This window comes from Oncorhynchus mykiss, chromosome 15 (assembly GCF_057628025.1).
Source record: "Oncorhynchus mykiss isolate SJ-2025 chromosome 15, ASM5762802v1, whole genome shotgun sequence".
Classification (NCBI taxonomy): Eukaryota; Metazoa; Chordata; class Actinopteri; order Salmoniformes; family Salmonidae; genus Oncorhynchus; species Oncorhynchus mykiss.
Window position 1 is genome coordinate 62,165,688 of NC_143036.1, and position 110,076 is coordinate 62,275,763.

Below are 110,076 nucleotides of genomic sequence, written 5' to 3' on the forward strand. Positions count from 1 at the left end.
GATGGCTTCCATGCAGGCTGGTCACAGTTCCAAGGACATTTCCTTGAACGATTTCCAAATGTGGAGTTGATTGGAGGACAATGTGATGTGTGGATTGGAACCCTTTTCAGAGCTGAGAACCTGAAAATGGTTCCTTTTGCTGTATCTTTTCCCATGACAATGTTGAAGTCCATCTCCAGGATCGCGTAGATCTCCATTGGAGTCAGCTGATATTCAGTTCCCTGGAGGAGATGCATAAAATTCATATGTAAAACTGTAACCAGAAAATAAGCATTAATGGGCTGGATGATTTCCATGTCATATGAATTGGATGATAATTACTTCCCTGCTTTAGTTTAGTTGTCACTTTCTCTATCGGTAGATATATCAAATTATTGTACCCCTATTTTGAATAGACAACAAGACCATTATGTAATGATCACATCCTGAAAACAGCATGCCATGAGAGATGTATATGATCTCCTGTGAGTGAGTGTGAGATTACATGCACACATTAACACGTGGGAGACCTGTATGTGTGTGTGTGTGTGTGCGTGGGTGCGTGGGTTTGTGCGTGTGTGTGTGTGTGTGTGTGTAGAGAGAGGGGCATCAAACCATGCAGGGTGAGTTGATCTGGGGTGACAGGTAAATGTGTTTGACTAAGTCTGATTTAGGGAAGCTTTGACATGAGGATCCCCCAGAGGTGTCTGGGAGGTACACAGTGACTGGCTCCACAAGCTGCATGTCATCCCTCCCTCTCCCTCTCCGACACATACACAAAAACACACCTTATGTCCTCCATCCTCCATCCTCCACCACACCCCTAGTACAGGCAGAGGAAGAGAAGAAGCGAGAGATTTTACTCTGCCCAAAATCTGTCCATGAAAATAATCCCACAACGTGAGGAATTTTATCATGGAGGTCAATGAGAGAGTGTGGAATAGCTTATTTTCTATGTGAGGTTTATTTGATTGAATAGAAGTTTGGTTAGGTTGTTACGAATGCACTGATATAAGTGAACGGACATGGCATTTCGCAACTTTATATCAAAGCATTGCCTGTTGTCATAGAGATAGATAAAGGACACATCATGGATATAACCTGTTTTAGCATGGACATTGCCCTTGAGAGCTTCCACCATTTTAAAGTAGTCAACTGGGTGGGGATTCCTATGAGTTGGGAGATATCAGCCAATGAAGAAAAAGAAAATGGACTATGATAAAATGGAGATAGCCTCAAAGGCACTGCCTATGCTGTCACAGATGCTATAATGGCACAGATACAAAGATGAGTCATCTTTCTATCTCTATCGCCTGTCTTCCATGTAAGTATCTGCCCTCTTATGGGCTAGAATGGTCCAACCTGATCTCGCCACCTCCCGCCTGCCATCCATCTTTGAGGACATGTAATTACCATTGTTAGAGTGGTCACTTGACTATCTTGTCAATATAATAGACAGTCTTTGGTACATGTAATGCGTGAGCACTGATCAGGGCCTGTCACGGGGCTGATGACAATTTCCACATGATGAACAGCGTCAGTCGTCGGCTTGTCTTCTCTGACACGGGACACCTCGCCATCCGGCCTAATAGCTCAGAGACAACACTGACATTACCTCATTATCATGTAGCAGGAGAGAATACCCATTCAGACTGGCTTGTTGTATTCTACACTATAAAACTCAACACTTTGTAATGTATACCTGCAAAATACGTTATACATTTTCCATTGAACCTCAATATATATATATTTTTTACATTTTATTTCACCTTTATTTAACCAGGCAGGCAAGTTGAGAGCAAGTTCTCATTTACAACTGCGAACTGGCCAAGATAAAGCAAAGCAGTGCAACACAAACAACAACACAGAGTTACACATGGAATAAACAGCCAATAACACAATAGAAAAAATCTAAATACAGTGAGTGCAAATGAAGTAAGATTAGGAAGGTAAGGCAATAAATAGATTGTAGTGACAAAGTAATTGCAATTGAGCAATTAAACACTGGAGTGATAGATGTGCAGAAGATGTGCGAGTAGAGGTACTGGGGTGCAAAGGAGCAACAAAAAAAAACAATATGGTGATGAGGTAGTTGGATGGGCTATTTACAGATGGGCTATGTACAAATGCAATGATCTGTGAGCTGCTCTGACAGCTGATGGTTGAAGTTAGTGAGGGAGATATGAGTCTCCAGCTTCAGTGATTTTTACAATTCGTTCCAGTTATTGGCAGCAGAGAACTGGAAGGAAAGGCGGCCAAAGTAGGAATTGGCTTTGGGGGTGATCAGTGAAATATACCTGCTGGAGCGCTTGCTATGGGTGGGTGCTGCTATGGTGACCAGTGAGCTGAGATAAGGCGGGGCTTTAGCTAGCAAAGACTTATAGATGACCTGGAGCCAGTGGGTTTGGCGACGAATATGAAGCTAGGGCCAGCCAACGAGAGCATACAGGTCGCAGTGGTGGGTAGTATATGAGGCTTTGGTGACAAAACCGATGCCACTGTGATAGACTGCATCCAATTTGCTGAGTAGAGTGTAGGAGGCTATTTTGTAAATGACATCGCTAAAGTCAAGGATCGATAGGATAGTCAGTTTTATGAGAGTATGTTTGGCAGGATAAGTGAAATAGGAAGCCGATTCCAGATTTAATTTTGGATTGGAGATGCTTAATTTGAGTCAGGAAGGAGAGTTTGCAGTCTAACCAGACACCTAGGTATTTGCAGATGTCCACATACAGTGCCTTGCGAAAGTATTCGGCACCCTTGAACTTTGCGACCTTTTGCCACATTTCAGGCTTCAAACATAAAGATATAAAACTGTATTTTTTTGTGAAGAATCAACAACAAGTGGGACACAATCATGAAGTGGAACGACATTTATTGGATATTTCAAACTTTTTTTAACAAATCAAAAACTGAAAAATTGGGCGTGCAAAATTATTCAGCCCCCTTAAGTTAATACTTTGTAGCGCCACCTTTTGCTGCAATTACAGCTGTAAGTCGCTTGGGGTATGTCTCTATCAGTTTTGCACATCGAGAGACTGACATTTTTTCCCATTCCTCCTTGCAAAACAGCTCGAGCTCAGTGAGGTTGGATGGAGAGCATTTGTGAACAGCAGTTTTCAGTTCTTTCCACAGATTCTCGATTGGATTCAGGTCTGGACTTTGACTTGGCCATTCTAACACCTGGATATGTTTATTTTTGAACCATTCCATTGTAGATTTTGCTTTATGTTTTGGATCATTGTCTTGTTGGAAGACAAATCTCCGTCCCAGTCTCAGGTCTTTTGCAGACTCCATCAGGTTTTCTTCCAGAATGGTCCTGTATTTGGCTCCATCCATCTTCCCATCAATTTTAACCATCTTCCCTGTCCCTGCTGAACAAAAGCAGGCCCAAACCATGATGCTGCCACCACCATGTTTGACAGTGGGGATGGTGTGTTCAGCTGTGTTGCTTTTACGCCAAACATTTTGCAACGTTTTGCATTGTTGCCAAAAAGTTCCATTTTGGTTTCATCTGACCAGAGCACCTTCTTCCACAAGTTTGGTGTGTCTCCCAGGTGGCTTGTGGCAAACTTTAAACGACACTTTTTATGGATATCTTTAAGAAATGGCTTTCTTCTTGCCACTCTTCCATAAAGGCCAGATTTGTGCAATATACGACTGATTGTTGTCCTATGGACAGAGTCTCCCACCTCAGCTGTAGATCTCTGCAGTTCATCCAAAGTGATCATGGGCCTCTTGGCTGCATCTCTGATCAGTCTTCTCCTTGTATGAGCTGAAAGTTTAGAGGGACGGCCAGGTCTTGGTAGATTTGCAGTGGTCTGATACTCCTTCCATTTCAATATTATCGCTTGCACAGTGCTCCTTGGGATGTTTAAAGCTTGGGAAATCTTTTTGTATCCAAATCCGGCTTTAAACTTCTTCACAACATTATCTCGGACCTGCCTGGTGTGTTCCTTGTTCTTCATGATGCTCTCTGCGCTTTTAACGGACCTCTGAGACTATCACAGTGCAGGTGCATTTATACGGAGACTTGATTACACACAGGTGGATTGTATTTATCATCATTAGTCATTTAGGTCAACATTGGATCATTCAGAGATCCTCACTGAACTTCTGGAGAGAGTTTGCTGCACTGAAAGTAAAGGGGCTGAATAATTTTGCACGCCCAATTTTTCAGTTTTTGATTTGTTAAAAAAGTTTGAAATATCCAATAAATGTCGTTCCACTTCATGATTGTGTCCCACTTGTTGTTGATTCTTCACAAAAAAATACAGTTTTATATCTTTATGTTTGAAGCCTGAAATGTGGCAAAAGGTCGCAAAGTTCAAGGGGGCCGAATACTTTCGCAAAGCACTGTATTCTAAGTCAGAACTGCCCAGAGTAGTGACGCTGGACAGGTGGGTAGGTGTGAGCAGCGATCGGTTGAAGAGCATGCATGTAGTTTTGCTTGTGTTCAAGAGCAGTTGGAGGCCACGGAAGGAGAGTTGCATGGCATTGAAGCTCTTCTGGAGGTTAGTTAACACAGTATCCAAAGAAGGGCCAGAGGTATACAGAATGGTGTCGTCTGTGTAGAGGTGGATCAGAGAATCACCAGCAGCAAGAGCGACATCATTGATATATGAAAAAAAAAAAGAGTTGGCCCGAGAATTGAACCCTGTGGCACCCCCATAGAGACTGCCAGAGGTCCGGACAACAGACCCTCCGATTTGACACACTGAACTCTGTCTAAGAAGTATTTGGTGAACCAGGTGAGGCAGTCATTTGAGAAACCAAGGCTGCTGAGTCTGCCGATAAGAATGTGGTGATTGAGAGAGTCGAAAGCCTTGGCCAGGTCGATGAATACGGCTGCACAGTATTGTATTTTATCGATGGCGGACTCAATGATATCGTTTAGGACCATGAGAGTGGCTGAGGTGCACCCATAACCAGCTCGGAAAACAGATTGCATAGCGTAGAAGGTACGGTAGGATACGAAATGGTCAGTGATCTGTTTGTTAACTTCGCTTTTGAAGACCTTAGAAAGGCTAGTAATAGGGGTTGCAACAATTGCGGTGGATAATTTTAGAAAGAGAGGGTCCAGATTGTCTAGCCCAGCTGATTTGTAGCTCTTTCAGAACATCAGATATCTGGATTTGGGTGAAGGAGAAATCGGGAGGCTTGGGCAAGTTTCTGTGGGGGGGTGCAGGGCTGTTGACCGGGTAGGGGTAGCCAGGTGGAAAGCATGGCCAGCCATTGAAAAATGCTTATTGAAATTCTCAATTATAGTGGATTTATCAGTGGTGACGGTGTTTAATAGCCTCAGTGCAGTGGGCAGCTGGGAGGAGGTGCTCTTATTCTCCATGGACTTTACAGTGTCCCAGAACCTTTTGGAGTTTGTGCTACAGGATGCAAATTTCAGTTTGAAAAAGCTAGCCTTTGCTTTCCTAACTGCCTGTGTATATTGGTTCCTAACTTCCCTGAAAAGTTGCATGTCGCAGGGGCTATTCGATGCTAATGCAGGATGTTTTTATGCTGGTCAAGGGCAGTCAGGTCTGGAGTGAACCAAGGGCTATATCTGTTCCTGGTTATACATTTTTTGAATGGGGCATGCTTATTTAAAATGGTGAAGAAAGCACTTTTAAAGAATGACCAGGCATCCTCTACTGACGGAATGAGGTCAATATCCTTCCAGGTCGATTAGAAAGGCCTGCTCACTGAAATGTTTTATGGAGCGTTTAACAGTGATGAGGGGTGGTCGTTTGACCACAGAGCCATTACGGACACAGGCAATGAGGCAGTGATCGCTGAGATCCTGGTTGAAGACAGCAGAAGTGTATTTAGAGGGTAGGTTGGTCAGGATGATATCTATGAGGGTGCCCATGTTTAGGGATTTGGGGTTTACCTGGTAGGTTCATTGATAATTTGTGTGAGATTGAGGGCATCTAGCTTAGATTGTTGGATGGCCGGGGTGTTAAGCATGTCCCAGTTTACGTCACCTAACAGTATGAGCTCTGAAGATAGACGGGGGGCAATCAATTCATATATGGTGTCCAGGGCACAGCGGGGGGCAGAAGGTGGTCTATAACAAGCTGCAACGGTGAGAGACTTGTTTCTGGAAAGGTGGATTTTAGAAGTAGAAGCTCGAATTGTTTGGGCACAGACCTGGATTGTATGACAGAACTCTGCAGGCTATCTCTGCAGTAGATTGCAACTCCGCCCACTGTGGCAGTTCTATCGTGCCGGAAAATGTTGTAGTTAGGGATGGACATTTCTGGATTTTTGGTGGCCTTCCTAAGCCAGGATTCAGACACGACTAGGACATCCGGGTTGGCAGAGTGTGCTAAAGCAGTGAATAAAACAAACTTAGGGAGGAGGCTTCTGATGTTAAACTCTTGGAACCATCCCCCCTCCCAGATCCGGGATAATTGTCATCAACTACGCTAAATAGCATAGCGCAACGGTCAAATAATCTTACTAGAAAATATTCATATTCATGAAATCACAAGTGAAATATAGCGAAACACAGCTTAGCCTTTTGTTAATCACCCTGTCGTCTCAGATTTTGTAATTATGCTTTACAGTGAAAACAATACAAGCGTTTGTGTAAGTTTATCGATATACTAACAAAAAATTATGTACACCTTGCGGCAGGTAACTTGGTCACGAAAATCAGAAAAGCAATCAAATGAATCGTTTACCTTTGATGAGCTTCAGATGTTTTCACTCACGAGACTCCCAGTTAGACAGCAAATGTTCCTTTTGTTCCATAAAGATATTTTATATATCCAATTACCTCCGCTAGTTTGATGCGTTACGCCTAGGAATCCGCCGGAAATAGCGGTCACGACAACGCAGACAAAAATTCCTAATTTTATCCATAAAATCGACAGAAACATGGCAAACATTTTTTATAATCAATCCTCAAGGTGTTTTTCAAATATCTATTCGATAATATATCAACCGGGACAGTTGACTTTTCACTAGGACCAGGAGGAAAAATTACTACCTCTCTGTTTAGTGCAAAAATCACACTGAGAGCCAACAACTGACCACTTATGCAATGTGAACGTTTACGCTCATTCTTCAAAATAAAGGCCTGAAACTATGTTTAAAGGCTGTAGACACCTTAGGGAAGCCACGGAAAAAGGAATCTGGTTGATATCCCTTTCAATGGGCAATAGGGATGTATAGAAAGACAGGGGTTTCAAAATAAGAGTCACTTCCTGATTGGATTTTTCTCAGGATTTCGCCTGCAATATCAGTTCTGTTATACTCACAGACAATATTTTTACAGTTTCGGAAACTTTAAAGTGTTTTCTATCCTAAGCTGTCAATGATATGCATATTCTAGCATCTGGTCCTGAGAAATAGGCAGTTTACTTTGGGAACGTTATTTTTCACAAAAAAAAAATAGTTCCCCCTAGCTTCAAGAGGTTTTAACATGCATGAAACCAAGGCTTTTACGGTTACAGAAGTCAACAAATGAGAGCACCTGGGGAATAGGTGTAATGCTGGGGGCTACAGGGTTAACCTCTACATCACCAGAGGAACAGAGGAGGAGTAGGATAAGGTTCTTAAGGCTATAAGAACCGGTCATCTAGTGCATTCAGAACAGAGAATAAAGGAGCAGGTTTCTGGGCATGGAAGAATAGATTCAAGGCATAACAGACAAGGGTATGGTACGATGTGAATACAGTGGAGGTAAACCTAGGTATTGAGTGACGATGAGAGAGGTTTTGTCTCTAGAGACATCATTTAAACCAGGTGAGATCACCGCATGTGTGAGAGGTGAAACAAAAGGGCAAGCTAAGGCATTTTGACTAGGGCTTTTGACTAGGGCTCTACATTGAAATAAGACAATAATCACTAACCAAAACAGCAATGGACAAGGCATATTGACATCAGGGAGAGGCATGTGTAGCCGAGTGATCATAGGGTCCAGTGGGTAGCTAGGTGAGCTGGAGGCACAGCGATTCAGACAGCTAGCGGGCCGGGGATAGCAGGCTATCGGAAGGGCCTTAGGGGGACGTAGCAACGGAAGAGTCTGTTGTAGCCCCCTCGGACGGTTACGCTGGCAGACCAGTCGTGATGCATCGGCAGGGCTCTGTGTAGGCAGTAAAAGGGTCCAGGCCAATTGGCAAAATAGGTATTGTAGCCCAAGAAATTGGCTGATGGACCTCTTCAGCTAACAGTCCGATATGCTCTAGACAGCTAGCAGGCCGCGGCTAGCAGGCTAGCAAATGGGGCTTCTGGGGACGTCGCGACAGAGGAGCCTATTGAAACCCCCTCGGGCGGATTGCATCGGTAGACCATTCGTGATGGATCTGCGGGGATCTGTGTCGGCAGTAAAAATGGGTCCAGGCCAATTGGCAAAATAGGTATTGTAGCCCAAGGAGTGGCTGATGGACCTCTTTCAGCTAGCCGGGAGATGGGTCTAGCAAGAGGCTAGTTCCAGGCTAACTGGTGCTTGCTTCGGGACAGAGACGTTAGCCAGGGGTATCCATTCGGATAGTAGCTAGCTATGATCTGCGCGATCAGCTGCGATCAGCTGCGATGATCCAGGTGAAAAGATTCAAAAAGATTCAGAGCTTGCGGTAGTAATCCAGAGATGTGGAGAAAAAGCAGTCCGGTATGCTCTGGGTTGAATCGTGGTGTGCAGACTGGCAGGAGCTGACCGTGCTAAGGTTAGCTGATGACCGCTAGCAGTGGCCAACTGACTACTAGCTAGTAAGCTGGCTAGCTGCTGTTGGGGATCCCGGTTCTCAAGTATAGAAAATAGCACATCCATACCAATAGATTGTATATTGGCAGCCATTTTGTTTTTACTATCTCTGGGCCTAGGATGGAGTGGGACCAGTGGGACCAGTGCAGTGGGACCAGGGAAGGAGGCTGTTACTGTGACTTTGGACATTCAGCTGACCTTGACCTAATTTGTTACTCTAAATTTAAAGCGCATCCCAGAAAACCGTAGTGGTAGCTCGCCGCTCGGTGACATAACCACCATAGTCTAGTTCCATGGTCAAAATCATTGACCATTAGCAGCTAAGCTGAAATGGTTACTGTGTGGAGTCTGTCAGAGGGCCTTGGAGCCTGTCAGAGGGCCGACGTACAACACAGTTGTCTGGTCATGAAGGGCAAGGCGAGAGAGGGACACTGGCTGTGTTTGGAATAGGATTACAATGAGCTTGATGAGCTATTTCACTCTATTTGTTTAATGAGAGAACGTCTGTCTGTGATAAGTCAACACAGCTGAGTAATTCTACTCCTGTTAGAAATGCAGGTCTCAGCAAAGCTTCCCTAGATGCTGAATATTCATATTCACACCTGTGACACCAAGCTCTCATCTCACCAAAGCAGAATCACTCTCATTGAATTATTATTGCATTTTATGGTAATACATGAATGCATTAATCGTGCTATGTTAATGACAATGCCATCTCCTTTTACGTGTGTATATTGTATACTTCAGGCCACCTGTGTTAACTGATTAACCAACTGTATTGTGTGCTAAAATAATGGTTTTGTTTCAGCTCAGGAGCATGATTTTTACCTCCTCACTGGTCTTCTGATTCTGGTGAGTGGAGAGCTGCAACATAAACGCTAATAATGAGTGTCTCCAGTGTAACGAGAGGGGGAAGAGTTGTATCTAAGTAAACAGAGGAACACAGCTCTATTTATAACTCTGGTTGGAGGGTCTATTCTGTTTGCTTCATCTTGCAGACACTCAACACTGCTGCTCCAGGGCTTCCTGTGTAAAATGGAGGGTCTCTCACTGTACATGTGCCAACTCTCCACAGTGGTAACCATGGCGGACTAGGTTTAAGGAGGATTATGTCTTCAATGGCCAGAGGCTCTGGTTGTCTATCTATCTACAGTATTTTTGGTCTGGGCTTCTATTCACTCTGTAGATGGTCAACTAACACTGGCTACAATGTTGTGGATAGATAATACTAATTTCCTGTAACTAGTTGTTTTGCTCTGGAACTCTGGGGTCATGGGGGATACGAGGCCGATGGGAAACAAGATATATGACACCTGTTAATTGAAACGTGAACCTGTCTGCATGCAGATTTGACTCCCTTGAAGTCCTGTCCATGGCAAATGGACTGGTCTGGTGAACTTTGAACCCTTAGATAGAGATGTCTCCACTGGGCTCCCATCCACTGATCATCAAAAGGGTTTGAGTTCAGTTCCAACTGAGGGTTGAAGACCCAACAGCCCTCAGGTTGAGTGATCGATCAAGTGGCTGCCCTTTCCATCACATGATTGTCATGAAGGTAGGCTAAATGGAATGGAGTCTGGATAGGAGATATAACCAATAGTAACTCTAAAGGGGAAAGCCTTTGTCCCAGTGGTATATTTTACTCTATATTTTACTGTCATGGAGAAATGGAGGAAAGACAGACAGACAGACAGACAGACAGACAGACAGACAGACAGACAGACAGACAATGAGGAAGTGGCAAGAAAATAAGCCAATAGACACAAATGGAGGAGTAGGCAGCTGAGAGTGCCTCTTGTCCACTGGGCTCTTGATGACGCTGCCAGTGCCAATGTTGCCATGGTAATAATTAGCAGCCCATAGGAGTGAACAGGTCAGCTGTTTGGTAGAGAGTCTAAGCACACTCCATCACCATAATACACCGCCTCACCAATGGCCTATATGTTGTTAACCTTTTATGACAATAAACGATGGATAGGCAGGCGTCTTTATCCATGGTTTGCTCTGTCGGAGTGACTAATTTGAGCTCTTAGCTCTAACCCATTACCGGTTGCTGCACAGCTCCAGATTCATACTATTATTAGACTCTTAATATGAAACAAGGTCAGTCCAATAGCCTTGTCTTATTAGGCTGCCACTACTTTGCCTTAAAGAGACATGTATCCCTGTACCAGTAGAGTAATGCAAAGTATACATCCATTCATTACAGTAAACCATAGCCATATCATAGGAAGTATAACCGAGGCGAGGGACGCTCTCGCTGAGATATATCACGTGTTGAACACAGGGGCGCACCAGCAAATTTTGCCAGGTGGCATGCATTTGACAGACTGGCTGGTATTCTCAAAGAACTGCCTGCCCGCTCACAACGGAGAACAATTGCTCCTTACGTTGAAGAAGCCACATGCTCAGTGGTGTAGACATCCCAAGAGCGTGAATTCAAAGTGACAAGCTCCCTGAGACTACAGAGAGAAGCTGAGCTTCCCCCCATAAGGAGGCTCTGAGCAGCACAGTGAAAAAGGGGGCCCTGGGACAGCTGCAAGGGGGGGGGGGGGGGGGGGGGGCAGCTCCATCACAGATCTGTCTGACCTCTGACCCCTGGATGCAAGAGTCAAATCCCTGAGTCTCTCTGCCTCAGTGTCTCTGCTCTGCTGCTGTTTGCTGGGCGCCACAATTATACCCTGCACTGAGAGTTTAGCCACAGCTTATTCTTTCCACTTCTGCCTTTCTGCTATCTATTTTAATGATGTGTTTCCATGGTTTGGTTGTTGGTTGTATTTGGTCTTCCGTGAACCTCAAATTGATTGGACTCATCAACAACTGACATGGGCAATAAACTACACTTCAACCCTTGAGAAGCTTGTCTCACAGAAGTGTGAAGTGTGTCACCCACAATGTCAAACCTAAAACCCCAGCCTTACATACCATACAGTCATTTTATTCATTTACTTGGGGAAACTGCTCAATAGATTTCTATAGAAATTCTGCAAACATGTGCACACACACACACACACACACACACACACACACACACACACACACACACACACACACACACACAACAACAACAACAACAACATCAACAGACTTCAAATCATGTGACTGGCTGCTGCGGAGATCGGCTTGCTATTATTACTCTACTCAATGAGGAGGGTCTGACAGAATCTAACCACACTGCCTCAGCCAACTCAGCTCAACTCATGGTGGTTCAAAGTTCCACATGTAACATACTTTGAATATTTATAGTAGAGGCGTAGGACCTATTTGTCAATGACAGACGTGGATGAGCACAGATGTATAGGAACGGTTGCATTGGGCCTGCTGCCTATTTAAGCGTCATGCTGTGCTTTTCTGGGAATGTGATGACATGTACTTTGCCCATTGCAAAACAGCAGGCCCGAGAGCGACACGGTCTGCAGACCTGCTAACTCTCACCTGATACCAGGGGCTGGAGGAGAGCTTTAAAATCTGACAGTGACTAATTGAAGAGGCTAAGGTCTGAGCCGGCACTATCTATGCATTTCTTGCCATCGCCTTTCGCATCCCAGATAACATCAAAGCAGGACTATTTCTATCAGTGGGGATGATAGCACTGCAGTCTGTGTTTTCTGCTCTGGGAGGAGTTGAGTGTATGTCACAGGCGCCAACGTCGCCGCGGCAGCAGGCAGTGGGCGACAGGAAGTGGCTTCACCTGGCGCCTGGCTTCACTCAGATGGTGCTCACTCGTCCACACTCACCCAGCTCTGAGTGGCTGCTGCCTCAGTTACCTTCTGGGACATGTTACTGTTGTTAGTGAATATGTCTGAAGAGACCGTTTTACTGTCAATGGTAGTCAGTTATTTATTGGAAGGATTCTAACTAAGCTGTATTTCATCTTCAGTGCAATATCTGATCATTTAACCCTGTCCAATATATTAACAGTTTCACTCCCACTCACAACAACCACAGGCAATAGCAATCATCCCACTCACAACAGTCCACAATATTATATAGTCCTCCACCCTCGGCCTCAGTCAGCTATCCCTTATGCTCTTAGACTGCTCACCTCATCTGGTTTTACAAACCACATCAGGGAACAGTTGCTTCAGAAACACTCAATTACAACAGTAAACACCAGCTTCCCCTGAGGAATCAGTCATAGGTATAACCGTTCTCACAGAAGATCACACAGCAGCACACACAAACAACAAGCCCCTGGGATGTCTTTAAGACTTCAGTCACTAACATGTCAATGGACACTGCCAAAAAGAGAGTGTTGGTGGTTCTCTCTACCAAACAGCTGACCTGTTCACTCCTATGGGCTGCTAATCATGGTCCTCTTTGAGGAACAGGAACAACAGCAAACAGTCCTCTGACATCGAAGTGAAAGGTAATGAGGGACAGAGTTCGTCTGGATTTCCTTCACTCCCAGTGACACATGATGACTGGACTGGCCTGTATGCAGTTGAGGCAGCCACTAATGGCCCACGTGAGCATTGTGGTAAACACAATTGTTTAATGTTTAAGGAAAAGACACCTAAACATTTACTATACATTCAAGAGGTAGGTTAGTCCACATGGGAAAAGCCAAACAGAACGCAACAGTCATATAACTGATGTGGTTGGATAACGGATCACATGGTTGCCCCAGGGAGCAAATGACCACTGTTAGACAAGCAGAGGGGCTATGGCAGTTGTGGCGAATGACTACAGACAGGACCTGGCAGGCTGGGAAGTACAGGCCAGAAGGAGGGGCGGTGGAGAGTGGATATTAATTCACCTTGGTCTACTGTTTCTCTGCTGAGGCATCCAATCAGAAGCCTGTAACAAATTAGCACCATGATGTCTCAGAAGGCCTTGGCTGTAAGATAGCTAGAGCTTGGCTCTGTATTACACCCACAGATGGTTTCTTGGTGGTACCTGACTTGTGGAGAGAGACAATTCACTGCCATGCTTGGCTCTGCCTGCATCGCAGACTTTGTCTTCTATGTTCCGCTCAAGCTACCAATGATCCCTGCAAATTTTATTACAAGCAAACGGATTTACTGTGTTTGACGTGACATCATCCTTACATAATGAATGGTTGGATCTTAATAATCTAACCCGTGGGAAAGGTGTAGCTGTTCAGTCTCACATACAGTATGGTGCTGCATGTTATGTATAGTAATAGCATAAACCGATGACAGTAAGGTGTTTAGGTAGGAGAGGGGCCCTGCTTTAAGGTTGATATACAATTTCTCCACTATTGGCTTGACAATCTATGTTTGAAAGCAGTAGCAAGAACTTTTGAAGTTGATTTTGACACACATTTGACACATTTCTAGTGTGTATTTATTCGGTAGGATGATTTCATTGAGTTTGAGCACCTCCATTAACACATTGAGAAGAACAATACGCAGACGCTGACAGATTGTCAGTGTTGCAATACAAACACTACAGACATCAATGCCGTCCAACACACGTACCTTGAACTCACTCACACTGTCCATCACATTACGGGGAGGTCTGCACCCTGCAATGCCCAGCAGCAGCTTACACATCACGTTCCACTACTAGCTCTCCTGATATCAGCACATAAAACCCTTTTAGCCATCATCCTGACACCACAGACGTTTGGCGTGCTCCACCTCCCCTGTGACTAAACACAAAAGACCTCCCTCCAGGATCTCCTGATGGCTGTTTGCACCATAGACTTTGGTTTGAGGGGTGGCCAGTAAATCAGGATGAACTGGGCCTGATCCCCCTTCTGTGTATCTTGGCCTCCCACGGGTTCTCCTGGCCTAGAGATCCTCCACGCCTCAGCGTCGGTCCAACCAGGAGGCTGATTTATGCTCTGAGTCTGCAGAAATCAATTACTGTTAAGTCTGTCCTCCTTATGATTAAAAAAAGATGGCAAAAAAGACCTAAATGGCAAAAAAGACCTAGATGGCAAATATAATCTATCTAAAAAACTGGAGGCCACTTACACTTCAATAGCAGCTACCTCTCAGAGTTTTGAAATTTCAAGAGGAGTTAAAGAAGGGTGTCCTCTGTCACCATATCTATTTGTTATGGCCATCGAAATGCTAGCTATTAAAATCAGATTAAATAACAATGTTAGAGGATTTGAAATCCAAGGCTTAAAAACAATGTTATCTATGTGTGCCGATGACTCACGTTTTATATTAAGTCAGCAAGCTAGATCCCTGTGTTGTCTCATTGAAGATCTAGATTACTTTTCAAATCAAATCAAATCAAATGTATTTATATAGCCCTTCTTCAATCAGCTGATATCTCAAAGTGCTGTACAGAAACCCAGCCTAAAACCCCAAATAGCAGTCAATGCAGGTGTAGAAGCACAGTGGCTAGGAAAAACTCTAGAAAGGCCAAAACCTAGGAAGAAACCTAGAGAGGAACCAGGCTATGAGGGGTGGCCAGTCCTCTTTTCTGTTCTCTCTGGACTTAAACCTAATTATGTGTACAATATTACGTATTGAATCTTTAAAAAATACAATTTTTACATTACACTGCAGTTTACCTATAAAATGGGCTGACGGTGAAGTAGACATACTTGGTGTTCATATCACAATATATATAAATGATCTCTCCACAATGAATTTCGATAGAAAACTACTAAAAATAGACAAGATCCTGCAACCATGGAGAGGTAAATACTTGTCTATTTATGGGAAAATTGCAGTGATTAACTTCTTAGTCATATCTCAATTTACTCACTTACTTATGACTCTGCTTACTCCCGATGTCACGCCCTGACCTTAGATAGACGTTTTATTTTTCTATTTGGTGAGGTCAGGGTTTGATGTGGGGTGGGCATTCTATGTTTTGTATTTCTTTGGTTTTGGCAGAGTGTGGTTCCCAATCAGAGGCAGCTGTCTATCGTTGTCTCTGATTGAGAATCATACTTAGGTAGCCTGTTTTCCCACCTATGTTGTGGGATCGTGCATTTTTTTTTGATTGTTAGCTCTGTGAAGCTGGCAGAACGTGGCGGCCGTTATTCCTTTTGTTGTTTTTGTTTGGTGTTCTGAGAATTAAAGATCATGAACACTTATCACGCTGCACCTTGGTCTACTTCTTCAGACGATCGTTACACCCAATGATTAGTTTTTCAAATCATATGAGCAGAAAATATTTAGCTCTATCTGAGATGCTTAACCAGACAAGATAAAGCATGCCAATCTATATAATGAATATGAACTGGGTGGGTTGAGATTATTAAATATAAAAGCACTAAACATATCTCTAAAAGCTTCACTTATACAAAAGTTTTACTTGAACCCTAAATTGTTGTCAAGTAGATTACTAAGAAAAGCTCATCCACTGTTTAAAAATAGCCTTTTTGCCTTTGTGCAGATTGCCATGTCTCATTTTCAATGAATTGAACATTTTACCTTTTCAAAGTATCTCTCTTTTTCAAACAAGCATTGCAGAGCTGGTTACAATTTCTATTTCATCCCCCTGAAAAGATAAAACAAATATTACAACAAATATTATGACTGAACTCAAATGTGCTGGTTGATAGAAGACCTGTATTTATAGAAAATATGTTTGAAAAGTGTATTTTGTTTTTAAATGATATTGTAAATTGGAATGGTAGATTTATGTCTTTCATGGAGTTCTCAGAATTGAATGGGAAGGTCTGCTCAATCAAAGATTAGAACCAATTGATTACATCATTACACCAAAAATGGAGGATGCAGGTGGCAGCGGGAGGTGGTATGGAACTGGTCTGCCTGCCCAATATGAAGGATCCAAACTGGCGGAGGAATGAAATTAGCATAAATAGGAAAGTATACCAGTTTCATTTGAGGACCAGGATGTTGACAGCTGTGCCATACAGATTGTAAAATAGTTGGGAAGAGATTTTTGATATACCGATTCCATGGTACAGTGTGGGTGTAGGAGTTCAAGACTTGCCACCAACAAAATGTTGAGTATTTGGGGCATGCAATAATCGCAGCTCTGCAGATTTTGTTGTGAGGATTCATAATCAATATACCATTTGTTTTGGTTTTGACCTCAGGTAGTCTGTTTCTGGTCTCAGAGTATTAGTATGTTAAAAATTGACTGACCAAGTCTCTCCAGATCTCCCAACAATGCTATTTCTAGGATCAATTTTAGATTAATGTTAAGCTTTTGATCCTAGAAATAGCATTGTTGGGAGATCTGGAGAGACTTGGTCAGTCAATTTCTAACATACTAATGCTCTAAAAGTATTTATCTTCAACTCACAATCTGTGGATAGTATTCGATTAGATAGATTCAAACTTTATGTTAAACATCACAGCATTATTGAAAGATATACTGTATGGTGCATAGAAATCTGAAGAGGGTGGCCAGCAGAGATAGGTGGGATGGGACGAGGGAAGCTGAGCGTTGGGATGTGGAATTGGAGACAAGTGGGAGTGGGATAAAATGACTGTCAATGTTTGCTTGAGGCTGATGCCAAGCAGCTGTTTGTACGCGTGTACACATGTAACTACACACTCTCATTCAAACACACACACGTGCACATACACGGACACACACACACACACATACACACGCGTAAATAGTGCTATACATGCATTCAAACATACTCAGTTGGCCTTGCTGTTATGATTTTTGTTGTCCTTGATGTCTTTAGTTTTTGCATTGTTATTTTCTGTTTTCCTTTGTCTTTTTTCTCTTTTGTTAATTTTGTTGGTTGCTGGTGCATTGGGGGACGGGGGCTTGGGGCGGAGGGGTCTTGGGGGTGAGGACTGGAATTATTGCATTTTGTATTTTTATTTTCCTTCTGGGGGGTGGGGGGGGGGGGGGGCTGTGGGGGGGGGGGGGGGTCTCGGATGGTTGAGGGGCAGCTGTTAGATGACTGAATGTAATGTAAATGTTGAGCGACTTCACTGCAAGTAGATTGTATGTTTTAATTTTCAATTAAAAAACAATAACATAAAAAATAAACAGAAAAGTCTGTCCTCACCAGTGGTGTAAAGTACTTCAGTAAAAATACTTTAAAGTACTACTTAAGTATTTTTTGGGGGGTATCTGTACTTTACTTTACTATTTATACAGTTGAAGTCGGAAGTTTACATACACTTAGGTTGGAGTCATTAAAACTTGTTTTTCAACCACTCCACAAATGTCTTGTTAACAAACTACAGTTTTGGCAAGTTGGTTAGGACATCTACTTTGTGCATGACACAAATAATCTTAAGTCATTTTTCCAACAATTGTTTACAGACAGATTATTTCACTTTAATTCACTGTATCACAATTCAGTGGGTCAGAAGTTCACATACTCTAAGTTGACTGTGCCTTTAAACAGCTTGGAAAATTCCAGAAAATGATGTCATGGCTTTAGAAGCTTCTGATAGGCTAATTGACATAATTTGAGTCAATTGGAGGTGTACCTGAGGATGTACTTCAATGCCTACCTTCAAACTCAGTGCCTCTACTCTTGACATCATGGGAAAATCAAAATAAATCAGCCAAGACCTCAGAAAATTGTTTTTAGACCTTCACAAGTCTGGTTCATCCTCGGGAGCAATTTCCATACTCCTGACGGTACCACATACAAACAATAGTACGCAAGTATAAACACCATGGGACCACGCAGCCGTCATACTGCTCAGGAAGGAGAAGCGTTCTGTCTCCTAGAGATGAACGTACTTTGGTGCAAAAATGCAAATCAATTCCAGAACAACAGCAAAGGACCTTGTGAAGATGCTGGAAGCAACAGGTACAAAGGTATCTATATCCACAGTAAAACGAGTCCTATATCGACATAACCTGAAAGGTCGCTCAGCAAGGAAGAAGCCACAGCTCCAAAACCGCCATAAAAAAGCCAGACTACCGTTTGTAACTGCACATGGGGACAAAGATCGTACTTTTTGGAGAAACGTCTTCTGGTCTGATGAAAAAAAAATTGAACTGTTTGGCCATAATGACCGTCGCTATGTTTGGAGGAAAAATGGGGAGGCTTGCAAGCCAAAGAACACCATCCCAACCGTGAAGCACGGGGGTGGCAGCATCATGTTGTGGGGTTGCTTTGCTGCAGGAGGGACTGGTGCACTTCACAAAATAAATGGCATCATGAGGCAGGACAATTATGTGGATATATTGAAGCAACATCTCAAGACATCAGTCAGGAAGTTAAATCTTGGTCGCAAATGGGTCTTCCAAATGGACAATGACCCCAAGCATACTTCCAAAGTTGTGGCAAAATGGCTTAAGGACAACAAAGTCAAGGTATTGGAGTGGCCATCACAAAGCCCTGACCTCAATCCTATAGAAAATGTGTGGGCAGAACTGAAAAAGCATGTGCGAGTGTAACAGATGTGAAACGGCTAGCTTAGTTAGCGTGGGCGCTAAATAGCGTTTCAATCAGTGACGTCACTTGCTCTGAGACCTTGAAGTAGTAGTTCCCCTTGCTCTGCAAGAGCCGCGGCTTTTGTGGAGCGATGGGTAACGATGCTTCGAGGGTGACTGTTGATGTGTGCAGAAGGTCCCTAGTTCGCGCCCGGGTATGGGCGAGGGGACGGTCTAAATTTGTACTGTTACACGAGCAAGGAGGCATACAAACCTGACTCAGTTACACCAGCTCTGTCAGGAGGAATGGGCCAAAATTCACCCAACTTATTGTGGGAAGCTGGTGGAAGGCTACCCAAAACATTTGACCCAGGTTAAACAATTTAAAGGCAATGCTACCAAATACTAATTGAGTGTATGAATGTAAACTTCTGACCCACTGCAGAATGTGATGAAATAAATAAAAGCTGAAATAAATCATTCTCTCTACTATTATTCTGACATTTCACATACTTAAATGAAAGTGTTGATCCTAAGTCACCTAAGACAGGGAATATTTACTAGGATTTAATGTCAGGAATTGTGAAAAACTGAGTTTAAATGTATTTGTCTAAGGTGTGTGTAAACCTCCGACTTCAACTGTATGTTTGACAACTATTACTTTTATTTCACTACATTCCTAAAAAATATATTGTACTTTTTACTCCATACATGTTCCCTGATAACCCAAAGTACTTGTTACATTTTGAATGCTTAGCAGGACAGGAAAATTGTGAAATTCACATACATATCAAGAGATCCAGTGGTCATCCCTACTGCCTATAGTCTGGCAAACTCACTAAACACAAATGTATCTTTGTAAAAAATGTCTGAGGTTTGGAGTGTCCCACTGGCAATCCATACATTTTCAAAACAAGAAAATGGTGTTGTCTGCTTAATATAAGGAATTTGAAATGTTTTATACTTTTACTTCTATTTTTGAAACTTAAGTATATTTGAGTAATTACATTTACTCTTGATACTTAAGTATTTTTAAATCCCAAAAAGTTTGGACTTTTACTCAAGTTGTATTGTACTGTGTGACTTTAACTTTTGGTACTTTTTCCACCTCTGGTCCTTGCTGGACGTCCACTGAATCTGATGGGGGGACCAGGGTTGGGAAAAGAAGTGGCAGCCGGTTGGATCTGCAGAGGAGATCTCTCTCTCTCGTCAACCCTTCTGTCCTCACAGTGGTCGGTCTGTCTTGAGGTTTAACTCATGTGGGTGGAGCTGTGTAAATGTTTTGGATAATTTCTTTGCTTGGATGGCTTTTTGGCTCAGGTTGTCAGATTTTGTCAGATTGTCCAGAGTCAGGCGGGTTTATCGCACAACAACATCTACAATGCTGCTGACAGATACTAGAGGGTTCCATTTACAAATTAAGCATTGTGTCAAGCAATGTTACAGAAGATTAAACTAAAGCAGCCCATAATGGGAAACCAACTTAAGAAATATGTATCTGTATCACTATTATCCCCACTTGTTTTATACACAGGGATGTTCTATATTGTAGGAAATAAATTACTTTGAGATCCAGGAGCCATTCCCACCAGAATTAGCAGGACAATTAGACCAACAATTATTGCACTCAAAACCAGAAACACTATCATTATGAACATGACAGTAAATGGCACTTCCATTTAAATCGTTGTGGCATGCTCCATGATGACTGCCTAGGAACTGGCCTCTAGAAACAACTCCACAACCAGCATACAAGGAAGCAAAACCACACCCCTGTGACGTACACATGGGCATCTGCCAATGAAGGTGTTTTCCCCCGACAAAACACACACACAAACACTACTGAGAGACAAAGCAGTCCATACCATGGCTTACACCCTTGGGTTTCCAATCCAATTTGAGGCCAAGGAGGAAGTCAATAGTTTCCTTTAGATAAGTTGTTGTTGCACACTAGTCACTAAATGTTTTCCTATCGACCCACGGTGCTTAAAAGCATCCATGGTAAAAGGCTTCTACTTGTCTCTCTCATATCTAATGTAATTATCTCCATGGACTGGCCAGCTAATGTTTCATTGACAATAGTCTCTCTCTCTCCATAATGGCTCCTCTGAAGGAGTGGCACAGCTGACACAGATGGGCACAAACTAACTAAACATATTAATATCCTGATACTACAGTGAAACTACCACAGAGAAATTTAAGTAGAAAATAGAGACATATTTGTTCAACCAGTGGTTGTTTTGTAAACAAGCTATTGAAAATTCAAAGTCTGATTAAGTGACCATGGTCACATTTCATTTAAAGGCCCAGTTGAACATTCTTTGGGATGTAATTTCATCTGGCATTTTAATCACTGGTGAGATGATTTTGAGTTTTTTTAGGGCTTCACAAATAACTCTAAATGTAAAAACAATGTAATAGCACCTCATCCTTGATGAATAAAAGGCTCCGGAAATAATTTAGATGAGACATGCATTTAACTGGCCTGTGTTGCACAGTATGTGGCCTGCCTGTCGGCTGATATTGGCTCTGCAACGTCAATGTAGCTTTTTTTTCTGAGACCTTGGCGTGCAATGCTCAATGTGCTACCTTAAAAAATCTGCAAGTTCTACTTTTGGGGATTGTGCCCTTTTACACCATTTTACCACTGTTGGTAAAACATTGCCTATTTCTATTGCCAATGTTATTTAATTGTTATTGTCTTCCTCTGGTAATTTCATATGAATAGGGATGATGTTCTTTGAACGTTATTAATAAACAGCTGAAAAAAAGAATGAAGGAGCTATGTTTACCAATCTAAGAAATTACCATCACACTACACACTGCCCTATCCCATCTGTACAAAAGGAATACCTATGTAAGAATGCTGTTCTTTGACTAGAGCTCAACATTCAACACCATAGTACCCTCCAATCTCATTATCAAGCTGAAGGCCCTGGGTCTCAACCCCACCCTGTACAATTGGGTCCTGGACTTTCTGATGGGCTGCCTCCAGGTGGTGAAGGTAGGAAACAACTTCTCCACTTCGCTGACCCTCAACACTGGGGCCCCACAAGGGTGCGTGCTCGGCCCCCTCCTGTACTCCCTGTTCACCCATGACTGCGTGGCCATGCACGCCTCCAACTCAATCATTAAGTTTGCAGATGACACAACATTAGTGGGCTTGATTACGAACAACGACGAGACAGCCTACAGGGAGGAGGTGAGGGCAATCGGAGTGTGGTGTCAGGAAAACAACCTCTCACTCAACGTCAACAAAACAAAGGAGATGATCGTGGACTTCAGGAAACAGAAAATAAATAAACCCCCTCATCCACATCGAAGGGACAGCAGTGGAGAAGGTGGAAAGTTTTAAGTTCCTTGGTGTACACATCACAGACAAACTGAAATGGCCCACCCACACAGACAGTGTGGTGACGAAGGTGCAAAAGCATCTCTTCAACCTCAGGAGGCTGAAGAAATGTGTCTTGTCACCCAAAACCCTGAAAAACTTTTAGAGATGCACAATCGAGAGCATCCTATCAGGCTGTATCACAGCCTGGTACGGCAACTGCACCGCCTTGTGCAGGTGCGGTCTGCACAATACATCACCAGGGGCAAACTACCTGCCCTCCATGACACCTACAGCACCCGATGTCACAGGAAGGCCAAAAAGATCATCCGAGTCACTGCCTGTTCACACCGTTACCATCCAGAAGGTGAGGTCAATACAGGTGCATCAAAGCTGGGACCAAGAGACTGAAAAACAGCTTCTATCTCAAGGCCACCAGGCTGCTAAACAGCCATCACTAACTCAGAGAGGCTGCTGCCTACATTGAGACCCAACCACTGGCCACTTTAATACATGGATCACTAGTCACTTTATACAATGCCACCCTAAATAATGCCACTTTAATAATGTTTACATATCTTACATTACTCATAACACATGTATATACTGTATTTTATACATCTATTGCACCTTGCCTGTGCTGTTCGGCCATCGCTCATCCATATACTTAAATGTACATATTCTCATTCACCTCTTTAGATTTGTGTGTATTAGGTAGTTGTTGGGGATTGTTAGATTACTTGTTAGATATTACTGCACTGTTGACAAATACAATTTTATTTTATTTGAAATAAAATACCTATTTTCTCAAATGTTTTGACTTAGTTTGACCAGTCACCATAAAAACCCTTAAAAAAAACTGGAAGCCATCCTGATAGAACTCACAATGAATAAAATCGACATTATGCTGGTCTCATTGCTCTTATTTATGATAATAAATGATAACACTCTAACCCTGTCAAGGAATGTAAAACCTCCTTTTCCCTTCATCTGCTGATGATGACGTTATACTGCAGATCCTGAGGTGACGTTGATTTGTCTCGCGAGTTTATGGAAAACAAATCCAGACGCTCTCTCAGGCCCCCCTTCCCACGCCCAGTGCGCTGTGGGATAGTGGCACTATAAAGTATATCCTCTCTCGGAGAAAGATAAGAAGCCCGAGACAGGAGGGGATGAAGATGGCGGACGCCAAGCAAAAAAGGAACGAACAGTTGAAACGGTGGTTAGGGTCGGAGACAGACATCGAGCCTCCTATTCTGAAAAAGAAGAAGGCAAAGGTGAAGTTCGACGATGGCGCCGTGTTTTTGGCTGCCTGCTCAAGCGGCGATACCGAGGAGGTGCTTCGAATGATTGACCGGGGTGCTGACATCAACTACGCCAATGTAGACGGTCTGACTGCCCTCCACCAGGTTTGTATTTTTCAGCTATAAGCCTAGACACTTCCCATACAAGAGCACGACAACCATATGTCTTGCCAAAGATCGTAGCTAACGTTACCTCCTGCCACAGTAATGGAGAATGGAGTAATTCCTGCTAAAGCACAGTCTGTTTACCTAGCACGCCCGTCTTTTTTTTTTTAGACGAGACAGGGCCATTTCATTTGTTGGGCTGTGTTGATTGAATTGGATCAGAAGCGAAGGGGTGGTTAAACTCATAAAATATCTGATTGGTAGCTATCCTGTTTGAGCTAGCTAGGTATGTTTAAATGCATTCGTAGCTTAGCTAATGTTATATGGATTGTTAGCTATTTGGTTTTCGTTTATCAGCAACTGATTCAAACATCCAATAGTCAGGAAGAATGACGTTGGCTTGCTTGCTAACATTTAACCAGCCACTTGGGTGGTGCAGTTAGCATAGCTAATTAACGTCAGCCAGTTACAGGCACAGCCCAGATCTGCAAACCATTATTGGAACTGATCTGCCGCCCTGCTCTGGCTAACCTGTGTAAACTATGGAAGATATCTTAACTCCGTATTGTTGTTTAACAAATACCCTTTTATTAGTCGTTGGCGAGGTTAAAACTGCAGCCAATTGTGTTATTTGAGTCAATAGGAAGTACAGAAAAGTAACACTTTTTTGTTAGTTGATAGCCAGCTAGCCAACTTGTAGCAAGCTAGCACAACTAACGTTAGCTAACCTGTGGAAAGAATGTTTAGCTAGCCAGTGCAGTGGCACTGTTCGTTACCAAGCATAAGCTTGACTGCAGTCGGTTGGCAGTAAAACTCCATTCAAATTAAATTCAGATGTCAGCTTGGATCACTTCGAAACGGTAACATGCAACAATATTTTACAATATGTTTAGCTACTGTAGCTATGCCGCAGTCTCTAGACTAAAGGGCAGGACGACTAATTTAACGAGCTACAGTCATGACACATTTATATTTTCAAGAAACATTATGTAACTAACCAGTCTAACTCAATTATCATACAACAGCCCACTAACGTGTTACTAGCCTCAGTAGCCAAGTCTTTTGACATTATGTTGCTACTCCTATTATTTAAAAATACTATTGTAGCAATTTGATAACGTTACAATTTGTACCCACATTTTGTAATTTCCAGTGTGATATATATATATATATATATATTACACTACACTACAGATTACACATGTATCACAATGCATTTGGCCTAGTTTCTGTTGCTGCTGTAAGGTGGGCACATCCTAGTTATTGTGATATATGGAGGCTATAGCTATGCATAGATCTGTGTAATTGTATTGTAAGCTCTCTGCATGGATTGGCAATCATCAACTTGTGCTGTTTCAAAGTAGTTAGGAAAGTCTACTTTTAAAATAGCCTAGCTAACTATCATTCTTAGCTTAACACTAAGTAAATGCTCAGAATTAGAATCATATGCTCATTTTATAAAGATTGTTACACTTTGGAATTGGCTATTGGCTCTGAATTAGGCTAGCTAGCATATATCCTGCAGATGTTTGGATTGCAATGTTGCATTACTGACATGGGTTTTGCTGCACAGTAAACTGTTCTGCAGTCAGATAACAGCTGACACATTCTCTCTGAGAGATGTGAGGTTTACATGTCAATACCTGTCACTTTCAGCTGTGTGAAAGAAGCCAATCCTAGGTTTTTGGGCTGTTAATATTATTAGTCAACACTTTAGCCTATGTTATGGCAGGTGGAGCACCAGCCTGTTACCTTGAATACTGACAACCAAAACAGAGTGCCTGTGGAAGCCAGAACTCCTCTAAGTCAGGGAAAAGTGTTTTTAAAACAGATACTGCACGTTAACATTTTACGCCATGCCATTGTTTTGTCATTGTAACATGTTAATTGTCCAACGGTTCTCACACTGGCGTAAATGCAAAATTGAGAAAATGTAGGCCTGCCTGGCTCCCCAAATGCGTTTTAGTAAAGTCAGAATGAATCATGGTTTATTGAAGTCTTGCATACTCAGTGTCTTGAACCTTACATCTACAATGATCTCATCACCCAGATGTCCTGTTTGCTAAGTGATGCATCACCTGCTCTTTCTCATAAGTAGTGTGATGTGTGCACCTTTTTATAAACTGTTATTGCCGGGCAAGGCTATATCCCCCAAGGCTGATCTCGGGGTGTGGAAGTGGTGCCATATCTCTAGAATAGATGCTGCTGTATTACAAGTTAATTTGGGGTGGGGGAATTCACACAAATTACTTTGTCTTGTTAGACATTTAGACTAGTAGTACATGTCTCTTACTTAGGGCTGGGCGATATGGCAAAAATATTATCACTGTATTTTAATAAAAATGGACGTTATTTGACAGTATAAAAACACTTTTTTAATAATGCAAGTTCTAAATTTGCTTTGAGTAGTGAGTGACCCTAGGGTGGCAACACAAACATTCTAAGTGATTTCAATGGGTATTTCTCAATTCTGATTGTTTTATACTGTTCAATTCAACCCCAAAAATATCACTTTCATACATTTCTACGTTTAAGATCATTTCCACACTGCCACGATATGGGCAAGCAATCTGGACCTTATTTTTAACCAAATGTTGCAATTTGACTTGCAATTTAACCCAAGTGTTTTGTTCTAACTGTTGGAATCATGGAAATAGAATGTCTATTCTAATTATATAGTTAGAATATAATAGTGGTCACTTTTAATAGTGTTTGACATGACAATTAATTAAAATGCCAGGGAGGAGTTATTGTGACAGGGTGGGAACTAAAGTGTTGATAGGTGTTTCCTAAGGGACCCTATAATCTTTGGCTACATTTAATGTTTTCTCTTAGCTCTTTCATGCAGCTAAAATATTATTGCTTTGTGTATTCCTCTTTAATTTCGAAAATACTGTTGCACAAACATGCTGATTTAGGTCTACCCCATCAATGGTATTATCAGGCTGTATGGCTAATTACACTTGCTCTTACTCAGTACATTTATTAGCTAGTGATTAGCATTAGCGGCTAACAAGATTTAGGAACAACTTGCCAAGAAAAGACAAACTAGCTGTTTGCAGATGTAAGAAACGCAAGCTAATAGTGTATTTATAGAATGGTAGTAGATTTATATTAAGAAGCAAAGTGACAACTGCATCGTTGTCATCAACAGTGCTGCATTGACCATGCAGACTGAACACAAGTGTCTCGTGGTGGAGGAACAACAAATGTGCTCCTTGAGTGACAGGAGCCGGGGCTAGGTCTGTGTGGAATGCGGCATAAAGGGATGACTCGAGTTGCGAAGTAAACTATAAAAATGGACGTTACACACTGCGTATCACATTTAACAAAACAAACATTCAAATACTGTTATAGAAGGTAAAGTAAAAACCCAAACTGGTCCGTGCATCAATACTGGTATATCGCAAAAAACAGTATACCGCCCAGCCCTACTCTTAACCTCTTACAGCTAGCTACCCCCTACTTTTTTCAATTTCCGCCTGAAGACATACCCAAATCTAACTGCCTGTAGCTCAGGCCCAGGACCAAGGATATGCATATTCATGGTTTCATTTGAAAGAAAACACTGAAGTTTGTGTAAATGTGAATTGAATGTAAGAGAATATAACACAATAGATCTGGTTTAGATAATACAATGAAAAAAACACAAGTTTTTTCATTTTTATTGTTGTATCATATTTAAAATGAACAAGACAAAACAAACATTCAGATAGGATGATGGGGACAATTTCAGTGAAAAACATAAGAGGGCAACGGTACTTGTGCAAAGTTTCAGAAATATAACTTCCAACATGAGTGTGCTACATGACATTTATCATGAAGTCACCCAGGTGTCCCACACAAGTAGCCCAAATGTGGCCAAATTGGTGAAGTTATCCATTTTGAATGGCATAACTATATACAAAATACCAAAATCGTATTCTAACACCCCCACCCCAAATGGAGAAAAAACATGAAAAAATATATATACATTTACAAAATAACACTTTCAATATTTGGAAGACCCTCAGTCCTCTACACAATATTGTGCTGCTGATGCCAGGTGCCATAGCAGTATCTTTCTGCTGTAAAGCAGAGGGTCACCAAGCATGTGGTGCAGGTGATGGGGGACTTTTGCAAAGAACACAGCAACGCCTCCATGCTGTGCCCTTTTGGCCCTGAGGCACATCCATGCCTGCAGAAATACATTTGGGCAGATGAACACCACTTGTGGCAGGAGCTGGATGAACCAGCTTCAGTGGGGGATGGACACCTTGGCACTGGGGGCTCCCATTTGAAGTCGGTGTCACTGAGAAATAAAATGTTCAATTAGAATAGTTTCACATATGAGCCCTGTTATATATATATATATATATATATATATATATATATATATATATATATATATATATATATATATATATATATATATATATTGATTTAGAGTACAGGGAACATAACATTGAATATATTATTATAGACCTGCTAGATCTACTGTCTTTATTATATTACAACAGACCAGCTGTATCTACTGTCTCCATTTCACTTTGGCCATTGTCGTGGGCCTGCCCTCCTCTCAACAGCCTCAAATAGGCTATTTCATGTGGGGGTGGGGCGGCAGACACACACACATCTCGGCCATGCTCCCTCTAATCCACAATACGTGTATATATACACACAAACAGGCTATGGGTCATAATCATACATACAAACACCCCCACCCACAATGTATAGCCAACGTGTAACAACAATCTGTCTCACTTTCCCGCTCAATTTCTTCTAAAATTGTCTACATCTGTATATCTAGACTTAGATTTAGCTTTCCCTGATTTAATCGCCATACTGGTTGATATATAAACAGCTGAAGATGCGCTTTACCAAAACAATGCTGTGCGTAACATGCGTGACTCCTTCCGATATGAATCTTCAATGGCGAATGACCCTCTTTACGCCGGAGTTTACTACATGGGTTGGTCTTCCAACACAAACATTACATATTGCCGTTTACCTCAGCTCATTGGCTATCTACCAGCTAGATTTCAAGACGATCAGTGGTCATTGGGTTAAAATACAGTCAATCAACGAAACAGTGGTCATATCATTGGTGCACAACGATTTCATTACTTGTTGTCTTCAAATCGGTTTCTGTCAGTCAATACGTCCCGCAAAATGACCAATCAGGTTTGGTTGTGTTACAAACAAACAAACCAGTTGATTGCAATGAAACCAAACATGACTGGAAAAGTCATGTTTAGTGTGTGTATTTACATCGAATGTGTCGTCAAATGGAATGCGACGGGATTCACTAAACAAGCGGTTCACAAAAATTTTCGTGTTAAGCTATAAAAATGTATTTTATCAAACAAAAGACCATTTAATTGTGTAACAATGAGCATTGGGATTGCAAACAGGAAGATCGTCAAACCTAAACTATTTATTTTATTGCAATTTGTAATGTTACGCCTGTGCTGGTTGAAATAGTTTTTTTTTTATGGGACTTTGTTCTCAGATAATCGCATTGTATTCTTTCGCGGTAAATCCTTTTTTAAATATGACAACGCAGTTGGATTAGCAAGATTCTAGGCTTTCGACCCATGTGAGACACTTGTATTTTCATGAATGTTTAATATGACTTTATGTAGCGCTCACCGTATGTTGTCTAATTTAATCTCAGAGAGGTTAATCAGCCTGCCTTTAGGGTGACTGAGTTGGGCTTCCTTTCAAATGCTCACTGGGTGAAAACATTGCCTTTTTTTGGACCAGAGTCCGCTCCAGGGACAAGCAGAGTTAGGAAAGCATTTGCGACGCGGTGTTGGAGATCTAACCATGTCTGGAGAGACTTGGAGCAGCTTTGTTTGTGTTCCAGCATGTGATCCTTGGCTTCAGGGTCTTGGAAAAGAGTTGACGGCAAATTAGAGATTGGCGTTTAGCGTGCTAATCCTAGGATTTCAGGAAGATCAGGCTGATGTTGGTTTGCTCAAACCAACAGATATTTGGTTTAGGGATGTGCACTGTTATTTGAATATCTGAACAGACGTTGGTATTAGAATACTTTTGAGTATTCATTTTAGGGCCCCAAAAATGTATAGGCCTATATTAACACTGAAATAATTTTCTAAATGTGAAATATCCATGTGACATTGTTACATGCAAGAATATACCATGACATTTCAAATTATACATTTAATAAAAACAAACCTTTCATTGTAGTTTTTATGACGTTCTCCCCATAAAGACTGGTAGCATTCAGGTGTTTGTTGTCCAATCAAAGTGGCTCAATGGATGGGGAGTTCACTATTGCAATGCAAGATGGAATACAATTATGTGAGTGAAATGTGGCCTCAATTAGCCTAGCTAGCTATAGTTGGCTAGCTTAGCTTCTCTAGGCTACTCCAGTCAAGATGGGCGCTGTTATATGGGATGATAAATAACATTGTGGCTTTTACAAGCTAGGTAGTCTTTGCTGTAGATGAGTAGCATCGCTCTCTGCCTCAGTCTGCTCATTCCCATCTCACCGGCACCTCCACAACTCCCTCGTGCAGCAGTGTTCAAGTTTTTAAAAAATGTAACAAAATGCATGTAATCCAGATATCCGACAAATCTAATTTGATTGGACACGTGCCAAATACAACTTTCCCAACCTCGCAGAGTTAAAAAAAAAAACACGTTGAAACATATTTGCTGTTAAAAATATCTTGATACCATTTGAATAATGACATTTTTGCTAACCCCCATCTAATGTGGCTCAGTCTGGGTTGCCTCTTTGTTTTGGTTGCCACGTTAATTGTCCCTGATTGCTTTGCTAATCATTATCCACATTAGGAATCTCTGCCTTCAAGGAGTAGGGCCAATTGGCTTAGAGAATCAGTTGTCAGAATGAATGGTTAATGACTCTCCCAAAGTGGGATGGACCCCCCTCCTATTAGCAGGAGGCCAGTAGTGGTAATGCACCCTAGTCCCGGTCTTGAATGGAACTAAACCAAACAGTAAGTCAATTCTACCCAATACGCCACTACCCACCCCCCATTCATTGTAAACAAGCCTCATATTTTCATTGGTCCCTAACAAGTCTTCCACAGAAATATCTTTATTAGGTGTATAGGGTTAGTCACCTGCCAGTGGTTTGACTAGCCTTTTTATTAATAGTCAATCATTGTGCCACGATTCACCACTACTGTAATAATTGGCTTAGTCGTGAGACTACTGTGGCTTTAACATAACTCTAATGCTACTACCACGCAGGTACCCGAGTGACCACTGACCAGCCAGGCAGTGTAGGCTAATTGACATGGTAGAGTGGCAAGTCTCCTTTCAGTTTCAGCTGTAGAGCTGTTATTTCATCTGCAACAATTGTTTATGGGGGTTGTCGGGTGCTGATGACATCAGCGGCCATTGACATGCCCTGAACCATGTCCCTTCCTTGTGACAAGGCAGTGACCTCTAGCTTTGATTGTAACAATGCTTTACAAGGAGGGTCACTCACTCCTCCTTGGGTGCAGTGACTGCACTGCACTCCCGCCACTTCTGAGTGCCAGGTTATAAATACCACCTGCATCAGTTCTTCTCAGTATAGATTGTTTGTGGAGATGATTCTAAGTTTGGGTATGAGTCACCGCCACACATACTCTGGACCGCTTAGCTTTGTACTGGAGGCCTGGCATGCATTTGGAGTTTGTGGACAGTCTGGCTTGAAAGGGTTTGTCAGTGTGGAACAGAGATCACCTACTAGTCACTGAACAATGGCCTCTGATGTTCACCTTTTGTTGTGAATGACCACCACTGTTTTTAACTATGGACCTGGAGGACTAGGCCTATTTGGTTGATTTGAAACTTTGTTAATCAGAATTGGGTGTGTTAAGGCTTCCGCATGCTACCAGTTCGGAATAGTTGTGATAATATATGCACAAACATTTTGTGACGCTTTGGACTTTTTTCGGCTGGTTGGGCACTTTTTACATAAAAAAACAATTTTCTCCCCTCTGGAGGCAAGTTGAAGCTGGCGACTACGCCCCTTCGTCTGATTGGCCAACCGTAGGGATTCTTCAATAAAAGATTACTTGTTTTTCTTAACCACACTAGCGTCCCACCTGGCCAACATCCAGTGAAATTGCAGAGCGCCAAATTCAAAAACAGAAATGTTCATTATAAAACTTCATAAAACATAAGTGTTATACATAGGTTTAAAGATTTTATTTTTTATTTTACCTTTATTTAACTAGGCAAGTAAGTTAAGAACAAATTCTTATTTTCAATGATGGCCTCGGAACAGTACGACAGATTTGTACCTTGTCAGCTCGAGAAGATTTCAAGAAGGCTTTACTGCGAAAGCATACCATGCGATTATCTGAGAACAGTGCCCAGCAGACAAATCATTACAAACAGTAACCAGCCAAGTAGAGTTACTCAAGTTAGAAATATAGAAAATGAATCACTTACCTTTGATCTTCATATGGTTGCACTCAGACATTAATTATTCAATAAATGTTATTTTTGTTTGATAGTCTCTTTATATCCAAATACTTCTTTGTTCGCTTTCTTCAGTAATCCACAGGCTCAAACTGTCACAACAGGCGGATGAAAAATCCAAATAGTATCCGTAAAGTTTGTAGAAACATGTCAAATGATGTTTATAATCATACCTAAGCTTGTTTTTAGTCTAAATAATCGGTTATATTTCAACCGGACAATAACGTTGTCGATATAAAAGGTAAACAAGAAAGGCGCACACTCGGTTGTGCGCATGGAAAAAGCTATGAGACACTGTAGTGTCCACTCATTCAGAGGTCTTACTCCCTCATTTTTCAGAATACAAGCCTGAAACAATTTCTAAAGATTGTTGACATCTAGTGGAAGGCATAGGAAGTGCAATTTGAGTCCAAAGTCAATGGGTACTGTAAAGGCATTCAATAGAACTATAAAATAAAACTACTTCCTGGATGGATTTTCTCAGTTTTTTTGCCTGCCAAATCATTTCTATTATACTCAACATTATTTTAACAGTTTTGGGAACTTTAGTGTTCTATCCAAATCTACCAATTATATGCATTTCCTAGCTTCTGGGCCTGAGTAGCAGGCAGTTTTCTTTGGGCACGCTTTTCAAACAAAATTCCGAATGCTGCCCCCTATCCTAGTGAAGTTAATGCACATCCCCCCCCCCCCCCCATGAAGTACTGAATCAAACCTCTTAGATGTAAAACTGTGTGACTAAGAACTTGGCAAAAATGAATGTCAAATTTGAGTTGTCATACAATTCTTAGATTAATTCTGAATATTTGGCTACGGCGTCTTTTTCTAGGTTTTCATGCGAAAGTCTTTAAGGGAGTATGTGAGCACACTCGTTCGGCTACCTGAGTTTGACGAGGCACCAGCCGAACTGAAGCATGCTGACGTCTTTACTGCTGGGGCACAAGCCCTCACACCCTGCAGCCCTCTAGGACCACTGAGTAAATTTGTAAACCAGAATTGTAACGCTTTCCACACAGTTGCTCCCCAGAGGTGAGGGGTGGAGAGGAGGTACAGGGAGTTGTGAATGAGGGGGCAGGACTGGAGAAAGATGTTTGTAGATATGCACTGGATGGGTAGCATTCCGGTTCTGTCGTCCTGGCCCGTGCATTCCTCGCATGACAGTTGGTGGAAACCATGGCAAAGGGAGAGCAGAGCAGGCATTCCTCAGCTGTCACCTAACCCCCCCCCCCCCCCCCCCCCACCCACACACACACACACACAGTCCTACCCTCCTGTTTCTGCCCTGCCTGCCAGCCGCTCCCAAGGCAATGCCAGGACCCAGCTGACTGCTGCATACTTTGCAGGCATGGCCTACACAGGGAAACAACAGGCGTATTCACCCATATCTGGCCTTTCTCTTGAGTCATCCACATTGTATATCATTGGTAATGCACTTAGTGTATATAGTCTAGCTGGTACAGTTATTGTCAAAGGATTACATTTTTACTGGATCATCAAAATAGCTTTTTGTAAGTTGTGGTTTTGACGTGAAGGTTTTACGACATCATTGGGTTAGGCTCGATAAAATGCCAACAGTTCACTTTTTTTACCATATCAGTTTACATTCCACGCCCTCACTATCGGTGTGTGAACTCTAACAATGTAACCATGGCAACGTCTCATGCCAAGTTGCTAGCGGCTTGGCGGCCGATTCCCGTACATACGGAGTTACATAACCACTGACTGAGCAGAGTAGCCAGCAGCAGTTTAGAATCACATGGACTGCATGAATCTTGAAATGGAACCTATGCAGACAGCAGTGCATGAGGCCCTCACTGTAGTTCCATCCAAAGCAGCACCAGTTACATTAACACATTACATAATTGCTCCAGCCCCAACCCTGAGATTCTCAGCTGTGGCAGAGGCTCCCAGTCAGCCAATGAGAGCCGGGGGGGGGCTGTCTCATGGCAGGAAGCATAGATTCGACTTTCAGTAGAGGTGTTGAGATGTTTTTGTTGCTTGAATTGAATCTCTTGATTAAATTTGGAAAATGTACTTGTTGACCTGATATATTCTGAAGGTCTGGCCTTGTAAAGTGTTGTCTTCACACAGATCCTATTGCTGAAATATTATGTTCTGGAACATTTCTTTCACCAGTCATGCGGCACTCTTTTATTCTTAAGGCTGTAAACTCACTTACCCTGGTGGGAAGTGGAGAGTGTTTTGGTTAACCACGGATCACCTGATCTGAATGAGAATTGTGTGTCAGGACCTGAAAGTGCCACCCAATTAGTGCTAAATTTAAGTTGATTTGGGGTGAAACGAGCTGTGTGACTTTTGATGACGGGGAGCACCGTGTTCCTCATTACTAGGGACATTTGTCATTGTTCACCTTGGAAGATAATCAAAGGAATGCCGAACAAGACTGAATACTTTCAGTCAGTTTTCTTCACCCCCATACCAAGGCCCAGAAGATAGACATCATTCTCTACCTTTTCCTGTAGCTGTCACTCAATGTCACTCCGAGCCGGTTTTCTCATTGAAGGTGTCTATTCCTAGCCCTAAACCAAAGTTTGAGGTGGCCTGTTTGGCAGTGGACTGGGTATGCAGGCGCTGTGCGAACACAGCACATGGCACTGTTTGGTTTGTGGCGGATGGGACTCTTACAGTGGAATGCCCCACTTCCTTTGTTGAAACCATTCTGAGGAATGGTCAGAAACCCCTGCCTCTGGTGTTGGGCCCTGTCAACAGAGGCTGTTTAGCCCTACCAAAGGTCAGTGCCATTACAAATGGCAGCTCTGAATGAAATGTAATTGTAGCCATTGGTTTATGGTGAAGGGGGTACTGTACAGCAGCTGGATGACCTTATTTGTTATGCGATCGTGGTGAGAATTCGTCACCGTTTAAGACATTAAACATTTGGTCGTTTTTGGAGACCTTTGTAAAAATCCACACTACTTTGGTGGTTGAGGTGAGTTTAGCCGTTACTATTTAAAGCTCTTGATGTACCTCTGGTAGAAAAGGAACTATAGAAATCCTCTATTATAAGAAAAATATTTCAACCACCCCTTTTTTTTGGTTGTAGATGAAATTTAGGCTTTCTAATTGACATTCCCAAAGGCAGTGATTCATGCATTTATAATGCACAGAGCAGATTGAGAATACATTAATGTCACTCAGTTATTTATAGAATGGAATGAAGAAAATCTGAATCGTATTACTTTATGCGTTCAGTCGTCTGTCTTGTAGAAAGGTTAATGGCAAATACAGTGATGTATTCATAACCGTAGCAGTCGATTGCTTGTCAGTTTTTATGGACACTAGTGCATTAATAACATAATTCAAGTGTTACGGGTCACCCAACCCAATGTTGATTCAACGTTGCCTCTGAATCATCAGCATAACCGTCACGGGCCTCTGGCTTGTGACAACTGTATTATTAGAAAAGCTCACAGAACTTGCACATTCTACCTGTTTATAATTGGTAGGTCTTGCTCTGTCAGACGGGCCCTGTCTAAGTTTTCATTGAAGTGTTTCCACAAAACCTATAATCAAGTGCAGGAAGTCCTTGTGTCGTTGCTCTCGGCTGCTTCTCAACATGTCAGGTAGTCTGCTGATCATGACACGTCTGCATGGCTTCCTTGCGCAATGTCACACAAATTAGAAAGCAGACACCTTCCATGCCTGTTCAACTTCAGATTTTCTTGGAAAAATGACTCGATGTTACCTCCAAATAAAACACATTTAAAATATAGGCATAAATACTAACATTTTCTTGAGACATATTGATACCCAATTTCTTGATGCTTTAATTTGAAAGGGCTCGATTGGTAGGAACTGTGAAGTATTTAAGACCAGCGTCACCGCAGGTTGAAACTGGTTCACCTGGGGTTGTAGGTAGAATTCCTCAGCAGGGGTGTAAACTCGACCCTCTTTTGCCACATGTGCTCAGACAGACGTGACAGCCAGGCAGGATGTGGAGACGGACTTGACCTGTCACACATTAGTTACCGATAGGCTAGGTGCTCTGCGGATGTCGGCCATGATCAAGACGAGACAATGAAGCTGGAGACTCGGCTATACATTTAAAGGCAAAGTCACGGTTGATTTGAAACCAGAAGCTACCATTCATCCACACCTGTGTACCACCCTCTCCCACAAGTACATTTTGTGAACTCTCTTGCTCTCTTTCCTACCCCTCTGCCCCACATCTCCGTCCACACTTGGGCCTTAGCATAGTATTGAGCTGCTGCAAAATGTTAGTGGGATGACTTCAGCAGCGTGTCTGTTTTTATTCACCCTGTGGCAGTCTTCTCTGCTCTAGATTGGTTTTTAAACTATCCCAGGGTTCTTTGCTTTCCAGCAGTCATATGCCTCACTGAGTGTGGGTTTATAACATGCCTTTGAACTGAAAACACCTGGACGCTGAAGACTGTGAATTCCTATGTCTTATGCAGCGGGAGGACAATTAAGCCCAGAGTCTGTTTTGTTGTCCTGGGAGGGAGAAGTTACATTCTTTCTATAATAAACATTAGAAATATGATGGACTTTTTGTTGTTGTAAGCAATGTAAAATGCAGGTGAAATTGTTTAAAATCAGTTTCTTTGATGGTCTGCATATTGAAAATGCATATTGAAAATGTAGATATCTGAACTCAAACGCGATCCCTGAGGTAAAGCCCTGATTACAGCCTAGGTGAAGGACCATGAGATGTAGGTCTAGAGTAGGAGTGAAGGACCTACAACTTACTAGATGTGACAGGCTTCACACCCCTATGTGGTTTCAAAGTGGGCTACTTGCCTTGCCTATAGTCAACCAACCCAGTACGCAACAAACTCTTTTTAGCTACCTTTACAGGCTAACCAGTCTGCCTCTTCCCCTCAGCCTGCGATGGATCTAGTTTTGTACTGAGCCACCACCAGCCTTGTAACTATGTGCCAGTGAAACTGCTGTGTGCAGTTGTGCTGACAGAGGCTTTTAATTATAGTCTGTGGTGTGTGTGTACTGTGCGTGTGTATTTGACTGCAGAGTAAAAGCAGTGGCAGTGACTAGAGCTGCGTGTCCGTGTGTTTGGTTTGTGAGTTTTGATGGCTGCAGGCATTGGACATCATTCAAAACCACTGATTTTATTTAGTATCTCCAGGTACAGTAATTTAGTGGTGTCATTAACACTGCTGAACAGACCAGAGTAGGAAACTATTCAGAGCTGGAATTAGAGGTCGACCGACTATGATTTTTCAACGCCGATGCCGATTATTGGAGGACCAAAAAAATCAGATACCAATTAATCGGCCAATTTTTGAAAACTTTTTATTTATTTGTAATAATGACAATTACAACAATACTGAATGAACACTTATTTTAACTTAATATATAATACATCAGTAAAAATCAATTTAGCCTCAAATAAATAATGAAACATGTTCAATTTGGTTTAAATAATGCAAAAACAAAGTGTTGGAGGAGAAAGTCAAAGTGCAATATGTGCTATGTAAGAAAGAGCTGCTGGCAAAACGCACGAAAGTGCTGTTTGAATGAATGCTTACGTGCCTGCTGCTGCACCGCTCAGTCAGACTGCTCTATCAAATCATAGACTTAATTATAATATAATAACACACAAATACGAGCCTTTGGTCATTAATATGGTTGAATCCGGAAACTATCATTTCGAAAACAAAATGTTTATTATCGCATATACCCTGACTCTGCATGCAATGAGCGCAAGAGAAGGGACACAATTTCACTTGATTAATATTGCCTGCTAACCTGGATTTATTTTAGCTAAATATGCAGGTTAAATATATACTTCTGTGTATTGATTTTCAGAAAGGCATTAATGTTTATGGTTAGGTACACGTTGGAGCAACGGCAGTCCTTTTTCCGCAAATACGCACCGCATCGATTATATGCAACTCAGGACACACTAGATAAACTAGTAATATCATCAACCATGTGTAGTTATAACTAGTGATTATGATTGATTGTTTTTTATAAGATACGTTTAATGCTAGCTAGCAACTTACCATGGCTTCTTACTGCATTTGTGTAACAGGCAGGCTCCTCGTGAAGTGCAATATAATCTGGTGGTTAGAGCGTTGGACTAGTTAACTGTAAGATTGAATCCCTGACCTGACAAGGTAAAAATCTGTCGTTCTGCCCCTGAACAAGGCAGTTAACCCACTGTTCCTAGGCTGTCATTGAAAATAATAATGTGTTCTTAACTGACTTGCCTAGTTAAATAAAGGTGTGTGTGTTTAAAAAAAAAAAAAGATTTCACAAAAATACAGATTTCCGATTGTCATAAACTTGAAATCGACCCTAATTAATCGGCCATTCCGATTAATTGGTCGACCTCTAACAGGAATATACTAGAAGGTAAATGTACTTTTTTAAATCAGTGGACATTTTGGTTCAATGTCACCGTTTGCATATTTTTCACTGTTCATTTCCTAATATTGTAGACTTGATTGACATTTTGTGGAGCGTGAATATTGTCTGGTTAAGTCTCTAATTGAGCACTTATCCCAGATGTTGATAGCCTGCCAAATGTAATAATTAAATGAACCAAAAATAAGCAGACTGCCCTACTGTATATGTGCCTGTCTGGACAAAGGAGGCTACAGTCGGAAGCACAACAACGTCAATCTAGAAGTATAACTTTTTCAATCCAAATAAGTGAACTCTTTCTTTCACAAGCAATGAGCCGTTTAGCATACATTTACAAAATAGTTAGAACTCTTGGTGTACCAGTAATTTTAGTCTAATTTAGTCTCCTCAGACCACACTGGAGATTCATGTGAGCGTTCCAATGTAGTTTACATTTTCTGAGGCTCAGGGAGATTAGGTGTGCCTTTGGAAATCCCAACGCCCTAGTCTCCACCAGAGCTTTTGTCTCTGCTCAGGACTCCTCATGTGGATTTTCATTGGCTAATTAAAGGTGTTCTCTGCTGTCGTCTGTTTTGAGGGCAGGAGTACGGACAGGAATGTTTCTCTTAAAATGGGGGGGGGGGGGAATAGGATGTAGTGGGGGATGGGGGTGTTGGAGAGACTTTTCAGGCAGAGGAACAGGAAGTATTTGTTTATTTTCCTCATTTCCTCGTCGAGGCTCCACAAGTGAGCACGGCTTCATCTACTAATGCCTGCTTTTATCACTATAACCCCCCCCTCCTTACCCAGCATTTGACACCATAACCACCACCACAGAACATACACCCAGCTCCTCTCCTACTTGAAAGCCCAGTCTGCAATATATGCCCCTCTTATATTGGAGAGCCAAGACAACCCTCCTAATTGTGTAAACTGTTTCCTCATTGACTACAGTGTGGCTTAGATCTTTAAGGAAATCACTTTGATGCCTCTGTCTTGACTCGTTCTTTCCCAAAAGCAGCCTTTTGGCGATACCAGGAACGAAAGAGATCCTGTCTCGTGAGCTAGGCCTAAGAAGATTGGCAATATAATGTGCATGATGGTCCTATGTGAGACATTGAGTTCAGCTTCACGTGTGGAGGTGATGGTGGCGCAGGGCACAACGGCTGGAGCCTTTATTCCAAAGGCTATGGAGGTGATCCATATTTTTCAACCATAATGGCTATGGATCGTTTGAATGCCTGGCGGGCAGACACAAGCATACACACTGTCCCTTTAACCTCTGGAGTTCAGGCAGTGCTTGCCTGGAGAATGACATAAACAGGCTTCATCAGCATTTTCTGCTCATGGCTGTAGGTTAACCCACAATGCACGGTATTAAAAGAGATTGTGCTAGACTCACACTCGTGTTACTGTGGCCGTCTGACCTCGTTGCCCCCAACAAATTTGCCCCGCCCCCCTCTCCTTGGACCACTGACAGTAACAGCTCATGGAAACGAACTTGGCTCTTAAGCAGGGCTATTGTTTTGGCTGCAGAGCGAAAGCCGAAATGTATAGTTACAATCTCCCTGGACTCCCCCCCCCCCCCCCCCCCCCCCCTCTGCTTCAATCCTGGCCTTTTTCCATGGGAATCCCAGAGCCATATATGGTCATCCTCAGCAGCAGTGGAGGCAGAGTTCTCTGTGCAGCCGGGTTACTGCTCCCAACAGGGCTCATCTAGTGGAGGAACCCAGCTGGCTGGCCCGCAGCGCCAACCCTTCTTCTGGCCTCCTGCAGTAGCTTTGTGCTTTTAAATCACACACACACTTTCGCTTAGTTGCTCCCTCTTTTTTAATTTTCTCTCTTGCGAGCATACACACACACACGGTAAGAAATAATTCCTTTTGTGGAAGTGACTGCGTGCCTTTGAGCCAGTGATATGGCCCAGTAGGTGTGGCCAGAGCGTCACTCGAAGCTCTGAGCCCCGGCATATTACTTATCTGGGAAGTTCTCCACTGCTATGCTAGACTGTGGCTTGGCTGCAGATATGCTAGGTGGCTGCGGAAAGGAAGCAAGGTTGTGAGGGAGAGAAAGGGGCCCGTGTTGGTCTTCAGGAGAAGCTGCTTTGTCTCCATACGTTTTGCTTTCGAAGGGAGTAAAGGGTCTTTTCCAAAAAGAAAACAAGGGCTCCACAGAGCCCATCTCCTGTTATTACATTTAGTTGCTGACTCAAAAAGCCAGCGGGCATATTTGGGCTATACATGGGATATTTTAAAGCCAGGCCCATGATGGATGTTTAGCTATTTCTGACAGCTACTCAAATATTGCACTGCCTTAATCTCTCGCTCTCCTCTGAAATTAGATGACCAGTTTTGTTTTCTCAAAAGGTCTGTGAGGCTTATCTGAAACATGAGTAGACGGTTGACAAAATGATAGAATGGTGATAGTTGCTACAGAAAAAAATACAACCGTTATATTTTTTTATGGTGTTGATATTGTGACTGATAATGCTGTCATTTGATGTCATGTTTTCAAAGAGCTCAAAGTGCTTGGTGGCTGTGCTGGGGCTTTGTTCCCACCTGGAGAGGGACTCAGGCCTCGCTCTGTCGTTATGGGTTTAAACAGCTGCTCAGTCACCACACTGTTCTCCATTCATGGCACTCAGTGTTTTGTTTATTTTCATTCCTGTGCAAAAACAAAAGTTTCTAAAACCAGCACTGGATGTGCCAACACCCATACCTAGGGCTCTATATGTTTCCTGATCAGGAACCCACAATATAACCTACAGTTAGGGCCCTGATATGATCCTGGTAACGTTACATTTGCTTTAGTCATTTAGCAGATTCTCTTATCCATAGCGACTTACAGTAGTGAACCCACAACCCTAGCGTTGCAAGTGCAATGCTCTACCAACTGAGCCACACTGGTACAAGTCATGTTGTCGGGAAATACCCAGGGTCCTAGCCATGGCTACTAGTGGTTGGAATGACCAGTTGTAGACCTGTCTGCTTGGTGGGTTGATACCAGGGTTTCCGTTAGCTGGGAATAGCCGGCCTTTGTCTGATTTATTTAAAATAACTTAAAGCCGATAAATAACATTTGTTGGCCAATTGTCTGTGAGGAGTCCCATTGCAAAATAATTATTTTTAGTCTATTCATTGATGGAAATACCAGTCTGTAAAAATATTTAATATGTCATGCTTATCAGTCTCTAGGTTAATTTGCATTATTTCGTGGAATTGTTACATGCATCCAGAGGCCGGAGATTCCGACTTGGGTATTCTTACAAAATGATTTTTCCTAGTCCCTGCTATTTTATCTCCCCCCCCCCCGGCACTGAAGTCGGATTTCATAGTTCCCAGTTTTGAACGTGGCGTCAAACGGCAACAGAAGACGGGCTTCATCAGAACGTCACACACTGCTTTGCAGTGAGCTGGAGGCCGTATGCATTTTGAAAACGTATACCAAATTGTTTTAAACCTGAATGTTATTTAATACATATTATGATTATGCGTCTTACCTTGCTTCAAAGTAACCTATTACTTCTCTTTCTAAATTTCTAACGGATATTTTCATCTGTCACGTGAAACCGCTTGCATGTGCAGTGCCCTTGTGACAAGTGTTTCCTGCTAATTCCGTTATGGAACAAACATTCACGTGTAGCCTACTGAATTGTGTACATTGCTGCTCCTATAATGTAAAGAAATAAGTTGATCAACATTTTGAATCTAAACGTTCTGATCTGTTGCATCAGACTTGTTGCTTTAACTCTTTTTCTTTATGTTGTCTAGGCCTACTGGTTGTGTGAATCTGGGATCTATCGTCTTACAACTGTTCCAGAGTCTGTTTGCCATCGGAGGGCCCTGCCAGAGGAAGTGGTGGGAGGGGTCCTCAAGTGTCTTCTCCTTGATGTGGAGTGCTGCTAAAGTTAGCTTGGAGCGCTCTGCACAATGACCCCCAACTGTATCAGTAGGAAGTACAGTGCCTTTTAAAGTATGGAAAAAGCCCTCTGTCCTTTTTCTGAACTGTACTATGGGTGGGAGATGGGGTTTGGAAGCTGTCACAGGTTCATTAGGTTGTATGAATGTTTTTCTATTGTGTGACTTCATTCTAATAGATAGGAGAACCTGTATACATGGGCTAGGATACTCTTTTTGGCGAAATACTCTTGGTTGGAGCATAATGGTTTAACATATTTTAATCAGGTGGAAGTCTTTAATGTTCCCTTTGATTGGACAGTAAAATAATACCTAAAATGCGTTGTGGTCATATTGCATTATTTGTCAGAAGACTTTGCAGTGTCGGCCTCAAGACTGGTTATATGGATGACACACGCCATTAGCAAGACGTTGTCTTTTTTGAGGGGTGGTGGGGTTCCTCCACAGAAATGGCTACAAGGATAGCCACCCTGAAGTTTCCGTTCTTTTAATGTAGGCTGTCACCTTTCTGTTTGTTGTACCCGTTTAAGCTAACCTATTATGGTTCATGGTGACCTATGCTTTCAACCTGTCCAATAATATACTCAGCGATTCTGGAGATGAGTACTGGTACCTTTGCTGAGAGGTCTAGCAGCAGAGAACAGTGTCTCTGTCCTTTGACCATAACCAGTCATGAGAACAGTGGTGGGGGGAACGAAAACTCGGAACGTCCAAAAAGAGAAGGAACCCTTCTCTCCCCCTGTTCTCAAGATTAGCTGTTGATCTTGTACTTGCGAGGTCTGGTCCGTGCGCTGCCTCCGGGGGCTCTCTGAGCAACCCCAGTGTGCTTTAAATGAACTATTTTCCCTTTTTATTTATGTTTCTTACAAAGGCCCGACAAGACTGCACTCTCGTCTTCTGGTTTTGGGCTCTCTTGGGGCGGGGGCCGGGGCACGTCATTGGTTCCTTTTTGGTCGTGCTCTGAGAACGGCTTTGCCCATCTCTACCCGCTAGCCAGGGCTCTTGAAATCTTCTATTATTTTAGCATTAGGCTGGTGCATATGGACACTATTCTTTCTGCTCTTAATGTTTCCATATGTATCCCTGCTGCTCAGGGTGGGTTCATTAAGTTAATCTATAGATAGTGCCCTGTAATCTGCCCCATATGGGTGCCCTAAATTGAAGAGAATGTGTGAGGCGCATAGGGCACTGCTTCACTTGCCTTGCGGTTGGAGAAAGTCTCTACTGCCGGGGGACAGTCGCTCCTTGTAGCCTGAGCTTGTGAACACAGTCAGCATGGAGGCTACCTCCAAGCGTCTCTTCCAGCAGACGAGGTTTTGATTCTGTCGTGTGTGTCTTATAAATGTTCTACTGGTTAGTTCCCTCTTTACTTCCAACTGTCTTCTCCATTTAAACAACGTTTGACAAGGCCAGGACAGATGCAGAGCATTCGCTCACTGATGCCCGTGGATATGATTTCCTGCAGTCATCACATGGACAGCTAGCTAGCAGGGCCATGATGTGGAGGCATTTGGCTGTGCTAACATTGTGGTTTACAGCGTGAACCCAGTGTGTTTTTGTATGGGTCAGGTTTCACTGGGGTGTTTAGGCTCTGCTCTCAGACTACAAGAGACAACCTCTACCTCCTACCCTCGGTGCTCTTTTGTGAAGTGTGCACTCACAGTCACTTCCTGGCACATGCCGGCTGACGCTCCACTGATGGGAATGGGTAATCGAAAGTACACACACCCAATAAACACGCACAGGTTTGATTTAGGAGTACTTTTCAGTGTTTGAAAAGAGCATCGGTTACAACAGTCCTGTGTGTTAGTGTTGAAAGTACCCTCCAGTGAAAATAAGATGTTGAGTGTTCTGTCTCTTAGCAGCACTGAGATTGAGTACATACTAGTTACACCTGTGGTAAATTCCCACAGTTTCTCAAATCACAAGCAGGCCTGGTAAGAATTGATCCACTATTATAAATTATTCCAGTAGCCACCTTTGGGGAAAAAGTAAATGTAGAGATTCCTAAGAATGTTACAGAGCTGTGTGTTTCATAGAAATGTAAAAAACAATATTGCAACTGGTAAGGATGATTACATCTCGATTTACTTCAACTTAATTAAACAGTCCGCTAGGATCTCTTGCTAATTGGTCAGTAACACAAAAATAGCATCATTACCTGGCTTTGGGTGGTGGGTGTCACGAGATGACAACTACTTTGCCATTCTCCCTGGTCGGACCATTTTTAATGGATAAACAGACTGTTTTTCAGATGGAGAGGCACGTACATTTTAAAGCTGCGAAATGTAACCTTTGGACACACTGACCAAATTCACATAGAAATGTGTGAAAAGTTATATCTGTCGCTCTCATTTGAAAGCAAGTCTAAGAAGCAGTAGATCTGTTCTTTGTGCTATTTCTTTGCTTCAAATGGCTGGAAATACAATATTTCTCTACACTAGCTTGCTTTGTCACAAACTGAAATTAGGGGAACTATTACAATTTGAGAAAAAAAAAAAAAAAAAAAAAAAAAAAAGCGCTGTCAGTGTTTACTTCCCAGAACCCCTCTCTTCCTCCGTTAGACCGTTAGAGAAGGGCATTCCCAGAAAGGCCACCTTACCTGCTGGCTAAGGCACCTGCTATGGAGGTGCTTTACATATCACTCGCGCATATATTGGCCTGTGGCCCTGACTTTGGACTTCATCTGGTTTCAGGGCTAGTGGTGATCCAGTTAGACTCATAATGTAAACCATTGTAAAACAATTTGACACAACCTGGTGCGTTCACGAGTTTTAGTGACAAATGTCAAAATATATAAGGTCGCCAAAGCAAATCTGAGAAATGTATTTATATTGTTTGCTTAGTAGGAAATGAATGTCCAACTAGTCAGTGACAACTTTTTTTGAGTTTGACAGCAACTATGTGAGCTAAAGACACTGTCGTGGGATTTCCTATGTAGAAGAACCCCTTACCTTCCAATGACTTGTGTAGCTTGTGAGCGTCATGAAGCAGAACATGTTACATGTGCGTGCTTGTTTGATATAGTTTGTAGCGCAAACCGTTCAGACTCTAGACTTAAGACCTGGCCCTGGGGCTTTTCGGGATCGGCTATTGTCTCATAAACACCGTTAATCACACAGACGAATGGTTGGTGTCTTTAGATTCAGAATAAATAGATGAATCCGATGGTACAGCCCAGGAATATTTTAAAAGGGGTTTGAAGTCCAAAACGCACTGGCATTAGTGGGACTCATTGGTTTTAAGAACCTGCTGGAAGGGAAATGGAGAAATAGCCCCTCTGCTATACTCAGCTGCTGTTTTCATGTTATGTCTGTTAGCACAACCCTCTTCAGTATTACTATCGACGACATCGCTCTGTGTGGTTGAGGAACACTGGACTTGAACTGCGAGTCATGATGATGCTACATTTATTTTGCGAGTTCGAGACACCGCATTGCCCTCTCCTTCCTGCCCCGTCTGTGTTATGCAGACTGCTGACAAGGCCTGCTCTCTAGCTAGAACACTGGTCAAACAGGTTTGCATGGTAACGTGTATGTTTCCTATGGAGTGCGAGTCAGTACATGTCTGTAGTGTTTCCCCTATATTCAATAAATTAAGTGTTACCCTTGACACTGCTGACAAAAGTTTCCCCTAGGATTGTCTGTGTGCAGAACAGGCCTGTCTGTCAGGCGTCATTCGTGGTGTGAGGCGGGCTTTACTCACAATGTCTCCTGTTATTACCTACATTTAATAGTCAGATTAGCTCCCTCTCTCCCCATAGTGTGTTTAGCATTCAAATAGAGATGGCTTTGTCTGCCTTGTTTGGCTTTAACCACCGAAACACTACTGAAATCCCCCGTCAGTAAAAAGATGGTACAACCCATTCCCGGTATTGCTCCCGTTGCATTTCTCAGCAGCTCCTCTATTGGTCAAGGAATGCCCCCCCCCCCCCCCCTAACTTTAAACAGTGGCAGTGTCCCTCCTGCGTCAGTGGGTGTCTCTCGCAGGCCACTGAGCGATGCCTGGCTGCCCCACTCTGTCTCTGAGCGGTAACCGAGTGGGGCAGCCAGGTATGCCACTTTCCCCACAGCTCTGCCAAAGGACTGTTAGCAAAGGATGAGACTTGCCATCTTCTCCTTTAATTTGTCCTCCTCGTCCTGTCCCCCTGGCTGCCATGCTACTCGTCCCTGGGATGTTGGCAGTAACTCTGGCACCTGTCAGCTACAAACAATTACAGCCATTAAGGGATTACCATTGTTGGGCTCCTGTAGCCGGTGGGCTGGGCCTCTGTAGGGGATGACGCAGAGGGGAGCATCAGGAACTGAGTGACTTCTCCTTAAGGGGCATGGTAGCAGATTTGTATACAAATCGACTGACCTAAATCGCTACTACCTTAGTTACCTATAGTATCAGTCACCTGCAGATATGAGACTTCAGACGGTGCAGAACAACGGTCTAGCTGTTTGAATACCGTCTACAGTTAGCTACATTATTTTGGTTTCAGCATTTAGCAGACAGTCTCTTATCAAGAATGACCACAATGAATCTAAGGGATGGTGACTGAACTCTTGACAGACAGACGGGCCTAGCGTCATCTTGTCACTCAGCTGGAGTGTGGTTGTGAGCAGCTGTGTGGGTTGCGCTCAGTGGAGTGCCGTCTGTCTGCCCTGCAGCAAAGTCAGAGGAGCCCAGCCAGCCAGTGAGTTAAAGGTGGATACGCACCTGGATACATTCTTCCAAGCAGCTGCCTGAACAGCTTTACATCCTACGGCCTCCACACGCACCCATGTCCCCATGAGGGAGCATTTTCCTTGTTTTACTATCCTTGCGGGGACTTTGAGGATATCGGGTATCCATGAGGATAGTAAATTACACACACACACACACAGTCCCAGAAAAGAGCAGCGAGGCCCACGCAGACTCTTCTCCAGCCCTGGCCATGTACGATTCTGTAAACGGCCCAAATTTGGACAAGGATTCCAGCCAGATAGAGCCGTGACCCAAACGTGAGTCCGGTGTGCGTTTTCCCCCCTCGTCGCTTTTGAGGCATCATAGCAGCTCACAGAGTGGGAATCTTTACAGGCTTTAGAACGGGGGAGCCCTCAAGGTCAGAAAGTTATCTAGAGATCAAGGTTATGGAACGCAAAGAAGGGAATTCAATTCCATGTCCTGGGTCCGTAAAGGAATCCCAGAATGACATTTAACAGTAGTGCATTCAGTCGAATGAGGGTAGGGGGGGCCTTTCGGGCAGTCCTGGTTTTGTGAAATCCACTTACTGTAATAACTAAGATCTGAAACTTGCCGTCAAAAGTGAAAGGTTGTTTCACTAATTTTGTCCAGCTTTATTCCCGTCGTTCCTGTGTACAATGTTTTGCCCAGCCTGGCCTTGTTTCTTTGTTGACAGTCACCTTGTTGTCTGGCTGGCTTTGAAGCGGGTGACATTTTAACCCCTAGGTCGTCACTGAGGTCTCTAAATCTGTCCCAGCAGCCCCTCGTCCTCTGAACAGAGTCAACTCCCTACGGCGCTCTCACTCTCCTTTCTCTCTCTCTTCTACAGATAGTTGGCCTTTGTCATCCCTTTGACCTCTCAGCCTCGGCAGGGAACGCCCCCAGCTAGTATGCACACACACAGTTGCTGGCTCACTCCCACATGTCATTTTATTGTATTGTTACGGTTTGTTTTTGGATGCAACCTAAAATTAGCAGATTAGTCTTTACAGCCATTTTGTAGTTTCGTTGCTTAGGCCTAATATTTTTCCCTTCTCAGGTTTGTGCTCCTTGCCTGTATCAAGTCCTGGCATGCATATTTGAGGGAAAAGAAGACTCCTTAGAATTTCTGACTTACCGGTTTCTTGTTCCTAGAATGCAACGGATTAGCTTATTCCTGGGACTAAATACTACTGAGTCGAGGGTATAATGGCGAGTGTGTTTTGGGTAGCTCAATGGACTTTTCTGTTGAACCACATTTTGACTGGAGTGAAACATCGGTCATGTTGTCTAGAGCGGCACAAATCCATAGGTACAGCCTTTGAATGGGACAGCCTAAAAGAGGGAGTGAAAAGTCAAAGAATTTGCATATGAGTTGTCGGAGAACGCCCAATTTCCCCTCATCCCAACAGCAGTAGGACGCCCTGAGGTATTCCAAACACCTCGGCTATGTCCTGACATTTTGGCCATTGGTAACCCTGCCAACATACCCCAACAATTTCTGAAGAAGTGAGGCGCCTCTTTTCAAACGGTGAGGTAGGTAGCCCCTACTGACACCACCCACTCCCTGTCGGCGGGGTCAACCGGGGGTGTGTGCACACCACACACAGGTTCTGCTTGCTGGTTCTTGACACTGAGGAAGGCATCACTGCATGTCTCTGAAGGCTTGTGAATTTTCTCCTTTCGGGGGTCGTCACTGAAGTTTCTTAGAAAAGTCCAACATGTAACACTAACGTACTTTCTATTTCTCTCTCCCTCCCTTCAGGCGTGCATAGATGACAACGTGGACATGGTAACCTTCCTGGTGGAGCATGGGGCTGCCATCAACCAGCCCGACAATGAGGGCTGGATCCCCCTCCACGCCGCAGCCTCTTGTGGATACATGGACATAGCAGAGTAAGTACAGCTGCTGGGATGGAGGTGTCATGGCTGACGTGGCGAGGGTCCGGCTGGAGGCTCTTATGGACCTCTAGGGAATGGCTAGTCTCTAGGGCCCACACGCACACGCATTAGTGCATTGGAATAACCCCATTATGTACCAGCCCTTTCACAATGTTGCCTGACGACTCACCCTGAATTAAATTCTGCTGCTCTGATCGCTACATACATGATCGTATACATTAATCGTGGAGAACAAATGTAATTTTGGCTGGTGCGACATGGCTGGCTAGCCAGGCAATTCACCTTGAGCAAAACCCATTTTTATCAATGGAGGCTGACTCACAGGCACATCAATGGTCAGGTTTTTTTTTTTTTTTCTCTTCTCAATTGAACAAGTGTTTATTTTGCATTGCCAAGTGTTACAAGGCTATTCCCTGAGGTTTATGGCTGGTTGAACACGTAATTGTGCGAATGCCTTTTCATTTGGAGAACATGCATTACCCTGCCCAGACACATTTTGTTGTAAATCACTAGTCCGGTTAGGTCATCAGTTAATGTTTTTCTATTCAATCATCTTAGACTTTGAAATGCATTGCTAATCAATTCAATCCTAATAGCTGCTACTTATGGACTAGACAGCCTAAACTTGTCAGGGGTCACTGTTTTTAAATGGTTCGTGTTTCTCCAAGGTGCATGATTACATGTTGATTGGGGCAACCGCCTGTCTGATGGCCCCAACAACCTCGCACAAGTTCCTTGTGATGTAATCAATCTAGAGAAATCGGGGTTAACCTCCGGCATCAGACATTACTCCAGTTGTTTTCCGAACCTTTCTTTCATTGTCCTTTTGAGGTAAGAAGGCTGTTTAAAGGGATCAGAAACCGGGCCGGCAAGTAGGGAGATATTATCAGTAGATATTTTAAACCGGCTGAGGATCTCACTTGCACTCATTGTGCAGTGACCTGTTTTACTTATCTGTATTATATTACAGGAGCCTGGCATGAGCGTTGTTATCCCACAATCGCACCCTGTGCAGTCTTGCTGCCCAAGTTGGAGTAGAATTATCATACTACGTTACCAATGTTATTGATTGACAAATTCCTTTTTATGGTGTTTCATGAGCTGCAATTGGTTGTTGTAATTCCAAGAGCCGCCTTATACATATTTCCAGAAAGTTCTATCCTTCAGACTTCCCTCTCACCCCTACGGCAAATTATTTAGTAAAAATAAGTAAAAAAGCTGTTGAATGTTCAGTTAAATCATTTTCATACAGTGGGTAGTCTACCTTATTGCTCCATTTTTCTCCATCTCAGGACTGGGCTGTTGAAGACAAGGGCTCTCTTTACTTTCACACAATGCAGTGAGGAATGAAGGAGAAATGTGCAGGGCCTTGTCTGATATGGATGACTAATGGAGTGCTCTGGTCTTGGGCGACTCTGGGACCTGATGTGGGTGGTAGGAGCACATAGCAGTGCCATTTCAGCCCACAACACTGTCCCCGTCATTCCCATAATGAGGCCTACAGAGCCGGAAAGGCAATGGCAGCCTTTTACGCCAAGCCCTTTAGTGTCGAACCAACAACCATCCGATGGCAGTAGTTCTGAGCAATTAACCAACACTTCTGTTATTAAAAAAAAAAAAAAACTCATTGAATTGGATTCCATTTAGTTTTTCTGTGAGCTCAATACGCAGTGTTGAAAACTGTGATTATAGTAGGGAGTTGCAGTTTCCAACAGGCCAATAGTATACATAGTTTAGCGCAGGAAACATGGCAATGACTATAATCCATTGCGAGACTACTTGTCCAGTCTTTAGTACAGACCGTCTGTGTGGGGTAGACCGAGAGAAGAGACGAGAACACTGATCGAGAGGGTTGCTTCGTGGTATATCTATCTGAAAATACATGATCTATGTGATAGTTGGTATTCAGGAGTCATAAAAGTAGGCTTTATTTACTTTGACAATAACATTTTTAGGAATTTTACAGACCGCATAGGCAGCAGCTCTATAGAGATGAGGACTTGGAATGAAATTGGTCATCAAATGTAATATAGAGAAGACATTTTTTTATTAAAATAATGTAAATAAATTATTTTATACGTAATAAGCAGTTGGGCTGGGCAGTATACCGCTATTAATGCACAGACCGATATGGATTTTTACTTCACCCTCTATAACAGTATTTCAATGTTTTGGTTTGTTGAATGTGAGGCACAACACCAGCATGTCCGTAATGTCAATTTTTATAGTTCACTCCGTTTGCTACTTGCAATTCGACGCTCCTGCATTCCGCTTCCCACGCCCTGCCCCCTGTCACTCAAGGAGAGCAGTTGTTGGTGTTGCTTGGCTGTGTAGTCATGAGCACTTCACTTGCTGCTTACTTTGGAGCTAATGCGAACTGGTGGTTAGCTGGCTAGCTAAATGTAATCGGAGTTGGAGCAAACCTAATGGCTAATTACATCCTGAAACCAGTGCTGGTGTAGGCATAGATCTGCATGTTTGTGTAATGGTATCTACTAAATCAGAGGACTAGGTGAAGTATGAATTTGTTAGCTAGCTAGCTACATAAAGGGGAACATAACTTCATATTGGGACCCCTGGGAAACACTGACCAACACTTTGGTTCCTTTCCTTACACTGGCTTATCCCTGGCTTATTCATTTATGTCAAACAACAATGCATTCAAAGTGCTGCCCACTATATTCCAACTGTTGAATTACAATCATTATATTTCCATGATTCCAACAGTACACCGATAACCTATGCCTAGATATCTCATAATTTTTAAAATATTTTTTTGTACATGCATACATACTAGAGGTCGACCGATTATGATTTTTCAGTGCCGTATACCGATTTTATTGGAGGACCAAAAACAATTACAACAATACTGAATGAACAATGAACACTTATTTTAACTTAATATAATACATCAATAAAATCAATTTGGTCTCAAATAAATAATGAAACCTGTTCCATTTGGTTTAAATAATGCAAAAATAAAGTGAAGAAAGTAAAAGTGCAATGTCAAAAAGCTAACGTTTAAGTTCCTTGCTCAGAACATATGAAATCTGGTGGTTCCTTTTAACATGAGTCTTCAATATTCCCAGGTAAGAAGTTTTAGGTTGTAGTTATTATAGGACTATTTCTCGCTCTACCATTTTGTATTTCCTATACCTTTGACTATTGGATGTTCTAATAGGTACTTTAGTATTGCCAGCCTAATCTCGGGAGTTGATATGCTTGAAGTCAAACAGCGCAATGCTTGAAGCATTAAGAAGAACTGCTGGCATACGCAGGAAAGTGCTGTTTGAATGAAATCTTACGAGCCTGCTGCTGCCTACCACCGCTCAGTCAGACTGCTCTATCAAATCGTAGACTTAATATAACACACAAATACGAGCCTTAGGTCATTAATATGGTCAAATCGAAAACAAAACGTTAATTCTTTCAGTGAAATACGGAACCGTTCCGGCATCCCTAAATCTAAATATTGCTGTTACATTGCACAACCTTCAATGTTATGTCATAATGTAAAAAATTATGTAAAATTCTGGCAAATTAGTTCGCAACGAGCCAGGCGGCCCAAATTGTTGCATATACCCTGACTCTGCGTGCAATGAACGCAAGAGATGTGACACAATTTCCCTAGTTAATATTTCCTGCTAACATGAATTTCTTAACTAAATATGTAGGTGTAAAAATATAGACTTCTTCTGTGTATTGATTTTAAGTTTATTGATAGCATAACATCATGTACACTTAGCATCAGGAAGCTTGGTCACAAATCAGAAAAGCAATCAAATTAATCGTTTACCTTTGATCTCTGGATATTATCACTCACGAGACTCCCAGTTACACAAATGTTCCTTTTGTTCCATAAAGATTATTTTTATACCCAAAATACCGATGTTTGTTTGTCACGTTATGTTCAGAAATCCACAGGATTTATTCGACAGCGCAGACATATATTCCAAATAATATCCATAATGTCCACAGAAACATGTCAAACGTTTTTTATAATCATTCCTCATGATGTTTTTAAAATATATATTCGATAATATATCAACCGAGTGTAGGTTTTTCCAAAAACAGCGGGAGGAACAATGGCGGCGTTACTCAGTTGCGCAAATGTGATCCTTCACGCTCATTTTTCAAAATAAAAGCCTGAAACTTTCTACAGACTGACACCTTAGGGAAGCCATAGAAAAAGGAATCTGGTTGATATCCCTTTAAATGGAGGATAGGCTTGCATAGGACCAGAGGTTTCAAAATAAGAGGCACTTCCTGATTGGATTTTCCTCAGGCTTTCGCCTGCAATATCAGTTCTGTTATACTCAGACAATATTTTTACAGTTTTGGAAACTTTTAGAGTGTTTTCTATCCTAATCTGACAATGATATGCTTATTCTAGTTTCTGGGGCTGAGAAAAAGGCAGTTTCAAATGGGTACGTTTTTTAAGCCAAAAACGAAAATACTGCCCCCTACACGCAAAGGTTAAATCATCCCCCGTGATTCAATGATAATTTAACAGGCAACACAGGACAAGCTAGATAACAACACTGTTGATATTACTAGTTTAACAGGTGATTATGTTAAGATGGATCATTTATTTATAAGATAAGTTTAATGCTAGCTAGCAACTAACCTTGGCTCCTTGCTGCACTCGCGTAACAGGCGGTCAGCCTGTTGCAATGTGCAATGTAATCGGCCTTAATCGGTGTCCAAAAATGCTAATTACTGATTGTGATTAGAACTTGAAATCGGCCCTAATCGGTCAACCTCGAATACATACATGCATGCATACACACAGTTATAAACCAATGAGGAGATGGGAGAGGCAGGACTTGCAGCGCGATCTGCGTCAGAAATAGAAATGTCTTCTATTTTAGCCCTTGGCAAACCAGATGCTTGTGAGCAGTGTGGGTGCAATAATTGAATAACATAGATTCCTAAATGTATTTTGCAATGCGAGCTGTGTAGTCAGGGTATTAGGTCAGTTAGGATCACCACTTTATTTAAAAAATGTGAAATGTCAGAATAAGTATTTCTTTCTTCACATTCCCAGTGGGTTAAAGTTTACATACACCAAATTAGTGTTTGGTAGCATTGCCTTTAACTTGTTTAACCTAGGTCAAACGTTTTGGGTAGCCTTCCACAAGCTTCCCACAATAAGTTGGGTGAATTTTGGCCCTTTCCTCCTGACAGAGCTGGTGTAACTGAGTCAGGTTTGAAGGCACACACTTTTTCAGTTCTGCCCACAAATGTTCTATAGGATTGAGGTCAGGGATTTGTGATGGCCACTCCAATACCTTGACTTTCTTGTCCTTAAGCTATTTTGCCACAACTTTGGAAATATGCTGCAATTGAAGAAACTTTCAAAGTTCTTGATATTTTCCGTATTGACTGACCTTAATGATCTGACCCTTTTTTCCCCTGCCTAAAATGCCTAAAATGACACACCCAATCTAACTGTAGCTCAAGGATATGTATATTTTTGATACCAATTGAAATGGAACACTTTGAAGCTTGTGGAAATGTGAAATTATAGCAGAATAACACACTAGATCTGGTAAAAGATAATACAAATACTTTTTCTTTCTTCATCTTTGAAATGCAAGAGGCCACAATGTATTCCAGTTTAGGCACAATTTTGATTTGGCCCACTAGATGGAGGCAGTGTGTGCAAAGTTTTAGACTGTTCCAATGAACCATTGTGTTTCTGTTCAAAATGTATCATGTCTGCCCAAATGTGCCTAATTGGTTTATTGATACATTTTCAAGTTCATAACTGCACTCTCCTCAAACAATAGCATGATATTATTTCCCTGTAATAGCTACTGCACATTGGAGAGTGCAATTCGATTAAGAATTATTTAAGCTTTTTGCCCATATCAGATATGTCTCTGTCCTGGGAAATGTTCTTGCTACTCACATTAGCTAAACTGTCCCATGTGGGGGGTGGGGGTCACCGATCTGAGGTTAACTTCTCTGCGATATGTGGAATGACAGCCATTTTTTCCAGCCAAAGGGAGGAGTCACAAAAAGCAGAAATAGAGATCAAATTAATCACTAACGTTTGATCATCAGATGACACTTATAGGACTTAATGTATGTTTTGTTTGATAAAGTTCATATTTATATTTTTTTTAAATCTGAGTTTACATTGGTGCATTACGTTCAGTAGTTATAAAATATGCGGTAATATTGCAGAGAGCCACATCAATTTACAGAAATACTCATAATAAACATTGATAAAGATACGACTATTATACATGGAACTTTTAGCTAAACTTCTCCTTAATGCAACCGCTGTCAGATTTCAAAAAAACTTTACGGAGAAAGCAAACGATGCAATAATCTAAGTACAGCCTTTTGACAACAAAGCAGCCAAAAAGATACCCGCCATATTGGGTAGTCAACATTACTCAGAAATAGCATTTTAAATATGCACTTACCTTTGATCTTCATCAGAATGCACTCCCAGGAATCCCAGTTCCACCTTAAATGATTTGATTTGTTTGATAGTGTCCATCAGTTATGTCCAAATATCTTCTTTTGTTAGGGCGTTTGGTAAACAAATCCAAAAGCACGTTCAGGTCGCGTCGGATGAAAAGTTCAAAAAGTTCCATTACAGCCCGTAGAAACATGCCAACCTAAGTATGGAAGCAATCTTTAGATGTTTTTAACAACTTCATTAATGTTCCAACCGGACAATTCCTTTGTCTGTACAAATTAAGTGGAACGTAGCTACCTTTCACGTGAGCTCGCCAGACCGAGGCTGTGGCACTCTGTCAGACCACTCGCTCAAAGAGCCCTTATGAGCCCCTCCTTTAGAGTTGAATCCCCAATTAGGTTCTAAATACTGTTGACATCTAGTGGAAGCCTTGGGAAGTGAAACATAACTAATATCACCCTGTATCTTCAATGGTGGCTGAGTTGAAAAACTACAAACCTCAGATTTCCCACTTCCTGGTTGGATTTTTCTCAGGTTTTCGCCTACCATATGAGTTCTGTTATACTCAGACATCATTCAAACAGTTTTAGAACCTTCAGAGTGTTTTCTATCCAATAATAATATGCATATATTAGCATCTGGGAGTAGGAGGCAGTTCACTCTGGGCACGCTATTCATCCAAAAGTGAAAATGCTGTCCCCTATCCCAATTAATCTTCAATTATGTTCCAACTGGAGAATTCCTTTGTCTTTAGAAATGCAATGGAACGCAGCTACCTCTCACGGGAGCGCGCGTCATGGCACTCTGCCAGACCTCTCAGTCAAACAGCTCTCTTTTGCTCCCCTTTCACAGTAGAAGCCTCAAACAAGGTTCTAAAGACTGACATCTAGTGGAAACCTTAGGAAGTGCAATATGACCCCATAGACACTGTGTATGGGATAGGCAAAGACTTAAACCTACAAACATATTTCCCACTTTCTGGTTGGATTTTTTTCTCTCTGGTTTTTGCCTGCCATATGAGTTCTGTTATACTCACAGCCATCATTCAAACTGTTCAGTGTTTTCCATCCAAATCTACTAATTATATGAATATTCTAGCTTTTGGACCTGAGTAGCAGGCAGTTTACTCTGGGCACCTTTCTATCCAAGCTACTCAATACTGCCCCCCAGTCCCAAAGAAGTTACACTAATGGACTGTCATTTTTTCTTTGCTCATTTGAGCTTTCCTTGCCATAGTTTAGACTTAGCCCTGTGGTAAAATACCTTCTGTATAGTACCCTAACTTGCCACAACACAACTGATTGGACATTCCAAAAACGTACTTTTAACATGGCACACCTGTTAGTTGAAATGCATTCCAGGTGACTACCTCATGCAGCTTGTTGAGAGAATGCCAAGAGTGTGCAAAGCTGTTTATAAAGGCAAAGGGTTTGTTTAACCCTTTTTTTTGTTACTACATGATTGCATATGTTATTTCATAGTTTTGAAGTTTTCGCTATTATTTTACAATTTAAAAATAAAGAACCCCTGGAAATGAGTAGGTGTCCAAACTTTTGACTTGTACTGTATATCTCATGATATGCTGTTTTTACCATATCTCCCGGCCCTAATAAGCAGTATTGTGCAGTCACCACCATCTTGCGACTTTTGGTAATTGTTTTATTCTGTTACAGCATTCAACCCACAATTTTTTATTTCAAAATCGAAAACCAAGTAATCTTTATCAAACCCAACCGATCTCAAAAAGCACATCGCTTGGCAGTAGATGGCAGGGTGAACTCCTAACCACAAGGCCCAACCACACCTTGTTAAACCCAGCTAAAATGGGGTGAAAGTGAATTCAAAGACAATGTGGAACTCTAAAATGTAACGGCGGTCGCTGAATCTCCATTACGAGGGAAGTTACCGGAATGCGCCGGTTTCAAGTGGTGTGTTCTAATGAGAAGGGTCTGCGTCTCTCCACGGCTGTAATTGGTAGCAGCAGGAGTCAAGATCTCCTGCTGTTCCAAGAGCCTCTTGAATCAGCCAGCACAGGGCGAGAAATCCGTGAGGAAAAGATAATTGGAGCGTGATTGACCACAAGGGTGAACCACTAGGCAAATTATGCAGTGAATGTGTGAACTAATTGTCTGATTAGAGGCAGGGTACTAGAAGGACAGCATGAACCCCCTCAGGTGGTTAGGTCAGTGGAGGGATACAACAGTAAACCCCTCAGGTGAATATGGTGTAATGACAGACTGCAATTTGGGGTGTTTCTTGATATGGGTGTTCCCTGATATCAGGAACCTGCCATTGGTCAGTTCCGGCCTTATGCAACTGATGGTTTCGCGACAGATTTGTTTACACAGCAGGTTAGGTGAATTAGCATGGCAGGTTAGGAAACTGTTAAGGTTAGGAAAAGGGTTAGGCTTAGCTACAGTTGTTAACCAAATAAAAATGTTATTTGTCACATGCGCTGAATACAGCTGTTGTAGACTTTACCGTGAAATGCTTACTGACAAGCCCTTAACCAACAATGCAGTTCAAGAAATGGTTCCAGGGGTACTGTTACCGAGTGTGTGGGGTACAGGTTGAGGTCATTTGTACATGTATGTAGGGGTAAAATGACTGCATAGATGATAAACAGCGAGTAGCAGCAGTGTAAAAAAAAAAAAGGGTGGGTGTCCATGTAAATTGTCCAGGTGGCAATTTGATTAATTGCTCAGCAGTCTTAAAAATTGGGGGTAGAAGCTGTTAAGGAGCCTTTTGGACCTAGACTTGGTGCTCCGGTACCACTTGCCGTGCAGTAGCAGAGAGAAGTCTATGACTTTGGTAACTGGAGTCTTTGACAATTTTTTTGGGGCCATCCTCTGACATCGCCTAGTGTATATGTCCTGGACTGCAGGAAGCTTGGCCCCAGTCATGTACGGGGCTGTACGCACTAACCTCTGTAGTGCCTTACGGTCAGATCCCAAGCAGTTGCCATACCAGGCGGTGATGCAGTCAGGATGATCTGGGGACCCATGCCAAATCTGTTCAGGCTCTTGATTGGGAAAAGGTGTTGTCGTGCCCTCTTCACGACTGTCTTGGTTGTCGTGCCCTCTTCACGGCTGTCTTGGTTGTCGTGCCCTCTTCACGGCTGTCTTGGTTGTCGTGCCCTCTTCACGGCTGTCTTGGTTGTCGTGCCCTCTTCACGGCTGTCTTGGTTGTCGTGCCCTCTTCACGGCTGTCTTGGTTGTCATGCCCTCTTCATAAAAGTGCAGTGCGCTTTTGACAATGGTGTTTTTGCAATTGTATTATGGAACAAACATTTGCTCATAGCCTAATGCGTTGTGCGTGTTGCTGCGCTTATAATGTGAAGAAAAAATAGTTTATAAAAATGTAAGCAAAATGTTCTGATGTTGCATCACTCATTTGCTTTTTAACGTGTTTTTTTAATGTAGCCTAGACTTACTGTTTGTATGACTGTTTGAGATCATCCTACAATTGTCCCGCAGTCTGTTTGGAATAAGCTATTTCTTTTTATACACGCTGACCAATAGAATAGGTCACTTTTTCTACTATGGGGGTTAGTAGATTGACAAAGGCTAGTTATTTTGCTGTTCGTTACTCGTCTTGTTGGCTGAGGAAAAGTAAATGTGGACGATTATTCAAAGTGCGACTCAGAATTTGGTAAGAAAGACATTGTTGATCCTTGAATTACCAAAATGTTTAAATGCTGCTGGTCCAATGTCTGGCGCCACATTTTCGTAACGGAATCCCTGGTTATGACATACAGGTTTTCATAATATATTCACTCGACTGTTTCCCTGCAGGTGAACAACAAATTATTGACAGAGTTATGGTAATTTGTAAATGCGTTATTTTCCAATCCTCGTAAATGTTTTTTTGCTAGAATTTGGACCATTTTTCTCTTCAAACCTTTCATAGGCCTACAGCAGTAGCTTTATATAGGCCTGAGATGGACGTGATTTCCTAGGCATTTTGATTGAACCTGTGTTCACCTGGGTTAAATAAGAGACTTGATCCATCCATATTGATTCAGTGATGAATGAATTTACTACTACTGAGTGTTACTAATACTACTTGGACTACTATTTACCTGTCCTAAGTAAGTGTGTGTTTGTGCAGGTATCTGATTGGCCAGGGAGCCAGCGTGGGGGTGGTGAACAGTGAGGGGGAGACACCACTGGACATCGCTGAGGAGGAGGCCATGGAGGAGCTCCTGAAGAATGAGATCAACCGACAAGGTACTGACGGACCGCAGCACTGACTCACTCGGTCTGCCCCACACTGACCTGACCATATCACTTCTGCTTTGTCCAAACGTTGTCCACCAAGCACATCATTAATGGGACTAAAACGACATAATGGAAATGTTTTTCATTAAGGTTTCAAATTAGATTACTTTTTAATGACACACGAGTGCTGCTACTTTGCTAGCATCAGTCTGTGTTTGCTACATACCAGGCAGTTATGCACTGCCTTTCCAAATAGACTGTTTAGGGATGAGAGGTGTGTGTGTGTGTGTGTGCGCGCAATGGATCGTGGTACATGCATCTAGGCCGCTGTGGCCTCCGGTCATATCAGGAAGCAGGTCTTGGCAGGCCTCCAGTGGCGTGCACTCCGCTTGGTTCAATAGCACTACAGCCTCCATGGCCAACAGCTCACTGGTCTAGTATAATTCCCCCTTTACTACTACACCCAATACCATGCCTACGTACATGATGTCCAGGTATGTCATGCGTGTACCATGTCATAAAGCATTTATGAAATCAAGTGAGACCCAGTCCCAGCAGCTTTGCCTCGGTGGAGAAGTTACATAGTGGAGATTAATGCCATCCACTTAAACTCTGTTTCTCTTTGTGATGATTCTAAACTGGATGGAAGGCTTTTTCTATTTTTTGCCCGGTGTTCTTGAGATGATGAAATGTACCCCCACCCCCCCCCCCCCCCCACCCCACGCTCTGGTGGGAGGCCTTGTTCAGACGTGCTAATGGCCCCTGGGACAAACTGCTCCTCTTCTCATGATGCTGCTGCGTTGTCGGAAGATTATGGCGCTCTCCTTCACCTAGTAGCCATTCCAAATGCACCTCTCATCAAATGCACTAAGTGTGGCTGGGCACCTTTGCGCTGTTTACGTTGTTAGCCATGCTAGCCACCAGACATAATTAGAAGTTAGGTTGCAGCTTGTCAGACAGCAGGCCCACCCCCTCTGTTTGCACCCTTCTCTGCTTAGGTTGCGCCTCCTGTAAGGTGTAGAAGAGTAGAACTAGGTGAAATTGTTTTTGACGGTATGTTTTTTAATAATTAAAGCTCTACGTTTGCTTTGAGTAGTGCGTGATCCTACAGTGGCAACACATACATTCCAAGTGATTTCAATGGCTCTTTCTCCATTCTGTTTTCTACTATTCAATTCAGCTTAAACCGAAAAAATAATAATAATTAAATCTGCATTTCCTGCACTCATTTGAGAATGTCCATACTGCCACGTAAGGCTGCACAATATAGGCAAAAAAACTAGGCCTTATTTTTAACCAAATGTTGCAATTGTGATTTGACTATTGATTTAGATCAAAACAATTGGGTGAACTGTTGGAATCATGGAAATATAATATTTATTCTAATTCTATAGTTAGAATATAAATAATAGTGGGCATTTTGAAGTGTTTGACATGACAACGTATGAAAATGCCAGGGAGGAGTTGACAGGGTAGGAACCAAAGTGATGGCCTGTGTTTCCTAAGGGACCCTATAGTCTGTGCTGCATTGACCATGCAGACTGAATTAAGGGTGTGTTCGTAAAATTAACTTGTGTGCCAGAGAACGCTCTGAGTGTTTGTAAATTCAGATTGTTTTCGTGCTCGGAGGGTTTCGAGCACACACTGGATGCTCTGGCCGAGGAGTAGTGTTGATCTGAGAGATCTGACCTCACAACGGCAGTCAAGCTAACTGGCTAAAATTAGCTAGCTTGCAAGTTACTTCCAGACATGAATGAGAGAACGCATCACTCACCCTTTTACTTGCCCTAGCAGAGCTGGTTAAGCTGTTTTCATGTTATCCAGAGTGTTGGTGATTAACTGTGCTGCTGGCAACAATTTTTGAGAGCCCTATCAGAGCCCTATCCCTTTTAACACTCCTCCAGTCCTAAGGGCTGAATGTGCAGAATTCATTCAGCAGTTATGACCTCTCCTCCTGTTTCGTTAGCATGCTACGCTACTTAAGAGAATTATATAACGGAGGCGGGGTCTTATCCCACGGGAGCCCCGCTCGTCTCAGCCGACTGCAGCTTTCAGCCGACTGCAGCTTTCAGCCGACTGCAGCTTTCAGCCGACTGCAGCTTTCAGCCGACTGCAGCTTTCAGCCGACTGCAGCTTTCAGCCGACTGCAGCTTTCAGCCGACTGCAGCTTTCAGCCGACTGCAGCTTTCAGCCGACTGCAGCTTTCAGCCGACTGCAGCTTTCAGCCGACTGCAGCTTTCAGCCGACTGCAGCTTTCAGCCGACTGCAGCTTTCAGCCGACTGCAGCTTTCAGCCGACTGCAGCTTTGTCTTAATTTGCTGTGCTTGATGGATATGCAGTCTGTGGCTTTGGAGCGGGACGTCAGCATGCCAGCTCCCAAGATCCCTTATTGACAGACACACAAACCCCTGCCTGCAGCACCACACACCACTGCATTTACCACCAGTCATATGACAGACATCAAACCACCGGGCCTTTTTAACATGCAAACGTTTCTCCCTCCTGGCTGTATCTGATCAGTGATACCACATCATTGTTTGTGTCGATGGGCAGTTACACTGGCAATTAGTTTGCAGCACGAGTGGATTGCCCAAGCTGTTCGATGGAACGCCACATAGGGAATTAATTCATTCAATTGTTCTTGAATTTACCACTAATGGCTAGAGCAGCTCTGTGTTCAGTAAGGTACAGTGTTGTGCAACTCCCTCTGTTTTTAATGGGATTTTCACCTCCCGTCGTGTGGTCTCCTCTCCAAAAGAGATATCATCTTGGTCATGGGGTTAAACTTGTTAAAGAGCCACCACTGTTCCCCCACGGCCGGGCGACTGACTCCACCTTCAGATCCCCTCTCTGCCTCCCAGACAGTTGCTCCACGAACGGCCAGGTGACTGGGCTGCCCCCCCACTCCCTCTAGCTGCCCATAAGGGCTGTCTCTGGTGCCCCCCCCCACACCCAGTTTCCCTGCTCAATGTCTTGGGGTAATTTTAGTTTTGGCTTGTCAACAGGTTTTCCCTTTAGTCCCGTGTTATCACATCCTCAGAGGTGACTTTCCTCAGAGGATTCACATGTTTGCTCCATGGCCAATTTTTTTTGGGGGGGGGGATATTTTGGTTTTACCAGACCATATGCAGGCCTAGCTTTGAGGGAGTGGGAGGGAGTGTGGTGGGGACTTAATCAGTCAGTTTTCTGGTCTACTGGCTTTTCTCTATTTATTTTCTCAGGGTCCCGGTAGAAGGTGCAATATTCTCTTGAAAAAGCAGCTTGGAATGTGTCCAGTTCCTCCACCAGGCTGCTGTTTTGTAGTCCTACTTAGGATCTATTAGTCTCCCTGCCTTTTTCTAGAACCAGTACAGGCTACTCCTTAAATGTCCCTTCTCTCTAGTAAGCGATAGGCCCGATTGTAGCAGTTGCAGTAAACATTTATACAGGCCAATTACTGCAAGGCTAGTAATGTTGATAATGCCTTGACTAATAGAGTTCCCCTGCCTTGCTGGTGCATTTGTAAAACATGCATCTGTGAGGTTGTGGACATCTCACCTTTTGTACCACAGTCCACCCGTTCCACAGACTGAATGCGCAGCAGCCCAGCAGAATAAAGGACTAATTGAGATCCATTATGACAGCAGTGCATTGTGTATTACACTGTAATGGCATCACATGGACTGGACTAAAGGGCAACGCATTACTCAACACTGCAGCCATGGTGCCATCTCCCCCCAAGACCAGCCTGAACCCATTGAGTCACTTCTGTATTGGAAAAATCTCTGTTTCATTGGACCATTCATTTGTGCAGTGAGTCAGGGATTTGACTCATAGAGCCACACCCATCCCCCTTTCAAATGGGGCTTGTTTATTCCATGCAGCCAGACATCATAGTGACCCAAGGTGTCGTTGATGAAAGGGATGGCCATCTCAATGCAAAGGCCTGTAGATTAGCTAGAAGTATTTTTGTCACAACCATTAACTCTTAATGCACAATGTGAAAGTAAAACTAAACTAGATGGACTGTGGTGAGCTGTAGCTGTGCAGCAGGATTGTTTTTTGGGGTGCCAGGAGTCAATTTAAGAGTCCTCTTAATTCCTTCCCACGATTGAAACGCAGCATGCAGACAAGCGGCGCTCTTGTCAGTGAATTTGGGCAGGAATTCTTGCCCAGGTCCCCTAGCTGACAGATCATCGTCCCTTGTTCTCCTCCGCTGGCCCCAGGCCTGAACTTCTGGTTGGAGTTAACTGCTCCCTGTCCATCCAGCCTAACACACTGTCAGACAGTTGAAAACTTATTTTGTCCTTTTAATTAGTCACGCTTCAGCTCGCTAATCGCATCAACAATGACAGGTAGTGTTAGCCAGCGCTGATTTAACTAATGTTGATCTATTTCTGAATAAATCAGATTATTCCTGGACATTCTATTCGATCTTTGTCAATCTTGTTCATTTTTTAATGCTGCTTGACTGTCCTTGGCCTTCTCATGAACGGAAAAATAAAGTGACTTCCTGAATGGATAGAAAAATAAAGTCCAGCCTTTTTTGCAAGAGCTGACCAATGAGGGATGACTGTGCATCATACGAGGAACCCAAAACCTATAGGATCAGCTGAAGTGTTGTTGGCTTCCACCCCAGAGCACTTATGCTCATTGTTTATGTAGTTGAGCACAATCAACTCAGAGCTGAGTAGTCACACACCTTCACCAGTCGCTCCAAATTTCAGCCGTCTCGCGTTCCAGTCGAGTGTCAGCAAGACAATACATGCCTGTTCCTGCAACAGCCTGTATAGTGCCGGGCCTATACCTTAGACATACTGACCCACATGGAAAACGTACTGTTTGCTCTGTCCCAAAGCAGTGATAACATTGACAAAATATTGAAATAAGCAATTTGTCAGAGGCCTCCAGTTAATGGAAAAGAGTGCTAGCTTTGCACAACCACAAGTGGATTATTTGCTTCAACTACATGCCTACATGGCTTGAATTTTGACACCTCACCATACAAAGTATGTCAGATGTCCATAGCTCGCTTACACCACTGTGTAAACTGTAGGGACATTTAGCCTGTTCTTGTGTAATATTCCAGGGCAGATTTCTGCTGTGTAAACGGTTTCAGCCGCATTTTGACTTTTTCATCCATTGTTAGTTTCAAATGAAACTCTGGACTGTAGTTCCCAATTTGAGTGTGAGCATTCAACTAATTCACTTAAGGCCATGTGTGCCAAGCATGTGGTATGTCCAGTTTCAGCTAATTTCAGGGTTCTGTTCTTTGAATAATTTCTGTAATATTCTAATGTTAGTTCCCTGGGGTTGAATGCCAGGAAGGCAGCATTATTTCCTGGCAGTTTCTGCCTTCTACTGCTATATAATATCCAGTGTTTATATGGACCGACCTCTCTTTTAAGTAGCCGTTAATCCACCCAGGCCAGACTAACAGTGGTCACTGTTAAACTCCGCCCCCACCAGGCGTGGACATCGAAGCGGCCAGGAAGGAGGAGGAGCGGATCATGCTGAGGGACGCCCGGCAGTGGCTCAACAGCGGAACCATCAACGACGTCCGACATGCCAAGTCCGGGGGGACCGCACTCCACGTGGCCGCCGCCAAGGGATACGCTGAGGTTTTAAAGTAAGTCCAGACTCCTTACCTCGCCTTTACCTCTAACAAGCTGTAGCCCATCGTTGGATTCCTTTTAATTCTAGACTTCGCCTTTATTAACGCTGATTTAAAAGATATTTCCACTTGTTATCGTTAGGTATTTGTTGTTCTTAGGATGCTGGATGCTGCTTATAGTCATGTCCCTTGTGGGATTTTACTTCATCAATGGTTATCAAAAGCCCATCTTCAGCTCTGTCCTGTCAGTACAGACAGACTGCCTAAGGGAGGGACTGCAGCACCCTGTCCATCTGCTCCTGGGAATGCAGCCAACGAAGTCTCCCACACACACTCCACTGCCATAGTTGGCTAACACTAACATCTACCATGTTGAGTACCAGATACTCCGAGGTCACTCAGAGGTCAACATTTTTCCTGTCCTGCAAGACGTTTATTGACTGAAATATGGGTCTTACACCTTTGCACAAATGTATTTGCGCTTATGGAAATAGTTGATAGAATACTTTTTCATTTATTTGTCTTTGGGTTCTGTTTTTGCGTAACTAATACAAAATACAGCCATAATGCTGCCACAGTAGCAAAAGCCTGGACACTGGCAATGCCTGATAAGATTAGGGTTCAGCACCAAATCCAAGAAAACAAGATCAGCTAAATCTCAAATACTATTTTTGTTTCCCCCCCTCTGTTCCCCCCAGGCTTTTAATCCAAGCAGGGTATGATGTAAATATTAAAGACTTTGACGGCTGGACCCCGCTCCACGCTGCTTCACATTGGGGCAAAGAGGAGGCCTGCAAGATACTGGTGGAGAACCTGTGTGACATGGACCTTATCAATAAAGTGGTGGGTAGTACTTCTATCCTCTATCTATACCCTCTAAGGTTCAGTTGAATATGGAGCATGTACTGTTACGTAATGTACTGTACTGCACATATGTGCTCTTCTCATAACACTATTTCTGAGAATTGTCTGTTTCCTCCTCAGGGTCAGACATCTTTTGATGTTGCAGATGAAGATGTCCTTGGCTACTTAGAGGAATTACAGAAGAAGCAGAATCTGGTAAGCCAGTGTGTGGCTAATGCTTACATAAGTGCTTTCATTTGAGCCTGGATGAACTGCATAACCTGTTATTATAGCTTTCAAAAGTGAAACTGCGACTCACTGGTATATGCCTTGCAGGTGTAAGCATAGCAGAAGCCCTTGATCAAATCTGACAATTCTGTTTTTTTCACGGCTGAAAGTTTGACGTTATGGCGTTAGGGTACTAACTGCCGTCAGTCATTAAACATTCTCTCGTTGCAGCTCAATAGTGAAAAGAAGGATGTTAAGAAGTCTCCCTTGATAGAGACGACGACCACCGGGGACAACAATCAAAATCTAAAATCCATTAAGAGGTAAATGTCCTGGTTGGGGGGGAGGGGACATTAGGTAGTCACTCAGTGAAATAAAGTCATGTAATGGATTGTTAATATTTTATGCATTAACCCCAGGGTAGGTCACCCACCCCCCTCTTTTACACTGCTGCTACTCTGTTATCTATGCGTAGTCACTTTAATGACTCTACCTACATGCACATATTACCTCAATTACCTTGACTAACCGGTGCCCCCTGTATATAGTCTCGCTATTATTTTACTGCTGCTCTCTAATAACTTGTTCCTTTGATTTATTTTTCATAGTTTTTAAACTGCCTTGTTGTTTAGAGGTTTGTAAGTAAGCATTTCACTGTAAGGTCTACCTGTTCTATTCGGCGAAGGTGACTAATAAAATTTGATTTGAGGTCTAGGCCACGGGTCAAACCATTGTTAAAGTGCCTGTTTGAAATGCCATGTTTTCATTGAAAGTTGCTCCAAGTCATTGAGGCACCCAGATAATATGGAGGTTTATGGGTGTTACTCTGAAATGGTGCACACATGTCTTTGTAGTCTGATAATAATGAATCCATGCAGACTGAAAGTACCAAACATTCTGTGTGTGTGTTCCAGCAAAGAGACCCTCCTCCTGGAGCCCGAGAAGCCCGCCCTGCGCATCGAGACCCTGGAACCGGAGAAGGTGGACGAGGAAGAGGAGGGCAAGAAGGACCAGGAGTCCAGCTGCTCCAGCGAGGAGGAAGAGGAGGAAGACTCGGAGTCTGAGACTGAAGCCGGTACGTACAATAACCTCAATGGCAGGCGGGGTCTTTCTAAACCTGATTTCAATCTAAGCCATTATCCCAGAGTCCAAGTCTGAAGTCTTTAGACCCTGTCTACATTAGTTGAACTGATTGTAAGTGTTGTAGATGTACTCTTTTGAATGGTGTCTGTATACACTTGTTGCAACGACATGAACGTTGTTGGTTATGACATCCCCTATGGTCGTTGGTCGTTATCTTCATGAGAAAGTATAAACACAAATGACGGTCTGCATGACATCAGCAAAATATGGTCCAAAAAGCATACCTGTTCTATTTTAACACCAACAAGCCCATCTGTTTTAAAAGTTATTTTAGTACTAAAACACATTTCTGAAGAGGGGTTTGGTGCTAGCACTGTAGCTTGCTACCTGGCTAATCAGACCATATCTTAAAAACAACAGTTGCAACGACGGTCTGCAGACAGTCTACTTGAGTATCATTTATTTTTATTTTATTGCCAACGACACTTGTCTGTAGACCATTTAAAATAGGACATGTAGTTAGATGAAGTATAGACCCGTCTTTATGCATCAGTAACTCATACTGGCACCTCTATTCCTCCCCTCCAGACAAGAGCAAGACGCCTGTCCCTGTGAGCAACAGTAACGGCACTGCTGTGGTGCCAACGCCGACCAGCGTTACGGTGTCTTCCACCTCCCCAACCAGCCCCACTAACCAGGTGACTCTCACCTCGCCTGTCAAGAAGGTACGGCCTGGTGGATAGGTCCACTGCAGTCCTCCACTAGTCCTTGTCAGCCTCTTCTGCAGAGAGTTTATCACTTCTTTACAGCTCCCACTACTGAATAACTCTTTCTACAGTCACATGACTGACCAAGTGGTTCCGTGTCTCAGAAGTTTGTTAGTTATAGAACCTAAAAGGAAAGTTTAACCGCTGACGCGTTAGGCTGTAACCTGTCATCTGGGATACATAGCGATGCCTAAGCTCAGTTTATGAATGCAGCTTTCACGCGAGGCCCTGAGATGAGACATCTGGACACCTCACCTCACCGGAATACAGATCGATATAATTCAATGTCTTATTTAGTTAAAGCGTTAGCACAAACCCACGCTTCACACTTGGCTCAAGTTACACGGAGTTTACATAAAGGGGGTTACGTTGGATTCGTCACATGAATAGTACAACACTTGTGTGGGTCTTGTTGTCGCCGCCTGCGTTACACTGAACAGACACAAGTGTCACAGAGGCCCAGGGCGTGAGAGTTACGATTAGTTGAAGAACTGGAGATCTGGTCTTCAACAAACATAGCAGTGGTTGTACATTGGGGTGAGTAGTCATTGCGCAATGTTAACGGTACACTAACACTGTTGGCCTTACCTCTGTCCTTCCAGGGGTCATCAGTCAGATATTTTAGCAGTGTTGATTATTACGAGACACAATGAGGATGGGATTTTATCATTATAAAATGGCCCCACAGTTTCCCTTTGTCTGCTGCCCTCTGCAGTGCAGATGTGGCGCTGCAGCTGACTGAATGTACTCGGTGACCTCAGTCCATATACTGTGTCTTTAAGTGTAGACCTGTTACTCTCTTCAGAGGGCACTTCTGCTTTATTCCCTCATAAGGACTTATCCTAATGTATCCTAATGATACTACAAACACGTCTTTCCTTCAACACCACTGGCACAGTATCATTAAACTAGAAGAAAAACGCTACAAACAATTCCCGGTCTATACTACTACTGTTTTTACATCACTTTGAAGTCCAATATTTTTAAATGGTCACATTTTTAAATGGTCAAGTTATGTGCCCATGGAAATTTCTCCCATTGGATGTATCCTCCATCTGATTGCATTTTCTTGGATGACTCTGCATTCAAGCTGAAGTCCAGACTATGAAATATACCTATCACTATCCTAGTTATCTATATTTCCTGTTATCTCTTGTAGAAATGCCCTTATTCCCCTCCTACTTTAATGCCTAGCACACACACAACACAATGCCTTCTGTCTAATGAAAGTGATCAAAACGATTTAACAATGTCCGCTTTGAGACTAGCATTGTCTTGTCTGTTCAAAAAGCCTCGTGTCCTGCGAGAGCGATCACTCACTCAACCAATAGAAACGATTGACCCCCTTGTCAGTAAACATTGTGTGGTGTGATCAGGCCTTAAAATATGTCTTTGTCTCTGTCTGTGCAAGGTACTGTCCGTCTTTGCTGCTGCTTCTGTCTCTACTCTGTTTCTGTTTCTTTCTCTCTGTCCGCCCCTCTCTCATCATGGCTCTTGTCTTGGTTGGCTTTAGTCTGATTATATTACTGCCCTCTTGCCTGTGGCGGAGCCAAGCTGTCCTGCATTGTGGCGTCAAGGCTTGCGCAAAACTGGCATTTCTCTTGTGCCCAAAAAACCCATGGTGAGGCATTGGTGTGTTCCAGAGTTATTAGTTACCATGCCCTTGTTGCCTTCCCACCAAACAGCAACTTGCCTAATCACATGACCCCAATAGCCCATCCAGTCAACACTCTTGCTAACCCCCCTAGTGACAGTCCCTTCCTCGCCAAAACATTTATTTTCTGCATGTGTCTTCAAACACAGTTCTATAATGCTTTCTCTGTGGCTCATGTGCTCTAAATATTGTCTATTTGATGTCTCTCTGGCCATTATGTGTGCAGTGTGCCCAAGGCTTGTGAGGACTTAACAGCCCTCTAAACCCTAACAGGTTGAATTGAACCAGTACCATCCATCCATGCACTAACTGTAGTTTATCAGTGAATGGTGTTTAGTGTCTGATTCTAGGCCTGCCACTGCTGCTGAGAGTAAGGAGTTTGTACTCTGTCCCTCAGTCAAAAGTCTAATATCGGAGTTGATTACTTTTACCTTTATTGTATCAGGGAGTCCCATTGAGTCCAATGTCTCTTTTTCAAGGGAGCTGTCGACCTAGACGTGGTTATGTTATTTCTAGGGGTACAAGTCACTTGTGGTGTCTCAAGCATGTCTCCAGACCTTTGGTTCCCCCTCCAACATGCGCCTCTACTCAAAACATCCCCTGCATTTTGTTGTGCTGCCAGAGTGCTGCCAGAGATCAGACAGTAGCCTCTGCAGATTCATTCCACACCAAAACTCCTTTGCTTTTTGACCTCTTGATTAACCTCTGTGGACTGCTCTGTGTTCTTCACCCAAGAAAACTAAACCCCGGACTGCTGCCTTCGTCTGCTTTCTGAATAAACCCCCTTTATTAACGTGTCTAAGCTAACGGCTAACCACAAACCCCTCTCCCCTCTCTCTCCCCCAGGTGGCCCAGCAGGTGTCCCCTGCTGGTAAGGTCTCTCCTAAAGAGGTCTCCCCTAAAGATAAACAGGAGGATGACAAGACTAAGAAATCGGACGAGTCCCCGGCGTCGTGGCGCCTGGGCCTGAGGAAGACTGGCAGCTACGGGGCGCTGGCGGAGATCACGGCCACTAAGGAGGCCCAGAAGGAGAAGGACACGGCCGGGGTGATGCGCTCGGCCTCCAGCCCCCGCCTCTCCTCCTCCCTGGACAACAAGGACAAAGAGAAGGTCAGTAGCTAACTAACACCACACTGTCTGACCCCAGGCCTCAGTGCCTGTCTGACCCTATAGGACTTAGCAACTCTGCCTAGAAGGCCAGCACCCCGGAGTCGCCTCTCCACTGTTGACATTGGTGCTATGCGGGTACTATTTAATGAAGCTGCAAGTTGAGGACTTGTGAGACATCTGTTTCTCAAACTAGACACTAATGTACTTGTCCTCTTGCTCAGTTGTGCACCGGGGCCTCCCACTCTTTCTATTCTGGTTAGGTCCTTTTCTGTGAATGTAGTACACAGCGTTGTACCAGATCTTAATTTTCTTGGTAATTTCTTGCATGGAATAGCCTTCATATCTCAGAACAAGAATAGACTGACGAGTTTCAGAAGAAAAGTATTTGTTTCTGTCCATTTTGAGCCTGTAATCAAACCCAGAATTGCTGATGCTCCAGATACTCAACTAGTCTAAAGAAAGCCAGTTTTATTGCTTCTTTAATCAGAACAACAGTTTTCAGCTGTGTTTACATAATTACAAAATTATTTTCTAATGATCAATTAGTCTTTTAAAATGATAAACTTGGATTAGCTAATACAACGTGCCAACATTAACAATGTCTACACTGTAATTTTGATCAATGTTTAAAAAAATGTGCCTTTCAAAAACAAGGACATTTCTGAGTGACCCCAAACTTTTAAGTGTTTGTCTGTGTGATATATGTATGTATACGTATATGTGTGTGTGTGTGTGTGTGTGTATATATATATATATATATATATATATATATATACTGCTCAAAAAAAATAAAGGGAACACTAAAATAAAACATCCTAGATCTGAATGAATGAAATATTCTTATTAAATACTTTTTTCTTTACATAGTTGAATGTGCTGACAACAAAATCACACAATGGAAATTGGAAATCAAATTTATCAACCCATGGAGGTCTGGATTTGGGAGTCACACTCAAAATTAAAGTGGAGAACTACACTACAGGCGGATCCAACTTTGATGTAATGTCCTTAAAACAAGTCAAAATGAAGCTCAGTAGTGTGTGTGGCCTCCACGTGCCTGTATGACCTCCCTACAACGCCTGGGCATGCTCCTGATGAGGTGGCGGATGGTCTCCTGATGGATCTCCTCCCAGACCTGGACTAAAGCGTCCGCCAACTCCTGGACAGTCTGTGGTGCAACGTGGCGTTGGTGGATGGAGCGAGACATGATGTCACAGATGTGCTCAATTGGATTCAGGTCTGGGGAACGGGCGGGCCAGTCCATAGCATCAATGCCTTCCTCTTGCAGGAACTGCGGACACACTCCAGCCACATGAGGTCTAGCATTGTCTTGCATTAGGAGGAACCCAGGGCCAACCGCATCTCATCTCGGTACCTAATGGCAGTCAGGCTACCTCTGGCGGGCACATGGAGGGCTGTGCGGCCCCCCCAAAGAAATGCCACCCCACACCATGACTGACCCACCGCCAAACCGGTCATGCTGGAGGATGTTGCAGGCAGCAGAACGTTCTCCACGGCGTCTCCAGACTCTGTCACGTCTGTCACATGTGCTCAGTGTGAACCTGCTTTCATCTGTGAAGAGCACAGGGCGCCAGTGGAGAATTTGCCAATCTTGGTGTTCTCTGGCAAATGCCAAGCATCCTGCACGGTGTTGGGCTGTAAGCACAACCCCCACCTGTGGACGTCGGGCCCTCATACCACCCTCATGGAGTCTGTTTCTGACTGTTTAAGCAGACACGTGCACATTTGTGGCCTGCTGGAGGTCATTTTGCAGGGCTCTGGCAGTGCTCCTCCTTGCACAAAGGTGGAGGTAGCGGTCCTGCTGCTGGGTTGTTGCCCTCCTACGGCCTCCACGTCTCATGTACTGGCCTGTCTCCTGGTAGCGCCTCCATGCTCTGGACACTACGCTGACAGACACAGCAAATCTTCTTGCCACAGCTCGCATTGCTGTGCCATCCTGGATGAGCTGCACTACCTGAGCCATTTGTGTGGATTGTAGACTCCGTCTCATGCTACCACTAGAGTGAAAGCACCGCCAGCTTTCAAGAGTGACCAAAACATCAGCCAGGAAGCATAGGAACTGAGAAGTGGTCTGTGGTCCCCACCTGCAGAACCACTCCTTTATTGGGGGTGTCTTGCTAATTGCCTATAATTTCCACCTGTTGTCTATTCCATTTGCACAACAGCATGTGAAATTTATTGTCAGTGTTGCTTCCTAAGTGGACAGTGTGATTTCACAGAAGTGTGATTGACTTGGAGTTACATTGTTGTTTAAGTGTTCCCTTTATTTTTTTGAGCAGTGTATGTTTATGGTATGTGTGTGTGTGTGCAGCTGCTTGGACATATACAGTGCCTTGCGAAAGTATTCGGCCCCCTTGAACTTTGCGACCGTTTGCCACATTTCAGGCTTCAAACATAAAGATATAAAACTGTATTTTTTTGTGAATAATCAACAACAAGTGGGACACAATCATGAAGTGGAATGACATTTATTGGATATTTCAAACTTTTTTAACAAATCAAAAACTGAAAAATTGGGCGTGCAAAATTATTCAGCCCCCTTAAGTTAATACTTTGTAGCGCCACCTTTTGCTGCGATTACAGCTGTAAGTCGCTTGGGGTATGTCTCTATCAGTTTTGCACATCGAGAGACTGACATTTTTTCCCATTCCTCCTTGCAAAACAGCTCAAGCTCAGTGAGGTTGGATGGAGAGCATTTGTGAACAGCAGTTTTCAGTTCTTTCCACAGATTCTCGATTGGATTCAGGTCTGGACTTTGACTTGGCCATTCTAACACCTGGTTATGTTTATTGTTGAACCATTCCTTTGTAGATTTTGCTTTATGTTTTGGATCATTGTCTTGTTGGAAGACAAATCTCCGTCCCAGTCTCAGGTCTTCCAGAATGGTCCTGTATTTGGCTCCATCCATCTTCCCATCCATTTTAACCATCTTCCCTGTCCCTGCTGAAGAAAAGCAGGCCCAAACCATGATGCTGCCACCACCATGTTTGACAGTGGGGATGGTGTGAGCTGTGTTGCTTTTATGCCAAACATAATGTTTTGCATTGTTGCCAAAAAGTTCAATTTTGGTTTCATCTGACCAGAGCACCTTCTTCCACATGGTGTGTCTCCCAGGTGGCTTGTGGCAAACTTTAAATGACACTTTTTATGGATATCTTTAAGAAATGGCTTTCTTCTTGCCACTCTTCCATAAAGGCCAGATTTGTGCAATATACGACTGATTGTTGTCCTATGGACAGAGTCTCCCACCTCAGCTGTAGATCTCTGCAGTTCATCCAGAGTGATCATGGGCCTCTTGGCTGCATCTCTGATCAGTCTTCTCCTTGTATGAGCTGAAAGTTTAGAGGGACGGCCAGGTCTTGGTAGATTTGCAGTGGTCTGATACTCCTTCCATTTCAATATTATCGCTTGCACAGTGCTCCTTGGGATGTTTAAAGCTTGGGAAATCTTTTTGTATCCAAATCCGGCTTTAAACTTCTTCACAACAGTATCTCGGACCTGCCTGGTGTGTTCCTTGTTCTTCATGATGCTCTCTGCGCTTTTAACGGACCTCTGAGACTATCACAGTGCAGGTGCATTTATACGGAGACTTGATTACACACAGGTGGATTGTCTTTATCATCATTAGTCATTTAGGTCAACATTGGATCATTCAGAGATCCTCACTGAACTTCTGGAGAGAGTTTGCTGCACTGAAAGTAAAGGGGCTGAATAATTTTGCACGCCCAATTTTTCAGTTTGATTTGTTAAAGTTTGAAATATCCAATAAATGTCGTTCCACTTCATGATTGTGTCCCACTTGTTGTTGGTTCTTCACAAAAAAATACAGTTTTATATCTATGTTTGAAGCCTGAAATGTGGCAAAAGGTCGCAAAGTTCAAGGGGGCCGAATACTTTCGCAAGGCACTGTAGCACGATTTGAAACGGATGTCATCATTCATATGAAGTTGGTGGTTCACCATTCCAGACTGTTTTGATAAGTTGCGTTGCTAGGTTGAAGTTGAAATCCACTGTCGATTGACAACTGGTTTGTTGGCTGGGGGACAATGCATGAAGAATGTTAGTAGATGTAGTATGTGGTTTTTTTTAGGAGCTCAAGCAAATGGCTCCACTGTTTCATGTGCAGGAAAAAGACAAAGGAACCAGACTTGCCTACGTTGCCCCCACCATCCCCAGGAGACTGGCCAGTACATCAGACATTGACGAGAAGGAGAACAGGTGAAGTGCCAGCGTGGTCCCTCTGAAGGGAAAAGTGCATAGACAGGAGCACCACCTGCTGTTCACTGCTGTGTGTTACAGGCCCAAAGCAGCACTGCATGTTGTCTTTATGTAGCTGCTCTGCTGCCTCTGAGTACTTCAGTTTACAATGAAAAATCAATATATTTAAAAAGTGGCCTCATACATATTTCTTTGAAGTGTAGGAATTAGTTCCATGAAAATTATATTCTCAATGTTCACATTTGGCCAGCATCAATCAGATTGACTATCTAGAATATAATGTTACAAATATCGATCATTGATACTTTGTTAGTCATTACTGATTTACATTTAGGCATATTTGAGGATTTATCCAGTATTGACTTGTAGCACAAGGCTGCGGGTCCTTGCCAGCATATTGTGGAGCCCTGGGTGCTATTGTAGTGTGTGGTTCCAATCCCAGGGACTCTGCTGCTAGTCTGGTACGTAGCGGCTCCTACACCAGGAGACGCTGGGACGATGAGCTGAAGAACAGTGAAGGAAGCGCTTCCACCAACCGAACAACACCCAGCTATCAGCGCAGGTTAGCCACGCTTCACGATATGCTACCCCTCATTCCTCAACCTGACCGACTCACTACACCAGATCAGTGCACCATCTTCCATTCATTCAGTACTAGTTCTGGACTTACTAACAACATCGTGGAGCTATCCAGTTCCACTTCAGTTGACTCTTAGTAGTTTTGCTCATTCCTCATGTCAATTTGATTTCATCATTTGACACAAGTGCACGTACATGCTTAACATGCAAACATCTACTGAGAAAATCCATGCAAGTCAGTCCAACGCCTCTGTCACAAACGCCAGTCTCCTGCATGACTGTAGTAGTCCTGTCGGGTTTCTGTGCCTTTAGTTTCTCTATACTACACATCAGGTTCTACATTACAATCTGCCATTGTCACGCTCTTACGGCCTCTGCAAGGTTCCAAAACTACATTACCCAGAATCCATCACTACGGCCCAAGAAACCAAGACATGGACCAAGCGTGTCAGAGCTTAGTTTTTATACATGTTATGTAAATGTGTGTGGTGTGCGTCCCCTTGCTAACATGCCTATCTCGCCCCCACCCCCACACACTGCCAGCACGTCCCACACGCTAACGCTAGGGCGAAGCGGCAGCACGCGGGACGTGCCAGCCAAGTCCTCGTCCGCCTCCAGCTTGGACCCTATCACCTGTAACACTAAACCCTGGCAGTCGCCCGCCTCCCACTACCAGTCTTACAGCATTTACCGCAGGTATACCACCAGCCCCCACTGAACAAGAACCTCTATCCACCTCCACTGTCTGTCTTTCACCTGTCTGTTGGTCTCGACTGCATAAGTGTTGTGTAGTTTCATGCGTCTTTGACTGGTGTTCTCTTGACCCTCCCATCAACTGATGAGAGATCAACCCCATTTTGGAATAATGGGTAATGGCTAATGGAGAGGAATTCATCTTCAAAGGCCACAGTGTTAACTGTTTTTGATCGCCTAGTTTTCATAACGTGTCATTCCTTGTATGGGTAATGGGTCCTCTCCTGTCCAGCTGTCCAGCCTATCTTTCACTCTCCTTCCCTCTTTCCTGTTCTCTCATTTCTTATCTGACTGTTGTTCCACTGGTATCCACAGTGGTTCCTTTGGCAGGAGGCATGAAGACCTGGGTTCGACCACCTCTTCCTCCACTAGCACCACCACAACCACCTCGTCTGTTACCTCGCCCACCGGCCACCGTGACCGCAGCCTGCTCTCCAGCCTGGGCTCCTCCACCCGCACCGGACCCTCCAGCCTCACCAGCAGGTACACACACACACACACAGGGATCTCCCCAAAGAATGAGAGGGGCACTGCACCAATATGTAAAATAAGTACATCTTATTTTATTATCATAAGGCCATTTAAAAAAATCTAGATTGCAGGAAATTTCCGAGTTTCAGGTGTTAAAAAATCCTGGGAGAACCCTACACACATGAATGTAAAAATGTTAGTCATATTTTGAAGTCCTGTGTAAAATTGTGTGGATCAGGTACTGGGCAGAGGAGAGTGCGGAGAGGGAAAAGGAGCGGGAGAAGGAGTCTGCTGCAGTCATCCCTACGATTAACACGGCTTCTACCACCACCACGTCCACTACTGGCACTATCATTGGCTCTGACGGCAGGGAGAGACGCAGGTCCGACACGCGCACGTACGCGCACCCCCCGTCTACAAAAAAAGCACACACTCTGAAATGCAAACATGGAAACACACATGGATGCCCACACGTGACACCCACAGGGGAAAAACAAGGATATCACTGATACACACATTGTCTATTATTTTACACAAAGCTCATGTTTGTTCTGTTTCTAGTTGCATAAACAAATGTAATAACTGCCGTCTCTCAGAAAGCGGAATATCTTGAAGCTAGCAAGATCCTGTGCTGTTTGAGATTGCATTGCCTCTATTTGAGAAGTGGGTGTGATCTCCTACAGTGTGTACACACTGGAGGAGGAGTGGGAGTCTGTTCAAATGAATGGGGTTAAGAGCACGTCTTCCTGTGTAGTCACTGCTGCTGAAAGAAGCCACCTGTTCTGGGAGGGTTCTAGAACCCTGACTGCTTCAGAAAGTTCTCCTTATAAGGAAGATGGGGTTTCTCAAGGCCTAGCCAAGGCTCACAAGTGATTGAGTTGATATTTTTGTGTGGGATGAAGGAACACATTCCCTCTTCAAAGAGAACATTACAATTACCTGTCTTGTTGCGCGCTCAATATTTACAATATTTTGAGACTAACGCTAAATAAAAGGTTAAAGGAGATTAAATATCTCCATAGCTGGTAGTACAATTAGAATATGGTTGATTAAATGGTGAGCAGAAAATACACTTGGATGTTAGATTTGTCATTTTAGATTGTCGACAACTGTTGAAGTAAATGGCCTAATCTCACAACTACCATGTCGATCATCGTTGTGTGGCTATGTCTTGTTTTTGTTCAAGGTCATACCTCACGCCTGTCCTTGTTTGTGTTGCAGGTCGTACCTCACCCCTGTCCGGGATGAAGAGTCAGAGTCCCAGAGGAAAGCCCGCTCCAGACAGGCTAGACAGTCCAGACGGTCTACCCAGGTTAGTAAAGACGTCTGTCCTAACTGCTTCTGAACTGGGCCTAAATGGCCAACCAAATACTTGTCGATAAATGCAGTTTCAACTGAGTCACTTCTTATTGGTCTTTGTAATGGTTGGTTAGTCCATTTCTCTGCTATGAGTCCTACAGAAAAATGTATGTACGTGTTGTCAAGTATTCGGCCTTTAATGTGGCTTGGGGTAATATAGCTGAACTGATTGTTGTAAAAAAAAAAAGTATAAACATTGTATAAATTGGCAAACATTCCTAAGCGTGCCGAGTTTTAATGAGATTGTTTACAAGCCGTAGGAAACTGGGCTGGTCCTTTTCCACGCTGTCACTAATACTATCTGAAATAACTAAATATGGTTCAGCTTAAAATGCCCTGTTAAATTGTCCACTTTTTATAACCCACATGTTCACAGTGCAGTAAGTGAATGCCTGAAATTAGTTAACCATTTTCCTCTTCCAAAACACAGATTTAATTCCATTTTGTAGTTTTTCCCCTCCATGAGGAAATTTAAATTGGCCAAATAAAAAACATTGCTCCTGCAACCCTTTTTGTCAGAGATTCACTAAATTCTCTCAATTTCCTCTCAGGGTGTGACTCTAACTGACCTCCAAGAGGCAGAGAAGACCATCGGCAGGAGTCGCCCCATACGGACCCGGGACGAGGAGAAGGAAGAGAAGGAGAAACAAGACAAGGAGAAGCAGGAGGAGAAGAAGGAGACTGGTGAAACCAAGGAGGACGACTACCGGTCGAGGTACCGCAGCTTTGAAGAGGTATGTGATGGCTTCCTCGTTATTTACAATGCTCTATTATCCATCTGGAAATACAACATGAGTTTACTGTTGACGTGTAAACTGACAATCACTTTTGAGATTTTATTTTGTTGTTGCCGTTTTCCTCAAGCCCAGGTTGTTTGATCTGAAGACGGTAACCATTCCGGACTTCCTGTTCTTTCTCCTCTCTCCAGACTTACCAGCGCTACCGTCCCTCCACCACCTCGGCCACCACCCTGAGCACGGCCTCCACCCCGTCCTCTACTTCCTCTAGCTCCCTCAACAGGCCCAACAGCCTGACCAGCATCACCTCCTCCTCAAGCTCCCTCAACAGGCCCAACAGCCTGTCCGGCATCACCTCCTCTTACAGCCGCTCCTCCAGGGACACTGAGAAAGGTCAGCCATGAGAGCAGACCTACGGGTTCAGATCTCTAAATACTATGGATTGTATTAAACCTCATAAACTCACGAAAAAGAAACGTCCTCTCACTTTCAACTCTGTTTATTTTCAGCAAACTTAACGTGTAAATATTTGTATGAACGTAAGATTCAACAACTGAGACACAAACTGAACAAGTTCCACAGACATGTGACTAACAGAAATGTAATAATGTGTCCCTAAACAAAGGGGGGGTCAAAATCAAAATTGTGTCAGTATCTGGTGTGGCCACCAGCTGCATTAAGTACTGCAGTGCATCTCCCCATGAACTGCACCAGATTTTCCAGTTCTTGCTGTGAGATGCTACCGCACTCTTCCACCAAGGCACCTGCAAGTTCCCGGACATTTCTGGGGGGAATGGCCCTAGCCATCACCCTCCGATCTAACAGGTCCCAGACGTGCACAATTGGATTGAGATCCGGGCTCTTCGCTGGCCATGGCAGAACACTGACATTCCTGTCTTGCAGGAAATCAAACACAGAACGAGCAGTATGGCTGGTGGCATCGTCATGCTGGAGGATCATGTCAGGATAAGCCTGCAGGAAGGGTACCACATGAGGGAGGAGGATGTCTTCCCTGTAATGCACAACGTTGAGATTGCCTGCAATGACAACAAGCTCAGTCCGATGATGCTGTGACACACCGCCCCAGACCATGACGGACCCTCCACCTCCAAATCGATCCCGCTCCAGAGTACAGGCCTCAGTGTAACGCTCATTCCTTCGACGATAAACGCGAATCCGACCATCACCCCTGGCGAGACAAAACCGCGACTCGTCAGTGAAGAGCACTTTTCCAGTCCTGTCTGGTCCAGCGATAGTGGGTTTGTGCCCATAGGTGACGTTGCCAGAGATGTCTGGTGAGGACCTGCCTTACAACAGGCCTACAAGCCCTCAGTCCAGCCTCTCTTAGCCTATTGCGGACAGTCTGAGCACTGTTGGAGGGATTGTGCGTTCCTGGTGTAACTCGGGCAGTTGTTGTTGCCATGCTGTACCTGTCCCGCAGGTGTGATATTCGGATGTACTGATCCTGTGCAGGTGTTGTTGCACGTGGTCTGCCACTGCGAGGATGATCAGCTGTCCGTCCTGTCTCCCTGTAGCGCTGTCTTAGGTGTCTCTCAGTACAGACATGACAATTATTACCCTGGAACCTGGGCATCTTTCTTTTGGTGTTTTTCAGTCAGTAGAAAGGCCTCTAGTGTCCTAAGTTTTCATAACTGTGACCTTAATTGCCTACCGTCTGTAAGCTGTTAGTGTCTTAAGGACCGTTCCACAGGTTCATGTTCATTAATTGTTTATGGTTCATTGAACTAGCATAGGAAACAGTGTTTTAAACCCTTTACATTGAAGATCTGTGAAGTTATTTGGATATTTACGAATGATCTTTGAAAGACAGGGTCCTGAAAAGGGGACTTTTCTTTTTTTTTGCTGAGTTTGTTGCTGCCATTTGATGTGTCAGTATGATAAGTCTATGTACTCACATACCAAACTGTAAGCATTCCGGACACACTTTCAGCAGTACATTGATTGACTGAGTAGACACACACATACGCACAAATATTATACTGAGATACTCCTGCTTTCAACAAACAGCAGACCTATTCATTGAAAAATAGAAGCTTTAGTTCTACTGATTTTGAGGTATGGCTGGAGTATATGTATCATTATTAGATATACAGTGCCTTCAGAAACTTATTCTACATTTTGTTACAGCCTAAATTCAATTCAAATTGGATTAAATAGATTCTCACCCATCTACACACAATATCCCATAATGACAGTGGAAACATGTTTTTAGAAAACATGTGTGAAGATGAAATACAGATCTAATTTATACTGAACAAATATAAACACAACAATTACAATGATTTTTACTGAGTTACAGTTCATATAAGGACATCAGTCAAATTAAATAAATCCGTTAGGCCCTAATCTATGGATTTCACATGATTGGAGGGCATAGGCCCACCCACTGGGGAGCCAGGCCCAGCCAATCAGAATGAGTTTTCCCCCACAAAAAGGCTTTATTGTAGACAGAAATACTCCTGTTTAATCAGCTATCCAGGTGGATGGTCTCAGACGATCCCGCAGGTGAATAAGCCGGATGTGGAGGTTCTGGGCTGGCGTGGTTACACGTGGTCTGCGCTTGTGAGGCCGGTTGGACATACTGCCAAATTCTCTAAAATGACGGAGGTGGCTTATGGTAGAGAAATTAAAATGTATTTCACTGGCAACAGCTCTGCTGGAAATTCCTGTCCCTAGCACAAGGTGCACCTGTGTAATTATCATGCTGTTTAATCAGCTTCTTGATATGCCACACCTGTCAGGTGGTTGGATTATCTTGGAAAATGAGAAATGTGCACAAATATTTTACCATTTTAGAGAAATAAGCTTTTTGTGCAAATGGACATTTCTGTGATCTATTATTTCAGGTCATGAAACATGGGACCAACACATTACATGTTGCATTTATATTTCTGTTCAGTGTGAGTATGTGTGTTCACACCCCTTTGCTATGACACTCCAAATTGTGCTCAGGTGCATCCAATTTCCTTTAACCATCCTTGATGTCACTACAACTTGGAGTTCACCTGTGGCCAATTCAATTGTTTGGACATTCTTTTTTAGAAAGAAAAACAAGTTTATTTAAGGTCCCACAGTCCATGTCGAAGCAGAAACTATACCTTGACGTCCAAGGAACTGTCCGTAGCGCTCCAAGATAATTGTGATGAGACATATCTGGGGAAGGTTATAAAACAATTTCTAGAGTTTTGAGAGTTTCCATTGGGAAATTAAAAAATATATAAAAGATGGAACTCTGCCTAGAGCTGGCCCGGCCGACCAAACGGAGCAACCGTGCAAGAAGGACCTTGGTCAGGTAGGTGACCACGAAGCAAATGACCACTGACAGAACTACATAGTTCCTTGGCTGAGATGTTAGAACCTGCCAGAAGGACAATAGTCTCTACAGCACTTCACCCATCTGGGCTTTATGGGAGTGGCCAGACTGAAGCCACTCCTGAGAAAAAGGCACACGGCAGCAAAAATGCAAGTGAAAACCTTAAGAGCATAAGGCAAAAGATTCTGTGTTCTGAGACAAAAATTTAACACTTTGGCCTGAATGCAAAGCTCTATGTCTGGAAAATCAGGCACAGCTCATCACCCATATAACACCATCCCTACTGTGAAGAGTGGTAGCAGCAGCATGCTACTGGGATGCCACCATAATTTGCAAATAAATTCATTAAATCCTACAATGTGATTTTCTGGATTTTTTTTTCTCATTTTGTCTGTCATAGTTGAAGTGTACCTATAATGAAAATTACAGGCCTCATCATTTTAAGTGGGAGAACTTGCACAATTGGTGGCTGACTAAATATTTGTTTGCCCCACTATGTAAATTAGGTTTCTGTATTACATTTTCAATAAATCTAAAAATATGTTTTCACTTTGTCATTATGGGATATTTTGTGTAGATGGGTGAAAAAAATTATCAATTGAATACATTTTGAGTTCGGGCTGTGGAAAATGTGGAATAAGTCAAGGAGTATGAATACTTTCTGAAGGCACTGTATCTAATAGCCACCTGAGCACAGAACGGTTAACCTGAATTCCACCCAGGCAGGGAGAGGATTGAGTTGCCTAAAAATGAAATGCCTTAAATGAAACATGACCTTGACTCTCAATGCTCTCTTAACCTGGAAGCCAGGCGCACCGATGTGTCGGCGGAAACACCGTCCAACTGATGACGAAGTCAGCTTGCAGGTGCATGGCCCGCCACAAGTAGTCACTAGAGCACAATGAGACGAGGAAATCCCAGCCAGCCAAACCCTCTCCTAACCTGGATGACGCTGGGCCAATTGTGCAATGCCCCATGGGTCCTGGCCCGGCTGGGATCAAACCCGGGTCTGTAGTTACACCTCAGTACTGCGACGCTGTGCCTTAGACCGATGCGCCACTTGTGAAGCGCAAAGCAAAGATTTAACTTAAGTTTTACCGAACTAAGCTTTGATGGAATGAAACTTTGATGTCAGCACATACTGGCTATAATGAATACTATTGATGAAGTACATGCTCATTTATTGGGTGATTTTGATTTGACAATGTAAACAGGATACAGAATTGGAATTGACCCCATGTGCTGGGTCAGGTGCATGTGTCTCACTCAATCTCTCTGTGATTGACAGAATCAGACAAGAAGCAGCAGGAGGAGGAGAAGGAGGGAGAGGATAAGTCCCAGCCCCGCTCCATACGTGATCGCAGGCGGCCCCGTGAGAAGAGACGCTCCACCGGGGTGTCTTTCTGGACCCAAGATGGGGTTTGTGACATTACACACTGACACTTTAATGTGGACATGCCTCAAGTGTAATGATCAGAGCCCACTTGACCCACCCAAAAGGCAATAAGGATACATGTCAGTTTTGAGGTAAAAAGCCATTTTATAGATTTAGCAGTACAACTACTCTCGATGTACTACACTGAAGTGCACCTCATGAAACACCTCTGGATTTAGCTGATTTGGGCGGCATCCCCGAGCTGACAAGGTAAAAAATCTGTTATTTCCCTGAGCAAGGCAGTTAAACCACTGTTCCCCGGTAGGCCGTCATTGTAAATAAGAATTTGTTTTTAAGAGACTTGCCTAGATAACAAAAAACAAAAAAATGGGGAATTGCAGCCAGGCTATGGATTTATTCTGAGGATAACTGTTCCGGGACTGTTCCTAACCTCCTTTCCCTCCTTGTATTCCAGAGTGATGACAATGACCCAGACCAGTCGGCGGACTCAGAGGAAGGCAGCATCAAGGGTGAACCTCAGGTAACCTCAGTCCACACAACCATGCAGAAATAAACCCGGAATAGTTGCTGTAAAGAGGTCATTGGAACGCAGGATGCAGTGACGCCCTCATTGGCACAAATTCAACAAATCTGATCAAACTAAGTGGATATTCCGTATTTTCTGTATTCATTTGAAACGGGCTCAAGGTGGTTACTAAAGTCTGATTTGAGATATATTTGGGTTTTTTCGCTGCATAACTTTTAGAAGTTGTCCTGTTTCACTTTTTGAAGAAGTGAATACTAAATGCTAACTCACATTTTGTATGAGATGGTTGCGTAGCTAGCATTCAGAAATTGGTCATGGGAAGTCAGTAGTTTAACTGAAAGGCATGTCTACATTAGTGTCTGTGTGTGTGTATGTCATGAACCCCATTGATTGACGATGACATGGACTTATATATTGTGCTTGACATCCTTACTAGTATTATGCTCAGATTTATACCTCAACATATTGTGAAATATACATAATAAACAATAGCCTAAATGTAGGCTGTTTTTGCTGGGGGGCAATGAGGATGTTCCAGATCTTTCCACTACTTGTTTCCATGGCATTGCCATTGTTTTGTCTGAGTTCCATTGACCTCTTTATCGCAACTGTGGTCCAACCTCCAGGCTGAGACCCAAACTAAAGGATGATTTAACTTTTAACCAACTAAACTTTGATGTCGGCACATACTGACTAATGAACACTATTGAGGAAAGACATGCTCATGTATTGGGAGACTGATAGTTTTGATTAAACACTTGCTCTTTAGTGATTGGCCAGTTTTTTTTCCCGTTTTTTTTCACCCCAATCAACTTTTTTTGCTCTCTTTTGTCTATAGTCACTGAGCAAGTGCCTCTGATTTTCCTTGATTTGGCCTATTTTGGCCAGCTTTGGTACTGTCCCTCTTTCTGATGACTTTGTGTTTAATGGTTCCTCCTTTCCTGTGATTGTCCTGTCGCTAAGGTGACCTCAAACGCAAAGCACTGCACCATAGTAAGTTCCAAAACAAGCCACTACACAAAGGAAATTTGTCTTGTTTATGTCAAAGGTTGAACGTACAGTTTTCACTATTAGGAAAACTATTCTGCGGATGGAGGAGAAAATATTCTGGACTAGTTACTTTTTTGGGCAGTAATGGTAAAAAAAATTTAAAGGTTTTATTTTTTCACATGCAGTGAAAAATCAGACATTCTGCCATCAGCCAGAACTTATTTTTAGTGGACATAACATCTCCCTGTAATAATAGATAAAGAACCCCCATAGAGTTCCTTTGTAGCTTTGGGAGAGGGGAAGGTTGGTGTGTGGGTTGGGTTGGGCCTCTTTGTATGTAAGGAGAGCAGCATTTTATTTATCTACAAAGGACTCATGCAGAAACTTCCTATGTCTACTGTATCATCATTGATTCAATTTATACTTGAAAATCACCAAACCCAGTCTCAGGCTTGGATGCTACTGGAGGCCCTTTCGGGTTCCAGAGTTGGGTAAAGCTGCTTTGTTCCACATAAAAGTTGCAAAAAAAAACAACTTACAGAGCTCTCTGAAATTAGATATTCTCATCCTCCTTGGTCAGTTTAGATGGATCTGTTAGATCTGTTTTAATACTTTTTGTATATTTTATCTGATGTATTTATGCAGAGTTCATCTGTATGAGACCTTAGTCTCGATGACTTTCTTGTCAAAATAAAGGTTCAATAATATGGAGTCTCCCTGGCTAAGTCTTCCTGTTTTGGAAGGGGTGTGTCCTGTGCAGTACTGCGTAGCAGACAGTGACGTGGCCAGGCACTTGGCTGCAGATGACGCACACAGTGGGAGGAGGGCAGCTGGACGGAGCAACCAGCCAGAAGCCAGCATATCTGTTGTTGAAGGCTGCACATTGGGGCCTGAACAGAACACCAAATAGGAAAGCATTCAGGAAGAGCTGCTCCCTCCTGGCAGAGTTGATTTGGCTTTCTCCCTGGGCTTGGAATTGCCTCACGATACGATGTCACGATACTTAGGGGCCGATACGATATGTATAGCGACTCTCCCGATTCTATGTGTATTGCGATTTGATGTTTCAAACTATTTTGTTCACTATATGTCTGGTACAGAGAGATGAGAGCGCATGAGAAAATAACTTTTGATCAGTCATTGGAAATAAAAGGGCTGAAAACATTTTGGCTCACCATTTAAGAAGATGGAGAACAAGCTATAGGATGAACAATACAAGAGTTTTGGTTCAGGTACAGTCAACTAACGTCACCTAGCAATCAGGGTTGAATATTTTCCTGGTATTTTACAAATGTTCCATCCTGAGAATAAATCACTTTTCTCCCGTGTAACCCGGTAGTTCCCCATCAAAACTGGAAGTGTCATTCAAAGCATATAAATAGGCCTATGTCTGGTTATGATTAGAGCTTTGATTTGAACATTCAAGCCTGATGCAACCTGAGCCTGATCAATGCTTATTATGAGCCCTACATTAAAGACAGGCCAAAATGATTGGGACGTTATCCAATACGTGCACATTACGCACGACCGGAACGCATAAAAGCATGCAGATGTAGCTATGCTATGGGTAAATAAATGGCACTAATCTTTTCAGTGTTAACTGTATTACTGTATTGTATGGACTGGCATTACACACCTTGTTCAAACCATGATAAAGCAGGGAGAGAACATGCGATTCTGGTGCAGCACGTTGTGGCCTACAAAGTTACAAGTATAGGCTAGCGAATTTGACCTTTTTTGTAAAAATTCCTCTGTTATTATCCTACCTATTTCTCTCTCAAGTGTTGCTTCATTCCTTCCTCGCATTCAACAGTTAAATGAAATACGTTGTCATAATTCTAAAGACATGCTTGAGTAATATAGGACTAGAATTAGATGCAGAAGGTGTTCACTTCTCCACGAGGTTTGAATGGTTTATGGGTCTGAATAAATTACTTATATAGTCTAGCACATTCGCGCTTTCAAACTACCCATGAGTTCTACTGGCTGCTGTATTTAACATTCAGCGAGCAAGAGTCTTGTGTCCCTCTTCGAGTAGTCTATTGTTATAAGAAATGCAACAACAACAAAAAATGTCCAGCAAGGTATTCTAGTCTAGCTGAGGAGACTTTGTTTAAAAAAACAGTCCAGCAAGTGGAGCACAGGTTTGCATATTGCGCAAGAGACAGTCTAAAAGTTAGACGCTTACTATGCATAACCCATCATTCATTACCAAAATATAAGGCTAATGCTGCATTGGATTTATTACTTGAGACTAGGCTAGGATATCTATAGATACAGTGGGGCAAAAAAAGTATTTAGTCAGCCACCAATTGTGCAAGTTCTCCCACTTAAAAAGATGAGGCCTGTAATTTTAATCATCGGTACACTTCAACTATGACAGACAATGAGAAAAAAAAATCCAGAAAATCATGTAGGTTTTTTAATGAATTTATTTGCAAATTATGGTGGAAAATAAGTATTTGGTTACCTACAAACAAGCAAGATTTCTGACTCTCGCAGACCTGTAACTTCTTCTTTAAGAGGCTCCTCTGTCCTCCACTCGTTACCTGTATTAATGGCACCTGTTTGAACTTGTTATCAGTATAAAAGACACCTGTCCACAACCTCAAACAGTCACACTCCAAACTCCACTATTGCCAAGACCAAAGAGCTGTCAAAGGACAACAGAAACTAAATTGTAGACCTGCACCAGGCTGGGAAGACTGAATCTGCAATAGGTAAGCAGCTTGGTTTGAAGAAATCAACTGTGAGAGCAATTATTAGGAAATGGAAGACATACAAGACCACTGATAATCTCCCTCGATCTGGGGCTCCACGCAAGATCTCACCCCGTGGGGTCAAAATGATCACAAGAACGGTGAGCAAAAATCCCAGAACCACACGGGGGGACCTTGTGAATGACCTGCAGAGAGCTGGGACCAGAAGTAACAAAGCCTACCATCACTAACACACTACTCCGCCAGGGACTCAAATCCTGCAGTGCCAGACGTGTCCCCCTGCTTAAGCCAGTACATGTCCAGGCCCGTCTGAAGTTTGCTAGAGAGCATTTGGATGAGCCAGAAGAAGATTGGGAGAATGTCAGATGAAACCAAAATATAACTTTTTGGTAAAAACTCAACTCGTTGTGTTTGGAGGACAAAGAATGCTGAGTTGCATCCAAATAACACCATACCTACTGTGAAGAATTGGGGTGGAAACATCATGCTTTGGGGCTGTTTTTCTGCAAAGGGACCAGGACGATTGATCCGTGTAAAGGAAAGAATGAATGGGGCCATGTATCGTGAGATTTTGAGTGAAAACCTCCTTCCATCAGCAAGGGCATTGAAGATGAAACGTGGCTGGGTCTTTCAGCATGACAATGATCCCAAACACACTGCCCGGGCAACGAAAGAGTGGCTTTGTAAGAAGCATTTCAAGGTCCTGGAGTGGCCTAGCCAGTCTCCAGATCTCAACCCCATAGAAAATCTTTGGAGGGAGTTGTTGAAAGTCCGTGTTGCCCAGCAACAGCCCTAAAACATCACTGCTCTAGAGGAGATCTGCATGGAGGAATGGGCCAAAATACCAGCAACAGTGTGTGGAAACCTTGTCAAGATTTACAGAAAACGTTTGACCTCTGTCATTGCCAACAAAGGGTATATAACAAAGTATTGAGAAACGTTTGTTATTGACCCAATACTTATTTTCCACCACCATTTCTAAATAAATTCATTAAAAATCCTACAATGATTTTCTGGATTTTTTTTCCTCATTTTGTCTGTCATAGTTGGTGTACCTATGATGAAAATTACAGGGCTCCTCTTTTTAAGTGAGAGAACTTGCACAATTGGTGGCTGACTAAATACTTTTTTGCCCCACTATAGATGTATATAGATTTAGATATATATATATATATATATATATGTGTGTGTGTGTGTGTGTGTGTTTTTTTTTTTTTAGATATCTCATCAATCTATCTTGGATGCAATTTGAATAGAATTGGAGGGCGCCCGCTCATGCATTGATGTAAAGCAACAAACGATATAGGAGTTTTAAAACGCTGCAATAAAAAATTAAATCTTTCCAATTGAAAAAAATAAGCCAGATGGAGATGTAAATTAAATTGCAGTGTGATGTAGATTTGAATTTGTCAAGATCTGCAAAATATATCACAACCTGAGAGAAGTAGGTTAAAACATACTTTGGTGTTTTTGTTAAGCAGTGTGTTTTTCTTTTCTGGAATTCAACCAGTTGTACATGTCAGTTTTCTTCCCCTTCACCATTTTAATCTCTGTAGCTAAGGTCTTAAAGATGTGCAGACACACAAGTGCTTTTCCTGGCATTTGGGCTTCTTCAGCTTCAGGAAGCCAACAGCAATTTGAACACTGCTGTAGGCTTGGCCCTCTGACCCCCATCCCGCCTGCTCTGAGGCACTCTGCTAGAGCCACGGGAGCTAGGAGAGGCTGGGGTTCAGGGGCAGCCCCTTAAGGCACTGGCAGGCTTGGCAGCCATTCAGGAATGTCGGGGGGCGGGGGGTGGGGGCTGTTGCAGTGCAGAGTGGTCAGGTGCTATGAGAAGGGAGAGAGGCTCGGCACTGAGGGGGTAGACACTGATTGGTCCAACATCTAGCCTTGTCAACTCTTTGCAAGTCAAGGAGGCAGACCTTTGTGAAGCCAAGGAAATGACTAACCTATCAGTACATTTAATTTAGTATTTACAAAAATAATGGACAAAAGAATGTGCTAGGAGAATAGAATGCCACCTTAAACATCCTGTTTTCAGTGTGATGCGGCAAGCATTCCCCAGCAGAACAACCGAAACCCTCAAATGCACTCTAATTGATCATCTACATTCCAGGCACTGCACTTGTCTAGACAACAGGAAAACTGCACTGCTCTGAATCTGTCATGTAGATTTGCTTGATGTAACATCGGGTAAAGACATTAAATCACTTCTGTTTTTCTTTTCAGAGTGACCGACTGTCCAGGTATGTGCCAAATTCAGTTTATTCTTCAGATCTTTCCAAATGGCACCCTATTCCCTATATAGTGCACTACTTTTGACAAGGGCCCATAGGGCTCAGTGCACTACTTTTGACCAATGTGGAGAATAGGGTGCCATTTGGGAATTCTACTACTTAACCTTCACTTGCGGGGCTTGTGCCACTTTGGACCAAATAAACTGTTGACAACCTGGTAGATGGCAGTGTAAATATTAGACATGGTCGATAAGATACTGTAACTGTAGAGCTAAGTATCAATGCTTTTATTCTCTTCAGGAATGAGAGCAGCACTTCCTCTTCCGACCGCTACGACCACTTGGGAAGCCGTGGCTACGGCGAGGGTCGCAGGTCATTCTCAAGCAGGCTGGACCGAGACGATAGCACTGACTACAAGAAGGTACTGGAGCTCCCAGACACTCACCCTCTACCTTAGTTAAAATCACACCAGACTCAATGACAACACCATAGAAATAGTAATACTTCCCTGTGAAGTTAGACTTTTTTCTGACTGTTTTTCCTCTCAGCTTTATGAGCAGATCCTAGCTGAGAATGAGAAGCTGAAGTCCCAGTTACGTGACACAGACCTGCAGCTGAATGACTTGAAGCTACAGCTGGAGAAGGCCACACAGGTGAGGCACTGTGGCCAGGCTGCGCTGTACAGTTGGGAAATTAGCATGTAGCATTAGGATCACTCATTGTGAATAAATAGGACTTCCACGCTAACTGGGTTATCGATGTTGCTTGTGTTACAGAGGCAGGAGCGCTTTGCAGACCGGTCGCAGCTTGAGATGGAGAAAAGGGTAATGATTTATTAAGTGTTATGTTTTTAACTTAATGAATAATTTTGCTCAACAAATGAATGAACTCACAAAAATGAGTTGTATGTATGAAAGGCACGTATAAATACAATTATTGTTATTGGTAATGGTAGTGGTTAACAGCATGGTAATCAATGCCAACTGGTTTATGTCTGAAGGTTACAAGCAGGCCCCAATTTCAGCTGGGTGGTATGGTCTTATAAACACCTGACTACTTTCTCCAGTCTACTGCCTCTCCTGCTGACTGGCTCACCATGCCCATATAGTTGGCTGGGGGCGTGCCACCCCACCCAAGCACGAGCTACCTACCTTCTCTCACGTGTTTTTGAACATTTTTAGCCAGTGTGTGTGTGGTCACTTCTCCAGGGTTGTTCTTTTTGCATAGTGTGTGATGGCGAGTATACATGATGGATTGTTTCAATGGAAATGTTATCTTCTGCATGTGCTTTTTGCCATTTTCTTGGCAAGTGTTCACTCACATCACCTTAACGACGGACACAAACATTTGTGGGTCAACTTCACGCCATATCTATTGATTTCAAAATAAAATACATTGTAAACATGAAAAATAAAGTTGAATTGTAAACATTGTATTTTCAAGGACGGGTGAAATAATGGATGTTGAAATCAAAAACCAATCAATTGAAAGCAAAATGTATAGAATTGTATACAAAAATAAGACATGCAACGAAAACGAATGCAAAAAATATTTTTCCGTGAAGCTTTCCCAGTAAACAATCATATTGAAATAGGTTTTGCCTACGCTCTTGCCTGCATGTACTACCTTTTTTTGTTACGCTACTCGTATCTTTGCTTTCACTGCCAGTCTTTTCGATTGCGAGTTTTGGCATTATTTTTCCGGTGAAGGGCGGGGTTTAGAGGGAGGCGTATTGGTCCGCTAGTTTTGGAGTGACGGTTCGTCCCAATCAATGAACATGATAGACAGGCTTTTTTTCTATTGCCTCCTTAAGTAGACAGTCTGACGTCACCTGGTTTTAGCTAACTTACTTCAACCTGTCAGTCACGGGTCAATAATTTACGGATATTAGACTCATGTCGGTCTAATGCATTTAATGACAAACCGTCTCACTACTTAGATAAACATTTACCTGTCGCGCAACGTTCGGTGCAGGTGTTGGTAACTAGTTCGGCATACACCTGCGCCGAACGTTGTGCGACAGGTAATTCATATGTTTATCTAAGTAGTAAGTTGGTAGGTAGATGGTTTGTTTGTCATAGTTTTGCTCTCGCTTTAACATTATTTGATTACACGTTTTGGTTTTTCTTTTGATGTCTTGTTGGGTTTTTGATTTCAACAGCCATTATTTCAACCGTCCTCAAGTATGTTTACATTCTCAACTTTATTTTAAGTTCACGATTGATTATATTTTACACATATGGCGTGAAATTGTCCCCATAGAAACAGCACCTTAACGACTGACCCAAACATCTCCTTAACGACAACGGGCACATGCAGTTCGCATGGTGGCCAAGAAAAAAAATTTATCCTGAACTCCCAACATATTGCATGAGTGATTTACTCATACCCTATTCTATTGCTTTAGTCTGCTTAAAGTCCATGTTGTCACTGGATTTTTAGATGGCCTTCCCCTGGCATTCCTTAGTCAGCATACCTCCAGACCTTCACAGCTTGGGTCTGCCATTGTATTGTATTGTGCCTGCCAGTATAGCTGACCATTACCCATGTGTCATTTCATTAACTTGTCATGTTTAGATAACCACATCAGGAGAAGATGGGACATGCAGCACTAAACATGTTAGGTCTTTTAGATTAGTCTCCATGGTTCTGGCTTTGACATGCTTCACAGTCGTGTGTGTGTGTACCTCACCCACTCTCCTCTCGCCTCTCTTCATGTTGCTCCTCAACCTGCATCTGTTATCTGACGTTCACACCTCCTCTCCACCGTCACTGGCTATAACTGCAGCTAGGTTTTACTATCAGACCGTGTCAATTTAGATGTAGTCTTTTTTTAGTCTTAAAATACCTTTTTAGGCTTAGTCACATTTTAGCCACATGGTGCTTTTTTTTAAAATAAATAATACGTAGGCTACCTCTAACATTGATTATTGTGGCAGATTGTAACTAATGCCAGCCATAATTAACCATAAGCTATTAAGCCTTGGCTACCGGTTAAACCATTTACAACTGATTTTCTCCCCATCATAAGTGGTTTCTTGAAAAGGGGAGAATTTGAGCTTTCCAGAAATGTCAGAAGTTTTACCGTACTCCTAATATTCAACATAGCATTCGTTTCTCCCACAGGAAAAAAGCAACCACTTGTGTTTGAGCACCGTGGCTCGTCAGCAGGGAAAAGGGGAAAATAGAGGTTCTGATGTGATCAAAGCAAAAATAGCCAACATGAAATTGAGTAAACATTACTGTTTCTAGTTGAGTTTAGTTAAAAGTCAAGTGTTCTGGCACTTGGCTTCACATCAGTTCAAAATATTGACGAGTGATTGAAGTGACCTGGGTAGCTGAGTGGGAGGAGAGCTGGGTAGATCAGCTCAATCAGACTGTGCAACTGAAATGTCAATTCTACAAACAAACAAGTCCAATCCTCAGCATGTATGCATGCAGAATATTTAATGCAGTCCTCTCTTTGGCAGAATTAACGTCTTTCATGTTCCGCGGTCTGCAGCTGATTAAGCTGATCTGTCCAGCTCTCCCACACAGCTCCAGGTGGTCACTTCAGTCACTCGTTGACCTATTGAATTGATGCGAAGCCAGGTGACACGAATGTTGCAGCATTTGCGCCGTGGTCCGCATGCCATGTCAAATTAAATGTACATTTGAGTCACATTTTTGTTGACTAAAATGACAAGTAAATTGTAATAGTTATCGTTTTTCCCCTCGAGTCTCGTTTTAGTCAGGAAAAATAGGGTGTTACAGCCGAGCTGAGGTGTGAGGTAACATAACTGAAGCAGTTTGTGGGAGCCTGTATGCGGTGGTTGTCTTGCGTGTTTTTTTTTTTCTCTATGCTCGTCTCCCTCTTCTTTAAACCCGGGGTTAACATCTGTTTGTCCCCCTCCCTGCAGGAAAGAAGAGCTCTAGAAAGGAAGATCTCTGATATGGAGGAGGAACTTAAGGTACTGTCTCATGTGACTGGGCCCTCGGGATGTATGTAGTTGGCTGTATGGCCCTATTTGTGTGTAGGGCACCAGAAGGTTGTGACTGACATAATTACATATTGCCCCTTTAAGATCAGGAACAGCAGTCAATATTCTGTTGTTAAACACACTGTAAACTTTAGCTGGACCACTACTGTACTAGATTAGTATGCCCTGCTGAAATGTATTGCTGAACAGTTACTATACAGGTTCGCGTTTTTGCACAAAGACTGCTATTTTTCTCTCTGCCACAGGCCCAATGTGAGGAGGGCTGGAGGCAATTCAATGTCCCGTTTTGATAAACTCTGTTGCTGTGAATTATAGCACAGTAGTTATATAACCTAACAATCCTAACCGACAGTCAGCATAGTGCTGTTGTCAGTGTTTGATTTGAGCCCCCAGTATATCCTGTGTGTATTCTGAATGTGTGTGTGCAGTATTTGTCACATTCTGGGATGCTCTATATAATCTATGGTGACGTAACTCATATGCCCTTCTAACTAAGTAGATGTGAGATTGGATGTTTTCAGAAATGGGGCAACAAAATCCATTATGCCAGAGTCAGCAAGTTTTCTTCCTTCTTCCCAGCACTGCCATAATGAAGTGATTATTTCTAGGTCATAGGCAGCCCAGCGACCATATCTGTCTTCCTCTCTCTCTAGTCTACTCTGCTACTGTCGATTGCAATCTCTCCTACATGCCAGCCTGCCTGGAAAGCACTTGTCATTCCTCCAGTTCCAAACTCTGTCCCATTTTTCCTAACAATCTCCTTTTTCTGTTTTGTCTTCTCTTTGCCCCTCTTCTTATCCTCTCTATAATTTGTATTGCCCCCCCCCCCCCTTGTCTTCCATTATTTCTCTCCCTTCTGGTACTCTCCCATCTCCCCCTTTTTTTTCTCTGCCCTCTGCTGGTTTGACCCTTTCTCTCGCTCTTTCTCTCACTCTCTCTCCCCCTCTCTCTGTGTTGTGGTTTTCCTGCAGAACCTCCCAGAGGTAAAGCAGGTTCAGGCCCTGCGTCAGGTCAAGGAGCGGCTGCAGGCAGAGAACAGGGCCCTGGCCCGCGTGGTGGTCAAGCTCTCCCAGTCAGCCTGCAGCCAGCTGCCCCCCTCCGTGGACCTGTAGCCCTGCCCAACCGCTCCCCCTCACCCTCCCTTCTCATGCTCCATTTGTGCTCCGACCTCACCCATAGACAGGCAGGTCGCCCCCCCCCCCGCCCAACTACAAGGTTATCTCCTCCCCCCTGAGACTGACTCCCCCTACCTCCCCAGACCTCTCTGGTTTTCATATTGGGGAGTGTGTTTTGACTGGGCACTTTCATTTACAGTACCTATTATAGTTCACAGTAAAGTTAAATGTTATTTTCAGTCAGGCAAGTAACAATTCAGGTGGTAATTTTCATATACGCATATACACTGCTCAAAAAAATAAAGGGAACACTAAAATAAAACATCCTAGTTCTGAATGAATGAAATATTCTTATTAAATACTTTTTTCTTTACATAGTTGAATGTGCTGACAACAATCACACAAATTATCAATGGAAATCAAATTTATCAACCCATGGAGGTCTGGATTTGGAGTCACACTCAAAATTAAAGTGGGAAAACCACACTACAGGCGGATCCAACTTTGATGTAATGTCCTTAAAACAAGTCAAAATGAGGCTCAGTAGTGTGTGTGGCCTCCACGTGCCTGTATGACCTCCCTACAACGCCTGGGCATGCTCCTGATGAGGTGGCAGATGGTCTCCTGATGGATCTCCTCCCAGACCTGGACTAAAGCATGCGCCAACTCCTGGACAGTCTGTGGTGCAACGTGGCATTGATGGATGGAGCGAGACATGATGTCACAGATGTGCTCAATTGGATTCAGGTCTGGGGAACGGGCGGGCCGGTCCATAGCATCAATGCCTTCCTCTTGCAGGAACTGCTGACACACTCCAGCTAGCATTGTCTTGCATTAGGAGGAACCCAGGGCCAACCGCACCAGCATATAGTCTGAGGATCTCATCTCGGTACCTAATGGCAGTCAGGCTACCTCTGGTGAGCACATGGAGGGCTGTGCGGCCCCCCTAAAGAAATGCCACCCCACACCATGACTGACCCACCGCCAAACCGGTCATGCTGGAGGATGTTGCAGGCAGCAGAACGTTCTCCACGGCGTCTCCAGACTCTGTCACGTGCTCAGTGTGAACCTGCTTTCATCTGTGAAGAGCACAGGGCGCCAGTGGCTAATTTGCCAATCTTGGTGTTCTCTGGCAAATGCCAAGCATCCTGCACGGTGTTGGGCTGTAAGCACAACCCCCACCTGTGGACGTCGGGCCCTCATACCACCCCCATGGAGTCTGTTTCTGACCGTTTGAGCAGACACATGCACATTTGTGGCCTGCTGGAGGTCATTTTGCAGGGCTCTGGCAGTGCTCCTCCTTGCACAAAGGCGGAGGTAGCGGTCCTGCTGCTGGGTTGTTGGCCTCCTCCACGTCTCCTGATGTACTGGCCTGTCTCCTGGTAGCGCCTCCATGCTCTGGACACTACGCTGACAGACACAGCAAACCTTCTTGCCACAGCTCGCATTGATGTGCCATCCTGGATGAGCTGCACTACCTGAGCCACTTGTGTGGGTTGTAGACTCCGTCTCATGCTACCACTAGGGTGAAAGCACCGCCAGCATTCAAAAGTGACCAAAACATCAGCCAGGAAGCATAGGAACTGAGAAGTGGTCTGTGGTCACCACCTGCAGAACCACTCCTTTATTGGGGGTGTCTTGCTAATTGCCAATACATTTCCACCTGTTGTCTATTCCATTTGCACAACAGCATGTGAAATGTATTGTCAATCAGTGTTGCTTCCTAAGTGGACAGTTTGATTTCACAGAAGTGTGATTGACTTGGAGTTACATTGTGTTAAGTGTTCCCTTTATTTTTTTGAGCAGTGTACTTTGTTAGTGCAGCACCTGAAGTTTAAATATTGGACTACATGATTAGATCTTCATGCAGTTGATTTTACTATATATTTTGATGTACTGTAAAGGAGAGTGCCCCATTTTGTACTTTCCCCCCAGTGTGCAGTCTTGAAGTCTTATCAAGGAGTGCCGTTGTTTCGTTCCGCTTGTTTCTGGCTTTGCATGACGTGGCTTTCTTTTTGCGTCAAATGGCGGACTTTTTTTTTTATGGAGGACGAACACATTTCCTTTCCCCTCAGTGTCTCTCTCCAGTCCTACCCCCCATTTCAGTTGACTCTTACAGATGGCATCAACCCAGCTTTGAGACCGGGTCACCCCAATACTGCAGGTTTACACTTGGTCTTATTTCATTTCCCAGTGACCTAGACATATTAATTTGGCTCTTGCTCATGATTTCAATTTCCATTACATGCCATAAGAAGCTCAGGTTGGTTGATTGCCATCTGTAATAAAATGCCTTTATAGTTTTGTGGTGGACAGTTACTTTTTACTCTTGATCTCCCTGAATGTTCAGTTGTTCCAAGAGTGACTGGGCAATCTGCCATGGTTCTTCTGCCCCAGGCAATGCTGTACTGCATGGCTTCAGGAATCTGCTTAGCCCAGTATGGTTTTAGTTGATATTGAGGGAATTACACCTGTAAGGGATAATCTTGTGACTGATTGTGATTAGTAATATTTTAATTTGTCAAACAAACTGGGTTGTATTTCCACAACATTTGGGCATCACACTGAACATTGTGTTGATAAATAGTTAAAGCAGTAGGATATTCCTTATTCAGATACCTAAATGAGTGGCATAGGGCTTTTATTAAGTCATTTTATTCTTTCACTTTCAGACTAAACTCACAAACCGTGACCAAGATGACAGGCAGTGGTGTAGTTATGTTAGTGAATAACGTAACTACTCTCATTGTATTAAGGCAGATGTAGCAATGCAAATATTTTCTAATACCAGTTTGGAAATTTGGTTCAGGGCAGAAATGGGTATTGGGTGGGTATTGACTGTGAGATGGTGTTAGCTTTACACGTGGTAAGTCTACCTCACGAAGACACAGGAAAAAAAACAAACGATTGCAAAGGCATTATTTGATGCTGCAGCAGTTTGTTGCTCATGCATTTTTTTTGCCCCTGTATGCTTCAAATAAAGGAGCACTGTTTGTGCTGCCAGGATTTGTGCAGGTTATTTGAAGAGTATGTTTTCCTGGGCGACAGTGGAGCCGCGTCTCCTGTTCTGCATGGCTATTTAGCAGAGACTTTTGACCGGAGCGTGCTTGCTCCATCTCAGCTAAGAAAATAAATGACAAAGGGGGGGAAAAAATGGTTGACTGTGGCTCGTCAAAGATGCTGATGACACACTCTGCAATTAACGGTTTCTAGAACTGGGCTGGCTGACTGGTAAACCTCAACGTGTCTCTAAGCCCGTTTCCCTCTCTCTTTTGTTCTCTTCCAGACGCTACCAGACTTGAAAGCAGACAACCAGAGACTAAAGGATGAGAACGGAGCTCTTATTCGAGTCATTAGCAAGCTTTCCAAGTAGAACATACACCCCCCCCCCCCCCCCCCCCCGGCCCCCCTCCTCCGCCCGCCCACTCCTCCATGGCAGTGACTAATGGACTTGCAACTTTTAGGTATTAATTGCAAGAGACATCAGCATCAAGAAGACTCCTTCTCCCCTCAGCCCTCCTATCCCTCTCTCCTCTACCACCACATCCTCCATGTCCTCCCTCTCTCCATTAGGTTATTCTACACTTCAACCTGTGGCTGCTCTCCAGATAGAACCACTGAGTTTACATTAGCAGAGGATAGGGGTTGTGAACGGCATGTATAAGCGTTTGCGGGCGGGGAAGCCTCAACTATTTAACCAATAAGCCTTAGTTGTACATAAAACACTTGTATCGATCTCTCGGCTGTCACAGAAGGACAGTTATTTCACACCTGATTTTATTTGTGCCACAAACTCTTATTTGATCTTTTTGTTTCCATTTCCTGTTTGTTTCTCGACCTACATACAAAGGTTGTGCGATGTGTAGTTGTCCTGTTCTTTCTGACCCCCTCTCCCCCAGAAGTCCTCCCCCTGTTTTTGGATGCTCTGTCTCACAGCAGAAGACTTCCCAGTGGTACCCCCTGTCTTAGTGCATGCAACCCCTCCCCCCGACACACACCACACAAGCACACGCGCACACACCTCTATCCACGCCACTCACCCCCTTTCCATTTCTGTACCTTTGTGTGTCTCCCTCAGAGGTAAATGGAATTATCGCTTTACAGAACAGGTGGACTTGGTGGAATTTAAGCTTTCACTGTATGTGCAATATGCATTTATTTCTAATAAAAATGCTTTAATGATGAGTCCATCACTAGTAGGATTTTCACTCCTCCTCCATCTTTCCATCGCTCACCCCTTTCACCGACCCTCTCCCCTCTTTTCTTTAAGGTTGTAGTGTAGGCGTTGGTTTATACTCTGTATTTCTCACTTCGTTTTAGCAGGTACTGAGTGATGCTGTATATACCTGTATGTATCGTTTGAGACCAGCACATGGCATGCATTTATGATTCCCGTCTGTTACTATTAAAAATATACAAACTCCAGAGGACAAAAAAAGTGTGTTTTTAACTATTTTCTTCATTTATAGTCTGAAGACATTGGATTACAATCGTGCCTCTCTCTCTTAAAGGGAATGGCTGGCAGTGTTCAGTGCTTTGTCTTTCCAGTTTTAAGTGTTCACGGTAATTGAGATACGAATAATATAATTGCTTCACTACATTTCACACATTGTATTCAGTATCTTTGGACGAGTGCTGTTCATTTTTTATTTCAGTTTAAGCTGTAGTATTAGCCAAGGTGTTGTCACTAAAAGATCTTAGGTATTGCTAACCCAGTCTTTTTTACAATGTCTACATGCACTGTCAATGCCATGTGAGGAGTATTTCATGTCAGCCACCATCAAAGTCCCTGCATCAAACACGTTTTATGCATTTCAGTGGCCTTTTTAAGGATACTGTAGCAAAGAAAACGTTGCTGTAGTTGGACTGTTGGCCATCTCCTCTTTTGGTTTACATTTTTGCTGTTTTTCCTTTTTAAATTTCCCATCTTGTAAAATAGGCGTGTGGCTTCATACATGCGAGCTGTGCTGTGACTACCAACCACTGAAGAGTTCATTCAAAATAAACTTGTACATTGTGAAGCCCTTGTTGCTTATTTTATTGTCATTCATTACATTGTGCACTTGAAGGTGACTTTATAGCCCTTCAGGGATGCTAACCAGTCACTGGTCTGTGAATAGTTTGTCTTGACCTCTTTCTGCAGCGATACCTCATTAGCACAGCAGAATCATGCTACGAGAATGGTTTTTGGGGTTATCTCAGCTGTGTTATAGACGTCCCCAACTCCCAACCACTGGCTAAAGCTGTGAAAGATGTTGATGTCTCAACTACCTGTATTTTATTTAGGACAAACGAGTGTACATGTTTTTAGAAATGATGAGGTCTACTCATTCATGTCTCCCAATAATGTTCAAGTTTGTTTTAACCCACATAGAATGGAAACACCCAGCTCAGCCGGGGAGAGCCCAACAACCATGCTCCTCTAGGCCTACATCCACCACCTCAGGTCAGTTTGTTTCACCTGCAATAACAGGGATGTGATTTAGATCCATGTCAACCATGGGTTAGTTTCTCCTGGCCCATAGATTACTTTCAGAGGGGGGAACAATCTAACCTCGTCCCCAGGGCTGTTACGCAAATAATCGTGGCATAGCAACGATTCAAAGTGGGAGTGACTACACTGAGTGAAATATTTAATTGAATGTTTGCGAATCACACGATTGTGAGGCACGGGGAGGGTTAGGGGTGTGATTTGTTGCTGTCAAATAAATGTAAGTACATAAAGTATTTGCCTTCCACAGCACTGTATCACAGCACAGTATTTAAGAACAAATTGTAGCCCCAGGAAGGCTTTACTGTGATCTCTGTAGGCGATGCTGGCAGCAGCCAAGGCGGTCAGACCTAACCTGTATGTGATAGTCTGGTCAGAGGCGATGCCGGGGAACCCCCCCCCCCCTCCTTTTTGCCAAGATAACAGCCTGCAAGTTGTCAGAAGTGCTCCACAGGTATATTGGCCCATGTTGAATCTGATGCTTCCCACAGTTGTCAAGTTGGCTGGATGTCCTTTGGGTGGTGAACCTTTCTTCATACACACGGGAAACAGTTGAGGGTTAAAAACCTAGCTGTGTTGCAGTTCTTGACATGTACCTGGCATACCTATCATACCTTGTTCAAAGGCACTTAAAGCGGGTGTTCTTAATGTTTTGTATATTAAGTGTATATTATCACCAGACTACCTTTGCACATTCATTTAAATATAAATAGATTTTGTTTCTACATTTCCCAACACCCCTTTTATTGGGCCAATTCCCACCATTAACCTGTTTGTTGCCTGGTAATTGACACGTCACCCTCCGCTCTGTCGTTTTCCTATTTACTCTCTCTTGTCCAGCCTGTACCCCTTCGCTCTCCCTCGCCTCCTCTCTTGTCCAGCCTGTACCCCTTCTCTCTCCCTTGCATCCTCTCGTCTCATATCTATATCCTCTTCTTTTCATCTCTCTCTCCAATCTCACTCTTCCTCCATTCCCCAACATTGCCCATGTTGCATTGTTGTCCCTGGCCTGTGTGTGTGTGTGGTGTGGCTGTATGTAGTACATGCTGGACAGAACTCGCTAGCTGAAGCCGGACCTGTATATAGTGGCTGAGCTGTTCACAGGCAGCAAGGAGCTGGACAGATCTGGGACCAGACTCCATAATCTGTTAGAAATGGGGAAAATAAATGTTCACTTTCTGTTTTCCTTCAACATGTGACATGGATATGCGTTTGTGAAGGTGGGTGTTGCCTTAGTTAATGGTATGAAATGCCACAGGAAATTAAATGAATCTGCAATTGATTGTCTCTTGGCTAAAATTACCTTGGTGTTAATGTGAACTATGAATAAATTGACAGATTCATTCAGGTTGAGTTTTCTTATTAAAGACTGCAATGACCACATTGGCTACAACCATTTGCTTATTTTATCTAGTTGCTACAATAATAATATCCTCGCTCTCTCGCGCTCACCCTCTCTCGGCTCCTCGGGGACTGTCACGTGGAGGGCAGGCTGGTCTACACATTTGGTGGAGAGCCTGTGGGCTCGTTCGTTCAGCCTCAGACGTCTAGTGCCCTCTATCGCCCACGCCATGTTCCTGGATGTTATCCATGACAACGATATGATCCAATTCACAAACCTATCAATTTAATGCCTTGTAACCCCTACTGCCTCTGATCTGGTGGAATCACTAAACACATACTGTATTTGTGAATGTTGGAGTGTGCCCCTGTCTGTCTGTAAATTAAAAGGTTTTTTTAAATGGTATCTGGTTTGCTTAATGTGAGGATTTTGATCTATTACTTTTACTGAAGTATAACAATTTTAGTATTTTTTTTCCACCACTACTTAAGTACTTTTTTTTTTTTTATCATTCAAAAAGAGGTGGTGGTTCTGGAGGCTAGGACTGTGGAGTGGATCAGATCTCTGGGTCAAACCAGAAAGACAGGAACTGCATCAACAGTCTGCCTAAGCACACAGAGATCAGAGAACACATCCAGGTCACATGAGAACAGCACCATAGAATTACAACTGTACATCCCAGCTATGGTTACAGGTGTGTCTCTGTATATGCCTGGCATGTGATTGTACACAATGGGCTTGTACACAATGGGCAATTGAATTAAAGGCATGAGAACACGGGGATTACTGTGTGATAACTCAGGGCTGTTCTAAGACCTGAGGTTTGTGCTTGGGTCACTTCAGTCTAAACACATGTACATGAGTTATATTCCTTTTGTAAGGCACGGCTAGTACCATTTTTTTTCCCCCCTACTGGAACTGTCCAGCTACATGACAGCAGGATTGTGAAGCAGGCTGATGTCACTGGTAAGGGTCGCAGTGAATTGTAAGCATATTACATTTGAACAGCTCACTGGTGGTGTGACTACTGTTCAGGTAAGTAAGAATACAATGTCCTATTTATTGTCCCAGGTGTCCTATGTATCAAATGTCTCAGAGTAGGAGTGTCCCCTGTGTCCATATAATATGATCTAAACGGGTCCTAAATCAGCACTTCTATTCTAAGACAAATGATACACATGGCCTGTAGGTTACAAGTCATGGCTCATCCTATGTAACTATTGCTGTACACTCATTTTCCATTCATTTACTGTCTATACACATTACACACCATAAATACACTGAGTATATCAAACAGATGTATATACAGTACCAGTCAAAAGTTTGGTCACCTACTACATTGTAGAATAATAGTGAAGACATCAAAACGACTAAATAACATTCATGTAGTAACAAAAAAAGTGTTAAGCAAGTCAAAGTATATTTTATATTTGAGATTCTTCAAAGTAGCTGCCCTTTGCCTTGACAGCTTTGCACATACTGCATTCTCTCAACCAGCTTCATGAGGTAGTCACCTGGAATGCATTTGTGGAATTTCTTTCCGTTTGAGCCAATCAGTTGTGTTGTGACAAGGTAGGGGTGATAAACAAAATATAGCCCTATTTGGTAAAAGACCAAGTCCTTATTATGGCAAGATCAGCTCAGATAAGCAAAGAGAAACGACAGTCCGTCATTACTTTAAGACATGAATGTCATTCAATACGGAAAATTTCAGTAACTTTGAAAGTTTCTTCAAAAACCATCAAGCGCTATGATGAAACTGGCTCTCATGAGGACCGCCACAGGAAAGGAAGACCCAGAGTTACCTCTGCTGCAGAGGATAAGTTCATTAGTTACCAGCCTCAGAAATTGCAGCCCAAATAAATGCTTCACAGAGTTCAAGTAACAGACATCTCAACATCAACTGTTCAGAGGACACTGTGAATCAGGCCTTCATGGTTGAATTGCTGCAAAGAAACAACTAAAGGACACCAGTAAGAAGCCTAAAAACACGAGCAATTGACATTAGTCTGGTGGGGAGTAGGTGAATGGATGATCTCACATGTGTAGTTCCCACTGTGAAGCATGGAAGAAGAGGTGTGATGGTGTAGGGGTGCTTTGCTGGTGACACCGTCAGTGATTTATTTGGAGTTCAAGGCACACTTAACCAGCATGGCTACCACAGGATTCTGAGTGATAGTTCAACTAAGCGCAAACCAGGCATATCATTTGTTTTTCAACAAGACAATGACCCAACCCAGGCTGTGTAAGGGCTATATGACCAAGAAGGAGAGTGATGGAGTGCTGCATCAAATGTCTTGGCCTCCGCAATCACCCGACCTCAACCAACTTGAGATGGTTTGGGATGAGATGGATCGCAGAGTGAAGAAAAAGCAGCCAACAAGTGCTAAGCATGTGGGAACTCCAAGACTGTTGGAAAAATATTCCAGGTGAAGCTGGTTGAGAGAATGTTGATTGTGCAAAGCTGTCATCAAGGCAAAGGGTGGCTACTTTGAAGAATATAAAATCGAAAATATATTTTAATTTAACACTTTTGATTACTACATGATTCCATATGTGTTATTTCATAGTTTTGATGTCTTCACGTCACTGTGTCCAAACTTTTGACTGGTCCTGTATATATATTCCAGACACTGATATTACTCGTTCTGATATTTCTTTAAAAACTTTTGGGATTATGTTTGTATAAGCATTTTGCTGCACCTGTGATAACATCTGCAAATCTGTGTATGTGACCAATACACTTTTATCTTATTTGAAGTACAATTTACAAACTGTAGTTTACAGATGTACTGATGGACATAGTCTGTAACCCATGTTGTCCTGGACCCCAAGGAGGAAACACCTCATTCACTTCTGTAATCACTACAAGACAGGTTGTGTGCCTGACACCAACTCACCAGCCATACTCACTACTCCCCGTGCAGTGCACTTACTCAACATTATTATTTTACTTGGTTGATGGTTGTTTTTGTGATGAATCTCAGCCCATACAATATCTGACCTATGCATTGCAGACATAGGGCCTATTCATTCACATAAGTAGCTACCATAAGACTTGGCTGTCTTCTACTGGTAAATGGTCATCTACCTCCTCACCAAGCAGTAGACTTTTACAAACCTAACAAACCTAACCTCATCACACACAATCTCTGCATCTGTGTTGTATTGATTATGTACTGTATACACTGAGTGTATAAAACATTAACACCTGCTCTCTCCATGACGTAGCTTTCACCAGGTCAGCCTATGATCCTTTATTGATGTCAGTTGTTAAATCCACTTTAGTCAGTATAGATCAAGGGGAGGGGATAGGTTAAAAATATATATTTTTAATCCTTGAGACAATTTAAACATGGATTGTGTACAGTGTGTACCATTCATAGGGTGAATGGGCAGGACAAAAGATTGAAGTGCCCTTGGTGTCAGGCACACTGGTTTGAGTGAGTGTGTCAAGAACTGCAGCGCTGTTGGGTTTTTCACGCTCAACAGTTTCCTATTTATCAAGAATGGTCCACCACCCAAAGGACATCCAGCCAACTTGACGCAATTGGAGTCAAAAAGGGCCAGCATCCCTGTGGAATGCTTTTGACACCTTGTTGAGTCCATGTCCGGATGAATTGAGACTGTTCTGAGGGCAAAAGGGTGCAACTCAATATTAGGAAGGTGTTCCTAATGTATTGTACACTGTGTATTTAGACTGGAGGTAAGTGACTATAAACAAATACTGATCTGCAGTTAAATGATATGTCTCGTGTTGTCCCTCCATGTGGGTAAGTGGTTCCAGGCTATGTTCACATATCCCTTGTACATCACTCGTTACCTGGTGCCATGCTACTCTGGCTCCATCATTGTTGGGGCCTATACCACCACCTTGGATATTGTGTTCAATCAAATGTAAAACTGGGTTTAATAACAACTTGCTATTCCTATTGAAAAATAAAATTTAAAAATCTGAATTTGTCAATGAGACAAGTCGTGACCAGAGTACAAAAATACTGCTGTTCTAAACTAATTGGCAGTCCTTCAGTTTGTAATATTTGTGTGTTAAGCTTTATCCAGACTAGTTCCACTCTGGTGAAGCAGTTAGCTCTGGGCTCAGTACAGATGTTTTTTGTGGGCCTGCACCTGGCCCTGCCCCCCCTCGCACCCACTAGCAACGGGAAGGTTGCAAGTTCAAACCCCCGAGCTGACAAGGTACAAATCTGTCGTTCTGCCCCTGAACAGGCAGTTAACCCACTGTTCCTAGGCCATCATTGAAAATAAGAATTTGTTCTTAACTGACTTGCCTAGTTAAATAAAGGTACAATTCAAATATCACCAGAGCAGTGATGTGTTTCACTGGCTTCAGGTAAGGTTTCAATTCAATCAAGTTCAATTTAAATCCAACTCATTACAACTTTATTTTTGCCCTTCTGGGTATGGAAAATCCCCCTCTCTGTACTGTTACAGAGATATAGATACATCCACATAATGTTGCTCCCTTTCTTTCTCTTTCAGTTACTAGTTGGCTGATGAGGTTTCCCTCATTTTGAAGCCGGGATCTTCCATTGCTGGGGCGGGGAGGTCTGTTTCTGGTGACAGGAAGATCAGTTATGTCTCACACTCTCAGCTCTCACATATAAAGTTTCCATGTGCATGGAGAATAAAACTACTCATATAAAGTAAGAAACTCCAGTGCACTTATGATTTTGGATGCTGCTAAACAATTGAATGGATCCCACATAAATGTTTGTCAATAGACTGTCAGGGTTACACAGATGATTGCTTGAATTGATCTAATAGCTTATTTCCACATGAACTTCATCCTGGCCTGAGATGTGGCCTGAACCCCAACCTGCATTGTCGGGGGACTTGACACTCGTTAAAACTGCAGTGAGGTAGTGTGGTGGTGGCTGCAGTGCATCCAATCCTACTGCAACATGGTGCCTGACAGTGTCAAACTTCTCATGTTCCCTGTGTTCAGGATGTACCCCACAAACATGTCCGAGCCACAGCCTGCCGGAGCCTGGGTACACTCACACACACACATTTTTAGACAGGACATTTGGAAATGTTTTATTATTCAATTTGACTTGTCTTTATTGCCTGTACATATCAAAGTGGATTTGCAATGTCACCACTGCAGATCCAGCCCCTGTATGATGTCATCCATGAAGCGATGACGCATCACATGCAGGGGCTGGAGTTCAGGGAGAGGAACGCTGGACCACAGACAGACCGCAACATGACAGATGAAGGCACACAGTGCAGTAGCTGCATATGCGGACACCGAGGTCTGGACTAAAAATTGAATTTAAATCATATATATTTTGGACTCAACCTACTGCTGAGAGTTAGAATGGTAGAATACACAAGGTGCAGTTTTGAAACTTGGTTGTGCATCAGTAGTTTCCCTCTTGTTATATGTGACTCACTGACAGTCACTCAATTAGCCCATGTCAGTTAACAGTTTTGGTCAAATAGTCTCGCCAGCTATCTAAATTTGAAGTAACCATGGCTGAATTACCGACTGGGAACACTGGGCACGTACCCGGGGCCCTGACTTCTAGGGGGCCCCCGTTGATTTTCTTAGTCACTCTCATTCAGATATCATATTAACATTTAGCTCATTAAATTACTTCACCAATCAGTGCCAATAGAGCAGGCATGCTAGTTATTTACATACGTGATGGACAAGCAAGTGTAGCCTATGAAGCAAGACACAACAATTTTACAAGTGGAGAGAGAGGGTTGAGGTGGAGGCTTGAAGCGCTGGGCATCTTGTTATGACATGCATTATCTTAATTGGGTCCACAGTATTATAACTAGGAGGAGCGGCTTTTATGGAGGAACTTTGAATGTCCTTTGAGCTAGCTAGCTAAAAAGCTTGTGTGTAAAGAGCGGCACCAGAATTTAAAAACACATTTTACGATTTGTAGTTAATAAATCCAACGTGAAAGGTGATAACTAGGCCTATAGTATCCTTAACTAGCATTGAAAAAAGTGAATCCATTCTTCTCTCGCCAAATAAAATCTCTCTCCTATCTTCTGAACCAAACTTGTAACGTCGGTACAGTAGCCTATGGTAACGCTGGTAAAGTAGCCTATGGTAACGTCAGTACATTGGCCTATGCAACGGAGGGGGGAGGGGCAGGTAGCCTAAAAACGCACACACTGGAAAAGATTTTCAGCTTGCAGGCAGATACCGGAATACATTTCTGAGTGACAGAGGCACTTTTTTGGGGGGGGGGGGGGACTAGGAAAAAAATGCTTGGAACATAAAAAAAAAACTTTATTAACCGGTTCCCATGTTTTAAAAAGAATGGTTCTGTTCCCGGAACCGGTTCCAACCCGATTGTATAACTAATAGGCTACGTGTTTTTAGATCGAATGAGGTGAATGAAGCTACAGCAACCAAACCCTAACTCCTAAACCTAACAACTAACCGATTACCCTAACTCTAATTCCATAGTTATAACCCTAATCCTAACCCTAACCCTTAAACTCAGAATAGCCTTTGTCCTCATGTGGACGTAGGAAAGGATTTTCCTTATTTTACTATCCTTGTGGTGACTTTGTGGGATTTTAGATCCCCACAAGGATAGAAGAACGAAGAAGTATTTAGACCCTTGGATTTTTCCCCCACATTTTGTTACTTTACAGCCTTATTCTAAAGTGGATTAAAACATAACAATCCTCAATCTACACACAATACCCCATAATGACAAAGTAAAAACAGTTTTTTCAACTTTTGGTAAATGTATTCAAAATAAAAAACAGATACCTTATTTACACCCTTTGCTATGAGAGTTAAAATTGAGCTCAGGTGCTTACTGTTTCCATTGATCATCTTTGAGATGTTTCTACAACTTGATTGGAGTCCGCCTGTGGTACATTCACTTGATTGTACCTGACTTGGAAAGGCACACACCTGTCTATATAATGTACCACTGTTGACAGTGCATGTCAGAGCAAAAACCAAGCCACGAGGTCGAAGGAATTGTCCGTAGAGACAGGGTTGTGTCGAGGTACAGATCTGGAGAAGGGTACAAAAAATGTCTGCAGCATTGAAGGTCCGCAAGAACACAATAACCTTCATCATTCTTAAATGGAAGAAGTTTGGAACCACCAAGACTTTTCCTAGAGCTGGCCGCTCGGCCAAACTGAGCAATCGGGGGAGAAGGGCCTTGGTCAGGGAGGTGACCAAGAACTCGATAGTCACTCTGACAGAGCTCTAGAGTTCCTCTGTGGTGATGGGAGAACCTTCCAGAAGGATAACCATCTCTGCAACACTCCACCAATCAGGCCTTTATAGTAGAGTGGCCAGACGGAAGCCACTCCTCAGTAAAAAGGTACATGACAGCCCACTTGGAGTTTGCCAAAAGAAACCTAAAGACTCTAAGACCATGATAAACAAGATTCCCTGGTCTGATGAAACCAAGACTGAACTCTTTGGCCTGAATGCCAAGAGTCACTTCCAGAGAGAACCTGGCTCCATCCCTACGGTGAGGCATGGTTGCGGCAGCATCATGCTGTGGGGATGTTTTTCAATGGCAGGGAAAGATGAACAGAGCAAAGTACAGAGAGATCCTTGATGAAATCCTGCTCTAGAGCGCTCAGGAGGTTCACATTCCAACAGGACAACGACCCTCTCAGCCAAGACAACACAGGAGTGGCTTCGGAACAAGTCTCTGAATATCCTTGAGTGACCTAGCCAGAGCCCGGAATTGAACCCAATTGAACATCTCTGTAGAGACCTGAAAATAGCTGTGTAGCAACGCTCCCCATCCAACCTGACAGAGCTTAAGAGGATCAGCAGAGAAGAATGGGAGAAAGTCCCCAAATAAAGGTGTGCCATGCTTGTAGCGTCATTAACAAGAAGACTTGAGGCTGTAATCGCTGTT

The 110,076-nt window shown here is 43.1% G+C and overlaps 1 protein-coding gene across 44 annotated transcripts; it reads left to right on the top strand.

Annotated features, from left to right (window-relative positions):
• Window positions 1–23,326: 23,326 nt before the first annotated feature.
• LOC110490454 (protein phosphatase 1 regulatory subunit 12A) lies at window positions 23,327–100,378 on the top strand. Of its 44 annotated transcripts, none has more exons than XM_090200702.1 (28): window positions 23,327–23,686; window positions 48,851–48,981; window positions 59,534–59,652; window positions 65,092–65,251; window positions 65,935–66,079; window positions 66,221–66,295; window positions 66,539–66,630; window positions 67,222–67,382; window positions 67,979–68,115; window positions 69,671–69,778; window positions 70,658–70,921; window positions 75,033–75,160; window positions 75,603–75,722; window positions 76,283–76,435; window positions 76,808–76,975; window positions 77,202–77,360; window positions 78,185–78,275; window positions 78,874–79,056; window positions 79,251–79,452; window positions 83,682–83,812; window positions 84,244–84,309; window positions 90,255–90,271; window positions 90,563–90,683; window positions 90,811–90,915; window positions 91,039–91,086; window positions 94,162–94,212; window positions 95,214–95,425; window positions 98,644–100,378. In XM_090200702.1, exons 1-27 carry the CDS (start codon window positions 23,450–23,452, stop codon window positions 95,352–95,354), a joined length of 3,513 nt encoding a protein of 1,170 aa, XP_090056828.1. In that variant the 5' UTR covers window positions 23,327–23,449; the 3' UTR covers window positions 95,355–95,425; window positions 98,644–100,378. The 44 variants fall into 44 exon arrangements, with proteins under 44 accessions (XP_090056828.1, XP_090056786.1, XP_090056788.1 ...); XM_090200660.1 differs by having other exon boundaries at window positions 23,328–23,686; window positions 77,202–77,345; XM_090200662.1 differs by having other exon boundaries at window positions 23,328–23,686; window positions 75,069–75,160.
• Window positions 100,379–110,076: the final 9,698 nt, after the last annotated feature.

Bases quoted from the DNA above. Each gene is read 5' to 3' on its own strand.
- LOC110490454 (XM_090200702.1), top strand. From the start codon at position 23,450: ATGAAGATGGCGGACGCCAAGCAAAAAAGGAACGAACAGTTGAAACGG. The intron at 79,453-83,681 runs GTCAGCCATGAG...TGTGATTGACAG, and splicing joins CTCCAGGGACACTGAGAAAG to AATCAGACAAGAAGCAGCAG. The intron at 83,813-84,243 runs GTTTGTGACATT...CTTGTATTCCAG, and splicing joins CTTTCTGGACCCAAGATGGG to AGTGATGACAATGACCCAGA.